Below are 137123 nucleotides of genomic sequence, written 5' to 3'. Positions count from 1 at the left end.
TGGTGTGTGAATTTTTGTCATGACACTCGATACTTTTCTGACAGCGAAACACATCTGCAATGCTGCACTGAACTTCTTCAAGTATTCTTGTGAGACCTAACCATCGCCGGTGTATCCGTTGATATAGCTTGATTTGTCACGAGCTTATTTGACATGAACGGGCAACGTGTGATCTATTATTGGCTAGGCGTGCATGACAGGAGTGATCCCCATTCAAACAATTCTGACAACCGTCGCCGCCCGATAAGCCGTCTCATTTGACAGATCGTTTGCCATGACATCTAGTTTGCAACAGTAAATTTTGGGCCGCCGCGCTCTCGGAAATGCTAGCCAGCCCGCATCGGTGACTGATTTCTGCAGCAATTCGACCTTACAGCCGGAACCCGCCCTGTCAGTTCTCAGAAACTCCCGGACACCAGCGGCGACTTTGGAGACGATTCCCAGAGCCGGGGTGTTCTGTCCGGCACCCTCGTCTTTCACCGCAACACATGAGCCATCGGCAGACTCAACCAAAAACTGTGCGCTTCCTCACTGGAACTGCCGTGACCTTTATGGCTCGCCCGTTTAACTTGAGGGCTGTTCGCAGAACTTGCAGCGGCGATCCTGAGCCACTCTCGGATGACATTATCCGCTGACGGGTTCTCGTTAAAACTGAGCCCGGGCCTGAATCAATTCCTGAATGTTGTGGGCGCCAGTAGAGCAGAAGGTGTTAGAGCAACACAAACGTTAGCAACACATCGCGGAGGTGTTACACTATGATGTTGTATGGCCTGAATCAGGTCTCAATCGCCTCTTCCCGCTTACTTACAGGGTATTGATGCTTTCCAGCGCGTGATCTCAAAGGAGGCCCATGTGGTTGAACTGACCGGTCAAGTTCCAGGTGTATGTATGTCTACAATTCAGAGCATTGTTGTAACGCTGTGTTTACATCTAAATATATGTTCTTTGTGGAGTGTTTATTTCCATAAGGTGACGTCGACATATTCAGTGCATAAAGTTCATATTCAGTTCCGTTCGGCAAACTCGGCATCTAAGCCAGGACTGCAGGGGCGGATCCAGCCGATCCGTTTGGGGAGGGCAAAAGTTTAGCCGACCATCGGCGACCCCGACCCACCACCGCGCCAGTGACCAAGTTACTTCACAACGTCAGTTACACCATCTTACCGTAAGATGGTGTAAAATGTCTTATGTTAACCCGTGCCCAGCCGCGCTGGGGCTCCTGGATTTCCACGCCCCTGGGGGATGTTTGAACGCCCATATCCCTTCTAACTCGGCTCCTGGGCCACGTAGCAACACGCGGTAGGCGGCGTTTGAAAGAGTGTCAACTGTCAAACATAATGACCAAATTACCCCAGTCACTTTTAAGGTCAGGTCAGATATCAGATCACCAGAGCCCATCAAAGGCCAAATCCCGATAATATTTAGGTCCAGTTTCGACAATTTTTGAAGAACTGGCGCATAACTCGGAAACGAATAGAGCTAGAGCGCCCCAGAAAAGCTAATTTGATAGCACTGTTACTGCTCTTTCTGGATAATTCGCTCAGATTGGACCTAAGATCAACGGTTTAGCCTTCAGGGGAAACTGCCATAATATATACTATTTTTACGGGAACGGATTTTCTGCGATAACTTTGAATCAAACCTTGTGCGATCTTACTTTTACCGGCATCGTGTTCCTCTCGCGAAGACGCGTCGAATGAGTTATAATGTGATCTTAAAAAGTGAACTTACAACTTTGACATTTGGTCAAGTCATGACCTGACCGGAAAAGGTCGTGTTGCATATCAGTCGATCCGTATCGTAAAGCTGAACACATATAAGGTGTTTCTATTGCTCTAGAATGCCTCCAGCAGAAGTTATTAGCGAATTGCTGCAAACTATTGCATATCTTTCGTGATCTGAGATGATCTCAGGGACATAAGGAGGGGTCACGGGTGCTATTTTCCGGTTCACTGTGTGCTGTTTAGGTTGTAACTCGGTATTGTTAAGAGTGACGTTTCTTATAAATTTAGCACGAATGTTTGAAAGGGCGGATTGACGGGGGCTGGACCTACGCTAAGCAGAGCTTGTTGCGTAGAGCCCGACCCCTACCGTCCGATCGCGTAATTCCGGGTGACAGGAGGATTTAGTTTAACGTTTAACGATGCCAATGTTTTACGTGCCCTTCAAAGCCGGACACGGCCTGTCCCACTCCTGACTTTGAATGGCTGTGGCTGCAGGCTGCTCCCACCAACCTCAGACCATCCCCGTCAGGAGTCTCAAATATTGAGCGCCGGAGCGACTCAAACCCGGGCTCTCACTACCGGGAGTCCACTGCTTTACCAACTGAGCTACCGGACAGGAGGTTTGCCCAAAAAAAGGTGCCTTTCAATTTTCTCTTATTGACTTATAGTGGAGAGGTCGCAAAAATGACCTAGCCCTAGGTCATCGATATAAAAATCATGTGACTAACATTTTGTACATAGGTACTGTTACTCTTATTCACTGCTGAAAGTTTCAAAGCGATCCGTCTCTCGGTTTAGCTATGGCAAGCATTGGAACTGTTTTTAGGTTATGTCACTTGACGTACAGCCTAGTGACTTCGTGACAATCGTGACCTTGAGAGACCTTGTTCTGACATTTTCAGAACATATGCAAAAAATAGGTATAAAATGGCGGCTAGGCACGTCGCCGTTTTTTTTACGCGGAACGCTCCACAGCAATGAGGCTCCCAACAAATGACAAAACTGTGGATTGCTTAGGTAATTTCGAATATATATATAGGGTGATGGGCGTCTTACCCGACTGGGCATCTTGCCCCGTGTTACCCCACACCATGGCCATTGGCCACAGTGCATATGCTTATGCATGCATTCAGTTCAGGGGGTTCAATATAGGGGAGAGCGGGGGCGTATTTACAAATTGCAACCGAGCTCCGCCGTGGGGTAAGGTGGGCAGGGTTTTTCGCACTACGGCTGCGGTTGAACTACCGTCTGTGGTAGAAAGTTCAGGACGATGGCGCGTTTCATACGAAATCTGGCGCAATGTTTGTTTGCTTCTGAACTTGTACCGTAATTGCTGTGAATTCTTGAAGTGGGAGTGTTTCAATAACAATTTGTGGATTATTTGAGTTTCTTTATATAAACATAGAATAATATTATGAAACATTGTGTGGAAACTGCAAATACTGATATGATCAATTACTTAGTTTGGGAATTGATACACATTTTGTAGCGATTTGTCTGGCAAATGGTGTAACAAACCTCAAGTCTATCATGATCTGAAGTTGCTGTAACAAATCAAAATTGCTTTGATGTTACATAGTACCTTGTTGGAAAGACTGGAGCATGGTTCAAGATGATGTGTAAAAATTCAAGATTTGTGCGAAAGCTTGTGACTGAAGAACGAAAACAGTTCGATATGATGGCTCAATCAAACGTGGAAATGGAAGACAAAAGTAGAGTTTCAACGTTCCAGCATGTGAGAATAACTTCAGAAATTCATAGTTCTTGTAGCATTGCATTCTTTTTATGCACATTTATAGGTTTTGCTAGGGTATTTCAATTCATTGTGTCAGTTGAGATATAGATAGATGGATTGCGGAAAATTTGTAGAATCATTGTATGGTAGCTAGGTACTTGTTCGGTAAAAAGGTATGTGATGAATGCCATGAGAAGGTTTTTTTATGATTTAATATATGATCATTGTGGTACCTACAAAAATGCAAGCTTACTAGCAACTAGTTTCTGAATCAAATTGAAAGTATTTGCCATGAATGTAAATATGTACCTGCAAAGTATGTCAATAAATTTGTGTGATGTTGACCAGAGAGTTTTATCATCTGGGCATTTATGTCGCTTCTTACATTAGGTGTTAAACATAGTAATTACGGATGAACTTTGTGCCAATATCTTCAATGCACAATGTATGTAGCATGTCTACAACCCTCACTGATCCTGCTATAGCTATAGGCATTTGGCACCAGCTTGACTAAGGGCATGAACTTCACAGTTGCACTGGCACAACCTTTTGTCATGTACCACCAGTCACTTTTTTACTTAAGGTGCACATAGCACTGCACACAACAATGTGCAGAGGGCCTACACAAAAACAACATGATTAGTGTGCACTATGCAAAGCATTGTACCCTGATTATTTGAATATTTTGATCACTCAACAGTCAGCAGTCAGGAGATAATTATTGAATATCACATTTATTATACATCACTTGTCAAACAAGAGCATGATGACACACATTTTGACAAGCAATCATGGTAGTACCTATTCCAATAAGTTGGACAGTCACCTCCCTTGGCGTCATTTTTCCAGGAAGGTACCTCTGCAGGTGTTGTGGTAGGCTAGGTTGAATTGGGTTAAGTTAGGCGAAGTAAGGTGGTTAGGACCAGGTCAGACCGTAAGGCCTGGTCAGGTTGATTTTAATCTTTCATTCTAATTTGACATAGATACCTAACTATTACCTATGTTTTTACTCCAGCCTGAATTTCATTAGGTAATGAGTTAATTTTGCTTTGTTTTTATCTGTCTTGTTTTGTGTTTTTGTCCCTTATATTTTGCCCCATAGGCAAGGGTGGAGCTTTTCCAGGGAAGGTGTAGGAGCATGATTGGAGGCGCTCAACCAGACGGCATAGGAGGGCACGGTTTCTGAACGCGCACTGATGCCTGATTCAAGCCAGGCCCATGTCACTCCACTTTTGATGACATCATAAGGGGGCCTCAGGACAATAATGGCGCGGTGCGCCACAATCGCTTCAAAGCTACTTGCCAACAGTTGCCATTTTTGAAAATATTATTTTGAAATAAAGTTACAAGTAATAAAAATATTGTAATAAAGTTGTTGATTAAACCGATACCATATCTAAAAACTTATTGAAAAAAGATTTATTCATAGTAAAAATATAAGCTCGATGCGATTTTACGTTGCTTTCCTGCAACTGCAGAGGATTTTTAAATCGTCTATATCTTCAAAACCGGCCATTTCTTAGCATATCGCTGCTCTTTTTTATCGCTAGAAAATTAGTTGGATTTCCAATGACATCAACGGTTGAGCGATATGTGTAGAGTGTCACCAATAATCTTCAAATGAAGTTAGTCATTTTTACGTTGTAAAGGAATGGAGCACCCCTTGCGAGCATCAGGGGTGACGTCACTCAGGATCTGTCTCTGATTGGTCGGCGGGGGAGTGACTGTACCTTCTGTAGATGGCCTTGATTCAAGCCACACTGTCTTCATGCGGGGCGGCGCGCTACTTAAAAGTCCCTAAAAGAACGGGAAGTGATGCCGATAGAACCTTCAATCATTCTGGGCTAACGCTTATGACTTGGAAAAAGTCGCGATCCCTATTCAATCGAAAACCTGTGGGGCGTGGGCTCTTGTTCAGCAGGAGGTGTATGAAGAGCCACCCGCCATAAGCACTGCTCAACCGCAGGCACAGGTTTAGACGGCGTTGGTCGGCATCAAAGTCAGTGTGCTGGAGAATCCATTGGCTGAAATGCTCCAGAACATTCATCACTGTGTTTTTATGAAAGGTGGCTACAAGCTCAGTTAAAAGAAAAAGTACCAGATTTTTTTGCTTTTTAATTACAGCGGCAAGAAAGGTGTTCGGATAATTTCGCTACACCCCCTGTTATGTTCAAATGGTTGCTAAATTCGAAATCAGCTCCAAAAACTAGCCTAGAAACATGTAAAACTCGAAAAAGGAACCGAGGTCATCAAAGGTCATTGAGCTGACCTGACCTTCAGGTGACCTTGACACCCACCCTAATGCATGGGACCAGCATCGCTGCATCATATCACATGTTTCAACGCTTGAAACCACGTGAAGACTGCAACCGCGCGGCTAATGCGAGCCGACATACGCCGAATCGCGATTCGGGCCAAACATGGTCTCGAGAAATAGGTCACAGGTCAAAGGTCATTTGGGTCAGGGTAGGTGTAAAATTGATAAAATCGGGGGCATTGAAAGTTTCGTCGCGATCGGACGGTTTTTACGCGAGTTACTCACGAAAAACCGATAAAGCGCACCCAAAAAGGCAGAAATATGCACATGCGATATCCTATACTGCGAAAAAAGGTGCATGATTTTTTAACGTCGCCTACAAATTGTAATTACCCTGAGCTCAGGCAAATGTATGGTAGAAAATCCCCCAAGTGAAATACACTACGGCGGAAATAAAATACCCTACGGCGGAGCTCGGTTGCAATTTGTAAATACGCAGAGCGGGGAGAGTTGTATCATGTCCAAGTTGTATCAGGGCGAATTGTGCCAAAGTTATCCAATGGATGGCGCTCGCGACACGACCAGCCGACGAGGTTTTCCGGGCGCGATCTTTCCCTGTTCTGTCTTGTGGCTGAGTGGACGCGTCTCGAGGTGAGAGCCGATTTTATGTTTTTTTAATGTCATTCTAAAAAAATAAGTTGCAAGAAAATGTGTGTTCTGGGCATTTAGATGTGCACGAATTTGAAAGATCTCCGTAGCGGTGGTGAGGGTAGGTTCTAAGGCTGCGTTAGTGAAAACGGATTTCTCCAGCTGTCCGCTGTTTTTTTTAGCACGAGGATGTTTTTTCCCAGATGGCGGCTAGGTACATGTTGTATCAGAGCCGGGTGGGGTATGTTGTAACATGTAGGTATGTATGTATGTAGGTATGGGTATGTTGCTTTTGATCGCGAAAGCTAAGCCCTGGCTCGCGTTTGTAGGTAGGCGGTAGCTAGTCAATGCTCGTTCCATTTCGGCACAATGTGTTGGCTTCTTTGCTCTTAACGGGCCACTTTTGCGTCTAGTCTGTTGATGTTTCGTTCGGATTGCATTGACCTAAGTTTGGTCTAATAAAGTGAAGCCTTTGAGCATACCTATACATTGTATTAACTATTAACCCCATTTAATGTTGTTGTTATGCTCAAAACCAGTAGCAAGCACACTCACTGAAACGTGAAATAGTGATACAAATTACCCCACCATGTGATACAACTCACCCAAGCCATGGGGCAAGTTGTATCAAAAACATTGTTCTATTCGGGAGACCGTAGAAGAAAAACTGGTAGAGGTAGCGGAAAAGTTACTTTGCACAAAAAAGCAGAAGAATCAAGGAAGGGGATAGTATGGAAATAATGAGTTTATCACGGATAGTTACGAGGTTATGGGTCTCGGAGTAAAAACTGATACAACCCACCCCACTCTCCCCTAATATCAGTATATCGACCCAAAATATCAGCAGCAAGTGGTCAGCTCCTTCCTTCGGAATGGCCGTCACGGAAAGAAGCCCTGCTTTTCGTCCATTTAGGCATCGACGCCGTATTAGATTTGCTCATCGCTACATGCTTTGGGAGGGGCAAAAAGATAGTCTTGCCCACACGATTTGGCTTTGGGGAGGGCAAATGCCCATTTTGCCCTCCCCTGGATCCGCCACTGCAGGACTGCCAAGTTCAACATCTCCTAGAAGGTCAGCGAGTTTCTGAACTATTCGCTCATGGGTCGGTAGGTTATATTAATGGAGAGGCATTTTCCCAAGCTCCAGACTAAATCAATATCTCCGGGATGTAGCCCCATCTAGGTGGTTTTGTCAACTCGGTGCCGAGCGATTTGAACTAAGCGATAGCGCTATTTTGAATTTACTTGAACAATTGATAACCAAGCACATTTCTCGAAAAGAGGTAAGACGGCAACAATCTAAATATGTATATGGTGGTTATGAGCATCAGCAAGGATAGAGCAACCCGACGCCCGAGTGATCGAGCACATGATGCTACGTTTTTGTTCAGCATGTAATGTTTCACAAGAGTCACCGTTTAGTCAGCTAGAGCACTTTCTCTACAAAGCAATAGTTCGAATTAATAGTCGACAAGGTGCCATTTAGGACGACAAAGCTCTCTCCGCTTATTCATTAACCCGCGAGTTGCTGGGGGGGGGGCGTTAAACGCCCCCACTTTTTTCGCCGGGCCATAGCATAAAAATGGCGCGCCGCAGGCGCGCCAAATTTTGGATACCTGTAGGGAATTGATTGAAGTTTATTTTGACAAAGTTTCAAAAAAATCAGTCGGAAAATTTTTGAGATATCGAGGTTTTAGTGACGTCATGATTTCTGAGTTTTCGACCAAAAACGGCATATGTTCCAAAAATCATATAAAATCACAAAATAGACGTACAGACATGCCGTAAACGCCATTAGACTGCCAATACCATGAACAATCAAATGGCTATCTTCGATTATTGATTATCGTTCCGCATTTTCCAGAATCTTGAACTGAATCTTGGCAATTTCTCGTGACTACTTCACGACCATGATACATGCATTTCTTAAATTGAACTTTTTGAGCCAAACAGGTACACATATGATAAAATGAATGCCACCATCGTGTTCTACGCCCCAAATTACCCATGAAACATGTGTTACAGGCTGCGAATATCAGGTTTGATTTTCGGGGATATGTGCCTACCCGGTTGACCTGACCTTGACCCTGACCTATGCTTGACTGACCCCTACATGGAGCTGACACTCCTGTAGGCCTTACATGATGAATTGTGCACCGTTTTGACAGAGTTACTGACGAGAGGCGCCCATTGCGAAGTCCTGAAGTCCATGCTACTGAAAGCCCGATTTTAGGTGTTTGACCTGACCTTGACCCGACCTGTGACCTCAAAATTCAACTTTAACCCGCGCCCCGCTGGGCTATTCAGCCATACGCGCCCTGCTGGGGGGGGGGGGGCAGATTCTGCCCCCCCTGTCTAACTTCCGAACCGATGGTCGTAGAAAGACGGGGAAAACGGCAATCGAAAGCTCTCAACAAGGCGGATCTCAAGAGCCCAAATTTTTTTGCTTAAGTAGGTCAGAGGTCAGGTCAAGGTCAGGTCAAGGGTACAAAATGCAAGTTTCTACAGTATCGGCCTTGCACCGTAGTTGCCGAAGAATGGACTGAGACTGATTGCCCAAAACGTGTTCTTAGACTACCAAGACAATATTCGTTGCATACAATGTCATTCAAAGGTCAAGGTCAAGGTCAGGTCAGGTCAGGTCAGGTCACCAAAAACAAAATATAGTAAAGGGCATGTGCGACACATGTTTTGTGGGTCATTTTACTCATAGAATTCAATAGGCACACTCAATAAGTGATATGGACCACCTCTGGATGAATTTCAGGTCGAGGTCAGGTCAAGGTCAGGGCAAGTGAAGTCAAATTTTGAAGTTGGTTTTTAAGGCCTAAAAAGGTGTCTATCTGATGCAGTTTTTCACGGCGAATCGAATGGTGCTATTTTTGTTTCCGTACGAGGTCTAGAACTTCCAAAAAAGTCATTTTTCAAAAATTTTGTGTGTCGTGACGTCATACAATTTTGAATAACTCCCACATTTTTGAACCGATTCTTCTCAAAATTGGTATGTAGGTGCACATAGACCACTTCTCTGACATATATTCCGGTTTTTTTGATACACTCAAAATTTTGGATTTTATAATTATTTTCCCAAAAAAGTCAGTTTTTTGAAAAAATTTGGGCCAAAATTCAAAATTTTCAAAAAACCGAGATAGCCATTTGATAGACAAAGTGGAATCACGCATAACCTTTTTTGTTACGTCTTGATTCCTTTAAAAATGAAGATGTTAGCGGCGTTTGAAATTTTGCCGTTTTTGAGGCGAAAATGGCGAACATGACGTCACTAAAACGTCAATTTCTCAAAAATTTTCCGACGGATTTCGCTCAAATTTTCAGGGAACGTGTCAAATTGATGTATGATAAGGTACCGAAAGTTTGACGTCGCTGGCGTAACGCGTTTAGAAGTTATTGGCGAAAAACGGGAGGGGGGCAGATTCTGCCCCCCCCAGCGGGGCGCGGGTTAAAGTACTCATCTGAAGCGTCTCGTCGCGTTCTTTCGTTTGCCGCCTCGTGCGTTTCGCTGCGCCATATAGGTTCTCGAGTTATCGGCTGGGGGCGTTTAACGCCCCCCCCCCCAGCAAACGGTGGGTGGCGAAATACCCCAGCAACTGCCGGGTTAATCGTTATAAGCATCATATCATTCCGATACCAAAGCCGTATCGATTCAAGCGCTTGCCATACCATTACACGGTCTTTGGGGATTAGCACATTGAGCTGCCGTGCCTTGGGCCCTCAGTGTAAGCCGCACTTTATGATATTGCTCCCCTGGGGCGATTGTGTTACCTCAAAAGTATTACACAGTGTCATAAAAGGAAACGATGCTGCATAAAACCATTGGTTAACAACATCCGACAGCCAGCCTTACGGTGCTATCACATAAAAAGATACTGCTTGTTACAAATTTCGGATTAAACGAATAAAAGTAGGCATAAATATGATAATGACATAACATTGTAGGCATGCTTTTCCAAGCTATGCACATAGCAGTAGGCTTGAAAGCAGCATCGTCACTGCGTATAAAAGAGAAAAGGTCAGAAGCGTTTGGTTATACGCTTGTGTACAGCCAATCATGATGAAAAATGAAATAAAAATGTATAGTTGAAAGGTTTTGTAGTTATCTGCACATCATGCGGCTCAATTACAGCGCCAGTGCTACCATATTACATGCATGTTACCAGTGACATTCTAGAGCTGTACCTATATCATTCAGTGGCTAATATGCAATCTAGTGCTAACATATGAGTTGCGTTCTTATTGTTACTCCTTTTATTCAGCAATATGTTCCCTTTCCGGTCTGCTAAATGGTGGCTTTGTGTGACGTGTAAAGCGGTAGCGTTTCTGAAGCCAGCAGCGAGCTGCGTTTAAAAAAAAAAACGGAGAGGCAACAGCTAATTTGGAATTTGAATCAGCATAAGAATAAGGCTATGTATAATAATGCATACTGTATTTATATTGCATAGTCATAAGCCAAGATGAAATGGTGAGGAAGTGGACCAACGACGGCAAGAGGCATTCTATATAAGTGAAACAGAGGGAATGCTAGCAGTGTTGCAGTATTATAATTGCTCACTTTCTCATTATTGATGCATTCTCATAACACAGCTAATAAAGAGCAAACCAGATCATATATCAGTATCCAGAGCAAATGATTTCACGATGAGCACGGTAGCTCCACTTTTTCAGCAGCATGGGATTAGCTTCACCAGTGCTATCGCCAGCACTTCTGCTTTGTTAATTGGTCATCAGATCTTACTTGGTGCATATGGAGGCTGGAATCCCATCCGCATTAAGATCATCTACAGTCATACACTATTGTCATTGTCGGCTAGTTTTGTGTTCTTTGCAGTTGATTTTCCTGGTCGGATGACGACAGAGAACTCGCTTACTCTTGCTGTGCTTCTGACCTGTGATTGGGAAGGCGGTTTTTGTGGAAATGGGGGAAAGAAGGGAAGGTCTAGGGAGATTGGCACTGCATGACCGAGAGATATATAAGGGTCACATCCCTCTGTAAGGCCCAGGACTCCAGTAAATGCCCGATAAAATGTCTCATATCAGTGCATGGCGAGAAATAAACGCGCGACTATTCCATTGCCCCTCCCCCCCACATTAACCGGCTGCTCCCATGCCCCCACCACCACCACCACCACCACCATCAGGCTGGCACTCATGAGGGATCTCACGGTCGAAAGTAAGATACTGGACAGCAAAGTGTAGCCCTGGCCTCTGGGACCGGAAGTGGGACCTAGAGAATGGGGCCTAGCTCTTCATGGAAGTCTCGCTTTTTGTTTTGTTGAGAACAATCTCTTTCGACCTGAAAAGACCATTGCTGAGCTATGGGATGATGGGATAGGGCGAAGTCATTGCATTGTGCGTACCACCGACGATGGTTCGCAACAGCAGAGTCAGAGACCGTGATGTTGGGACGGTATTGTCTCGATGGGACAGCTCGTCCTGCCGCTCAAACGGTCACTCGGGAGAGCGTGAAGTGGTTCTGGTGTGGACCATGACCGGTGGGGTGACCGCCAGCCCGGGAAGCGAGGCCCGCGCCTGAGAGAGGGATTCAGAATGCAGATGGGCTTGTCATAAGAACGGCGGTCGGCGAGGACGAATAAAATGTAGGAAGGAAGCATTTTTAGATCTCAATATGCAAGGATTGTGACAGATAAGACCATATCATTGGTCCAGACGAGTGACGAAGATGGTCCACAGGCGGGCAAGATAGAGGGTCACTAGACGAACAAAAGGGCGAGTGCCTAAACGGGGAAGGGTTTATCTTCCGGACAATGAATGTGACTATAGTTCGTTTTTTTTAAGTTTGACCCTTACTGTAAACGTCTTTTTGAACAAAGCACGAGAATTGCTAGCTGAATTACTGAGAAAACTGGTTGGCGCACACTGATTTAACCAGATTTCACAGACGATCAATTTCATCAAATTTATTTACTATTTCACAGACTCGTAAATCGTATCTGCCAATACCTACAGCCTCACAGGGATAGACGACTTCTCAGGAATTATGTCTGAACTAATAAATAAATTGCAGGGCGCTTAACATAACGTTAATTCGTCGATGTTCAAAACTTATTTTTGAAAATATTATTCATATCTACAATACAATGTGCGCTTACCAGTTTTCTCAGTAATTCAGCTTGCAATTCTCGTGCTGTGTTCAAAGAGACGTTTACAGTGAGGGGCAAACTTAAGAAAAACGGACTATAGTCCGGTAGATACTAGAGGTGGCAAAAGATGAAAATTTTGGGAACCAGACTCGAACCAGACCCGGCTGGACATTTCTGGAACCAGTCGGACCCGGCCTTAGTTGGAATCGGAACCAGTTGGACCCGGTTCCCCAAAGTCAATTAATACGAACTACTTGTAGGTATCATTAGTTGCATCATGTAAAACAGCCTATTTCTCACTGGGAATACTCATGAGCTACTGTGTACCAAGAAACATTCGCTTCATTCACTTCATATTTTGCAATAATGTGTAGCGTGCAAGATGTACAGTTTATGGTAGGACCCGGTTGGACCCGTCCGAAAATTTCCAGGAACCGGTCTGGACCCGTATGGGTCCAGACTGGTTCTTTGGACCGGGTCCTCGGGTCCACATTTTGCCACCTCTAGTAGATACGATGTGGGATGCAAATAGCTCTAAGTATCGTCGTTGCAGTGCCTCTAAGCCTCGATCCCCGGGCGTGCCGGCCGTGGTCGGATCGGTTCGGTTGGCTGGTGCGCTCTGGTGGAGAAGCGTATAAGCTGAGATTACCGTTATAGCCACAGTGCACCCAAGGGCGCTAGTGTAGCCTGATAGGACTGGCGAGCGATAAACCTGAGCTTTCAGCTGCTGGCAAATTGCCTGTCGGCAGGATTATGCAATCAACAGTAGTGCTTGTTGATCCCAGCAGCAATATGTCTATAACCATCGCAAAATACTTATAACAGTAGCATACCTATTGACGACACAGCAATGGACGGACCTGGCAAACTTTTCTTTCAGTTGCGTATACCTACCTAAGTTCCAACCGCTGCTCGATTCTCGTCATATTTCCCTCTTAGTCTTGACCTCATTCGTCAGCTTATCCGCCCTTGCCATTCGAAAGGCTAACCCATCCGCATCCCCCTCACGCTCCCTTCCGGGCTGGCGGTCACCCACGTGACAACCGCGGTGGATGAGGTCGGTTTCCCACTTGGATGGTAGGACCTGTAAATTCTCTCCGGGGCGACTTTTTTTGGGGGGGGGGGAGACGGACTGTCCCAAGTCCCAACGGAGCAATCTGGTCCCACCGCAACGGTCTCGCCTCCGCGGATCACTGTCGGTGTCACTTGTCGGTCTACTCTACGCCCTATCCTAATATCCAATTGCCCTCATGCAATCGTCTTTTAAGGGCACCTTAAACCGCGCGACAGCACCTTTCACAGAAACGATATCCCACATCCGGGCCCCTCAGTCGCTATGGGCTCCGTTCTAAAATACAATGGTGAACTACCAAAAAGATAATAATTATACAACGAAAAAACGTCACCTGAACGTCACCTGATGCTGTTTTCCCATTATAAATTTCACCTCTAAAGGTCAAGCGACAACCTAGGTTGCACGTGTCCGTTAAACAGAAAACACTTGCACGTTTTTTTTAGATTACGTATACGATTAGGGCAAATGGTTAATTAAAGCATGCCATTTCGATAGGCTCATACGGCGTAGTAACTTAACCCTCGCCCTGGCAGGGCATTTTTCATAACACGGCCTGGCAGGGGGGGGGGGGGGTCGATACGACCCCCCTCGCGATTGGCTCCTATGGCACCTAGAAACACCAAATTTGGTAGGTAGGTGGGCCCCCTAGAGTTCTCGCCCCTGTGCAAATTTGGTTGCTCTAGGTCAATATTTAGGGGGGTTTTGGGGGGTATAAATGTAAAAATTTCGCTAAAAACAGGTCAAAAGTTTTTCGCTTATAACTTTTGATCTAATTAAGATAGAGAAAAAAGAAAAGCACCAGTGAACTCAGCACGTCAAGGCGCGTCGAATGATACACTTTTTAGCTTGCTTAAGTGTACTTAAAGTTTTTCTTAAATTTTAAGTAAACTTAAATTAAAAAAATAAGTTCAAGTTAACCAAATTGCATCATGTCGCATATCATTCGATTCGGCAGATCACCAGGAACACAATGGTACCATTTTTTAAGCTCTAGCGTTATTATGTGCCAAGTTATTGGCAAAAACGTCATTTGACCTCAGTTGACCTCATTTGACCTGACCCATGGATAAGTACACCAAACAAAGAAGCACCAAGTGACCCGCTGTTAAGTACCGTGGTTTCAAAGCACAAAAGTGATAGAACGAAGCGGATATCTCCAGTATTTTCCGAATTTAGTATTTTCCCATAGGCTTAACATTACGACGTAATGACCTCTAACTGACCTCAGGTCAGTGACCTCAAAAAAGCCGGACTATATGTTATACAACTCGGTGAACTTAGCACATCCTGAAAGTTTGAAGGAAATCAGTCGAAAACTGTGAGTTGGACAGGTGCAAAAAGAAAATTGAAATTTGACCATGACCTTGTACCGGTTTTTCTGACCTGGTGACCTGACCCAAGGTCACCCGGACCTGAAATTTTCAGGTCATATGTAAAAAGGTTGCCCCATAGGCTGTGCCAAATTTGGCGGCGCTGCGCGCCGCCGTTTTTACGCTATCTTCGAAAAACCTTAGGGGGGTCGCATCGACCCCCGCCTGCCAGGGCGAGGGTTAATTTTCCCTGAAAACAGCTAGCGAATGTGTGACCTCGTCTGGCCTGGGCAGCATGTGAAATGTTGAAAAGTTGACGCACTTGTAATCGCCTCTCAGCCCAGATATGGTCCACATTCGTGATAACTCGGATCGACTTGTGAATCTCCCGCACAACAGTTGGGGAAAAAATACGTGGTCCAAACTTTTTGGTGACATCATAGCCGTTTGACTTGACCTAGAGCGGCTCAAAAGGGGCACGGCCTCCAAATTGGCACGGCAGATTGCGGCTTACCCAGTAGAGCTACATATAGAACACTAAAGGGCACCAAAGGGCTCGTCATGACTTGCGGCTGCTTTCCCACTATTTTTTTTCTTTCACACGGCCACGAAAACTGCTGTGCTAGTGTTTTTCCTTATTTGCCTGTAAATGGCCTTAGGTCATCGCGTGACCTTTGGTTTTAACATTGGGAGTGGGAATGTGGTTTCAGGCCATGGCGAGTCGTTTAGTGTCAATTTCAACGATCTAGCTCCCCTGAGTGGGCCCCAATCTGCTGAGCGAATTTTGGGACAGTGACCTTTGTTGACCCCTCCAGGTCAAATGGCTTAGGCTCGTGCCGAATGACCTAGGACACATTCCTCCTGCCCCCATGGAAGTGGATGCCCTTTTCAAGTGGATGTGAGGTGCCCCGGATCTGGAATGAATGTGGGCTGTATTTGGGCTGAATAATGACTGTCTTGAATAAAGGCTAAGACGGCCTGCGGGATATATGCGTATTTCAGCTACGGATCTTCTCTCTTCTATCACTCTTCAGTGGATACCGTGCTCACGACATCAAGCATGCTCTGGTGCGAGTTGCTTATCTATGACATCACTATCTCGCAGTTCACCCCTCTCACCCCTCTCCCCTCTCTCTGCCCCCCCCCCCTTCGCTCCGCCTCTGCCGCCGCCGTCGCCGCCTCCGCCAGTGTGCGGCAACTCACCGGCCGAGTAGGACGTGTCAGCAGTGAGTCAGGGTCAGGCCCCACGTCGGCGCCCGGTGTGGGCTGCACAGTGGTGACTTTTACCGCATCTGCTGGTGAAGAATTGTGGCAGTGGGAGGTGCAGTGCGGAAACTTTGATCGGCTGTTACATTTTGGCATAATTGGTGTGCCTGAGCCGTCGTTTTTGTCGTAACGTTTCTGAGTAATCGTGGTTGGCACTGCCGAATTTCAGCAAGACAAATTGTTTTCATTATAGCGAGCTTTAGTGTCATAGCTCGCGGCTTGTGACTGGCGGATTTTAGCGCCGTCGTTACGGGTCGTGACGGTTCAGCCGTGACGGGGCGCGGCCCCGTCACTGTCACCATGGGAGAGAGGAAGCGCGAGACGCCCAAACCGCACCAGAAGCTCAGCCGGCACCACCACAGTGTGGATGACATCAACCGGCTGCAGGTCTCGGCGCTGACCTCCGCAGCTGCCGGTGCGGGCGGCGGGGATGGCGGGGGCGTGGTGGAGCGTGAGCGGGACAGGGACAATGTCCCGGACAATACCCAGGACACCACCCGTGACCGGGAGAGACAGTCAGCCTTCCTGAACCGGGACACAGCCGGCAAACCGAACCGGTTCGGCTGGCGCAGCTGGAGCAGCCACCGTCTCTCGGACCTCAGCGCTAGGAAGGTGCTTGACTGGCTGCGGGAGCCCTCCTCCAGTGAGTATGAGAGGGAAAAGGGGACTAGGGAGGGCGAGCGGAGAGATGAGGGTGCAAGGTTTGGCTGTTTGGTGTTGGATCAATTCTAAGGACTAAGGAGGCACCCGAACGCTGTCTATGGATAGGTTATGACGCATGCCGTAAATACATGGACGGGCTCAGAGGCGTCTAAGAAAAACAGTGAGCAGCCAATTAGCAGTCGGACAAATACGAGTAAAGTCAGATTTTGCAGGCGGCAACTGATCAGAATCCATCCCTTCCACCTCCATCTGGCATCTCCTTGTATTATGTCCTGCCTGGGTAGAACTTAGCTCCTTCTCCTTGTCCTTATTTCTGTCACAACATCTTCGGCGAACAGGAATCTGACGTTCGGGAAACTCATCCTTCCACATCTCCAACGAACCAGCCATTCGGGGAAGTTATCATCCTTCATCCGCCGTCTGTGCACTGCCACCGGATCTCAGCCTACCCCCTGTGGCACGTCTCAGCTGGCGGCCGGTGTGTGTGTACCGGGCGATGATGAAACGTTCGCTGAACCCGGTGGCTACCTCGAGCGACGGCAGCTGTCACTGTCCTGAGAATTGGGTGACACTATCTTTGTGATAATGATCTGCTGGTAGCATCCCAGCCACCGTTTCAGTGATAATTGTAATGCTAGAGCACCCGGTGGGACGGAAAATGTTTACTCATCCTGCGCAATAAGTGGTACTTTGTATTCTGGCTACCTGAGTACCCGGGTACACATTGCACATATCCTTCGTCTTCGGGCATCCCCATTGTTCCCAGGCTTCAGGTATTCTCAACATTAAACATTAGCGGTCGGCATTCTATGCGGATGTCCGTGTTATTTCTCTGACCCTTCAGGCACGTAAATGTAAATTAGATGTTCCTTGATGTAGTCTGTAACCTTTCCGTCACCCAGTGACGCAGTAGACGCCATCTAAGACAGCGCGTCGATACCGTTGAAATGCTTCCACTTTGAAATTGAGACAGAAGACTGACAACCGTGACCTCATTATCCAGCATCATCTGTGCCGTCCTCTGACCTTGGAACGGCTTAACCCGGCGTAATTGAGCCATCCTGTCGACAGGTAGCGTCGCAACTTCCAACGGTTCTGATCTCCGCCGAGTCTATTTTTATCGGTCGGCATCAGGGCGTTTTCAGGCCGCCCTCGTATAGCCGGCGGGTCCGATAGCTCGGCTCCGATAGCACGGCGATCTGCTCCACCGCCAGAGGCTTGTTGCTGGGCGGGGGGAGGGGGAGGGGGAGAGATATCAAAGGCGCGACGTGGAGAGGCATTTGGTCGCCAACCGCTGAACCGTCGATAGACAGAAGGCGTGCGTGTGTGGAATTTGGTAAAGTCGTTGGTCGGATAGCTATCCATATACAACATACATGCTTCGTCACGGTTACCTCAGGATGTTTATCAGTGAAAGAGTGGAACAAAGGGAGTTGTGAAACAAATCACAATCAGTTTATCTAGTTTCATGCTGACCCCCCTCCCCCAACACATTCCTAGACACGTAAAATCAAACCAATGCACATTTATCTCAGCTGGTCCATCATGGTGATTTTCAAGAAGGCATCTCAACTGGTCTGATAACGCACGGATATCCCAGCTGATCTACAGATGTCCAGCCAAACAGAAGTCTTGACGAGTCGCGTTGTCTTGCCACCGTCCCTCGCCGCTGTTCAGCCGCGGGCCGGCCAGGGCGCTGATGTGACCGCCGGGGTGGCCCACAGGTCACCCTCGCGTCAGCCCCGTTCCCACTGCACAGTGATGCAAATGGGGTTCACGAGTGGCCATAAATACCCAAAAGTCAAGTTTACCAAATCGAGTTAATTGCGATATGGCCGAGTAGACAAATGTTCGGGGCATCTGAAATCACATGGTTTTCATGTTTTTGTCAAAACCGGCCTCGTGTATAATCGTCAGAAGTCGTGACATTTTCTAGGTCGTAAAATGACGGTCAGACACTCGCAAGTTCAATCGCCGCTGGTTTGCGTTCATTTCGTACAAATTGAAACAATTATGCATGGGAATGATCCCCAAAGCCTTCTGCTTCTAATGCCGGGTCACAAAAAGCCGTATCTCATTCGCTTTGGCGGTAATCTGACTATTTATCATCATGTTGCAATCGCAGTTTTTTACTAAGAAAAAAATGCTTTCGTTTCACCTACAGCACTTAACACAGTGTGTGCCCGTTAGTCCACCATACCATAGCCTTCCCTAATCATTTCTGAGTCGCATCGTGAAAGAATTAAGGCGCTAGCACAGGGCTGACCGGCGCTACAGAGGTTTTTGTCCGGACGGTCGGGTGCCGCAGTGGGCGCGCAGTGGGCGGGTGGGTGTCGTCGCGCGGCGTCCGGGCGGCGCGGCGGCGCGGCCGCCCGGGCCGCCCGCTGCGCCGCGGCACCCGACCGTGCCGGACGAAAACTTCTGTAGCGCCGGTCAGCCCTGTGCTAGCGCCTTAATTCTTTCACGATGCGACTCAGAAATGATTAGGGAATGCTATGATATAGTGCACTAACGGGCACACACTGTGTGAAGTGCTGTAGGTGAATTGAAAGCAAATATTTTTGGTAAAAAACTGCGGTTGCAACATGATTACAAATAGTTAGCTCACTGCCAAACCAAAATAGATACGGCGTTTTATGACGTGGCATTAGAAGCAGCATGTTTCGGGGATTATTTTCATGTATAATTTTTGCAGTTTGTATGACATGAACGCACGCTAGCGGCACTTGAATTTCAAGTACCTGACAGTCATTTTACGACATCGAAAATGTCTCGACTTCTGACAATCCTACACGAGGTCGGTTTTGACAAAAACATTAAAATCATACTTTTTTAGACACCCCAAACATTTGCCTGACTGACCATATTACGATTTATTCGATTAAGTGAACTTGAATTTTTGGCCTTTTTCGTATTTATGGCCACTCGTGAACCCCATTTGCATCACTGTGCACTGAGCCGGTATGAGCAGACGCCAGCCGGTGGTGAACTGTTCGTCGAGGCCCTGGAGCCGTGCCAGACAGGTGCTGCAATCTGCCCTGCATGGGAAGCCGAGTCACGCTGAATGGGGGCTAAAAGGTGGTTAAAGGCGAATCCGTTGTATCAGGAGATGATTGGCGTTTATCGGCTGCGCAGATAGGAAGAAGTTGCACATTGCATTGCGCACTGCTAAAGTGTATAACAATGCTCCAAGTTAACTCAAGCATATTAGCGACGACTTGGTGAGTGATTGATCCGTTATACTATGCATTATGCATGTAAGCTGATTTCACTATTTTCTCAAGACATGTAGGCAAACATTGAGAACTGATCATGCATTCGATACCTTATAGATTTTCTTTATCAAAAACCGTTATTCCGCAGTTCAAATCGTCTAGCCCATTTTACCCAATCGCACCACGGCGCCGCGCCTTCTTGCCCCTGACCCTGCTCGGCCGTGTCGTCGCCGTGTCCTTCCGTCTGGAATGTTCTGTTTATGTCAGAGATCCGGGCCTGGGCGGCGTGTGCCCGGAGCACTGTATACCTGCACCGGTACACCGGCCATCAGCGACGGCCATTAGCCGGCCGACGCATCGGCTCCGACGACGACGTCGGCTCCGACGGCGACCTCTCACCGGCCGGGTCACCGTCACGGACCTGAGGCCGCTCTTTGTGTGGTCACGTTCAGCAGAGAATGGAAGCGGGAGTATAGCTAGGATTGTGAGCATTTGTGACGGAGGGAGGGGGGTGGCGTTGACGGCATAAGGCAGAGACGGGAAAGGCCAGAAGATATCGATTATGGAAAAAAGGGTCAGTAAAACATCGATGGAAAAAATGACTAGCTGAAAATAAAGCGGCTGACAGCCTTTTTATACCTAAATTTTCAATACGATGAAGTGAGCAAATTCGAAATAACTTTCACTTATTGTATTCGGGGGATAAGGTTTAAAAGGAACTAATTACTCGTAGATTTAGACAGAGTTTGATTGAGATAAACATCACAGGTTCGACGAACATGGTTCCGGAATTCCGTTCGGCCCACGCTGGGTTCCGCCGGGGTTCCGCCTTCCCGCGCTGGGTTCCCCGTGGAGCTCCCGAGGATGGTTTATGAGGGCAGCGGTATGCTGAGCGCCGGCCAGCATTCGTTTGTTTGGACTAGCGCAGCTGCGAACACCATCCTCCGTGTTTGACATGGGGAGATGCAGCAGTGCAGCGTTGACGGCTGGGGAGTGTTCTTCCCTCCCTTTTTTACGAGTTTCACATCAGCTGTTACCACCTCAGCTCAGTCGCGACGCGCAACATCTGACATTTCAGCCGCGATCGGCCCCTGCCCATCAGAAGCTCGGCCATTTAGCTGACCATTTCTGACAGTAACCTCTCAGGTTATCGTGACCATCGGTGACATTCCATCAAAACCTTTATTTTACGCTCGACGCCACGGGCGGCAGCTGCTCGTTGAACTTTCCACCCGGAAGATTGGAACATATTGGAATGGGGTGCGTCTCGCTCCGTCGCCTCTCCTGTTCGCATTTAGTCCCTCCAGCGCCATCAAACGTCACAACCGGAGCACAATCGATATGCGGCGCTTTGTTCCTGAAGTGGCGCCCGCTCGGGAGAGGGCCTCGATATATAATGGACGTCTGTCTTTGATCTTGGGGAAGTGGACGATCGTCCACAGCCCTTGGAGAAGCCGTATAGTGGGTTATATCAGCCGCAGACAATAAGGGTTACATAATTCTCCCTCACAAGGCCGTCCGTCCTCTGTCACATAAGCCGATAACACTCGGAAACTGACGACACTAGACGTCGCCCGCCTGCCACCTGACGAAACGCAGACGGTAGCGCGTCGCCGCGGCTGTGGCAGTGACGACGTCGGGTGTTTTCCTCCTGCGTTTCCGCCCCCAGGGCACCATCGGATGGACGAGCGAGCACTCACTTTCGCCGGTTCGATGACGCCATCGACCAATGGTCAACACTGGGAGGGTATAGCGTGACGGGACGGAGGGATGGGTGCTCCCCTGTCCTCTGGGACAGTCGCTGGGCCGGTGACCGCGGCCGGGTGGCAACAGCTGGACGGAATGTGGACCGATGGGCCACCAGTCTGGTAAACAGGGTCTCCGGGGGCAGGTCTGTCTCAGCAGAACTGATTTTGACATTTTGAATGAGCACAGATGCATAAGCAAATTCCATGTCATATTATATAATCACGATTTCTTGCATTTGATGGTAGGCAGTCACTTGTACCTCACACGACTACTTTTGCTATAAAAATTCAAGCATGTAAATTATAAATGACGTCTTCTTTTTCAGACAAGGGCAACTCTCGGGTGACCACCGTAGTGGCCACGCCGGGTCAGGGCTCTGATCGAACCCAGCAGGTCTCCTATTCAGACTCAAAGGTACGGCAACAGGGTGAAGATAACTTTAGGTAATTACGGGTGCTTTCACCTCCGCATTAACCAAGCGCCATGCGCCATTTTTTTTATTGATATTGAGCGTCCCTTTTCGTGAGTTTATGTGACGTATAGGTAATTAGAAACCGTCATCTAGCTAAGTAGGTGAATGCTGAATAATGGGTCAACGTGTAACGTTTAATGCCTTTTTGGGCTGCCCGCTGCTGGTTGAGTAAAATCCTCTATGTATTCGTTTATGCTAGAGCCGGCATCCCACAGGTCACTGTCAGTATTCGGCCGTTTTATATAACTGACCCAAGTTCTCTCTTTCTCCCTCCCTCTCTCTCTCTCTCTCTCTTCTCTCTCTCTCCCTCTCTCTCTCTCTTCTCTCTCTCCCTCTCCCTCTCTCTCTCTCTCCTCTCTCTCTCTCTCTCTCTCTCTCTCTCTCTCTCTCTCTCTCTCTCTCTCTCTCTCTCTCGCCATTACAGATAATTGGTAACGGCAACTTTGGCGTGGTGTACCAGGCTAAGCTGTGCGATTCTGGGGAACAAATCGCCATCAAGAAGGTTCTACAAGACAAACGATTTAAGGTCAGTGGGCGGATCGTGGTCAAGCAAACATGATCCAAGGAGCTTAAATGTCTTATCTATCACTAAAAGCCACTGCTCTTTTGGAAGCTCTGGTATGCTTACGTAAGCAGTTACGCATTCGTGACGCCATTAACCGATGCGCCGATCGCGTACAACCCGGTCTTCGGACCTATCAATCCCGTTCGGCCTGTCGTTTCCATCAATATCCGATGTGGCATTGATTGTCCGTGGGGCTATTTCCAGCTCTTCCAGCCCTCTACGGCTCGTTGTGGGCATAGTTGCCGTGCCTTTTCGTATTGATCTGGGGGTGAATCTGGCTGCCTCGCGGTTGATGCGGTGCGTCGCGTCCAATTTAGCTGCGCTCACCGCCCACATGCCGTTGAAACCTGACCCGGCTGCCGTCCTCTCCAATGACCTGGGTGGCCTCACTGGCTCTGTGACGCGGTCAAGCTTCTGGGATACGCAGGAGACACGGCGAGGGGCACGGTGGGGTACTATCGATCGCTTTCGCCCCATCAATACAGGAGTGGCTGAGCTGTGGTGGGTCTACATATATGTGGCTAAGCGCGAATGCTGAAACGTTGTGGCTCAGTTTTCACCCTCAAGTGGTACAGCGGATGTTGTCCTTCCCCTTTCCATCCGCCCTAATGAGATGGATCTTCGCCTCAGCACGCTCGTCTGCATCGCTGTTTCAGAACCGTGAGCTACAGATAATGAGGAAGCTGGGACACTGCAACGTAGTCATGCTGAAGTACTTCTTCTACTCGAGTGGCGACCAGGTAAGCGCCGATCTTGTCAATTAATTGAGAAAAACGGAAATGTAATGATACACATCTCAGGAGAATATCTTAGACCGGAAAAATCGTTTGTCTAGTACGCTATTCTGTCCTCTTAGGCGACTTTGACATTTAAATAAGGTCGCAAGCACTTGGAGCAATTTGTCCCCGAGTGGTTAACGCTTCAGTCAACTGAATTCTTCAGCAATTTAGAAATGCAGCAGGCAGCCGTCAACGTCACCAGAATTGTTCAGCTTTCAGCGGCAAAATATGCACTTAGTCTAACGCTTCGAAATGGTGCAGCATAGTCTCTGGCCGGACCATCAGGCTGGCTCAGTGGTTAAGTGGCACCTTACCAGCTGACAGCTGTCCCTAGTTCATCACTGTAACCACCGTAAATACCATACGGGCCATAAAGTAGCAGTCTTTAGTCTAGACAGGTGCTCAGACTATAGCATAGATAGTATCAGAGAGAAATGGAGAGAGGAAGAGAGAGAGAGAGAGAGAGAGAGAGAGAGAGAGAGAGAGAGAGAGAGAGAGAGAGAGAGAGAGAGAGAGAGAGAGAGAGAGAGAGAGAGAGAGAGAGGAAGAGATAGAGAGGAAGAGATAGAAGAGGGAGAGAGGGTAAGGGGAAGAGACGGAAGAGGGAGAAAGGGGAGATGGAGGAGGGATAGGTTTATCGTAAAGGATGCCAAGTACCTTCCCATATGCTCTTTGGGTATTCAATAGAAAACAATTCTAACGAATAGTGTTTTAAAAATTGAACATACGCCCTCGGTTACTTTTTTAAAAGTTCTTTTTTTAAGTTGGCGAGAATCAAGCCGGGAAAGCGTCACGACAAGCGCCAGACGGTCTGGACCTAAGGCCTTGGTTACAGCGCAGAGCGTCATTCCTGCCATGCCAGGTCCCGCTGCCCGTGGCCCGCTGCCGCTGCCCGCCGCTACCGGATATGTTCCTTGGCAGCGCATGGCTGGGGTCTTTGGCCGACGCTCTCTCGGATCGCGCACATGCACACTCGTAATTCCCGGATTATGGTTTGTGTTATTTGTTCGCGCGCAGCCTAGGTCGCTTTATGCTTTGCCAAGTACAACATGGGATGGAGGAAATTTCTGGCGAAATGGGAGATTCTGAAGTTGGTCTGTTTTCCTGACATCAATGGTTTTATACTGCAGCGGACTTAGCCTGCAGGATGTTGCCCGCTTCGCTTGACTGGAATGCGACGGACTAGCCGGGCTGACCTAAATTGCATCGCTTGATGGCGATCCGTTCCGTAAATTTCCTCAACGCCACCATTTCGTTATTCATCACTTACAGTTACGCAAGTACCAACAGTAAAGGTTAGCCGATGGGGTCACTATACAACGCGTAAAACTTTAGTAGATCAAGGCTACACAAACACGTGAAAATTTAAATGGATAATAAAGCGCTGGGACGGATTAAAAGTGAACTGGAGACATGTACAATATACATATTTACCTAAACTAATTCGACTGTGGGAATAGATATGCCATCATAAATAAATTATGCGTATATAATAAACAATACCAATTCAAGATTAATGCCTGATGGAATATTTGTGGCGTTAGCTGCCGTTTATGAAATCTTTTTTTTTGCTGCTTATAAATCCGACATTTCATAGGCCATCTTCTGCTTCATCAAACATCTACTTATCTCATGTCCCTGCAGATTAATCAGAATTTGTTAGCATTTAGTTATTCGAGCTTTCGCCGAGCCAGTTTACACAACGCTCAAAAGGAATGGTTGATGTCTGAGCAAACACAAATGTTGCGACAGTGCCCCGATTTGTCGCTGCAAGCAACATTGACCCGGATTTCCGTGCAAAATCAGTGTTTGGCTTGTGAAGTTGAGTGCTGACCGAGTTCGTTCAAGGTCTTGGTAATGTGGCACGAAGGATATTTCATTCAATAATAAACTCGTAAATGTGATTGATGTTCGCAAATGGCACATGTCCTTTCAAACGATGCTCTCACCTGCTGGATTGAATGCAGCAATATACATACAATATACATACTATGATGTCCTTAACCTTGTTCGGGTGTCTGAAGGGGTGTAACTGAAGAAACTGGTGCTCAAGTAGGTACCTTTTTGCATTGCTCCGAGCTCACCTGTTTCCCTGTTCTCGGCAGTCTGAGGAGGTCTACTTGAACCTGGTGCTCGAGTACCTCCCTGAGACGGTACACAAGCTGGCACGTCGCTACAAGAGCAACCGCCAGACCATCCCCATCAGCTTCATCAAGGTCAGTTCAGCAGCAACATGAAACAGACGCGTGCTTGGGACGTGAGAGACAGCAGGGGAGGGTGAATGAAAAGTGCGCAAGGAATATAGGATATGATGCTGAGATGATTGTTGTTGAATGCGTGTGACGTGGGAGATGAAACAGTCTGTCAGAGATCTGCGGCGACTTTTTTCTCCTGGGAATGACGCTGCACTCAGCTATCGACAATGGACAGTCGAGCATGACACGTGCCATTCGGCAACGTCACACCTGACCCGGTTAGAAGTGTCATTTGTCAAGTGATTATTACGTCACAGGTCATTCAGAAGCATCATATGTCAGTCGATGACAGCAGGATGCTGCGTCCTGCCGCAGGACAGAGGCCTCTGTCAGCGCCGTCAATACGCTGACAGGGAGTGCCAATGTCACGCAGTGGACTGTGCAGACGGCTGGCAGGGAGCCCGGGGCACTCTCGGGTGTCGACCTTGCGCGTGCTGTCGGCTCTCCGACCCTCTGTCGGTTATTCCGGCTCTCTGTCGGTCTCTCTACCGTCCTGAGCCGGTCTTGAACGCTTCTTGACCGTTTCGACACGAGGCCGGTGTCGAACCGTTAAGGGCAACAAACATGGGCACTGGACACCACTGTTATGAACAGTAAAGACAGTGAGAAGCTAGGGTGGCTGGCGGGTCCAAGATTGCTTTACTGGCGGGTCAGGGTGCTCTTAGCACAGAAAGAGGATATACCTGTCCTTTACCAGTTCCCTGTCTAGCTCCCAATCCTATATATACGTCTTATGACAGGATGCGCCGGCCATCAGCTACACGATAAATTAAACGAACGTCATGCGACAGCCTGGTTACATAACTTATGACTTATGTGTGACATTGAATGTCACAAATGGACTCCCACTAACCTCGGCTGTCTGGGCAATGGCCCGTTCCTGGAACTGGGCTCTACTTGGGTCTGGTCGGAGCCTGATCTGGTCCGAATGTTTGGTCCAATCTGGGATTGTTGAAGTGTGGTCTGGACTAGGTTTGGTCTGGGCCACTCCGATTCTGCAGCCTGAGCTGTAGCTAAGTCTGAGCTCTGGGCTGTGGTTTCCGCCGCCTCGAGCTCTGATGATGTCTCGATGAAGATCCCTCCAGTGTGGTCCCATGTGAACCCATCTGCTCCGGTAAATATTTGACCGGGGCGGTACACGGTCGCCGGCGCCGGACTACCCCTCGACCCTGTGTCACTGGCGGCAGTCAACTGCAGGGGCGGCGGGTCCGGCGGCAAACAGCGCACCGACCGCCAGCCGGCCGACCTCGATCCCGCTGAGAAGGGGAATCTCTTCAAACGTCGTGAAGGAGAGATGAATGGGAGAGTTTGCAATATGTAGGCCAGCGCCATGGAGCGTTGTCCAGTCAAGCTGCGACTTATGTAAGTCATAAAGAGAAGCCAATCAACATTGACAGGCCAATGTGTATGACCAAAGGCTCGTTGTTCAGCTCATGCTGCTGACCTGTGACATCAGCCAACATTCAGGCGTCAGCTCACCATCTGTGAAATAACGGCTTACCTGTCTCACGACCGTCTAACATTCATAAGCTGATTATCGCTCGCAATGACCTCTCAATCTGTCTATCGTCACCTCTAACCACCACACCCCTTCCTTCCCAGCTCTACATGTACCAGCTGTTCCGAGCGCTCGGCTACATCCACTCTCTGGGTGTCTGCCACCGGGACATCAAGCCGCCCAACCTGCTGGTCGATCCGGAGACCGGGGTGCTGAAGCTGATCGACTTCGGCAGCGCCAAGGTGCTGTCGGCAGGCGAGGTCAACGTGGCCTACATCTGCTCCCGCTACTACAGGGCGCCAGAGCTGATCTTCGGGGCGACCGACTACACTACCAGCATCGGTGAGGCGAGCGAGACAAGAGAGGGAGGGAAAATAGGGATGGAGTGATGTAGAGGGGTAGAGGTGGCAGGGAAAGAGGAGTGGAGAATAGCGAAGGGAAGACGAAAACATATTGGAAGAGATAGAGAGAGAGAGAGAGAGAGACCTCTATTTGCCTCTATTTGTCGGTTCAGAAAACACCTGCTAAATTTAGTCCTTGGTAGAATGAGTCCAAGTGTTGGCGATCGCTCAGTTTGCCAATTCGAGAGAGAGAGAGAGAGAGAGAGAGAGAGAGAGAGAGAGAGGGAGAGGGAGAGGGAGATAGAGAGGGAGAGAGGGAGATAGAGAGGGAGAGAGAGAGGGGGGGGGAGATATAGTTGATTTGACCCTAACTTCGACCTCATGCTAATTGCTAAGTGCTAACCTTCAGAAGACCTTGGCTGTCAGTTGGAGGGCGTGGAACTGTATGCAGCCTCCTTCACTTCCCTACAACCCTTTCTGTGGTCTGCCTCTATTTGTCGGTTCAGAAAACACCTGCTAAATTTAGTCCTTGGTAGAATGAGTCCAAGTGTTGGCGATCGCTCAGTTTGCCAATTCGCGACGTTCCAGCTGCCACCTGTGGCACATTCTCGCTGTCGTTTTGGGCTGGCAGCGTGAATCAACCCGTGCTCCGGCGGGGTCTGTTTATTTTTCTGCCGAGCCAGTGGGCCGTTAGACGGGGCCTGTGTTGCAGATCTTGCAACTGTGACGTCATCCCTGACAGAGCCGCTCGCTGTGTGGATATTTACGGAGGCAGATTAAACGAAATTCCATTTGAATATCGCGCAGAAGGCTCACTGCGTTGGTGTTGTAATTTACCACCTGAGTGGATGTGACGTTTGTGGTCTGATTTTATTGCTGTAGCTGACTTATTATTCTGAAGGGGTTTCCGCTGTCAAAATGACAGATTTGCCACCGCTGCTGGCGCTATTGATTTATAAATCTGGAATAGGAGGTTAGTCTGGTCTAAATTCTCCAGACGTTTGAAACGCAAGCCTCACTTGATCTGACCGTAGCTCGTGTCCCACACAGCCTTGGAATGGCGACCTCACCTGAGCTGGCCTGACCTGACCTACCACTGCCTCCGGCGTGACTTCATTGTCACAATATAAGGAGTTCCGTGTCACAATATAAGGAGTGCCAGCTCACCTAACCAGACTTAACAAGACTAGACCGGGCGTTAACTGAACTGGAAGAAGCTGACCTGACCTGATATGACTTTATCTGACCTGACCCGACCTTACCTGACCTACCGTCCTATTCCAGACGTGTGGAGCGCCGGCTGCGTGCTGGCCGAGCTGCTGCTGGGCCGTCCGATTTTCGCCGGCGACAACAGCGTCAATCAGCTGGTGGAGGTGATCCGCCAGCTAGGGACGCCCACCCGGGAGCAGCTGGCTCAGATGAACCCCAACTACAAGGACACCCGCTTCCCGGAGATGCGCGCACGGCCCTGGCACAAGGTGGGTAGGAGGGCCACTCAGCCAGAAGCTTACATAGTGTCGGCAGACTCCCAGTCATGAGTCATGAATTATGATTCGTTCATGAATCGTGACATGAGCTAGCGAAACAGGTGATAAGTCGAAGAGTGCTTGCAGTAGCGGTGGAACACATTCAATTAAGGGGGGGGGGGGGACTGCCGACTTTTGGTCCTATTCTTTCCATGCAACGCCCATTGCCCAAAGGGCTAATGTTAAAATGCCAAAATCAAAGGGGGCACGGTGCCCCAGTGCCCTCCCCGTTCCGCCGCCTATGAGTGCTTGCAGTATAGGAACGGAAAACTATTTTTTTTTTGCACAGGGTTCTCGGTTTCGTCTTGTAGCCCAGCTGGCTGCACCGACGATCATCAGTTGCACATATAACGGTGCACTGTCGAATACTGCCGATACTTTGGCTTAGCTAGGTACTCGCCAAAGTAAACGGCCACTTGGTGAGCCGAGCGACCTTGTAGAGGAGGGGACGGTTGAAACTATTTCTCGCGACGGCTGCCAGACAGTGTTCCTTCTTGATATACGGTCTGCGAGTTAATTGGCCAGCTCGCACTAGACTATTTAGGTTAACCCGCGCCCCGTTGTGCTCTGCCGAGCAACGCGCCCCGTTGGGGGGGGGGGGGCAATTTGGCCCCCTAAGATCTCGAGAACCACGCAACCTAGCGACAAGCGGCAAACGGTGTTGGATATCCCTATCAGGGAACTACCTTGAGACCCAATTTTATTGACCTAGGTCAAACCGATGACGTCACAGGTCAGGTCAAAGTTCGAATTTTCACCGTTTACAGGCATTTCAAGAATGCGTTGTAAAATCGAGTAAAATGCATTTCATTGAAAATCATCGATGGGGAAATGTTCTTCAAACACATATTTTGCTATTTGAGGTCACTGATACCAGGTCAGGTCACAGAGGTCAGGTCACTGGGGGGCACAATGTGAAAGTGTCGTGTGATACATGTTTTATGGTCCATTTTACATGACAAATGCGATTATGTGGGTCAGACAGACTTTTGGGCCAGCTTAGGTCACGTTTTTGGTCAAGGTCAGGTCAAATTAGGTCAAATTTCAAAGTTGATATTTTTGCATAAAATGGGTATCGATTCGATGCAGCTCGTCACGGGGAGTTCAATGGTGGTCTTTGTTTTGCCCTACGTGGTCTAGAATCGCTATAAATTGAGTTCAAAATTTGACGTCATCATTTTTGAACAGTTTTTTTTTCGCTATAACCTGGCCAAAAAATGAGATATCGATCTGAAATTTGGTATGTATATAGAAGAGCTCAGGGACTATCATATATATTCCGGTTTTTTTCGAAATTCGAAAAAATGATTTTTTTTTAGTTTTGGATTTGCAGTTTTGTAGCGCCGCCTTTTGTCTACTAGACCATATAAAGAACTTTGAAATTGCTTGGTAACTGTAAATTTGGTGAGCGTTTCAAGATTGCATGTTTTTTGCTCATTTTTGCTCGAACATGACCTCAGTTTGACCTCAATAGCTCCTGACCTAAGGTGACCTAAGACTTGAAATCGACGTGAAGGTGTCAAATTGATGCCCGGGAAGGTACTGAAAATTTGGCGGCGCTGCGCGTCGCCGTTTTCTTGCTATTCAGGAAAAACCACAGGGGGGGGGGGGCAAAATGGTCCCCCAACGGGGTGAGGGTTAATGTACCTCAGAAATCGGGTTATCAAATTAAAGGCGCTTGCCATCCATTACGAGCGAATTAAAAGAAAAGGTATGCGACTGGAAATGACCTGTCGAACGGACTGCATAAGTAAATGGTTTTTATTAATATGCATAGTTGAACTTAAAGTTGATGCATCCTCCAATAAATAAGTAAAATAGCTACTCGTAGCTATAAGTACCTTATTCATCATTCATCATTTTGCAAAGCGATTATTGCTAAAAGAAACGAAAAATAATAATGATATCAACACCGTCTCTTCGACTCAGGTATTTTCAATGGCGACAGTCGTTAGTCGTTGTATATTTTCCTTTTTGGCAAACAAAACAGATCATTCGGAATTTCATTATAACTTTCATCACCATGCTCATTGCTCAACCATAAAAAGCGACATTTTCGCCTATAGGTCGCGGTTCGCCACTATACATGATATCGCTCTGACCATGACTTCGTTGCAGTATCAGCCGTTTCTCGTTCGAGCATTGTCAAGTGTTGATGACAAAAGATTGCAAAGATTGCAGATCGCTGATAAGTCAGACATCCCCTCTGACGAAACGTCTTATTCAGACGGACATTTCGTAATCTGTAGCCTATCGGCACTCAAAGATATCCTCGCACGCTTGAGCGCCGTGCACATGAGTGTAAACTGTAAACCGCACTCAGCTCATAGGACAAAATGGACATGGACTGGCTGATCCCCTCTTTCGACATCCCCCAAATGCTACCCTCTACAATGTTCTTTATTACCACAATAAATGCGTGATAAATATCCATAGTCCTGAGGAGCAGGTATCGCTCCAGGTGACGTAGTTCATGCGTCAGCGTCATTGGCGTGGGAGAGTCCAAGCATTCAGATCTTTACACCTGTCGCTGCCATTGGCTGTACGCCAGACCGACTTTCGCTCAGGGTCGGGGTCCCGTCAAATTGAGGATTCTAGATCTTACGTAGGCGCTGATTAATGCTGCATTAATCTTTGACTGTCTCTTCCGCAAAGTGACCGCTTAGTCACAGCTATTTCGAATACAATGTTTTGTAAGATAAATCATGCGCCACCTCAATCATGAGGTATATAGGTACTCATCAGGATCACTGATAGTGATACTTAAGTAGGTACTTACAAGTACTGACGTTTGACATAACAAGGGTACTGATGCTGACTTTAATCACTCGACATTTACGAGGCTTCGACAGAGATCGATAGGTACTGATATAAACTTAGAGATTAATACCAATACAAACAAAGACGTAAACGCTAACACCGGGGTTGACACCTGCGCAGTGCAAAGTGCACACTAGGTACAGCGATATAGTGTCATAAGGTTAGGACACACTGACACATGGGCACACATGGACATCGGTACCGAAACCCACACGTGTTACAGATGAGTCATCGTTATGGGGTCCGTCCTCCCCTCACCACAAAAAGACGGCGGTGATAGTCGCGGCGGCAGTGGTCGCGGTGGCAACCTTGGCTGCTGTCAGCGGCAATTGGAGCGTCACGGGACAGCCAGCTGCGAGCCGCGGGGAAGGGGGAGGACGGGGTGGTGGGTGTCCCAGCCAACTCGGTTGGCAAAGTGCACGGATCAGCTGTTCTGGTCTATTGCAAGGCCTCAGGTCGCGCCAAGCGCCGCAAGGTTACTGTTACCGAAGACATGGAGACAGCATGCATTCCTATAAGTAAGACATGCATGGAGACATAAAAACATCCTTTACTTGATAGTCCCTACAGGCCATATCGTAATACTCCAATCATGTCAACCGTGGGCTAGATCTCAGTATAGGTATAGGTGGTCCCAAAAATTATTTCATTAGGCTTGTACCAGGGTCACCGTCCATCTGCCTGACCTCAGGCCACCACTTGTGTCAGGATAGCCATCCGGCTGTTTGACCTCGACGAATTTACAACAATTTGTTGAAAACGATGCTTAGGTTCGTCTAGCCTCACCTCAGCTCAGGTCAGTTGGTATTTGCTGGGCCATCATTGCCTCTCTGTTTGACCTCGGGTCACTCGGGCCACGGTAAGGTCACCGTCCCGGATCTATCGATACACTAACGGTCGGTGATCTCTCGGGTATTTCGGTCAAACACGCAACCAACAGCCCGACAATCGAACGACGTACCGTTAAAATCAATCGACGCTTAGCGGTATTACACGCAATACCACTTTTCCTGATGATGTGAGCGACAAAGTGGCGCCGAAACAAGAAAGGTCCTTGTGGATTTATTGTCCACGGTGTGAATGTGTTCAGAGGAAAAAATAGGTACTGGCAATGCTGGCTGCTGCCTTGGCGGAGCGGCCGTGTGCGTCGGTGCGAGACGCTGGAGGGTTATATGCGCCGCCAACGCTGTCTGGTGGGGCATACTCGCCCCTATTGGTCTGTCGGAGGCAGATGGCATTGAGAGACTGGGGATGAGGGTGGTGCGTGCTGCGCGGGGTCGGTCATGGGACTGGGATCGCTGAGGTCAGATATTTATCTTATGGACTGTGTGCGTGCGTGGAACATCGGCAACTCATTGAGCCGTATAGTTCAGTTTGCTTCTGATCTTTCTGTACATGGTTCATGAATTAGGTATGAAAACTGTTACTGCTTATTTATTTTCCTGTGTCATATATGTCAAATTGAGAGCTAAATCTCATGAGCTATCGTTAGACTCGGATCAAATGTCGCCTAACCTGCCCCTTTTCCCTGTCCCCAGCTGTTCCGGGCCATGACCCCTCCCGAGGCAATCGACCTGGTCTCTCAGCTGCTGCAGTTCACGCCGCAGGCGCGGCTGAGCCCTCAGCAGGCCTGCTGTCACCCGTTCTTCTCGCAACTTAGAGACCCGCAGGCGCGGCTGCCCAACGGCCGACCACTGCCGCCACTCTTCGACCTCACTGAGCACGGTACGACAGGGGGGAGGGAGAGAGTGAGAGAGGGAGAGAGAGAGAGAGAGAGAGAGAGAGAGAGAGAGAGAGAGAGAGAGAGAGAGAGAGAGAGAGAGAGAGAGAGAGAGAGAGAGAGAGAGAGAGAGAGAGAGAGAGAGAGAGAGATGCGTAAGCGAACTAAGTTAGTTATATGGTTATTCTTACATGCAGAGCGTATGGTGGGTAACAAATTACGTCAGCTTTGTCGTGTACGTTTATGAGACGTCTTTATTGCGTCTCATATTGGCCGTTAGCCAGCGACCTTGGGAACATCTATTGTGAAAGTTTGGGTAATAATGCGCCGTTGCGACGTACCGAAGCGGAAGGGTCCTTGGGGCAAACTTTACCACGGCTAGAGGCTCAGCGTACGTAGAGGAAGCTTTAGGACCGTAACGCTTGGCCAAACAACTTCAGGCTACACAACGCAGAGCAATACCTACAACGCAACGCAACGGAACGCAAAGCGTTGTGCGTGGCTATAATTATGGAGCGACGTCTTGTCACTAATGTCTGCCCCTGCCGGGGCTGTCGATTTTCCTACGTCTCCCTTGTCACTTTCGTATTTTTATCTCATCACCTTTCTGTTTTCTCTCTCCCACAGAGCTGAGCATCGCTCCGTCGCTGAACGGCACCCTGATGCCGGCCCACGCTCGTCGCTCCCCGGCGGCTCCCTCCTCCTCCGTGAACCCGCCGGCTCTGGTCGTCTCCCCGCCGTCAGCGAACGGCTCCTCCGGAGCGTCTCGTGCCGTCTCCGGGGCGTCTCGTGCCGTCTCCGGAGCGTCTCGTACCGTCTCCGGGGCGGCCCGTAACGCCTCCCCAAAGTCATCGACGGCCTCCTCAAAAGGAGCCGATCGGAGGTCTCTGTTGGTTTCCAGCGCGGTTTCCAAGAAACCAGCAGTTTGCTCCAAGTCTGCGTCGGTTACTGATGCGCCCAAAGCAATCCGTCCCAAGAGTCTGGCGGTTACTGACGCGCCCCCAGCAGTCTGTTCCAAGTCCACCCTCGTCTCCCAGTCTGCTCAAAGCGCGGTGGGGCCGGTGCCGGAGCAACTAGCCACCTGAAGATGGACGAAACAACCTCCAGATGGGAGACTTTGTCTGTGATGGAATCCAGACGAGCGGACAGCGCCCTCTACTCTGGCGTACACAGGAGCGACTGAGATCGTCACGGTCTTAGAGATTCCACCGTGGGTCACAAGAAAACAGAGGGCAGAGTGAGTGCAGAGGTCACCAGAGGTCATCATATGCTTCCAGAGGTCAACACAGGTCACCAGAAGTTATCGCTGGTCGTTACGGATCTTCAGATGCCAGGCTACTCTGAATGGGGATGTGACGCATTATTCCGCCTCCGGTGCCACCAGTGAACTTTGTAGGTATGGGTGCCTCGCGAAGTTTATCCCGCTGTTCGTGCGTTGGAATAACAGCGTCACCTGCGGAATTGATAAGTATGAAGTGTAGAGACCTCGATCTAACTAGTCTGGTCTGGTCTGGTCTAGTCTGGTTCGGTCTGTTCATGTTTGCTCCGACTTGCTGGTGGTCTGGTTTGGTCTAGTCTAGTAGGTCTAGTCCGATATAGTCTGAACGGATCGATTGCATTCAGCCATCTGCCTGTTTGAACTGAGACGAACTGTGTCATAAGCCGGTGCTCCACAGCCGTCCACTTCAATATATCGTCCCCATAGCCGGGGGAGCAGTGCTGCGTTCGATCAGGCGGGGCTAACACATGTCCCTTTATCCGCCCAAGGTCTGTTGTCCGAGGTATGCCCTGAGTGAGATGCAGTCTCGGTAGCCGATAGGAAGCTCACTTAACTGCACTGTTAGCTGTGCAATTGTACCGTTTAGCAGGTGCTCGCTGTCGAGATGGGCATCGATTTATAGCTCCTCTGATACGTCCTGCCTGGCTTCCCGATGTGACACGGTATTGAAGTTTATTTTCCTCAGTCACAGTCCGTTTTGTGAGCGCGTATTGTCGTTTGTTGTCAGAGTTTATTGTTTAGCGCTCCACTTCGATGTAGCATGGTGATGCGCTGTTCATCATGATATGTATGGGAGATGCTGCTTTGCCGGTAGTGTTTTAGCTAAAAATAACTTAAATCGCTTATTTGTAAAATGGACAATGAAATGATGTTTCATGGAACAAAATGCGCCAATGTCATGTATAATGTATGTAATAATATAATCACTAACACCCGAGGTTTCATGGCCGGTCTGTATATGACAAATGGAGCACCAATGATATTCATTTGATCAATAAAACAGACCTTCGTTTTGCTAGGCTAGGCGTAGGGCGTATGCCCTCTCGGTCTAGCGGTGCCATTCTACGTCCGTGGGACAAGAAAATGACTATTCAGCCGAGTCAACCACCGACTGGTGTGTCGCAGTTGCTGAGCAATACTGCTGGAACGGGGTACCCCGCTGGGATAGTAGAAACCGAACACATCACCCAGCCGCTCGGGTACTCCCTCCAACTTCGAACGGTTGCTTGGTGCGGTGACCGTCAGTCTAAACCGGGTGATGTGATCTAGGATAAGGATGGGTCGCCGGCCAGTCCTGAGGACAGATAGAACATATAAATTCATCACGAGTCAGGCCCAACACTAACATAGTTACTGCAAGTTAATATCATATTGCAATATAGGGTACTGAATACCTACAGATCTCACAGAGGAACAGCGCTGCATTGACAGCTTAGGTAGCACTAGTTCCACCCGAGTCCGCCAGGTGGTGGTAGCATTCACCGGCCGTCACCAGTGACAGCATCGGGCGTGAGCAGAGCCAGAGCTTGAAGCTTCAACATCCGGCTGATAATCGCATGGACCGAGCTTTGAGACGAGAGCCGAGATTCCCAGAAGTTAACGGCAGTGCGGCTACACTCATGCCCGAAAGAATAGGCACATTATCTTAGAACTTGGCAGCGCCCAATCCTTACTGTTTCGCTGGTCCCAAGATTCCAAGAGTTATGCATTTGACTACGCTATTAGCAGTGCACACTCGACCGCCCGGTAGCAGTCACCTCCAACGTCTAACCCTTTGTATATGCTAATTGCCTATACCTACATGACACGTTCAGTCATGACAGGTAATGATCATCCGCTGGCTTACATCTCATGGAACCGTGCCTCCAGGCCCCAAGAAACGCTTTTCTCGAAGTGTATTGTATATTTGATCACACATTTAATGGTGAACAAAATACGCTGACGAACCATAACATGCAATATGTCCAATGATATACAAAACTATGCAACAATACTCAATATTTCTTCTTATTTACATTTTTACAATATTTACATAGTTTACAAACGACCATAGCACTATCTCATGGGTACCAAATATGACTCAACGAACATTCGAGTAGGTTCGACTCTTCTTGTACACGCTCACAATACACTCGCACAATCCCAGTGATCCGATGGTCCCGCTCGGACTGCCTACATTGGTGGATCACTAATAGTGACGCGGCGCGCGGCGACTCTAGATCAGCCCGGCACCGCACTGGCCTGGAAGGATCGGTGGGGAGGAGGGGGAGGGCGGAGAGGCCGCTCAGCCGCCGAGGACTCTCTCAGGGGCTCCACTTCAGCCGCTGCGCCGCTCAATGGAAACCGCTCACACAAAACCCGGTAAAAAGCCAGAGATTCAAAACACTTGAGAAGCTGTGAACGGAACAACGCTCCTTGACACGGCCGAGTAAAACTTGCTTTCTTATCTTATTTAAAAATAACTATTCCTTCTCTGGACATTTTCGACTGATTTTGTGGGGTTGGTTAAGCGGGTGGGAGCGGCGATAGCGGCGGGAGCCCCGAGGAGACTCTGCGCAGACACCCACACCGAACAGCACGCGGGCGGCCCGCTCGACGGCGCATGGAGCCAGCCATGCGCCGCGAGCGCCGCACCGCCCGCGTCTCACCTATCTCCTGCACACACACATACACACAAGTGACACAGACAGCGGCACTACTACCGGACGGGTGCCGGGCGCGGGTCGCGTTTGGCCGCCGCCTTGAGCTGCTGCGACTGGGCCGGGGTCTGGACGGGTGGGTGCCGGTGGGTAGTGGCCGGAGCCCGGCGGTCCAGCGCCGCCACAAACTGCGCGGCCGCCGCGCTCGTCACCGGCGCGCGCCGCTGTTCAGGGAACGCCGGCAGGCCCAGCGACTTGTGTTTGGCGAGCAGCGGCTGGCCGGCGGCCGGGTGCGCCGGCGGAGCGCGAGGGACGGCCGCCGCCGCCGACACCGGCGCGCCGGCCGCCTCGTGCCAGGTCTTGGGCCGCGGCGCCGGCGGCCGGCGCAGCAGCCGGTCGTGGCACAGCGCCGAGATGAGCGGCAGGTCCATCTGGTGGCTGGCCGCGCGCAGGCCGTCGATGTCCAGGCCGTCATCACTGGCGGCAGACGCGAGCCGCGGGTGGGTGTCGGCCGTCTGGGGCGCGGTGGCCGCCCCACCGGCGGATGGAGCCGGGGACAGCTGCTGGATACGCTCCAGATGCTGTCGGATCAGCAGCTGGTGTTTCTCCCACGTCTGCCGCTGCTGCTGCTGCTTCTGCTGCTGCATCTGCTCCTCCAGCTGCTGCTCAGACTGCTGCTGCTGCTGCTGCTGCTGCTGCTGCTGCTGCTGCTGCTGCTGCTGTTGTTGCTGTTGCTGTTGCTGCTGCTGCTGCTGCTGCTGTTGCTGCTGCTGCTGTTGTTGTTGTTGCTGCTGCTGCCTAAGAAGCTGCTGCTGAGCTTGTTGCTGCTGCTTTTGTTGTATCAGTTTCTGTTGCAACAACTGCTGCTGTATTAGTTGTTGTTGTTGCTTCATTTGTTCTTGTTGCAGCTGCAGTTGCTGCTGCTTCAGTTGCTCTTGTTGGAGCAGCTGTTGTTTCTGCTTCAGCTGTTCTTGCTGCTGTTTTAGTTGTTCTTGTTGCAGTTGCTGCTGTTTCTGCCTCAGCTGTTCTTGCTGCAGCTGTTGTTGCTGCTGTTTCAGCTGCTCTTGCTGCAGTTGCTGTTGTTTCTGTCTCAGTTGTTCTTGCTGCAGCTGCTGCTGTTTTTGCCTGAGCTGCTGTTGTTGCTGTTGTTGAAGCTGAAGCTGGTACTGCTGTTGCAGCTTCTGCTGCTGCAGTTGGTGCTGTTGGATCACTGTAGACTGATCCAGATGATTGAGGGACGGACTGGGCACTCCCTGCAGCCGCGTCTGGGCCTGTGAACACAGAAAAGACACAATGATGCATAAGCTACGAGTAGCAACTATCAATCGTGGAATCGAAGTTTAAAGGAGATGATTCGATATATCAATAAAAAGACGTCACAGTTCAGTGTTGCAATGTAAGCAATGTCCAAGCAAAGTTCTTTTTATCTCATCATTTTAGCGTAGTCACTGGTATAACATCCTTTAAAGTAAGTACCACGTTCTCCAAGTAACAAATGTCTATCTCTTCACCATCCGTCTTTGCGTGAATGCCCTCCAACCAGCTGCGGAACTACATACCTGCCAATAGGGCGGTGGAGGTCGCTCGGGTCTCCGATCCGCCGCCGCAGTCGACGACAGCAGATTATCATCCGACTTGGCTCTCATCACTCCGCTGCTGCGCCGTCCTCCGGCCAGCAGGGCAGCGCGCAGGAGCTCGCTGTCAGCCGGCGCCGGCACCGGCTCGCCGCTGTTCGCTGACGACGCCAGCGAGTGCGAGCTCAGGTGGTGTTTGGGGCGACGCAGACCGTCCAGTCGCTCAGAGAGAGCCTGAGTAGAGCCAAAGTGCGGCGCCAGACCGGCAGAGACGGCATATGGCCCGGCTGGCGGAGGCACAAGCGTCGTACTGGCGTACGGACCGGCTACGTTTGGAGAGCTGCGGTAGTGAGCTGCCGTGTGAGGCGCGCGATACGGCGGGGGCGGCGGCAGGCCGGCAGGCGGTCCACCCGCCACCAGACTGCAGTGACGCGCGTCCACGTACTCCTGGCGACTGATGGCTGGGTCCTTCAGAGGGTAGATCACGTAGTCGGCGTCTGAGAGAAGCTGTCGCTGGAACTGCTCGATCTGAGAGCGCGTCACCTGGTTGATGTAGACGGTGGCCAGACCGGGCCCGGCCGGCCGGGCAGGCGCCGCGGTCGCTGGTGAAGGCTCCACGGGTCGTAGCGCCGAGCTCAGCGCCGGGTGGGAAGCCCGAACGTCCAGATAGTTGTTACCTCCGATCACCAGACCAGCCTCGTGGCTGAGGGAGCGCAGCAGAGCCTCCGGGTGAACGGACAGAGGCTTTGGCCGCGCCGGAGCCGCAGCCGCCGTGGTGACACGCGGCCGGGCCGGCACACCGGCGTAACGCGCGCTCTGCGTGACGGCCGGCGTCACGTGCGCCCGGAACACGGTCACCATCGGCTTGGTGGTGATGAACCGAGCAGGGGCTTCAGTAGAGGGCGGCGCGGAGGCGGCCGGGACGGACACCACTCGCGGCGCAGCGGGCGCGGCCGGAGGCGGCGGCGGCGCCTCCTCGGCGTCCGCCGTCTGACACGACTGCGCCAGGCAGAACGGCGTCACTGTCGTCACCGTCTCCATGGCCACGCCGCCGGTCGGTTCGGGCAGTCGGAACTGACCCAGTCGGTCGTAGGGCACCTGAACGTAGTCGCTGTCAGTGTCCAGAGTGTCAGACACGGTCGTCTTGCGGGGGAATGTGCCCGGGGTGGTGACGATGGTGCCGACTGATGTGTGCACAGAGTGAGCGCCGTAGTCGAGCGTGGTCGCTCCACCGTTTGATGCTGCCGCTGAAGCGGTGTTGCCATTGACACTGTCCCCCGCCGCAGCCGCCGCCGCCGCCTCGGCCGCCGCCGGTCGGTAAAAGTCCACGTACTCTGGAGCACCCTCTGTGGACGCGTATTCCGTCGACGCGTACTCGTACACAGACGCATCGCCGGGCACATCACTGTCGACCGCGCGCGTCGAATCGGCCGTGCTAGCCACACTGCTCTGCGACCGATGCGAGCGGCTCAGGGTCTCCGAGCCGCTAGCGGCATGTCGCACACGAGGCGAATCACTCTGGAGCGTGTACAGGGTGCTCCCAGAGGCCAGACTCGCGCCGTCGGCGGCTGCACCGCACGCGCACTGCCGAGTCCGTTCACGTGTCTCGTCACAAGTCGCATCGTCGGAGGCTGCGTCGTCTTCGACGCAGGTGCTGCAGCAGTTGGATGACGGCGCGGCGAACCGTCCGCGGGTTGAAGACTCGTCCCGCTCGCCGTCAATATCGACCGTCTGGTGGGCGGTCAGCTTGGTGAGCGAGTAGCGAGAGCGCACCGTGGACGAGGAGTGCTGCGAGGAGGAGCTGTGTGCGCTGCCGGCGCGGGACACATCCGGCGCCGCCCCGGCCGACGACGGCGAGCTGTCAGCGCTGGTGGAGCCGCTGGCTGCGGCCAGCACCGGGCTGGGAGCCTTGGCGGCAGCTGCCGGGGAGCTGGAGTCGTCTGAAATGAGGAGATAGACGTTAGGTTGGCTACAGCGGAGTGCTTGCATCATACGGGAAAGCTACCATAAAACTATAAACAGGTTATAAACAGATCATCCATACGCGTCCATCGGTGAAACCCACTGCCGTGGGAAACACGTCATATCGAATACAGAAAATAGTGCAATCACGGTCAACCTACCCAAAAACAAACAACCGCAGGCAGCTTTATCACACCATGTCATAAAACTGCAGCAGTTTCGCGGAGGCCCGCCTAACAACCTGCAGTTGGTTGCGTGTCTGCCGATGCACGCTGTTGCAGCAACCACAGATAGGACCACAGAGGTCTCCATCGCCAGCCCTTCCCACCAGGCGGGTCGTGGCATTCAACCGCACAGCCCGCGACTGTGACTCAGTAGACTGAAACAATGGCATGGAGCGGGAGTTTTACCACTCGGAGGCTCACCTGCTGGTGATTTCTGCGAGGAGCGGAGAGACGCGGCATCCAGCTGTGATAGGGAGCGTGTCAGCGAGTCCATACCGCTCTCTACCGACTCGGCCGGCGCAGAGCTAACCAGCGTCTCCAGGTGGATGTCATCTAGGGGAAAAAGGGGACACAGGTCAGTAAAATGTCAGACATGTCAGTCAGAGACGCCATACAAGCCTGTAAGCATCACACGAGTTAGGTCACTTAGCCTTCACATATCAATGCATGTGTTCGGCGCAATGTTAGTTAGTCAGGGTCAAATACACAGTTCCGTTGAGTTTGATGTATATGACTGGGACACCACCGGTCAAACAGGGATAGAGCACTGAAGCAACAGTGTCTGTGGCTTGTGGCGGAGCCGGGCGGTGGTGGCTGTGGCTGTGCCGCTGTGGCGACCATGACCGCGGCAGTACCAGCCGAGCTGTAATAGCCGGCCAGCTCGCAGGCCGGTCCGCCGAGCGTGGCTCGCGGTTTACCGAGCTGTGCTCAGCTCCCAGTCAGCCGGCTGTGCATGGGACTCGGCGCAGGCATTTCCGCCCCGGCACGGGAAAAAGGCGGCCAGCCGTGGCCGCGGCAAGATGCCGAACAGCTGAATCAAACAATTCAAGGTGACATCTTTCCTAGCGTGCCACAATGCGGTTTATTCTGGGCCGGTTGGCGCCCGACGAGCTGTCGGGAAATTCGGTCGGACCGCTTTCCTGCATAGTGCATAGTTGACGCGGCACCTTCGACCGAGCTGACACACCTCTAGACAGGGCTGACAGCGAGTCAGGGCGCTCAGGAAAGGGAGACGGACCGGACAGACAGCGCAGGACAGGCACAAAGACAGGCAGGCAGACAGGAATGTAGGCAGACGGGGCAGGAAAGAAGACAGGCGTGCACGCAGGCAGGCAGGATGCCGGGTGATGAAGACATCTCGGAAATACCGTGCAGTTGACTGTTGAGAGTGAACAGAGAACATGCAGCTATTCCATGTTCCTTGAGACTTTAACCACGCATGGTATGCATGGTAGGTATAACAATCCACGGATGCTCTGACAAACAAAAATCTTACAAACAACACCTTGAGGTGGCTAAGCTATGTCACGGATCACGTTTTAGCCCCGATTTTAAACATTTTTCAATCGTTATTGAATATGCCATCAGAGCAGCTCAGGCGCTCAGCCAAGGCAGACGGTCAACGTCGTCCGTCAAGACTCACCGTCGCTCTCGTCCAGGCTCTGAACGGTGCGGTCGGAGACGATGCCGGACGTCGTGTTGGAGGACGTGTTGGAGATGACCGAGACACGCTGGTCAATGCTCTTGCCGGACTTGTGCAGGTACTCCCAGCCCGAGTGTAGGCCTCCTGTGTACTGCAGAGAGCCCCCAAGACTTCGCCGTTCTGCCGGACACAGATGACACAACAGGTCAGATGAGCCCACATCAGAGCACATCAGGCTAGATCAGGGAAGATCACAACAGGTAAGATGAGATAAGATCATATCAGGTCAGGTCGAGACAGTTTGAATGAGGTTAGAACATCTCCCTATACGACAGGTGAATACACCCAAAATAAGTCCTGCATAGCAGTACCTTCCTAACTACTTCTCCGCTAAGTCACGACAAGGAAACAGTCAAAGTCACTGCACGAGCAGAAATTCAACCAGCTTAACAATCACAAGGCGATTACACCCGAGACCACATTCCTTCGAATGCATTCTCCTTCAGAGAAGCACGTCAAAGCATGAGCTGAGCCGGCTGCGCTCGGGCAGATGGTCAGGTAAGCTGCGGCTAATACCCTGGGCTCGGCTGAAATCCCGGTCCGGTCGGGCCCGGGTCGGACTCGGGCCGGCTCGGGCCACTCGGGCAGCGAGCTCCGAGCAGCGGAGGGTCACTGACGTGCGCTGGACATACTGATCCTGACCTGACCTCCGCCCAGGGAGACATGGTCGGCAGTGATGCCTTCCTTCCCATACCAGTCAACAAAGAGAATTACTGACCGTTGGTTCAGATCAGAACATAGCGGAAGCTTAGGACAACGACTGCATCTAAGGACAGAGCTCAAGCTCAGGATAAAAGTTCGAGCCAGCTCCGGACCTAACTGACGGCACTCACAGCAGGTGCCTCGGCCGAATCCCTCGCGTGACTTCTGAGCCAGGATCGGCGATCCCGGCAGCGGTGAGGCCAACAAGAGGTGGTGAGAATGTGGATAGGGTCTGGGGCCGGAGCAGGGTGGACCTGGGGGGGGGGGGGGGGAGGGAGGGGGAGGGGCTAAGGCTGTCCTGAGGCACAAGTGGCTGAAGGCAGGTTAGTGTGGATGGAATTCAATAGAAGCGTACTTAGTCACACAACACGGCCATAGGACTTGTAGTAGGCACGATACAAAAAAAAAAAAAAAAAATGCGAGGACCGGCAACAACATACGAGCCTCAACGAGCCGCCAAGAAAAAAGAAACTAAGATAAAAACGAGGCGGTATCATTGGCACCTTCCATACGATGAAGGTGATACGACGACACCGAAATTGCCGCCTTAAAGGAATGGATGAAGGACAAGGAAATGAGGAAGCATCGGAATTAATGCATCCGCAATAGCCTAGCGACTTTGGACGATTCAATACACCCGTTTTAATACCAACGGGGAAAACCGTATAGCTACACCAGGACATATCAGGTGAGCAAACACGATAACCTATCGTGTAACTGAATGTTTTGCCGCCCACATTTGTGCTGTGAGTCACGGGTGGGCATTCCGGACACACTCCTCAGGAAGTAGGTACCCCTAGTTCCAGACATTACGCTGGTGCTGGAAATTTCAAATGTGTGACAGCTCTTTATTGGTCAACTTCCATTCATACTACACACTTTCCCCAATTTAGTGAAACTTATATCAGTCATCAACAGCACTGACTCACCATTTCTACAAAAAAACATCATTTTTCCTCCGCAGACTCTTCGGCGGATATTTTTCACATTGTCCGTGTTTTACGGACGCACCATACCACGCAGGTAGTTGCTTCTCATGCTGGTTGGAATATTCCACCGGCAACAGCGCTGGAGGCCATCCGTTCTGAGAACCTCACACTGTCCATCCGGGTGTAAAACTCGGGACTGTCTGTCCCGGGGCGTGTGGGGCGTGTAGAGAGCACGCGTGCAGGGCCAGCGTACCCGCTTCATCATTGGATAGTGCTCCTCAAACGTTTTCAGAAGTCACCACTCAGCATGGAGAACAGAAAAGACAGAGAGGAGAAGACAGCAGTGACCCCGTCTCCGTCGCCTATGATGAGCGCAGCCCACTGCCGGTCGGTCGGACGACAGGGGAAGCTCGATCTCTATCTCGGGGGCGGCAGCAGCAGGCTCCCACGGCCCGTCGTGTCAAGAAGCGCCGCTGTCCGGTGAAGGCGGACACAGCCCAGGCGGCGACTCACGCCACCCAACTCTTGAATTGCCCCCGCGTCACGACCGGGCTGGAAATTCCTGTCCGCTCCCACACTGGGCCGCGTTCCAGTGAAATGCTGAAACCGCCAATCGCCAGGCTATAAATATACGATGACACCGGGTAAAAATGTTCGCACAAAAGTGCACTGCTTCCATCAGAACTTGATTCTCACCGACGCCATTCAAAACGTTCGCGACGATAAAAATAACTTTATACTAACCGCAGTATCAAAGACATCGGAAACAGATTCACTGTAACGCCTCGGCTCGTCCATCCCACAGTCAGGGAGGGGAGGGGAGGGGAGCTGTCACTCTCACCCAGCCTCGCACAGTAGCCGCGGCTGGAATGTTTCGCTCCGCGCCGCACAATGCCTCATTAAATCGCGGATCGGCCACGCACAAACACCGAAAAACGCCGGGCACAAACACCGGCGTCCATCAGCATCCGTCAGAGCCGCGCGGAGGACAAGGCCGCGGGCCGGACACGGGGGGAGTGAGGGAGGGGTTAGCGCGAGGGATGAAAGAGGAGGAGACCCCTGTGAGGGACGGGGATGATGGTGGAGCTATGTGAGGCATGGAGGATCTTGATCTCCTTGCGGTCATCTATAAGGGACTTTAAGTAACCCTAAAGGGAGGGGCGGCTCTGCATGCGGACTGCGAGGGACAGGTAAGGACTTATGGTGCACGAAGGGACATGGCGCATGTCGTTCCTCAGCCTTCGTCCCTCAGAAGGGAGAAGGCTAAGAGGGACGGCATGCGGACAGGCGCCCTGTATAAGAAGGATCAGATAGGGTTAGATGGAGGACGGCCGAGGGTCAGACACACTCCGAAGAGCTGATCTGGGGTCGGATAGGCCGACTGAGACGGAGAACAGTGAGACTCCGAAGAAGAATGGCCGTCCTGTGGTGTCGAGATTCGACCGGAGATAAAGAGAGGAATATCGGACGCGATATTCGACCCTGGTGTTGACAGTCTACCCGAGGTTGTCGACCCTCTAGGGCCTAGGCTCTACTTGTTGCTAGGGAATCGTCAATAGAAAGGATTCGACGGGTCACCAGTGAACGGAAAGAGGGAGGGGATACTCACCATCCTCCGTCCTCTGCCTCAGCGCCGCCAGCCGCTCCTTCACCGACTGAGTGAACAGATGAATCTGCTTGCAGAGGTGAAACAGGTGCTTCGACTTCTCATCGTTGTTGGTGTAGAACGTAAACTTCTGCGTCAGCGCGCTGATCTCAAACTTCTTTTTCTGAAAGCAAACGGCGGGAGGTGAGCGGGGTCATCGACAGGTCTGCCGGCGTGACTGACAGCGTGTCAGGCATAGTCGGCGAGCTGGCTGGTGGCGCAACGGGCATGGGCGCGCGTTACGACACTGCGCGCGCGGCGAGCGCCGGTCGCCGGCCCCTTGCACAATCGACCGGTGGTTTATGGGTCGCCGGATTCCGACGGAGACGGATTCCGGCGGAGGTTTGGAACGTTGGAGGTGGACGCCGCATTCCGCAGTGAGCCAGGCCGGACGCAAGCTGGACTCACGACAGTATGTGTCACCAACAGTCATCGATCCTACCCGTCAGCCCTCTGACCCGAGAACAGCCTACACAATACAACCGTCCCTCCCTCGCGGTCGAGCTGGGCCCACAAGGTAAATTAGTCGCATCTGGGGTCTGTCCCAGCAGGACATCAATCTCTCGTGCGCTCAGCGCCGCGGCCGGTCCGCTGTCACACCCTCTGTCCTGGCCGGACCCCCACTGAGGGACAGTTTCAGCGCTGTCACCCGGGCGGCCGCACTCAGCGGGGCTCTGACAGGGCACCGTGACCCTCCCTGCGCCCGGACGCCTCCCGCCCCGCCTGGCACGCGCGTTTTTGCTCGGCCGGTGCCGCGCCTGAAATGGAACAACAGCATCCTGCTGGAGAAAGCAAGGTTACCGCGGCCGGCGGCGCGGCGGCGGAGCGCGGTCGAAATCCTCCCCACGCACGGCGCTCCGGGCCGCTGGCCGGCCGGCACGGGAGGCTACGACGGAATCGCGTCAAAGAATCCCGGAACTCAGCCCAGCCCATGTTTGTCCCCTGCATCCAGTCAGCATCGGTGAGTTCCCGTCAACTCCTCCGGAATGTCAGTGGTGAACCCCGCAGCTCACCGACCATGATTTGAGGCATTCCCATCGTCACTACATATCTTGACCCTACACCTGCGCTCGTCCAGCCAGCTAGCTAGTACACCAAGTCAGAGTACACGGTACCCAGCGCACCGCTCCCAGTCACGGCTCCATGACGTCACACGGCGTGACGTGACGCTGACGTCACGGTCCGGCGCCGTCGGGTAAATTCCTCAGCTCGGCCAGTTTCCGCCGCCGGGCGTGGACCATCCGACAGAGGGCGCCCAAGACGCCGCCGTCGCCGCCGCTGTCGATGGCAGGTGCGCCGCGGCGGCGGAGCGGCGGTGGGGGTGGGGGAGGAGGGAGAGGGGAGGGAGAGAGGGAGGAGGGACAATGACACGCTCGGCTGGCCGGCCGGTATGTGAAAAGCCCGGTGGCAGCACGGCTCATTGAAGACGATACAGTGCGCGCGGTAATCACCGCCAGTCGGCGACGACCGAGGGGAGTAAGAAAGGGGGGGAGGAGAAAGGAAGGAGACGGAGAGCTGTGGGAAGGAGCGGACGGGAAATGGCGCAGAGGAAGGAAAAAACGGGGGAGAAGGACGGGGGAACAGAGGTGAATACGAGCGCTAGGTAGCAGCGAGCTGTGGAATGTTGGATTGCCACGCTACATGGATCATGGCAGACAGTTGCAAAAGAAGTGTCAAGAAAGATACCATAGGCCATAGCCATCATAAAGGCAGACGAATTTGAGTGAAACTAAACCTAAACAGATTGTCATCAAAGGACACCGGACGTCATCACAGAGCGTCATCGCAGACGTCATCAGTGACGGCGGACGATGCCGGCCTGCGGAGCTCGGCCGGAATGTGGCCCGATCTCCAGCTATTTGGGCGAGATCGCGATCACTAGGCGCCGCCAGTCCGGTGAAATGGCGGCCCGCGTTCCATCCATCCCATCGGTACGGAAGAAAGTGGACTACCGGCGACCGGACGGAAGATCACTCGAAAGATCATCTATCATCGAGATCACTTTGCGCTCAATCTTCACATAACCATCCTCTATGCAATCCTGGACTCGAGCACATTGCATTGCGGCTGGAATTCATGATCCGCGTGTGGCAAGGAAAACGAGAGAGTTGTTCAGCACACGTGATGTGAGCACGTCACATGGTCGTGATGTGAACACGTCATTAGCAGGTGAGAAGCTGGAACGTGTCGTCACATGGGTGTGGAGACACGCGATTATAGCGTGTACAAACGCCAAAGTAACAAGAGACTAGAGACATTAAATATGAGCGCTAAGCGTCGTCTGGCACTCCAAGGAGGGAATTAGGATGTCGAATTATTTAGGCTATCCCTCCGACCAGCTGCCTTGTAAGAGTATGCTACTTATGTAAAATATATCTACTTTCACCATGGAACATACTTTCCCAAACGTATCTTGTCACTGCCCAAGAAATCATATCGGCATTCCAGGAGCTATCATATGGTCCATGGTTAGTATGCCCTCAGTGCACAGCAGCTATATGGTCCGGAACAGCCGGGCCGACGGTCACTGGCCGGGGACCAAGACCAGGACCAGACCAAGACCGAGGCTGGGACCGGGACCAGGTCTGCGGTCGGACCGCGCCCTCGGCCGCCCCTCCAATCCAACGCCGGCATATTTTACTTCACAACAGCGTCGTTTGCAAGAATAACTAGACCCCGGGGTGGCTACCTCACGGCGCTAGACTGACCAACAGGGGCCGGGGCATGGGAAACGACCTAGCGCTCTTTATTATGAAAGACGACCCCACTGCTCGTTACTCGGTGTTACAAACAGGATAGTTTGGTAGCAAGTCCAAACAAATGCGGCTCAGCATATACGGAACTAAGCCCGCAGAGAGCGAAGAATGGCTAAGGAGTATGGGCACAGTGATTCCAAAGCCGTCCGGCTCAACAATGAAGCTGACTTATATCACCGCGGTGACAAGGCTGAGCTCCGAGATTCCCCCAACAAACGGGCTTATCGTGAGACGAGACAACCCGATAAAAATAAACACCCCGACCGCAACAATTCAGCGCCAATTTGGCCGCGGCGGCGGTGTCAGCGCGATGGTATGCCGCGTCCAGTGGGGCCTCACGGCGAGTCTCGGACCGTACCCTGCCGACACAGCCGGTCAGGGGTGTACCACATCGTCTGCAGCCGCCATAGGCTATCGCACAGGAAATCTGGCCAGCCAGCCGCAGCACGGCTGATCTAAGCTCCTTCAAAAACATGTCCATGGAAATATTTCCCCGATAAGGAGGCAAATACTTCATATCAATGCAGCATGGCTCTAATAAAGATATTCATTCAAGGATAACATCTGTGTTGGGGTGAGTAATACTTTCGATAAGAGAATACCAGATGTTTTACACACTGTCTACATGCAGTCGCCGCCGGTACCAACTTACCTCGAAGCTGAGTTTGCTGATGTTGGTCCACACGAAGGAGGCCATCAATTTCCGACTGTTGTTCCTCTCCTCCTGCAACAAAGATGTCCCATGTTGGTCTACACAATCAGGAAAATTTGTGTACGATATACTGCACCCATTCATTCAATCGAGCTGGTCAGACATTTTACCGCTGCGCCAGAACATTCCCCGTCGCTCAACAATGGCCGTCAAACATTGAACAATGAAAACCGTGCAGCTTCCACCGAACGTCACGATCTGGATTTTACACCGTAATCTCGCCACATCTGGAGAAATTCCGACCCCGGCTGTCACTCCTCGGTGACCCTGTGACCTCATTACGCCGGCGGCGATGCTCGACATTGCGTCATGGCGCACACACTATTACATTCGCTCTAGATGCTCTGTACTAGCTCCCTTCGCCAACACACTCTCTCAGTGAAAGCAGCCCAAGCACGCAGACGCTTGTCGCCATCCGTGGACGCGCGACGATCACAGGACGACCTCCGGTGACCCTGCTGATCTCGAGTCACCTCCCTCTCTCCCCTCCCCCTCCCGCGGGCGGCGACTCTGGACAGAGGACAAAGCGACTTCGGCCGCATTCCTGGCCGCATCATTAGAGACAGTGCGCCGGAAACGCGCTGATAATTGCGGTGTGACCACCGCCGGAGCGAGTCATGTGGGGAACTGCCCGACAGGGACCGAGGGACGAAGGACGGCCGTCCTGACCACCGAGGAGGCCAGCCAAGACGGGAGACTGTAACGCCCGAGTGCGCGATAACTCAGAGACTGCGACAGTGAACAAGAAAGTAGCACCAACCCGTCTTCGGGAGACTGCAGTGCGAGACTCGTGGTTCTTGCCAATGAATTTCCATAGCATCAATAGGTATGTATGCCTACTAGAATCCAAGCTGCGTTTAGGCGCAATTAACGTCGTGTTCAAGCCACTGGCAAGAGCATCTTGTTTTTTCATCCTCGCATATTCTCACAAAGCATCACCATGCTATCGTCCTTCCAAGAACCCCAGCTCCGACCAGCACAGCGCTGCCGGCCGCTGGGCCAGGTACGTGACGTCACCGGCACGCCGGCTGACCCGGATGGCACGCGCTGGTCGCTGCTGCCTCCGCCCGGAATGGGAGCAGCCAGCGCCGCCGGGCCGGCCGGCCGGTCCGAGGCACTCCTATACTCCGCCGCGCGGCCGCGACCGCCTCTCGGCCGCCTCTTGGCTCAAGGCAGACGGAGCGGCCGCCGGCCGGCCGGTCGGAGAGACTGTCTGATAGATGTTGGTGGGCGTGGCACGAGTACCGTGAGGCCCTCCAAGGGGTGAGCGAATGAAACGTGGTAAGGTATGGCGAACTCAAGCGAAGTTGGCTCACTCGTTGTCCAGTGTAGACATATACTTCTTCGGGCAATTCATCAACTCGAGTTTATGTGTACGTCATTGCCCTCCTTCACAAACTGAGCAGACAGCCCCGGGGGCTCGGCTCGGTGCCAAAGCCACGTTACCTACACGGCAGAGCTGGCAGAGGCCCAGTCTGGCGGCCGGCGCTTGGTCCACAGACCCCACGACCGGCGCGGCGGCGGCGGCGGCGGCGCGGAGGCAGGTTTGGAATGCAGTGTGGCCAGCCGGCCGGTCGGGGACAGGTTTTTGTTCAGATCGATTCGGAGATACAGCTGGCTGACTAGATCGAAAGGCATGCGAGGCAGCGGGTTCGGCCGACCAATGGGCCAGCGGACGGCACTTCCAGGGATGGGTCAGAGAGGAGTCGGTCAGTATCGGTCGCAGCTCTGCAGTGAGGTAGCAGCGGCACTGGATTTGTGTCAGGCCAGGTCGGGTTTCGCCGCACGCAGGTAACTGGTTGCGGGCGATGTCCTGCCGGGCTGCGTGCAGCAAAACCAGCACTCCAACATTGTGCTCACACGGTGAATCGCGCCGACATTTCACCGCACTTTTGTCGGCAGCGCTCTCGGTGAGTTGCAGGTGATTTTTGCACGCGAGTCGGAATAATATTCGCCGGAGCGCGATACCAGGTCACCCAGTGTCGGGCAATGAGTCACCAAAGAGACGAGGAAAGTGGACGCTGAGCAGGCCCGCCGCTGCCGCTACCCTCGCGGCGGCCAGAAAACCTCCAGCGGGCCGAGCCGCGCCGGCCCAGCGCTTTGAAGTCGGTCTGGCCGCGTGAAAACACGCGATGGCCCGCTCGATACCGCGGGGCACTCCCAAGTCAACGAAACATAAACACAAAAGCCACAATGATATACATATACCGAGCGGTATATACTCATGGCCTATCTCTCAAGCCAACAACGATGACCTTTTCTTGGCTTGTTACGTTCCTTGGGAGGCAGGGCCACCACAGGATTGTCGCAAGGCAGGGTGAGGTAGGAAAACTGCGACCAAGTCATCGAAACGGCATCTGCGACTGCCATACCTGTGGCTCAACAAAGCTTGCTGCTAAGTAGTAGGCAACTTTGATACTGACCGCTGATTCGCATGACACACTGGCTCTAATCAGCAATCTTAGCACCACCAAAGATGTATAAAATCTGTTTACGTACAAACCTATGACTTTCTTGCCTTTGTATCACTTTAGTACTACCCCTTCTGAACCCGTCCGTCCCATCCCACCTGCGTGTAACCGATCAATGTTCTGTCCACCACCCTATGTGTCTTACTTATCCTAACCCACCCTTTCCTTTTCCCACCCTTTCCGGGCGTCCTTCCTCACCTGATACAGTTCGATGCCATTCGGACAGATGCCGAGCAGCACACTGCCGTTCGTATCCGACTTTCGTCGCTTCAGTCGGTAGATGTGCAGGTTGTGAGGCGCCTCCATGGAGCTCGCCTCCCGAATGTAGGCCATCTCGGCCTCGCCCGCAGCCATGTTGGCGTTCTCGCGGTGCACAGCCGGCATGGCGCTCAGAATGGCGTCCACACCCAGCCGAGCGATCAGCTGCCGAGAAAGGGAAGAGGTCAGAAGTTGACAATGGGGAATGTGCGAAATGACAGGGGGCTCGTCATAAGGTGATATGCATTTATTAGTAAAACAATTCACAGAATACGAGCGCATCGGAGAATGGTAAGAGGTCTGGATACAAATGCATGAGCATTACTTCAGCTAGAAGGCTCAGAGGGTAACAGTGAAGGGAGAAACGAGTACAGTCACAGCCTAGCGAATTAACCGCAAGCGGAATGTTGCATGCTACGCAAATGACGGAGCGAAATTTCCCGACCGAAATCTGATTGGGAAGATGAACCAACGGATCTGAGGAGTTGCACATTGCTCGAGGAATGCTAAGAGGATCGCGCTGATGGAGTAAACGAGAATCCTTCGTGAGGGGACTCCCTTCCTGATTTCCACATCCTGAATCGTATAACACACTGCCGGTCGGTCCTGTTCCGCGTGCGTCACAGGTGCGCCCACGTTACATTCCAGGCCGGCTGACTAGTCACGTCACATAGACTGACGCGTCACGTCTGCACATTCTCTCTCCCATCTCTCTGAGTTGCGTGGCGAGCTTAGTCTGCCCACCCGAGGCGCCTCGCTGCCGGGAGTGGCGCCTGCTGTAAACCTCACACGGCGACCCCGTGACCCGGCCCCCCGGCCGTCTGGGAGCGTTCTACCGCCCTGGGAGCGGCGCACTCCCCTCCCATCGTTCCCTTCCCGGGCAGCCCTTCACACCACGGCAGCCAGCCACAAGTACCCCTGACGGTGCCTCCGTGCCGCTCCTGCCACCGAGAACCAGCCCTTCCCAGAGCCGAGCGGCCGCAATTAGCGCAGGAGCACTGTGTGACGTCATCGGCGACCCGGCTGACCCGCCGAGGGCGGCCCTGATTGGCGCACGCGCGCCCAGCCCCGCCTGAACGCTCGCTGGGCGCGGCGGTCGACCACCTCCAGGGAAACTCAATTACCACACTCAGTGAAGGTCCGCAACTCTTCCATGACCTTCGCGGATCGCTGGACACTTGATACTTTCGAAAACGTCGCCCCATATGGGCGTACCACTCGACTATCTTTCCAATATATGCACCTAACAACGCGAACCGTAAGTCGTCGATTAATCATACAGTGCACTTCCCCAAATGGGCTATGCGCCATCCAGCTGCATTTATGATAACTCACTGCCGCATTCAATTCATAAGTGAATTATGTCTAAGGTGATCGGTGCCGTTGAGTTGTCGGAATAATAAAACGTAACGGGACCAGTTACAAGGTAGAGGGGAGGGATGTTGTGCATTCCTCAGGGACGAGATCGTGGCCCTCGTGACCAGAGGATATCACTGAGAATGCTCAGACCATCATAAACCCATCCCGACCAGCCTGACCGCATATAGTTCCTGAGCGCGGTTCACTATCTTTCGGATAACATCTTTAGCAATCCTTTTCAGGTCAAAAACGAATGGGCAGTTAGCTAGTAACTTATCATCTAAAAGATAAGGCCTAAGGAAGTCGTTGGGATGAAGTATTGCTGACCATTAAACACAATCGGGATAAAACACAATTAACACATGACATAAAACCCGTCCCGTTTCCGTCTTGACTTCATCGCATACGCACCCATTTGGGGAAGTACTCTGTCGGCTGGAAGTACGCGGCCGACGCGTGCTCAGGATAGTTGCCCATGTCCGCCTGGAGCGCCCATCCGGCGAGCAGCAGCCATCCCTCCTGACTGCAGGCCGACTGCCGGTGCACCAGCACGTTCTCCCGCAGCTGCAGGTAGTAGTGGTGGCGACTCACCGGGTCCCTGACGACGAGCAGAGGTCAGATCAGACGCCGGGGTCGCACAGGGTCGGCCGGGTCACGCTGGGGTCGTACAGGGGTCACACATGAGGTACATGAAGGTCACACGCAATTAACACGATGGTTGTGGTATTCATAGCTGGGAAAGTGAGGGTGAGACAGTGCCGGAATGGGTGGCTGCATCAACATAAAATTACACAGAGTTATTCACGTGGTTTGCAAATGAAAAGGGCAACCGGCATTCAGGGTCGATACGGAACATGAACACTTGAGTTCTCACACCGGATTATTGGGGGGCTCGTGAAAATTCACGGTTCCAAATCCGCCGGTGACGTTAGGCGGCACGGGCGGACATCGATAGCAGCGCCTCTATCGGTCACTAGGGAAAGCTGGGCTGTAGGCGACGAAATACCGGCTGAGTTGTCACACGTTGAATAGGTTTATAGCCATCCGTCTTGTGAAAAAGTTGAACTTTTGCCTTTAATATTTCTACAGGCAATTTTAGAAGTGTCTTCACATGGATTACAAAACCGTTTAGATTATTGTATTCACTTCAAGCCTTCCCTATTGTTCTTGATGATGCAGGAACTATTTCTAATTAGTGTTTCTAGCTTAGTAAAAGAACATACTGTGCAAACGATGAAAAAAAGCATAAATGGAAGATTTTAAATGCAATTTTCTCTAACAATTAATGGTAAATTCTCTACATATCAAGGAAAAGGTGCATGCTAACTGATAATTTAAAGTTCTTGGGGCCAGTTGTTTTCTTCTTTTCTTACGTCGCCCCAATGGCCGCGAATACACTTGTGATAACGCCTATCGGAAATACCAGAATACCGGACCTAAGCACAATACGAGCCAATCCAGGATGGACTTTAAGTCGTTTCGAACCCCTTATCGACAAATAAGTGGCGGTATTGCGTGCCGGTGGTGAGCCAGTCGCGGACACACCCCGCATTCATCGTACAACAGCCCTGAACGGGGGCCCGCGTCACGATCAGCACGTCAATTCGAGTCGCGGTCCGCTCCATCGTCCAGACATCAACCAATTTATGGTGCGGCCACCGTCAGAACATGGAAAACTGCGCACGCCACGACTTTTTCGGCAATGAGATATTTCCGTTCGGCTAAGGAGTGCTGCTTTGAGGCTGTCGGCTCGATAAAAATATCGAGATGGTAGCCGACCACAGGCGAACCGCTACAGACGAACACTGGATGCCGCCAGCGACCGCAAACGGAACGGAGCCGCCTATCTTAGCCGGCATCGGCAGCGGGGAGGCCACAAAGGGGGCGAACAGCGCGGCACGGCGGCGGTCTCTGTGGGCACAACGGGTTCCGGCAGCCCGGAATGAAACAGATGAGTCTGACTATACGGTAATCAGCGACGAACATACCTTAGCAGAAAATGACATTCGACGTAGAACTTGACGCGGAGGCTGAACTGAAGAAGAGGTTCCCTGGAGCTGTCCAGGCCCTGAAAAAAAGAACGGTTTGGGTCAGAATGGCGAACGACACATTAACTTCGCGAACAATTACTTTCCGCGTATGTCTGAATCACAAATGTGTAGGGGATGAGTGGTTCGGACACAAAACGTGTAGGTGTTACAGATGGAATGCAACTGCTGCCACATAGCCTCGCCACCGAACCCCCGCCGCAGCCATAGTCGCATACCCAGGCCCAAACTCATCTCCAGCTCTAGCCCTCGTCGTAGCCATAGCTTAACACTGGCCCTAGCCTCAGTCTCGGCCTCCACATCCAGTTCCAGCTCCAGCTCTCAGCCTCCAGCTCTCAGCCTCCAGCTCCAGCTCTTAGCCTCCAGCTCGGCGTCCGCAGCCTCAACTCCAGCTCCAGCCGCAGCCTCCAGCTCTCAGCCTCCAGCTCCAGCTCGGCGTCCGCAGCCTCAGCATACCAAGGTCAGCGGACCGGCCGGCCAGATCGGGGTCAGCCGCGGCGGGCCGGCGCGGGCTGCGCTCGGCCACCGCTCGGCTCACCGCTCGGCTCACCGCTCGGCCACCGCTCGGTACACCGCCCAGCTATGCCGTATGCAGGCAGCCCACCGCCCGCCCGAATAGCCGCTGCCAGGCGGACGGCCAGCCCGCCGCCTCTTCACAGAATGCAAATCGGCGGTCGGCCCGGCTGCCGAGCCGGCCCATGCAGGCATCCGCACGAGGAGCGCCGGTCGGTGGGGGGGGGGGGGAGGGAGGGAGGGTGAGCGGAACAGGCAGTCTTGGGAGGGCAGTCTGGCTGTGGGTCAGCCACGAGAGGCCAGGTAGACGGCAGGGGAGGGGAAGGGAGGTCACGGCATATGCAACGGGAAGTCTGGACCCAGGTGAAGGAGATATAGAGGCATAGGCTGGCCAAGTTAGCTACCTGAATACGTCCTGCTGGTCAGACTGCGCCCACACACTCTGCCTCGGCCATCGTTCAAGCACGTGGCTCCAGACGAACACTCAACTGGGGATGACCTGGGCCTAGGCGTTACCACCAGTAACACTGTCTTACCCATCGCTTCCTATCTCGCTGCCAACTCCAGCTCACATCAGTATCACTGCCCCACCAATCGTCTCCTGTCTCATGGAAGACTCTAGCCTCCCCAAGAAGGTATCACTGTCTCACCAATCGTTTCCTGTCTACTCCAGCCCACCCAGCTCCCAGCCCGACCCGCCGCATTGCCGGCCTGATGTCAGACGCCTGGAATGTACCGGGACCGGCCAGCCGAGGTAGGTGAGGCCACAACGGCCGTCCGGCGGCCTCGGAGGCTATAGAGAAGACCGGTGAGGAGGCTGGATAGGTAGGAGATTGTGGTACAGTGATTGAGGGACTGGCGTGAGGGAGAGAGGTTTGCTAGAGGGTTGCTGCACGGCTGTAAGAGTGGATGGATGGGAGAGCAATGACAATGGAACTGAGTGAAGGAAATCATCGATATGAGACAGAAGCTTGAGGCAGTAAAAGAGCCAATGGCTGCTGAAGAATGTCGATAACCATGAGTCTAGGCATAAAAAGATGATGATATCGAATTCCGGGCATGGTGGAACACTATACCACGAGCGTTGCAGTTATTCGAAAGCCGTGCCTTCCATCTCGCAGCCCCGGATGAGTGTCACGATCGAGAGCTCTCCGGAGCTAGAGAGTTACCCGCTTTAGGTCATACGTAGCCTAACAAGGCACGCACAGTATTAGAGGAACGACCCCGGACCTGAGACTAGTGACCGAACTGGCTGGTCCGGCGCTGTCACATTCTTTGAACGATGTCGCCAGTAGAAAATCCCCATACGAGAGCCACTCGCCGCCAGATCTGGGGACATTTACCAGCTAAGGACGACTCATTTTACCACTCACTGCACGGGAACTGCTAGCACGCGTCCCCAGGAACAGATAAATGGCACAGATACAAGCACCCGCACGAGCAGCATACCAAACAAAAAGGTCAGCGGGTACACCCCGCGGGGTGCAAGGCGCCTTAGTTAGCCCGGAATTCGAGATCAGCGATACCGAACCGGCATACGGAGGTGTCAGAGCCGAGGCTGCGCTGTCCGACAAGGCGACAATGATCATCATGTGCCGTTGAGTTACCAGCTAATGAATTATTCACCGCGCTGATTCGGACACACTTCACCCGTCCCGTTGGGTACTGCATGGTTTACGTCGTGAAGAGAACAATAGTGTTAGGTCTGCTTACCTATTCAAGTTAATCTACAGAGAGTAATAAGGTATAGTAATAATCTAATAATAAGGCGATAGCTGCATATGTCAGGCACAAGGTCGGCCAAAAGGTCAGCCACCGACATGATACGGAGAACGGTGAAAGTTGTGTCCATGCCGTTCGAAAATGGCCATGGTATGGATAAGGCACTCATAACAAGATAACGCACGTCTGAGTGACCCTACACGCGCAAATCAGTCAGAATCCGCCAGCAGCGATTGTCGTTATAGAATAGATTTCGCGACCCACCCCCACCCAGCAAAAAAAACAGCCATACAGAACAGTCTCCTTTCAAGGTAGCATGCTTTGGGTAGGTCAGCAAGGAGGGCAGGAGGTTGGGCTGTTTAGCTGATCAACCTCTCTGATACAGTCGTACCAGCCAGTCTTGTAGAACATGGAGCAGCTCTGGACTACTGGCAAACATCCCCAATCAGAGCACACGGACAGACACACAGCAGCAGGCACGTGCGCACGTGTACTCACATCGGTCTGCGAGGCTTTCCACGCCTTGGGTGCGTATTTGCCGATCTTGTTTTCCGGATCGACAAACACGTACTCGCCATCTGAGGAGGAGAGCAAAGGGTTAGATAGCGAACATCTGAACACACTGGGACGAGAGATAGCGCAAACGCTAACGAAGGATAGGAGCAAAAGGTTAGAGGGCAGGCAGCTGGAACAGCTAGAAAACAAACAAGGAGACACGAGATAACGTTAGCACTTGTGGAGGAGAGCACAAGTTTGGACAAAGAAGAATCGAAAACACGGGGACACGAGACCATGCAAATGCCCACGGGTAGACAAGACTAATTTCCAGTCTCATTAGTCCATCACAGCGCAGTCACAAATCAATCTGAAATCTACGACACAACCTGACATCCCCAGCGCAGTCTGACCGCCGCGGCGCGATTGTCTCCATCACGGCGCGATCGTCTCCATCACGGCGCGATCGTCTCTGGCGCGGCGTCATCGGCACGAGTGCGCCACATACGCCGTCGAGCGGAACGTCCCAGTGACGCGGGCTGTGTCCGAGGCCTCATGGCACGCCGTTCGTCGACACTATTGTCCGAGGGCCGTTTCACGGACCAACACCAACGCCGCTGTCCGTGGCAGAGTGCGTGTGTGGGTATCTACGAGTGTGTGCGTGTGTGTGTGCGTGGCCACCGCGAGGCGAGGAACAGCAGAGCCGCGGGCGAGCCGCTGATGACTGTGATTAGGAGGGTGGGAGAAAGAGCGCACACTAGCAGTCAGAGTTTTCACCAAGCTAATGGGAACAGCGAAATGTGGGAACCGTCGTGAACTGTTCAACCAGCAGGCAGACGCCCGTGTTTATCAAACGACGTGCGCCGCACAAAGACAGGGATGAGAGGGAGTGTCCCACAAAACAAAACCTCTGGTAAACCACCACGACTGCGCGGCTGGGCGCCTGCCGGTAGGTTCATCTGACTGGTGTGCTGTGTGCTGTGTACCGGCTGAACCGGACCGGGCCGGGCCGGGCCGGACCGGCCGCCGTCCCGCCCCCAGCCGACCGAGGTCACTGACCGGGCGCCGCGCCCGCGCGCGGGGACCATCCGCGCGGACCGCGCCGGACCATCGCGGGACCACGCTGGACCGCCTGTCGGTCCGGGAAGGGTTACCCCCTGCCGCGTGGGCGGGAGGGGCGGGGGTCGCCGCACCCCGCGTGCCACCGACCGGCTTCTGTTGTGACATCGGGAATCCGAGGGAGGGAAGGGAAGAGTGGGGATGGATTGGTATGTGAGCGTGCGTGAACTATACGGTCCCTACCCCTGCCGGCAGGGGTAAGGTAATTGATCGTCCGCTCCCGGCGCCAGGGACGGCCAGGTACCGCGTCTAGTGTTTGAATTCACCCAACGGCTTGTATCGTGTCGGTAGCTCAGCTTGGCCACAGGTAGGGGTAGGGGTGGCAACAGAGGCAGCAGGCCTATCAGTGGAGGAGCAAATACGCACAACCGGCTTCGCAGGCCTGGCGACAACATGCGGAATGAGCATGGAATGCCCAGCATATACATAATGCCGAAAGGAGAGGACATACTGATCCTGACTTGAGACGAAAGACTAACGAAGTTATCGGGATCACGCGCGTGATTTTCATCACAACCATTTAGCAAGCCCAGAAGTGCATCAGATCTAACCTGTATCACGGTTGAGGCAACAGGCCACAAGTCAGGAATCCATGGTCGTGAGGGCCGCGAGCACGCGGATCAGCTCCCCGATTCCTGAACAGGTGAGCATGTGAACAGATGAGAACTCACCTAGTACGACGGCGAGCCCGAACAGGTCGGGGTCCTGCATGCCTTGAAGACACATCTGTTCGGCCACACAGGTGAACAGCTCCGTCAGACGACACTTGGGCTGAAAACAGACAGAGAGACGGTTAATCACGCGGTCGAGCGCGACGGTTCTCGGTGCTTTATTCGTCAGCTATTTGCAGTAAACGTATAACGTAAAGGGCACAACCAGCGGGTGCTCTACGCAGTCCTTTGGGGACGGGTAGCATGGCGGTTCCCTGTGTCGAAAAGACACTGATCATTGATCAAAACTCCGACGCTGTTACCCGGCGGCACTTCCACAAAAAATCCCGGTACCGTCTAATGACCCGTGTTCAACATTCCAAAAACAGTGTCATTTATCATAATCCGATACAAATTTCAACCGCGGTCCCAAATGAGATTCGGCTACAAAAATGGCCGCGACGCTGTATGAGCGTATGTTGCTATAACGATGCAGAGTATTTTGTTCCGGTGAAACGGATACGATGCCGGCATTGGTAGCATTGGTAGGCATTGGTAGCATTGGTAGGCATTGCAGGACAGAGGCACGATGGCGATGAAAAGATATCTTCAACTAGATTGCATCCGGCGTGTCTGCAGCGTTGTCGTTCAATGGTAAAAAAAAACATTCAGGATGGATTATCCGGTAATCATGGTGATTTGGTTTGAAAGACTTGACATTTAACATCAGGACAGAAAAAGAAATTGGGAAGAAAGAAACTTGAATGGAATCCCCGACGAATCATTTACACAGTGATGCCTCATTAATCATCAGGATTACGATTACTTCAGCCATAATAAATCAAGACATTGACAAACAGGGCACCTTGACATTTCTAAACGAACAAAAACTGGAAGAATCATGTCGAACAGTACCCATTTAGTGAGCTTATGACGGTGTATTATGATTAATGGTGGCCAAGAACCACAAGGGCATGACAATGTGAAAGTACACTTTCGTTGAGATGCTATGGAACTCGAAAGTCCGTTTTTATGAGTATTCTGAAAGTTCATTCGCCATTTAAAATAACAATATTTGCATCGTCCGTGGATGCACCAATGCTTACACAATGTTCTTTCAACCAGAGCTATAAGACGTCAGTTGTGCGGGGCCTCTCCATACCTAAGACAACACATCACCTGACCTGATCAGCACTCATGTTGCCTGTTGGTTACCTGACCTAACACTAAGCGGCTCGTCTACGGTTGATGTGACCCCGTCACATCTAAGACGGGCACAGCTTTGACCTATCACCCTGACATGCGGGACCGTCCGTCGCAGACAACACGACAGTCAAAGGCGCCGCCCCGGTCTGTCATCAGGTCGACCTGGCCGGCGACAGGGCGGCGCCGGCAAACAAACCTCGTACCCTCTCGGCATACCCTCCTGCACCCGTGTCTGTTGTTGGTTGTCTTCCAAGAGTTTGTTCTCCAAGCAAACAGACACAGCCTATCTCCCCTCGTGAAGTCTAATCGGATCAGCCGGACCGGAGCAGACCCATGTTTCCGCCGCAAACGGTCCGGCACCGGCCGCAGGGCACCGTTACCCGTTACCACTCGTGCACGCATGTGCGTGACCAAGGCTATCTATCAGAACGTTCGGCCGCATTCCGCGCTGGACACGGCAGGATGTCGCGGGCCGTCCTGCAGAATCGGACACCCTTGCCGGGCACGGCAACAGCATAGTAAGTGGTGGGGTGTCCATTCATCGGTCTGTGTAATCCGCGGCGAGCGGCGGAGGTGGCTCGGTGTGGCGTGCGAGACACCCCCGTCACTGTCACAGTCACAGTGCCATATTAGCACGGTCAGCGCGGCCAGAGCGGCCGGCACGGATATCCCCTCTGGCCACATACCGGAGGAGCGTGCTTTGTGAGCGGCCGGCGCGGCGGCTCCTGCACGCGCCAGGTGAGCTGGTCATCTAACTGTGGAGCGTGCAACGCCGAGGCGGCTCCCTCGACTGCACGGCCAGTCGGGGCCGTTCGTCCGTCCGTTCATCCGTCTGTCGGCTCGTTTGTCTAGCTCAGTTCGACGCTGCGCCGAGGTGTCACCGTCAGCGACAGTTCTGATGCAACGGAGCGACTCTGACGATGGATGGAACTGCGAGCACCCGATGGGAGGCGAGATGTCCTGACTGGTAGCTCAAAAAGAGAGTCCCAACAAGCATCTGAAGATGAAGCACTGTTTAGATCTCCGGCACATCTCAGGTCAAACAAGACTGAACAACTCAAAAATGGAGTACACACTAATATTCCCTTCTAACTCATCCTAGCTTTAGTGGTTTTGGCACACACTCGGCTCAACGAATCTCCGTTTCTCGTCCACTGTACGCTCTCTGCACGGTACAATCAGCCGGTTGTCTGCACTCCCGCTGTCCTCGGTAACCGTGTCAGAGGCTGTGCACCACACGAAGGCCGGTCCCGTGCAGTGGATTGGGCAGCGGGTGAGGTGAGGCGAGGTGAGGTGATGGGAGTGGCAGTGGCGTCCGACGGAACCTCCTAGGCCGAACGGCAAGGTGGACGCCAGACGGTATTATTGCCAGGTCTTAGATCAGGCTACGTGAGGAATTCTGATCGCCTTCGCGCCAGATCCCCATCAGCGCTGTTCTGCCTCTGACCCGAGGTCAGGTCAGCCGGTTGATTCCCGCCGAGAATTCTGCACACCGTTATCACCCTCCCATCTGCCAGTAACCACTACGTAGCATGAATTAGAGGGTCGTTGGGCTGCTGGCGGCGTGGTGGCCGCACCGCTCGTCCGCAGGAACGGGGGAGGTGTGAGGAATGTGCAGAATGCCGACTGCACAGCACCGCCTCCCCGCTAGCCTTGTTCGCGGCGAACAGCTATAAACTATGCACTATGCAGCCCCGCACCGCACCGGCTGGCTAGCGGACCAGCTCCGATCCGTCAGTTGCCTCCGGCGCCACATCCCGGATATGCCACGGTATAACGAACAGCTACTTCAGTGAAGAGTAAGGTCAGGAGCACCCGTACGGCTCAGACAGACGACTCAGACAAGAGATCTGGGCCAGTTGCGTTACCAAGACCTGAAAGCTGCAAAGGAGCAGCAGCACTTCGTCCTGAACCAAGCAGTATCATTCATCGAATGCATCGTTTATATTGAATGCATATTTTAATGGATGGATAACGATATAATTAGGCTGCTGCTAAGCTTACAAAAAATTCATAGCCATTTGAAATATGCACAACTTCATTAACAGATTGTGAAAACTACTCGGCGCCCAAGAACCTCGCGGGCGGACCGCGGTTGGCGATAATATTTTTTCACAACTCTTCAATTGGCAAGTAGCGGATTCAAGAAACACAGGCTGCATGACAGGCTCGACTGCATCGGAAAAAGGTCAGGCATGCATTCATTCAATCACGATGAGTTCATTCATCGGAATGTTCCTAATATAGAGGCCTCTAAAATCCAGAATGCGGAAAATATCCAATGGAATACTTGTGTCCATTTGAGAAACCGTATACTTTGAGCATTTTCGTGCAGAAGTTGAATGATATCGTAAATCATAGAGGCAGTATTTCATGTCATCTATTCCATGGCTTTTTCACAAAGCCTAAATTTTTGTGACAGCGACTAGAGATTAACGCAAAATGTCATGTTTCGGGCAGTTGCGTGGTAACGTGATCATGTAAGCAGTTGAGATAATATGACCACCGTGTCACCCACAGTACCCTATACCACACAACCTTCGGACGCAGTAGCATGTGACACTGTGACAGTCCTCTCCGCGATCAGTACGCCCCTTATATCCCTCAGTGACACCCGCTAATGTGCCCATAATACTCACATCGACGGAGAAATAGAGCTTCTGCCGGGTCAGTAGCTGGACGGCCACATAGCGCCGGCCGTCACAGAGGGGTTCAGCACAGCGGGCCACAGGGGACACCGCTCTGGGGCGCATGACAGGTGCACGACCCGCTGCCTCCGGCGCGGCTCATAGCAGGCCGCCTGGGAGCGCTCTGCAGGAACACACAGAGTCAGGTCAGGTTAGGTCAGGCAAGGTCAGGTCGGGTCAGGTCAGAGCGGCTCATAGCAGGCCGCCTGGGAGCGCACTACCGGAACCACAGAGCCAGATCAGGTCAGGTCAGGTCAGGTCAGTGCGGCTCATAACGAACCACCTGTGAGCGCTCTGCCGGCACATAGGTCAGGCCAGGTCAGAGCAGTGCTGCTTATAGAAGCCGCCTAAGGAGCTCTCATTGGCAGACGGGGTCAGGTCAGGGTACAGCATGTAACAGACCATGGGATCCCTGTGCCGGAACACATGGTCAGGTAACATTGTGTCAGGGCAGAGCCCAGCTCAATGGCCGGTCGTCTAAAAACTGTAAAACCCAATTAAACAACACACAAACAAAGACAAATTCCCTAATGAGCAGAAATTAAATTTTAATTTCATCACGAAATACTCATCATCGCAAATCGTGGTCATTCAACAATGCTAAGATTCCGTCACATAAAAAAATCCGCACACAAAGAAGCCATGTCATTCCAACATTTCACATACAAAAGAGCCATGTCATTCCATCAGAATGTTTATGCAAGCGTGTCTGGAAAACCGAACTTCATTTGCATACACGACTTACAAAGCTGACCACATCCGGCTGTGAATGCCGGGATCATGTAATAAGGCAGGCTACTTACGAGGCACTGATAACAGGATTACATCACCGTCCCACCTTAAGCGAAACAGTCATGAATTGCATTTGGCAATGGGTTCCAATCAGTTGCAGATGTGACGTGCCCGCAGGCAGATCCTGAGGTACAGCTGCCGAGATCCAACGGGCAGCGACCTAGCCTTCTCTCGTCATCACATCAGCCGTCAGGAGCAGAGGGTAGCAACCTCTTCACGGTCCGGGAATGGGGTCAGCAATAGCATCCTCACTCATTTGTGGCAGATGCTTCAATGTCACCCTCTTCATCAGCTCGCAGTTCCTGAGCTCAGACATGGGTGTGTCGGCCGTCAGAAAGCCGGTTTAAATCGACTCGAGTGCGGATGACTCTTGTGCTTCTCTTCTCCAGGCCTAATGAGCCGTGTGCTTCTGCACTTGGGTCTGCACGACCCGGATGCTCCACTACTCGAGTCACGACTCGGGCGCTCCTCTCCTCGAGTATCCATGACTCGAACGTTGCTCCTCTTTGACTCGGGCTATTCCAGTGACTCTGCTCACCCACAATCACGTTCCAGGGGCGCGCTGGGGCGACGAAATCGTGTTGTGCCACCGATGACGCGCTCGGCAGAGAGCCGCTGGAATGCGTTTGTCCATGCTCGCTCAGCGAGACGGCGGTATGCAGACAGAGCCCACCGTCACAGGAACGTCGCGGCTCGGCCCGCCACGCGCCGCAGCTCATGTAAAACGGAGACAGCCGACTCGGAAAGATCTACCGCCGCCCGAGACGGCATTTATGTCCAACAAGTCTTTGTGACCGATATCTGCTTTCAAAATGTACGACATGCAGAGCAAGTGGTACTTCAAGCGTGTTAACACCGTGGCATCTACGTGCCCACATGGGGAAGTATATAATGAGACACCACTGATACTGACGATAACAGGGCTTTTCACGACACAGGAAAAGTAACGAAGATATGACCGTGACACTAACAGACCTCCTGCAGACTGGGTAGGTACATGAAAAGGAAATTCCTTTGCACTCTGGAAACGCCCTTGGTTCCAGAGTATGTTGAGTCCATGCACATCGTTCACCCAGTAGGTATATATGTAGATACTAAGATCTGAGGATGACGAACATTCGGCACCTTTCCGTCAAAGGACAAGCAAGCACAAAACACTTCACGATGAGTGTACACAGTAAATGCAGTCCCACGATCAGCAGAAGATTTACATGCAGATATGTGAATTACTAACAAGGCACGAATACCCAAACAAACATGCACGATACTGCTAAAAAACCTCTTTTGACATTATTTTACATAAGCAAGTTCCATGACATGACGTCGAACATCGCACCGTTAGTTCATAATGAGCGCGGAAGTACGGAGTGATTGCATCTTTCGCATTAGCTGGCATGGAACCGTGGGCAGGGTCCGTTCCCCAAACCAGATACCGCGCTTCCGGGTGAGACTTTGGAGAGCCGTTCGCCAATGAGCACAGAGGGCAAATGCAATGGAAACTGGACGACAATATGCGCTGTGAGGTCATGGAATTGGTACGAAATCTCGCCAACTATGACACAGGACCATAAACGCAAGAGAGGTTGGTGGGAAACCACGGAAAATGTTAAGATGGCACAAAAGCCCAGCGGACACGGTATAGGGAGTCAGAACACTAAGTAGTCTACCGAAGCCATGGAACACTGTGGAAACCTAATGGAACGTGACCACCTGATCTAGTCAGGTAGCGCCGCCAGCAAACAAAGCGTTCTCCCGGTCCGGACAGCCCTAATGAAAGGCTGACAGTTTGGCGACCACGCGGGCAGTTAACGTCCACCGCCCGACCCGCAGCCGAGATTTACACCGACCAAACGGTAATGTACCGCCCCAGGCCGTCGCCCCAGGCCGCCACAGACAACCGCACACAACACCAACACGGGCCCGTCAAGGCTGACCGCCCAAACAGTGCACTGGTAACGGCGCTGCCGGCGCGGCGGGGCGGCTTTGTGATGGGCACCCGGTTTAAAACTCCACGTCCCGGACCCGGGAGTCGCATGCATTGCTGGCAAGCCAGCCGCCCCGATGGAGGTTCCAGGCAGCGATAACAAGTCCAACACACAGCCGGGCACATTTTTATGGTTGTAATAGTGAGTGCACGTGTAATGCGATAGCGATCTGGCCGTGGTAGGTTCGCTGGAATGGCGGAGGCCCCGGGCCAGGGGCGGACCCGGACCGGCAGGTGAGGCCGAGTTGTGCAGGAAGGCAATGAGCCAGGAGCGGAGGCCTATGGAGGGAGGCGCAGGCCAGGGAGGAGGTCTGGGCTATGGAGTGACGCTTGGGCAAAGGCAGGAAGGCTTTAGCTGGGGAAGGAGATCTCGAATCATGAAGGGAGCAGGAGCGGCAGGGTGCCGGGCTCGTGCCACTCACTGAGGAATGTAAATTGGAGCAAATTTACCACATCACAACTAGCAGTGCCACACAGGCATGTCGAAGACCTTGAAGCAAACAGTCGTGGGACATTTCACAAAACCTTCAGATCGATTACTCTAGCCCCATTCCGACCAATTCAAAACGTGAGAAAATAACGAACACTTCGACCACAACGTAAAGCATTTCACTTATTCCACGTTCGCCGCGAGTCCTGGCGGCCTTCAGGGCCAAGATCCGATCTTCGGGCAGCCGAGGCGGGAGAACGTAAACGATTCAAGGCATGCCAGCCGGCCGGACTTTCCACACAACCCACAGTCACTTCCGGTTGAGTGTGTCTGCTGGGGGGGGGGGGGGTGAGTCCCCCCACACCTGGCGCCGTTCAGGAGTGCACCTGCACCGGCCAGAGCACGGTGACTATAAGGCCAGAGCTGGCACAGGTCAGAGGCGTGACCTATGGGTGCACCTGAATGGATCAACCCAGTTAGTCATATCACTCGGTTAGAACGGTACTCTACATATGTCACTCGGATGTTGCATCATAAGTTAATAAAATGAAGCACATGGAACCTTTAAACACACAGCCCAGCGGATCTGAACAGCCTAGTTAAAAAGGTAGGTATGCAGTTCATAGATGATCACCAGATATTCGACCCAACAATCTATGAAATCCACGAACGCGGGTCATCATAGTTCTGTCCAAAAGGCACGACAACCCAGTACCAACACAGCTCACCACCTGTCCTTTGCACTGAACCATGGACCTCTCACGGTCCCAGCCGGTTCACGCTGGCTCGTGCCGCCGTCCCTCCTTCACGGTCACGGTCACGGTCACGAGGTGTTCACGGCACGGGTCACGGACGGACCTCCCACGAAACACGTGTTCAGCGATCGTGAAGCGCCGGGGAGACCGTGAGAGATGATGGTCGATGATGCACAAACGACTTCCTTCTTCCGGTCGGCGGTCACTGAGGAGATGCGACTGAGTGGTTCTGTTTTGTGACTTGCAACAGTAAATCGGCCATTATTTGAGCGGATATTTAAGTGAATTCAAGTTTTACAAATCGAGGAATGGTTTGCTGAAAATGCCCGGTCGAACAACCTGTGTTAGCGTTTAGCAACGATGGTTTTGTGTACATTGTTATCAGCACAATCTAAATCTGAAGAAATTCCCAGCAATTAATGCTTGCTGACGTAAACGATATGCCTATTTATGTCACTTGCGACAACCAAATTAAGACTAACTGGAAAGATACAGCACAAAAACGATAACAGATGGGGAGGAAAACACAAAACTGGTTCGCATGACATGGAAGATTCCGCAATAAAAGTAATTTTAAACAAACGGTCACTACTTAGCAACTGTTTGTCTTGACAACAAAATCTTTAGGACCAGACCAAGCCAAAGCGTGGATACCTATTGGATGCCTTTTAAATAATTCAATATATGATACACGATCGACATTTTACTGCGTTAGTACAGCTCATCCAAGTGCAGCAAAGCCTCCTAGAACCCACCCTCTCTGCACTTCGGCCGGAAGCCGCTAGTCCTCGTTCTAGCCTTCCCCACAAGTCATGGCCGCGCGCTCCGAGCCGGCACCCAGCCTAGGTCACATTCCTCGTCGGGCCGAGCCGGCAGGGCGGGCGCTATTCGGCCGAGGCCGACCCAAGGGCGTCGCGCCGCCGCGCCGGACGCAGGTGTGTTTGTGCACAAGTGCAGGACTGTGAGTCTGTGCCGCTGACACAGCCCTTTGGCTATCACAGGTGTGAGCTGTGGCCCTGTGACACAGTAACTGACTAATCCATCACGGGTGCTCAGCGGTTGCAGAGACACCCAACTCTGAGACATATTTTGTCATTTGTAGGGCAAAGCTAAGATCTCAGTGCCCGTGACTTGCCTTGGAATCTCTGAAATCCTGTCATTCGTAAGGCAAACCTATATGTTTCCGTGACATTGACACCAGCTGAGAATCCTTCAGACAGAAAAGGCTTCTCTAAAATGGCAGAGCACCGCAGGCACACCGCCGGCACTATGTAATGTCACTATCCACTAGTGATGTCAATTTCAGAAAACATGTGTCCAATGTCCGTCCAATGTCCAATACTTACGTCGACTGTCCGTCCAAAAATGTCCAAGCCAGCCATTTGTCCAAAGATGTCCGACATCTACGCAATAGTTTACACTCAACACCGTTATCCAATTTGCTTTTAATGTATCGTTACCAGCTTAAAAGTGGTAATCATATCGAAAGCTGAGCTTTCTAATAGCCAATCAATCTGAAACACGATTACTTTATAAAAATGTTGAGGTGTAGCAAGCGATTGTCCAAAGTTGTCCAAAGCCTGCTGTCATTGTCCAACCGAATTCCGAATTGGACACTGAACAAAATCGGAATTCCGAACCCGAAGATTCAAGTTCCGATTGACACCACTATTATCCACACGGTCATCTCGGAGTTTGTTGTTTGCTGGCACCAAGTGCTAGTGCGAGCGGCTCTCGGTCAACACTGTAAAAAAAAATTCACTAGCTAATTTTGAAATAAGGCATTTTTTACGAGTGCCTCCCTTGCACCTCGTTACAACATATATGGACATTAGTAGTCAGAGCCATGCACGTTAACAATGCCCTTTGTGGAACAAATGCCTACGAGCGAGAGCATGTTCAGGAACCTAATTTTGCGCAGTGTTAATGAACTACGCACAGCCTCACAGTGTTACCCGCCGTTGGCTTGTTCTCGGCCAGTTTTTGGCGTGTCCCTCAATTAGGTCATTTTGCTATTAGCTCAGCTGACGAGGCCCCGGCTGGCACCTACTAAACGGATAACCTTGCGTGCAACCCCGCTTGTTGTGACGAACGCCTGCAGCTGATAAACGTGCTGGCAAGCTTGCGTGGTTAGCGGCTTCGGATGGCTATGAGGATGTGCCTCATAGCTATCCTCGTCGCATGTTACAACCTAGGAGTCTGTGGCTGCTTTCAGAAGGAGTCCCCCCCCCCCGCATCCGGGAGCCGGCGTCCATTTTGTGTTGCGTCGCCATTACTGTGTGTGTCTGCCCAACTGCTCTTTGGCTTGATTGAAGGTGAGGCATCTTGTATCATTTGCTGTGTGCTCAACAAAAAGGTTGTCCATTTGTAAACAAAAGTTATTATGTTGTTGAGCTTCTTAGAAGATGTATAGTATCGCATAATGTTGCCCGTCGTTGGCAGAAGTGCGCCGTTATCGTCTATCCAAGTCAGAATAGCTATATGTTTGGGACTTAAGCTAGCTTGTGGCAGGAATATATCACTTTCTTCAACTTTAATTTAATCATTTTCCAGATTGGTATGCCTTATGATAATAATAATGTTGATATTCGTTTTTCACCCATTACAGACTTCTCTGGTAAAGAATGGGGCCATGTGGCCTGGCCTACCTTCACCCCGCGACTGCCGCCGGTGCAGAGCTAATGAAAAATCACAAATGTTTGATGGTGGTTATTTTAGAAACCTGATTGCAAATTATTCAGTTAGTTATTGTTGTTGTTGTTGTTGTTGTTGTTGTTGTTGTTGTTGTTAAAGTTATAGTTATTGTCCTGGCGTTGTTATTGTTCTCGTTCTCGTGCCCGAATAAATGTGCTGCAGCGCTACTCAGTCTGTTTACTTGCGGGTGGCGGTCGAGAGTCGGGGGCACTGGTTGACGGAATTCCGTCGACGGAATTCCGTCAACCCAGTGCACCTCGACCCCGAAGACCAGTAGTGGTACTAGTTAACTAGTGCCACTACTGGCCTTGAGCTAGTACCACTACTAGCCTTGGGGGCTAGTACAATTACTGGGTATGGATTAGTAGGCAGTGGCTAGTTACCTTACCAGGCAGGGGCTATTATGACACCTAGTAGACGCACTACCCACCTTATTTACGTGCGTGTTGTCAAACTAGGTGGAGCACGGTGGTCGTATGCATACGAGGCACAGCCTTGTCGAACAAGCTTGTTACTCGGCAACTAGCCTAAAATTAGCCAAATTTACACGCTCCTGCAATGTTATTTTTGCGCTGAGAATTCCTCTACGAGGGGCTTGTAAGTTTTTTTTACAGTGAAGGTGCTGCATCCGACGGGTCGCCGCTCCGACCCCGTCCCGTTTGTGGCATTCCAGCATGGCACACAGCCGGCGGCAGCATGCTGCCGTCGACTGTACCTACCCCTGCATAGGTGCAGTGGTCCGGTGGTACAGAAAAATCCAACAGCGGTACAACCGGTGTCTGGCCGTTTGTTGATGCCACTCCAACCGGCACTGACTCTATCGCAGTGCCAGAACATTTCAGTAAAGCGGTAAGGTAGACGTCGAGTGCCCCATGTCCGTGATTTGAGCTACACTGGTTCCGTTCTGTACGCTGTAGCTAGAGAACATACCGTCGCTGTCGACTATGCAGTATCAACATACGCCTATCGGTCGCACTTATAGGACGAATGGTCGAAATGATTGAGGAATGAGGAGTCAACAAACAGCACACTTGTCACACATCGACCAACACAGACTGAGACCGCCCACAAACACGATACACCTCACAGCTGATCGGTCACCGGGTACAAAGTCCGTTAGATAGAGTGACATACATGCCATTGACGTGAATCACCCGGTTCTTGGTCAAAGTTCACTCTAAACTTCCTCCCCAGTGACTCAAAACAGTCAGCAGGCTGGCCTATAACGGAAAACTGTGTGATGGCAGTAGACAAAGTGTGCTTTATTAATCCTAGGTACTCTGTTCGCTGAGTTGAGTTGTCGAGATTTACGTCCTAACCCGACCTCAGAAATCACGCGGCGCCAGTCGCCATTTCGCCCTCGCCTCCCGCCTGTTGCTTCACAACAGGTGTCAGTCAACCGAACCCCTGCGACTCCTCACCTGGGAATGTCCAGCTGACTGCGGTCAGCCTCCTAGAGATCCATAGTGGCAGGCTCGCAACACACACCACGACACACTCTCGCTCTGTTTCGCAGCACGGCACACGGCACGCCCGGCCGACCCGCTCACAGCACGCGCACCCCCACACGGGCTCCCAGCACAACACTGCCAGCCGCCACCGCGCCGTGGCCTTTCTCGGCCGACGGAATGCCGTGTGGTAAACCAGCGAGCGTAGCCTCTGCGCGGGCGGCCGCATTCCTCCGCAATGAGTACAGCCTCTGACAGGGCGGCCGGCGCGCTGTGGCGTGACTGCCGCGGGCGCCGCGCCGGAGAAATGGCTTTTAATTCCGGCTGGGACCGTGTGTCGGAGAGTGTACGCAGTGCGCCGGACCGCGCGCGCCCAGCGAAAGTAACGCGCAATCAGAACACTGATGATCGCGGGGGTGATGTGGGAAATGAGGGTGGGGGCCGGGGGGGGGGGGCATTGTAACAATTTGACGCCAACCATGACAGTTCAAGAATTTATTATGGGCCCGTTATTATGTCATATGGAACAGATTTTTATTGACCGAAGTTTGTTATCCGAACTGCGAGATATGCAGTTCGGATTAGGTGAACTGCAGGTGAAGTGCTGATTAGATATAAAACCGGTGCACTGTGTTCGTCCTTTTAAATGCAAGTGTAGATGCACCTTATGATCCAGGTTATTTCAGAAGCATTATGCATAAAGTTTATGCTTCTTCGTTCTATTTTCCTGGCAATGATATAGGGGCAATTAGTTATTAGGTATATGTTTCCAATTTGCAGAATTATTACGATATTTCTTCTTCTTCAATAAAAAAAAAGATATGAAAATAGTAGCAGGAGCCCGAGAACAAAATTATCGTTTGAGAGTTTTAGAAGTTTAGATGGATTTACATCTGACTGATCACTGACGTTTACCTACTCTCCTAACGGAATTCTGGTCATGGAGTCAGCAGGCTTCCTTGCTTTCTTAGCTCTACATATACATTCTTTAACCCTATTCCTGGCGGGCTCCGCCGGGACAAGAAACTGGCGGGGGGGCCGATTCGGCCCCCCCCCTAAAATCTCGAGAACGAAGCAAGATAGCGACAAGCGGTAAACGGCATCGGATACGCACGGTCAAGATCTACAATTTTTACAGAGGTCATTTTCAGGTCAGGTCAAAGATGACGTCACAGGGGTCGAAAAAGTCAAAATGGCGGCGCTAGATATGGAGAGAGTTTTTCTCGAATAACTTTCGAATTAGTCAAGATAGGAACAAACTAAGGGCATCATCGTGATCCTCTCGTCAATCCGCATCGAATGATATATGTTGACCTCGAAAGGTCAAGGTCAAAGGTTGACCTCAGGTCACGTGACCTCGAGGTCATCATGTATATCATTCGATGCGTCTTGACGAGCTGAACACAATGAGACCATCCACGCGTCTGTATCTTGTTCCTGTACGGAGTTATTGGCCAAAAACCTTTGGTGACCTTTGATGACGTCACATGACCTCACAGCTGCCCAACAGCAAAACAGACCTCAAGGTAGTGAAGGTTGATCGTATATGAAGTCATGTATGGTATATGGGGCCATTCCGACCCGTTTTAGTGGTAAAAACAGGGAGTTGATTTTTCCCCCATTGACTTATAATGGGGAGGTCGCGAAACTGACCTGACCTTAGGTCACCGATATCGAAATTCCGAGATATACAAATTGCACATACTGCCTGAAGAGAAGAAATTGATCGGTCAAAAACTCTAGCTCTGGCGTGATTGCAAACTTTTCTGAGGTAGGGTCACCAAACCGCCTCTGGTGACCTGACCTGAGGTCAGATCAACTCAAAATTTTCAGACATGTTGCGTAGAAGCCTTTTAGGAAAAGTCAGAAAATTTGAGCTTCCTAGCTCAACGCGTTTGGGAGAAATAACCAAAAAACCTCAGGGGGGGGCTCCTGAGGCCCCCCCCCCGCCAGGAATAGGGTTAAGATGGGCCCTGTCTCCTCAGTACAAAGGTCTCTCCCATCGGGCCTCTGAATTTGGACCCATCCCTCGCCGTGGCACGCAGAGCTGAATAAGCTTTTGGGCTCGAAAGACTCGTTCGCGTGTGGCGTATGGGAGTGGCCGAGCTTTGCTCTCTCATGGTTCTCAGTGCCAACAGTAAGCGGACGGCTAAGTCACCTTCCTCTCAGTGATCCGATTAGGCACAGAGAACCGTACATGAGCGGACTCAGGGCAGAACCACGTGGGCGAGGAAATAAAACGCAGATTCCCAGTCCAGTCTAAATGCCACTGCGGAATTTGCTCCGTTTGTATGTAATATAAAGAACAGAATTATACAGTGCGTAGCCGTTGACATCGTTATGCGAGTAAGCTAAGGAGACTTTATTGTGTAACAAAAATGGAAATATTCTTCTGCGGATAATCGTCTCTATGCTAATGCGCTTGTTGACTTCAGAAGAGATTAAGTTGTTTTATTCATAAATTATTTAGGCTTCATTGCATTCATTTCAAGCCACTGTCGCTGCTGGATTGCACGCACGCCTAGCCAGCATTTTGCTCAGGGAGGGGCCACAGGTCGCGGCTTAGTGTCGTACCCCCTCCAAAAAGAAAACTCCTCGGATCTGGCCTACTATTTTTGGGCAGTGGTGCAGCTGTTTTATTTATTTTTGTTTTGTTTTTAATTTTATTTTATTTTTCACCTTCGGGGGGGGGGGGCATGGCCCCGGTGGCCCCCCTTTGGCAGTTGGCTACGTCCCTGCTAGATGTCGATTATGGCGATGTGAAAAGTATCAGGCTACCGACCACCTTTATGTAGGTAACTCATTCAGAGTATACTTTTAGAATGATATGCGACATTGGCAAAGTTGCTTTGTCACGCAACTTCATGACAAATAATTTGCACCCCGCCGTTCCCCGCTTTTTCGCTAACGCTGCTCGGGTGACATGTCCATTATCCCCATCACCTGCGGGACATTTGTACATATGTTATGCGTTCGTTTCTGGCAAGCTGACCGAGCCTCGGCGAAGTGGTCACTCCCAGGCCTCCCAGGCTCGGCGGATCGAGATTAGCGCATGCCTCCCTATAATACCTATATATCCGACCGGTATTAGCCGGGGCGAATTAGCCGGGGAAGATCAAAGGCTCCGCCTTAGCCGCCTCAGGTATACCGCCGTCACTGCCGACCCGCCGCCGCCACTGAGTTCAGGACTCAGCGGCGTTTGACGAGGTGGGCCGTGAGGTGAGGCGAGGAGAGTGAAGTAATTTGAATGTCCCACCACTGTTCCGTCCCCGTCCCGTATCCGTTCCGTTTTTGTCGTATTTCCGTCCCGTCTTCGTGCCATTTCCGGCCTGATTTCGTCCCGTTTCCGTACTGCCGTCTCCGTCCCGTATCCGTCTCGTCTCCGTTCCCTAGCACCAAACCACATCAACATTTTTTTCCGATTCTGGTGGTCAATCACACAGGCTTTTAGTCTGAAGTGATTTCGAGGGCATCGATGGGCTGCTGAACTATTTTCCACGATCAAAGACATGACCTGTGAATGACCTGTGAATTGTGACCGCCACTATCGACACCAGCCAGTCCCGTCACCACCGTTCCAACTCAGTCTGGTCTTAACCTGACCTGAACTGATCTCATTGTGTTCCACTGCGTGACTCCAGCGGTCAGGTCATTCTGTCAGAGAGGAATGTGGCTGGGCGGCCGGGCCCCTGAGCTGGCTCGCTCGCAGAACTCAGCGGCTTTTCTGCGGCCACGGCGAGCTCAGTCCTGACGTTTCCTGACCGAATAGCGCTGGCTCATAGCTCAGAGCCTAATTGACAGACATTCTTGGGTGTAGAGTTTTTTAAGAGGCTGGATATTCCAAAGCTGGTCTTTCATTAAAGGGACCCTCCCACCTTAACATTAGTTTTGAGTTGAGATAGCCAAATTGGTGGCCATGGCCTGAAAATACCGGTTTGGGCATTCACAACATCGAAAAATGCTTTAATTCGGAGATATGGAATTTCAAACTTGCAGTTTTCGGATTCTAAGGGGCTAATGCATTGGTATGCCCCCTTAGAATTTGTGACGTCAGCGGAGATCTAACGATTTTTAAATCTTTTACTAAAACGTTTGTCAGCACGCGGTGGTATATGCTGCTTTGCGCGCAACAAATGCCGCACTTTCAAATAAAGTCGCTAGGAACAGCGGAGATCCCAAAAAGTAAACAAAAGTAAAAGTCTAATATCTTGAAAACCGGTGAATATTTTTCGATGAAATTTGGTAGATATTCATTTTTGCTCTTTCTGAACCGAGCGACATCACTTTCATGCCAATTCATTAACTTTTTTGAAGGTGGGAGGGTCCCTTTAACAGACACGAACGGATGAATGAGCCGTCCGAGAACGGTGCTCATGGAAGCACGTCAGTGACTGTGAGCCGCAGCGCTGACATTTTTGTGCCAGGCTGACTTGTTCAATGTTCATAGACAGTCTTGCGACTTATAATCTCTCTGCTCTCGTATATGTCAACGTAGATACAATACTCCAACCCAAGCAAATAACAAACAATCCACGTGGCCCAGTCAGCGTCACGGTCTCAGTCCGCGACTCGCTGTCTGCGCCACCATTGCCTGCCCCCCCCCCCCCCACCCCCCACCCTGCAACCCTGCAATCATGACCTGGTGACCTTCCTTCAGTTGCGATAGGTATTTCCCTCCCCTTCCAGGACATCGTCATCTCCAGCAACTCCAGACAGCGGGACCAGGCGCGCCGGTTGCGGTCGCACCGCGGTTCCGGCGGCTACGATACCTGCATTCCGCGCCGCACCCCGGCAGAGGCTAGCGCGGGAGTGCCGGCTCAGGGCCCCGCGCGGGCCGCGGCGGTGCTCGGCCTGACATCTAGTGGCTGAAAATAAAACTATTACTGTGGCGTTTGGTCGGGAGAGTGCGCTAGAAGGAGCTGGGCTCGCCTTCTCTGGACTAAGCTAATCAATGGAGACTTTGAGGTCCGGGCTTTGCTGGCTGAGGTGGCAGCTTGGCTGGTGTGAACGAATTAGCTTCGAATGGCTCACTCTGCTTTTGTTCAGGGGTAGTCTGCCTGACCCATTCTGCTTTGCCGGTGCTGGTCTGGACCTCGCCGTCTGACCGTCCCCTCGGGCCTCAGCATTCAGCCCCCATCATACCTTCGGATCGATCGACGTATGGCGCCCAGGAGCACCACCGAATGTGATCACAGTAATGTGATCAACAGATGAATCCCGCCAGCCAACCCCAGCCTTAATTCACGTTCATTGCGTACAAACCATATATTTTCGCTTCACACGGAATGGTGTCGTCTCCAAGGAGCGATGCCCTGTATTGAGTGTCGGGCGGCGCCGGCCCGTGAGACACACACACTTTGACTCAGAGACACTCAGTAATACGGACGACAGACGGACACCCAACGGTGACACACAGTGTGAGGACGGCCCTCGCGCCCGCCTGCGGTCGACATACACCCGACCCGGCCAGCCTCCGTAGTTTAACAGTTCATGGGCGGGGCGATGCTGGGTGGTTGATCGTTCTTTCGCATCTCCGGCTCGATGCTAACGCGGGGCATCCGGTCAGCCCCATGGATAGTAATTGGGACTCGGTGCCTGGCTTTAGTCTCATAGAGACAAAAGTCACTGAATAAAACTCTGAGCGAATGGGTGTCTCGGTGGCGGACATCCAACGAATCCATTAAAATCGGTCACTCGAGTCAATAAAGCACATCCTAAAACATCGTCGCAGCACTTTCACTCCGATAAATCGGGAACAATAGAGTTAAAACTCAATTTGGTTTGTTTGTTTCGGCAATAAGAGGGTACGTCAGGAACATACAAGATTACAAACATGACACCTACTTAAGCGGCCAGCATCAACAATTGAAGCAAAATCACAAAACATAGGCACCCTTCTTTATACCCTCGCGTTTTAAAACCACTCCAACCTTCAGCAGAGCGACGATACAACTCAGCGAGTCACTAGTCAGATCAGAGCAAAATAGAACGCAAACCTAGTCTAAAATGACTCGCCAGATGCCCTCTGGCCTCGACCGCGACCCTCCTCGGCCAGAAGCAGCTCCCGGCGCCCCCTCACTGGCCGGCGGATTGTGCTACGCTGGCGGTCCGGCAGTCAGCTGACCTCGACCCGTGCTGCCATCTGTCGTCTACGGCCACAACTGCGCCGCCGCCGGTACTGGACGTTGCAAGGAGACTCGTCTCGTATCTCTGACCGCTCGCCCCCGAAAGACTCGACTGGACGGACGCTGGTAACGGCGAATTGTTCCAGCGTCTCAGTGATGACGTCACTGGCGTCACACACCCTCTGACGTCACCGATTAGCCTCCGATCGCGCAGTGACGAGCGTCGATCAGCGTAACATCCTCTCGTCACAGCAGGACACATCGCACACTTCCTACCACAAGAACATCTCATCACAAATCACACCCACACATTCACGTATCCATCTCATTCATGTGGACGACTACCATGGCATCGGCTGTGGGCGGCTCGGGCCGGCCGGCGCCTGGCGAGACATCTGGCGAGCCGCAGCTGAGACTCTCGCACGAGGCCGGATGGCACGACTGGAACGTGGCAGCGCTCTCACTGAGACTCGAGTCATCTGTCGGGACGAGAGATAGGTCAGATTCAATAGAAATGCTACAAACCTGGTGAGAGGAATGTCCAAAATTGGCTCAAAATAAGGAACATATGCAAGCATTACATAGCGAAACCGGTATCTACCTCTTAATGCACTCTTAGTCCCTTAGCTACCAGTAGGAAGCCAGGCACCTTTTGTCTTGTTCGCAGTTTACGACGGTCAGTTCACCTACCATCTGGCAGGGAGAGCCTTCGCTCGAGCGCCGAGTCGAGGTTCAGCGGGCTGTCGACAGACTCGGAGCAGTCGTAGGCAGCAGAGGGCGTCCCGGACATCGACGGACACGACGAGGAGACGTCCGACAGCTTGGCGCACTGCAGCGCCATCTGGGACTCGCAGGAATTGGCCGAGCCGGCCGCACATGTGCTGCCACCTGCCCCCGCGCAGGTGCTGCCCTCTGCGCCGCCAGGTGGCACTGCGATCCGCACCAGGCTCGGCGGCATCGACGGCGCCTGTGGAGTCAAACAGGTGTGAGCCTCTTGGTAAAACAGCGATAACCATTTATGCTAGTTTGTTGAACTGTTAAGCTGTTATGAGGCTGCTACGCACTAAAAGTATCATTTAATGTTTTTAATTCATGTGATGTAGCAGCGCAAATGTCATCTTTTGAACCGGGTTTTGGCAATGAAATATTAAAGGGCACTAGACACTATCTAGCTAAATTCTCAGCTAATTTCATTCGCTAACAAAACGCTGCAAGAGCATATCAGGAGCTGAATACTGATGCAGATTTCAGAGTGAGGTTCAAGGCCGTGCTGTTAATTTAAAATTTGAATAAGGCAAGGTGAAGGGTTTAATTTACTGGAGACAATAATTCGCCCATAAAATCTGTCATTACAAGTAACATATCTAGTCAGTGGAGGATGGTTCTTTTAAATGCATGGTATATTATGGGCATGCAAGCAGTTAGCTCCTTTTGAAGTTCAAACAACAGACTGTCAAAAGAGTAAGAGCAAAAAGGTCCTTTTCAAGTTCAAACAACATATTTTTAACACAAAGGAAGAAAAGACGTTCATTATAAGACGCTAATGATTCATTACAAAAACTGCAGGCAAATGAAGCGAATTGCTCACAACCTCCAAGACGGCACAAAACGGAAAAGCCATACTCGACTAAAAATTGGCAACAGTATAAAAAAGTGTGTGTAGGAGTTCTCTAAACAAAGCAGACACCAGCGACCAGCCTTTCCGTGCCCTCTGCCCCACCCCCTCCCAACTCCCCCCCACTGACCGTTTGTGACCGCCGGTCGGCCTGGTGGGGTGAGGAGCGGCCGGACCCCATGGAGACGGGCACCGGCTCGGGGCTGGTCGGCTCGCCCGGCGACCCCAACTGGGGCAGGCCCTCCTCGCCAGTCACCACCGTCTGTACAGGCGCAGAGAATCGTCAATTACATGGAACGAAAGGGATGCTAATACAGCGGCAGTGATCGTTGTAGGGGAGAGTGGGGTAAGATGCCCAGGGTGGGAAAGACGCCCCACCCCCTCTAGCGGCGAAACAAAGAATCGAACCTGGAAATTAATGTTCTTAGCGTAAAGCGGAAGCCTGCCTTGTTAACTGCACAAAAATTTGCGAGGCTCAGTTGGGCAACGGCTGGCTGGTGATTGCATGTTTTTTATTTGCTGCTTTCAAAAAATATTTTGGTGTCAAAACATTGTAAATATCAAAGAAGGTAGTTAATTTTTGCGTCCCTTGCTATAGTCGTGATAAATTAACATGCGTGTACTGTGTCCCAAACAGCTTGTTTCAGGGTGTAGTTTTATGGATAACAAATTGTAGGTACTGATTTAATGTTACCTCGGTACCTTGGGGTAAGATGCCCCTGTCCTGATGGGGAAAGACGCCCCCCCCCCTAAATCCGTAGGCTGTCCTTCAAGCAGCCCGTCAAATCATTTATTACATACCTGTGATGAGAGACAAAAGCCGATCTGGGACTATTGAGAGTCCAGTACGGTCGGGTGCTCCCCATGCCGGTCTCTCGGCCCACACAGCGACTTTTTGGGCGGCATCTGACTCTGAGAGCCCTTACGACGGCCTCTGTGGGCCACATTATTGGCTCCAGGGCCCCTCACGACATCCTTTGAGGGCTCCCACGTTGGCTCCACGGGCCGCGCTGGCATCTGAGGTCCCCACGATGGGCTCGAGGGCCCTCAAGCATCATGAAGACCTATAAGGGCCCCACAGTGGTCTCCGAACGCCACCACGGAGGCTTGTTTGGCCGCGCTGGACTATGATGGCCCTAACGATGACCTCTGAAGCCCCTTACGACTACTTTTGAGGGCCCTTACGATGACGTTTGGTGTCTACTGCAGGCCCGAAGGGACTACTGATTCGTTCAGGCGATTCACGTGCCCATTTATGTCACTTATAGTGCAGGGGGCATCTTACCCAACGCCAGGGGGCGTCTTTCCCACCCTGTGGGGTAAGATGCCCCCTTTCACTTCTTCAGGAAAATGCTTAATAGCAAAAAAGTTATCTTATTTCAAGCACGAAAGTGTGATATTTTTGGAGAAAAATGATGTCGGCTTCCGTTGAAACTACAAGTTTTTGCTTTCCCATCGTCATTTTCGAATAATATATGACAAAGTAAAACCCTGGGCATCTTTCCCCACTCTCCCCTATATATTTCATTATTAGCCATACAATCCTTCACATTAAAAGGTGAATGCAAAAAAATGATAATTTTTAATACATCATTTACGTGATCTTTTTTAATCAAAAGCATAATTTATATTTGATGTGTATTATTAAAAGGGAATATGTTCAATCCAAGGAAATCGAAATACATTAGAATCCAACAGGCGATAGCGACGGCATTTTCACAATACATTTGTGAAGCCAATCAACGTTGTTGAGTCCGTAATGCTCCCTAATAAACGTCAGCGGTATACGAGTATTCATCGCGTCAGTTCTACATAAGTAGGGGCATTCCACGTCAAATCAAACACCAAAATCCGTCATCCCCTTTGATTTTTCTGAAAATTTGTAGGCAGACTGGGCATGGTTCAAAACTGAGTTACGTATAATATTTTCGAAATTTGATAAAGTATCGCTGAGATATAGGTCATCGAATATAGCCAAAAATGCCACACATCAATTTTTTAAATGTCTATAACTCTGGTTCCCTTTCTGGTATCAAAATGATACTAACAGGGTCTTGTAGGCAATTGATAAGGCTTTGATTTTTAATTATAAAATTAAATTGAAGTGACCTTGAAATGCATTTGACCTTGAATTAAAACAGAAAAATTTAAATAGCAAAAAACACGTCACCTTCGATTCGGGTAATTTTTACATATTATGTCCGTCACAATGTTCCTAACCATCTGTGAAAAAATTGGAGTGGGCCATTCATAACTCTCGCGGCAAACGCCGTTTTCATGCATCAACATCACGCAACCGCGCGTGACCTTGAAAGACAGAGTCAAGACATGCTTGCTTGTGTACACTTTCTGAAATGAATGATTGCTGATTAGTGATATCCCAAACTCTGCGAGAATGGAAATACATAGTCATCGTAGTCAAGCATTCAAATTCCATAGTAAAAGTGTCTCAGGCAAACGGTATTTTGCGGTGAATTTTGAGCCGTGTGGAAATGCATCATGAAGCCAAAAATTCAACGAAAACATTATCACGCAACGATATCTTCACGTCCTTTTATCTTCACTATACGAAAGAATATACATTTTTGAGTATGTATGGGGAATTTCTAGTTAATCCAATAATAAATATGGCAGTTAGAGACCTGCTAAGAGTAACATGTCGCCGGCTGAGGCGGGATCGGCCGACGCGGGAAACGCAGCAATCACAATTTTGTGTTTACACGTTCATATTTCAATTGTTTACAAACCGATTTTCAAAAATCTTACACCATAAGATTGCCTGTACATTTCTTAGTCTTCTCACAAAATTTGACGCGAATCGAACGTAATCAGCGGTAAGGAGCGCGATGTAAAGACGGAACCGTTCCGTTCCGTCCCGGCACAGTCTACAATTCAGGCGGCGGCTAGCGGTCGGCGCCGGCTGCCGAGTCGCCGCGGCGACAGGATGTTCACTTTACACCGCTATTACTAGACCAGTTGTGAACCGATTTTCTTCTTGCTTGCACGATGAGATGTGCAATTCAATTTTGGACAGGTAGCTATAATTAATTTCGCATTAATACTATGAGATATTGGTGAAAAACAGGAGGGGTGGGGCGAAATTCACTCTTCCCACTTCACTGCGCGTGCTAACATACGTTTGCATATGTGCCATTTTCTTCAAAACTTATGAATGGCCCACTCTAATTTTTTCACAAGTTGTTAAGAATATGGTAGGCAATAAAATATATGAAAATTAGCCAAATCGAAGGTGACGTGTTTTTTGCTATTTCAATTTTTGTGCTTAAGAACAGAGTTAAGCAAATTTCAAGGTCATATATTTAAGTAGGTGCAATTCTAAACAAATGCTTAAGAAATTACCTAAATAGTAAGGTTTATTTCATTCAAATTAAACAAGTACAACCAAAGTTATGGTCGTTCAAAAATATAAAGATGCAACATTTTGTAAAAATTCGATGCCCTATATTTAGAAGACCTGTGGTCAGAATGTGCAAAAAACATCAATGTAATGTTCGGGGCGACACAGGAACTCGCTCACAAATTTATAATGAAATCGCGGATGGTAAGGTGCAAAACAGCCGATTTTTGTTCGATTTGACGTGGAATGCCCCAGTAGTGACAAGAAGCGATAAAAATTTCCACTGAAAATGTTATATCGGCTAAGGGTCACAAGGAATCCCTGATAAGTGTCATCTCCGTGAAGATCCCGCCTGAAGTTCCGTAGTAAGTAGTGGAGAGCGACGGACTATGGCGGGAAAGGACGGGGCCGGACGGGGCCAACGCAGCCACCAGCTGCGTTGGTAAGCCGGATAAAAAGTACCAGGCTGCGCCGTCCCAGAAATAACGCCGTCGCCAAAGACGTCAGCGCGTCTAGAGCCGTCGCCCGGGACACGGGAGCTTCGGATCGATACGTGATGTGATGGATGAGGGAGAAAAGAGAGGTAGAGGCTAAAGGGAGAGAGAGGGAGAGTGAGGGATAGGGAGAGTGAGAGAGAGGGAGAAAGAGGGAGATAGGGAGGGTGAGAGAGATAGGGAGGGTGAGAGAGAGAGAGAGAGAGAGAGAGAGAGAGAGAGAGAGAGAGAGAGAGAGAGAGAGAGAGAGAGAGAGAGAGAGAGAGAGAGAGAGAGAGAGAGAGAGAGAGAGAGAGAGAGAGAGCCTACAGCAGCCTTAGGTAACGGTCCCCAAGGTTATATTTCCGCTCATAGATGTCGCTAGTAGTGTGCGCCTGCTGTTATGCTGCACCGCAGGGCTCTAAATGCCTGGCTACACTATGCGTTTTCTGCGTGCGGTTTTTGCGGGCTTGCGGTTTTTGCGTAATATTGTTTTCGAAAAATAAACGATATTACGTTTTTGTGATGCTTTTCACATTAAATTTTGGTTAATATAAAGTTTATATTAACTTTTCGTATCTACTAATGTAAAACTTATTATCTACAACTTTTTTCTAGAACGGGTTACAGCTCACGGGGGAAGTGAGTTTGGCCTTACAGACATGCACAATAATTTTTCATCTATTTTACTTCGTAGGAAAATAAAAACTGTCGTTGCTTTTTAGTTTTTGTGAGCATCCTTATTCCTCCTTACCATGCCGTAGTATTTCAGGATGTCCATTTTGCACATTGGACATGAGCGGTTCTTCAGCAGCCACGGGTCCACGCACACCATATGAAACTGGTGACTGAAACAGACAGAAACAAGGGTGAGGTAATCGATCATACAGTTACCAACGCTGCATTTGAGCTCAAAACGGTGCATCGGCGCAAAGTCCGTTTGCGTAAACTGCGCCGACAATTGGCAAACCTGTTACCTACACTTGTGTGTAACCTTATTGATGTCATGTATATACTATTTAGGTATATGTGTAATTGTGTAGGTATACAATTATCGCTTAAAAACTAGAGATAACAGTGGCATCTGCCATCTACATTCTACACTGATAGTTTCAGCACTTGTGTGGCAGCATCCTAACATTTAGGTACCGAACAATGATCATAAATCGCTTTCAACGCTGCCATTCTCGACTATTTCTGGCCTGCCTTTTATTGCGTATTGAGCGGCAAATCAATGTCTAGCGCTGGGATATCATCGCTATATTATGTTGCACCCTCCTGTTCGATACATGGGTTATCGAGTCACGTGGCTATCAGGTGGTTCTTTGGGTTCAGTGTTGCAATAATGAAAAAAAAAACGTTACATTGATTTGAGACATTAACCGGAGATCGCTGTTCTTTGGGCAGCACATCGCGAAACTTGACTTCATTATTAATTCGTTAATTCGTTAAATATGAAGTGTACTATGCGGCATGCGCAATCAAAAATGCATTCACCAATCAATTATCAACTGTTTTTTACCAGGAATCGATGCGGTCGTTGCACTGTAAAATTATTAACACGCTACCATAGCAACAGCATGCTCTGGGTGGCGAATATTGGACGGTGTCGCAGCCTTTATTATTGGGTATTGATCGCCGGGCTATAGCGACAGTGCACTCGATCAAACGCCGTCTCCGAGCGGCTCACACGTCTCGGTACTCCATAGTTACCACCACCATAACCACCACCGAACTTTTTATAAAGAGGATGATGTTACGTAAAGAAGTGCTCCCAGCGTTTCTGGATGTCCTTTTCCTGCCCTGCTCCGCCCCCCCCCCCCGCCGCCCAACTGACTCCCAAGACCCAGCGACACATGTTATATATAAATTCGAAAATATTGTGACGATACTTTGAGATGCTGAAATGCACGTCCATCGTCTGACAAAAAAAAAGAACGAGCATTTCAGTATACACATTCCAGCCGGGCTCACAGACTTTCAGCGATGCCACGGACAGGATGCCCTCGGCCCTGTTACGCTGTTCTCCGTCCCATCCCTGCCCGGTCCACCTGTCCGGCCACTGACCCCGGCCAGGTAATGTGACGTCACTGGCCGCAGGCTGAGATGAGGCGCACGGCGGCACAGCATCCATCCCGACGGCAGCGGCAGAGGTGGCTGCGGCGACGGCAGTGGTGGAGAGGCCGGTCGGGGCGCCGGTGGAGTTGTGTTTAGTGTTCGGAGAAGGCAGTGAGTGGTAACGAGTGGAGCATTCCGACGACTTTATCCAGTGTCTCGCGAGTGATTACCAAGCTATCACGTTTCACCGCCGTCCGCCATCGTCCGATTTCATCGCCAGTCCCCGGACCTCAGCCGTGCACGCCATGGTGACGTGGCCGCGCACGCCGGCCGTGCTGGCCGTGCTGGCGGCGTGCATCGCCCTTATCTCAGCCCAGGACGTTCCCGTGGTCCGTATTCCTCAGGGAGAGCTGCGTCCGACGCTGATGACCAGCGCCTTCGATAATCACACCATCTACGCGTTCCTGGGTATCCCCTACGGCCGGGTGGCGGCGCGGTTCGCTCGAGCCGAGCCGGCCGGAGCCTGGGAGGGGGTGAGGGATGCCACTGTCGACGGTGCCGAGTGCCCCCAGTGGGACCCGGCCGCTGGCAGGGCGCTCGGCAGCGAGGACTGTCTCTTCGTGAACGTCTACACGCGAAAACTGCCGCCGGCAAACCCGACCGTGCCGCTGGTGTTCCTGCACGGAGGCGACTGGCTGGCGGGCAGCAGCAGCAGTCGCTGGTACGGGCCGCGCTACTGGCTCGACCACGACGTGCTGCTGGTCACCGTTAACTACCGGCTCGGGGCCTTCGGTAAGATGTCAACTTCTGACTCGGAGCCTTCGGTAAGACGGGATATGGCAAACTTTCTGATGAACGTTGCTTAGTTTTATCCCATACAAGTACAATGGAAAAAGTCGTAAATTTCGTACCCTGCGGTGTTCACTGCCCCTGGTCGCGTTTCAACAAGTGAGACTTGTTCACCAGCCCTGCGGCTTCCATTATCACCACAATTCCATCCTTCAGTGTCACATTAGTGCACGTAAATGCTGGCTCGTCACGTCACTAAACGCTGTTCCATCATTGGCTCAGCGGTCTAGTACGTCAATACTCGAGCCGGATCCATCTAAAGGTCACAAATAGACCACCGCTGCCAGCAACCCCAACTCTCGAGGGCAGTGCGTCAACAGGGCATTAACAGGCATTGTGTGCGGCACATATAAGGCGACGTCGGATTCCCTGATAAACGTTCCGAGAACATTCCAGCTCAACCCATTGACACTTCTGGTCGACCGCTATGCCGGGGCCGAACGAGGTCATACTGAACGGAATATTCCACCATACACAATTATGGAATATGCATGGGGCTCGTAAACGACAGATTGAGAGCACTGACTGACAAATTACAATCTTGTATATTATTATTATCATCAATCAATGAACGAAGACCATCAAAGCATAACATTAGGTAAACTTGTTGGTCAATGTTCTCAACACGATTTGTGTTGAAGTTAATCAAAATATGTTCTTGGTTACTTGTAATTGATGCATTTCTGCACAAATCTATATCGTTTTTGTTTTGTCACTCTCCGTCATAAGCAAAACTATAAGATCTGGTGAAATTTCCTACGCAATTTCAGTCACTTTGAAGCGATGTCGAAATGCGGAAACTTTCAAATAATAAGTGAAACGAGTTATATCAACGCGTGCCACATTTTAACAGTCAATCTCATTCGACAGGGTTCCTGAGCACGGGAGACGCCGAGGCGCCCGGAAACCAGGGCCTCTGGGACCAGCGGCTGGCCCTGCAGTGGATCGACGACAACATCCAATTCTTCGGCGGCCTGCGCAGTCACACCACCATCATGGGCGAGGGCAGCGGCGGGGCGTCCGTCCACCTGCTGCAGCTCTCGCCCACCGCCAAGAACCTGTTCGAGCGAGCCATCTCTCAGAGCGGAACGGCGCTCTGCCCGGGCGCGCTGGTGCCCGAGTCTATTGAGAGCACCACAGAACTGGCCGAGAGACTCGCCTGTCCGACGGCACCCAGCAGCGCGATGGTGGCCTGTCTCCGAGAGGTGTCGGAGGAGGAAATCTGCCGCGCCACGGCACACATGAGCAGTCGCCTGAGCTCGGCGGCGCCGTTCGGACCCGTGGTGGACGGTTTCGCGGCCGAGCCGTTCCTACCGCTCCCACCTAGTCAGCTGATGGAGGCCAACAACTTCCGACACTGCCCCTGGGTGGTGGGAATCAACCGAGACGAGGGCGCCGACCTAGCCTACTCGCTGCTCACTAGCCCCGAGAGGCTAGAGAAGCTCAATAACAACTTCGCAGAAGTGGCCCCGCAGCTCCTGAGGCTGACCCGTTCCACCAATGACCCCAGAGCTGTCAGTGAGCAGATCCGCAAGCACTACTTCGGTAACCAGCCGATAGGTGACGCTACGGCCGCGCAGCTGGTGGAGCTTCTCACCGACCGAATGTTCCTGCACTGCACGGAGCAGGCGGCTCACTGGCACTCCTTCTACTCCACCCACAAGGTGTTCGTCTACCAGTGGAACCTACAGGGCCGCGTCCGCTTCCGCGACCTCCAGCAGCAGAAAACGCAGCAGCCGGGAGACGACCCAGACCACTGGCACCCGGGCAACCCGCGGTTCGCGCGGCGAGGCGGATCAGCGCACGAGCTGGGTGTGTCGCAAAAGGACGAGCTCCTCCTCATGTTCTCCAACGACTTCACACCACTCTTCGACCGCGACGATCCGCTGGTAACCGAGCTCCGTCAGATCCTCAACATGTGGGTGACTTTCGCCAAGGCGGGTGACCCGACGCCCGACCTGGCCGGCGAGGGTATTGCCCTGTGGAGGGAGATTTGGGAGCACTACCTGCCACTGGACGAGCACTACTTGGTGATAGACCGGGAGTGGACCACGGTGCACGAGCTACGCTCTAAGGCGATCCAGTTCTGGGACTCGCTCGGACTGAACGAGAATGTGTTCAAACACAAAATTGTGAGGGATGAGCTCTGATCGACTGTATAGGGAGTGTGAGGAACGTGTGTGGGGGGGGGGGGGAAGGAAGGAAGACGAAATGTGAGGTCAGCGAGCTGATCGAGTCGCAGGCTTCAGGATGGTAGATGATGATGCTGTTATTGCTATAGGTTCAAAATGTGGAAAACATGCCTGATGCCAGAGATAGTATAAGCAAGGCTACATGTTTGATATGCGAAGGTGTCGTTGTAGGTCATTTGTAATATAAATTTTACGTTTTTTTCTCAATAATTTTTATTTTCAAACACGGTGAGGCGCGTGTGACGGGTATTACCTATATGAGAGCGTTGAAGTGATTGGTGCTTTTTAAAATACAAATGGAACTAAGAACCTGCCAATTTCTTTAAATGCTAGAATATATTTTATCGTGACATTTTTGTTACAGCAAAAACATCCTTACAAAATGATATAGAACAAAGATCAGAAGGGCATCTTGTTAACTACATCCCGCTAGGCTTTACTCTTCATCTCAAATCATAGAAACCATTATCCACCAGTCACGTGTCTATTATTTTCCCAGCGGATGTTCGGATGTACCCGGCCACCAACCTTCACAGAAGTTCTATCCTGATCCACCAGACAGCCGCCTCAGACACGTGACCGGGATTCCACACACTCCCAGACAATGCCGGCAGAGTCACATCAAAAGGGCCTCAGTGCTCCGCTAGTTCTAATAAAACCCCGCTTCATCGAATCACTGCACACTGTCCAGAGAAGCAGACGTTCGTTCAGTCTCTTAATGGCGTGACGCTGACTATGGATAATTGAGTGGACATCACGGGAAGCGGCAAAACTAAAAGTTCTGCCTCACTGAGAGAGAGCCAGCCAGGGGCAAGACAAAGAAAGACGGAAGAAGACGTAAAACACAGAAGGCTCGGAAGGCAAGCACTAATAACGGGGCGGGTATACGGTATTGGTCCAGTGGATACCGCAAAAACGCAAACAAATCCGTTCACAAATGCAGTTATTTTTTTTCTGATCAGCCTTTGTTTTCTCTGCACCACGCAATGGTCATTGCATATAAGCAAAGTCTGCAATAAATGGCGGGCAAAGTTCACGAAACATTATGATTCAACGGAAGCAAGGTATAAACTCCGAGTGCATAGCTCATCACCGACTAGTCGAAATGTCAACAAACAATAACTTATACAGGCAGAGCATCGTCCTTTATAACGTTGCAGTTTGCGACCATCTGTCCTTCATAATAACGTCAGTCGCACTGGCCAGCGCGCTCTGTCAAATGACACCGAGGTTGTGACATTCAGACCACATGCGCCCACCACCCGACACCACAGCCCTTCCCAGAGGCGGCGCAATCACGTACACCTCTAGGGGCGGATCAACAACAGTGAAACGCAACACTGCAGCATTGTGATCGTATGGTAGTGGCCGGCACTGGCTCGGGGGCCGGCAGAGCCCATCTGCGCAGCAGGAGTCTGTGCCGGGAGGAGGGGGAGGGGACTGTCAGGTGCGAATGGGGAGGGGTGAGTTGTGAGACTGACAGACCACCACCACTGCGCAGGATGACAGCTCAGGAGTGGGCGGAGCAGACGCAGCGATACCGTCACTCGACAGGTGCCAGGCCAGTTAAAATATGCAACAGGACAGTCAAACTGTTGGAGGATATATCATATGTAAAACGGATGCTGCACTGCTTCCTTTACGACTTTTGAAAACCCAAAAAAGACAACACATGTAAATCAGCCGCTACGTCCGTTTCGACATAAATATAATATGCAATAAAATTGCGACATACCTACCGAATTTGTAGGGCGGCAGGGAGCATATTTGTTCAATGTAATATAGGTAGGTAAATGGAATAGCAAGTAGGCAGGCTGTTTGCAGTAAAACACTGCCCGTTATAAATCCATCCCATTATGAGATTTGCGCCGGCTGTAGTACCCTCTCAGCAGTGGCGGCTGACCGGGGGCGGCCATGGGAGGGATATTGATGTTATTCCCTGGGCGGTGAGCCAGCGGGGTCGGCCGGCAGGGGACCCACGGGGGAGGGGGAGCAGGGAGGGGGCAGTCCGCTGTGGTTTGTTTGGATCCAGCCGGTCACACGTGCTACACTAGCACAAACAGCGTGAATGAGACCCAGCAACTGCTGTACGGCGTACTTCGCGGACATCGGTGCCAAACTATCCCGAGCATCCGCTGCCCGCTCCAGAACAAACAAATGGATCGACCATGAAATTATGAGGCGGCTTTATATAACTGAATGGAAAGGCGTGTTATTCGGCCCATAAGATAGGGCTAGTCATATGGCCCAATTATTTGGTTTGGCCATAGTTAGGCTCTGCATTGATGTAGCATGTTAATCATTCATCATAAGGTATTGCTGCAATTTCCTTATATACTACTATACCCAATAAAGGTATACTTAAATTTATCCACTGAATATCAACTATAGGGCATTATAAACTACATATCAAAACATTTTAACAACATAAACACCGTTTTAAAAGAATAGAACGCATCCATTTTACTGAGCATAAACGCCATATAACTTTACCGTTACGACGCACTTAATTCCTAACATCGTCATCTTCTAAAGAACAAAGTTGGAAGTAGATAATGAAGTCCACCAGTTACCGCTAGGCTGGGTCACCTTTTATTCTATTACTTATAAGCCGTATCAGTGTGCAGTGGGTGTGCGCTATCGGGTTTAGACAAAATTACACTTTTTTGTTGTATCAAATGGACAATGACAATGAAAATTATGTCATAAATGACAATTACGTACGCTCAATAAAATGACTTAGCTACCATAGTGTTATCAGAAAACAGTCAGCTCCAGCTCGGCGACTGGCCGGTCCCCGATCGGTCCCCGCAGTGCGCTGTGAGCCGCTGGTGATCGACGGCAGAACACGGTCCAGCTCTCCTGGTTCTGGGCCGGTGGATCAGCATTATACGCTTCGCCGCCAAGCCAACTGTAGCTTGAACTGTGAGCTCTTTTCCTGCTGAGTGTCCCGCCAGCTAAGCCCACTGATCTATTTTCATCGATGGTAAGCCCACCGTCAAACGAATGGTCATCGCATCAACCTATATAATGACCAACAGTCGAAAGCAATATCGGTTAACCCTCGCCCGTAAACGGCGATCTGCCACCTTCGCCCATGCAGGGGGGGGGGGGGGTTGGTGCGACCCCCCCCCTTGGCGTTTGAAAACGGAGCGTTGTAGAGCTGAGCGGAAAAGACCAACGGATTGCTATCGCCGAGATCTCGCGATTGGTGGTATATTTTTTGGTCCTAGGTCAATATTTGACCTACTTTTGACCGGTCAAAGGTCAAATTTTCGGAAAAATAGACTTTTTTCATTTTTCCGCGGCGTTTGCGGCAAAACGGTGGGAGATATCGACTTGAAACCTTCACTATCGTGTTCCTTGATCAATTCTCTATCGTTTGGTATGTATTTCGTTTCCCTAGCTCTAAAAATGGCGCGTTGGGAGCGCCGGAAATCGGCAAGGTCACAGTCGGCGGCAGAAATTCGAAAAATCAAAATTTAAATTTTTGAAATCTGATTGTATTTTTGGATTTCGGAGGTCCATTTGCTCCCTATAGAAGCTAATATTGCAGCATATTCCCATTGAGGTGACAAGAATTAGCAAAATAGTGGTTCGGGCGCTTTTCAAAAATAGTACCGGACGCTGTTCCTCTTGTGACGTCATAGCTCCGTGACCTGACCTGACCCGGTCAAGTTTCTTATACCATATGATAGCCAATACTTGCCCCAACATGCATGGGAAGTTTCATCACGATCCATCAACCGATGACCGTACCACCGGCAGGAAACCTCGGGCGTTGGCACTCAGTTTGTGAAAATCCGGCCGGAGGCTGTTCCCTTTGTGACGTCATAACTCCGTGACCTGACATGACCCGGTCAAATTTTTTTTATCAAAAGATGCGCAAGGTTTGCCCCATAAGGTACCCAAAATTTGGCGGCGCTGCGCGCCGCCGTTTTTGCACTATTTCCGAAAATCCTCAGGGGGGGGGGTTGCACCAACCCCCCCCCCCTACATGGGCGAGGGTTAACGTCATCACGCTGTTTTAGCCATTATTTCAACGGGGCCTGTGTCTGTCATTACATTGATTCTTTTGCTTCCCCATCTCATAAACCAGCCACAAAATACTCGCGCGTCCTTCTGCCGACTCTAGTTCACGCTGCTCCATCCGCGAGGTTGTCGAACGCTGTGAGATCGAGTCCAGCTGACCTCGGGTGTTTTTGTGCCAATCACAAGGCCACCACGAGTGCAACGGGCTGGACACGACAAACGGTGTGCGTGCGAGACATCTCACGAAGGGAACGCCCCTCGGCATCGGACGACTAGTTTGTGGATGGTGCATGGGTATGACTTGCAAACTTTTGGATTGTGGCAAGCATCGGCCCAAATGTAATGTAAATATGACGATTAGATTGTCAGTCTAAACCCAAGCAAGACCGGTGCTTAGCCAAGCATAACAGTACTTTTGGGATACAAGGAAAACCAGTTTGTTGCGATGCCAAGTGAAGATATAATGGGAAATACAAAGTGCAAGGAAAGCAAAATTATTTGAAGCGTAAGGCAAATGTGTTGTAATACCTTTAATTTTGGCAATGTAGTTATGTTCAATTGTATCATCAAACTTATGAGTCATGATTATGACAGTCGATATGACCGATAATGAAACGTCACTGATAAAACGGATGACTAGGAATTAGAGATCAAGATTATTCGGCATTGAGCTGCATGGCTGCCGATCATCTCATTAGCTCTGGGATCCACCACGTCGGTCTGGGAACTACCGTACAAAGCGGATGTTCATCCCGGAACTGCAACAAAGAACAACGGCTTCCAATGCGGTTCGACGTAACGGTGAACCATGAGTGTAAAGTATGGAAAAGTGTTATCACTTCAGCTGACAAATGCGCTAACACATCTTGCAAGGCTTTTTCTAGAAATCATTCAAGTTGCTGCCCATTGCTCAGAGTGTTCTATACGAGCTAATTCAATAAAGTAACGGTGTTACGTGCAACCAGTCGTCGGCAAAAACTAGCCAGCTATCGCTCCAGCTTCCCGATATGCCCGATATGTTGGTGTGAAGACTGTATACCAGAACTGTTTTGCAGCAAGATTTCAGGGACAAATTCGATTCTGAACTTGCACAGACACATTCAGCCAACTAAAAGTTCGAGACAGTGGTACACTAATGTGCACATTTGGAAATGAAGTGTGCAGTATGCAAAAAATTTGGAATTGCTTTTGTGTTTGATTACTACTCAGGCCTGCAGACGACTGCACTTAGCGAGAAACAGCGGTTGAAGTCAACTGAAATCAATGCCTCCTCAGACCAGACGTTTCTTGGCTAATTTATCGCACAGTCTCGCGTCTGAGACGTATCCGTTTGTTTCCTCCAAGCAGCAGGTATCCGCCGCCCCTCTTCGCGTCCGTTCGTGCGGGGAACTGACCTGCAGGGCAGCATCCTGACACACTCGGCGGCGCGGTAGGACTCCAGGCAGACGGCACAACACTCGGCGTCCCCCAGCTGCTCATCGTCCACCTTCAGGGTCCTCAGCGGCACGCGAGAGAGCGCCTTCCTCGCGGCCGACACCAGGTGACGCTGGCAGAGAGGAGGGTCACGGTCGGGTCAGAGGTAGGTCAGGGTCGGGTCAGGATCGAGTCACGTAAGGATCAAGATATTGCAACTGAATGGGAATGAGAATTAACTGACCCATTTCATATTTGCCAAAGAACATATCGACCAAATGTGTTATTATCCGATGAGTGACGATGTAAAAGCTTGACATAACAAGTAAGCCAAGCTCAGAAAACCGGTAGCGGCTGGAAAAGGTCACCCGAGAGGGTAAGGACACGGATCAATACTGTAGGAGCAGTACCCAGACTGGGAGCCGCGTGGAAAAACGGCACGTCTTAGTGCGCACCGCCGATGAGCCAACCGCGCTGGAGGAGCCAGAATCAATGTGTGACCGGCGTAGGAGGGCATCGAATCAATAGAGGAGCAGGCGAGCACGTGATGTAGCCATCTTTTGAGGAATATTGCCCTGGCTGAACCATGTCATTAGGTTTGCTTTATTGATACTGATTGCACAGTGCATATGAAGGCTGCTGTGCTTATGCGGAATAATTGAAGCGTTTACATAAAACATTGCCGGAATAAATGACCAATTATGAGAGAAGCTGCTTGTGGTGAAAATCAAGACGTTCCTTGAATACAGCGTAGGTCATGTTAAAAAAATCGTCAATGCAGCCAGGTGTACTAGCCACAAACTGTTTCGCCACCCATACCAAGCCTGCACCCGATTTTTAACCCAAACGCACACACAACAAACCCTAAACAGCACATCGAGCACACTTCAACTTACCGCGAGTCGATCCTTGGCGTGCATGTATCGGAATCGCTGCACATAATAGAAGAGTAGCCAGGCTAGCGATATGACCAGCAGCAGGATGAACGACATGGACACGAACAGCACCGAGGTCCTGCGGGAAGGGGGAGGGGGGGAGGTCACAGCCGGCGGGCCCGAGCACACACGTGAGTGGTGTGACCTTTGGTCGTGACTCAGACACAGCTGCGGCCCGAGCGAAGGGCTTCTTGGCGGGGCGGGGAGTGGTGGGGTTATGCGTAAATACGGACGGACGGTAATGGAGAAATATAGGGGATTATTATCTTGGCATGAATCAAAATGCTTTTAGATACCTACACTACATATTTATTTTACTTGTAATCTGCATTGGATATCTATGGACAACATTACACGCTAAATTACTTGGATAAGCATGAAACTAAGACATAAATAAGACGATTTACAATTTGACTCAACATGCCTACCAATATCTATTTCATCGCTTACACCTTGTGCATCCCAACCCCTGTAAACCCCAAACCCAAACAGCGCAGACCACGACTCCGTCTCTATCCACTAACACCCACCTGTTCAGCTTCTCGACTGAGAATGTGACGCGTCTGCCGGGCGTCAGCTGCATCCAGATGTCGAAGCCCCTGTCTACCAGGTCGGCCAGGTCCTCACCCTGCTGTTTCCTGAAGAACACGGTCACCAGCGAGTCGCCTGCAGAACGGGAGGAGAGGTGGAACTGTCAGATATGTGGGGGTGAACGTCTCGAAACGGAACTGAAAGCGTTCATTGAGGTGGCGCAGCATTTCTTCGTTAAATTACCACTTCAGCTTATAATTATGTACTTTCACTTCCTTCATAGCTATGCAATGCATGCAAGCATAAAAAAATATAAGCGAAAAATAATGTTATCTGCTACAATAACGGTAAAAGGCAATGTGCATAACATTAAAACATAGGTCATACCTACTAGGGTCAACACAGTTCAAACTGCGGTATATTTTGAATAACAAAGGATGAGGCGCATGCGAACTGGCAACAATAAAGATAATGGCAGGTACATTTAAAATATGAAGCTGCAAAATGTACATATCATCAGCATGAATTATGCAATTTTACGCATAGTCCTGCGACGTGGTAAGTTTTTGGAGGCCATAGATCACTGAGATGACGCGTTCTAACGAGTGGTACGAAGGAGCCTCCTGGCACGCGGTGCCACCGTGTGCCCGGACGGCGCACGAATGGCACAGCGTGGTACGCCTGACATTGAGATCCGCACGAAGGCGGCGAAAAAGTGACATTCGGCGCCGCGCTTATTGCGTCATCAAATGTGCTCCACTGGGACTGGAGAATGATACGGCACGGTGCGTTACATCACGTGGCTCATTCACACACAACTCCGGGGGAAGAGTAGCACCATCATTTCCAGCATCTTCCCAGTTCCCATGCATGGGAACTGGGAAGATGCTGGACTGGGAAGATCACCGTCGCAGTCTTTGCAACACGAGGATGCCCCGTGTTGCAAAGACTGTGTAGAGTAGCACCATCATTTTCAGCATCTTCCCAGTTCTCACCGTCACAGTATTTGCAACACGAGGATGCCCCGTGTTGCAAAGACTGTGTAGAGTAGCATCATCATTTCCAGCATCTTCGCAGTTTCCACCGCGTGCGTCACAGTCTTTGGCAACACGAGGATGCCCCGTGCCCTGCAATGTGCTCCCACATCTAATCAATAATCCTCGCCTCCTCGCACCGAGCAGAGAAGCTGCGCGGTGCGTGCGGTGGCACCTCTGGGGCCTCAGCGACAGATACCAACCGTAATCACAGTGGTGTGGATCCCGAGCCGGGCTTACTCAAACCAGCTGCTGACTGAGCTGGGTCTGATCAGATCCGGGAGCACTACAGGGCGCTGCTAACTATTTCCGGCCGGGGACATTCGCAGAGCAAATATAGCATCTCCTGGAGGAGACGATGTATAGCGGTTCCACGAGGGAAAGTCCCACGCAGCAACTGACTCGGGCTGACGAAACCTCAAGCCTCGTACTGTGACGCTCTCGAAGACGCCGGGCATATTGGCTTACTAACTAGTAAGCCTTCACCAAGTTATGTATAAAAATGTAGGTTCGGTTACCACTGGATGAAAAAGTTGAGTTAGTCGGTGTGTTAGAGTGTAAACGGATACAGCTCTTCGATCCGCCTACCTTAGAATGACAAAATCCGGAATTCAATCAGAACAGCTCTAATCACTGTCGATGTATATGGCCGTGTATCAAAAGTTGCTGACTGGGTATAACACGCTTCTCTCAGCAGACTGAACCGAGTTCACGGCCTGGGTCCGATCGGCCACTCACATAACCAGGAACATACATATGCTAATACCTGCAGGAGGCCAGCCAAATACAACAGAGGCGGTACCAAGGTCGGTCCGAGCGGATACAGTCTGCAGTAGAGGGGGGGGGGGGGCACGGCTCGGCCCATGGAACTGGCCTGAGACGGAGCCCCTGTCCCTGCACCGGTCACCGGCAGCCGGCACCTCACAAGGTCAGCAGGGCTCACAGCAGGCTCCGGGTCTTTGGGAGGCGCCACGGCGAGGATAGCAGCCTCTGCTTGAGAGGTAAATGTATCGAGAGAATGTGGATGGCTTTTCTATATTGGCTTACTTTTTAATGCGCTTGATTGCTTGATTGTCTTTTCTTTATTGATGGCACTTAATTGTGAATAAGAAGAAAATGCATATAATTAAAACCCTGTTTGCTACATCATTTAAGCTGGACTTGTCGAGAGTGCTCATGCCAAGCAATGCACCTGAGAACTTGCAATATGATCACTACACATATGTTTTAGGGGAAATATGGAACACAACGTGCAACTTTATAGACGAAGAACAGGTATGTGTCTTCTTTCCCTAAAGCCATATTACAATATGCTTAGCACGGCTCCTGTGGCCTACGAGTCACCAGATAATCTCTCAACTACATCGATTGCATCGCAGGATAACGACACTTTCCGGGAGATAGACTATACCGCAAGACACGGCTCCTGTGAGGTAGACTGTACCGCAAGGCACGGCGCCTGTGAGGTAGACTGAGCCGCAAGACACGGCACCTGTTAGCTAGACTGAACCGCAAGACACGGCACCTGTGAGGTAGACTGTACTGCAAGACACGGCGTCCCGGGGATAAACTGCACCGCACGACACGCCTGCCTGTGAGGCAGACTGTACCGCATGACATGAGTTCCCGGGAAGACTATCTCAGCGCAAGGACTCGAGGGGCTATCGTAAGACACTGCAGAGTTCATTTAATTTCAATATACGCTGAGATAGCACATGGGAATACACGGCTAGCATAAATTTAATCGACCCGGTTCCAACGAAAGTAAATGCATCTCGGATGTCTCTCACAAACTGACGCAACGCCTAAACGGCGCCTTGTTTCGCGGTTCTTGGCCATATAGCACAGACTCGGACGCCCTGCTGGTGGGCAAGACCTCCGAATTCCCACTCGGAGGCCGCATTCTCCCCGCTCGAGTGCCCTGTTGTGAATGCGTGCATGAGTGCCTTGCACAATCCGCTCAGTGTCGGAGTAATTGGCGAGCGCCGGTGCGTGCCCCCCCCCCCCCCCCAAGCAGCGGCTGACCGTGACAAAGGCTGTGGAGATCGGTGGCGTTCTCGGGCTGAAAATCAATCGAAAGAGCTCGATGGAAACATGGAGAGACGGTTCAGAGTCCAAGAAGGGCAAACGAGACCAGTACTTCTGAAGGAGACAAAGAAGAAAGTAATTGAAGCCAGAGAGAACTTTGAAGACTTCAATGGAGTCTTTCAGTCTCGAGCCGGGAGCAGTGGAAATCGGCTCGCGTCAAAGTCAGCAGAATGCTTCAGAAGCCAGACATATGAGGCATTGATCTAGATATTGTAAAGATAATTCAGGATTATGCACTTCCAGGTAACATTATATGGCCTTTTCATTTACGTTTGTCTGCTTTCAAGTGGCATTGCAAAGGTCAAAGGTAATTGTTAATTTAGCCCATTTCTGACGGCTCATGATTGCATAGCCCGTACTGCAGATTTATAAGTCGTGCTAGAAAACATGTTACTGAGTTATGTGCGCAGGAGCAAGCCATTCCGGCCATCTCTAAGAGCTCTTGCCAACTTTCTAAGCTAAATTTTGTTTTCCTGTTGGCAACACGCACAATAAGGACAAAATACAGACTGTGGACCAAGCGAATGTTCCGCCATAACAAGTCGTGAGCAATGCTGGACAGGCGCACTATTCACCTGAAGTCCAGCCCACATATCCTCAGAGCCTTCTGAGGTAACGCCTCCCCGCAACGCCACCACCGCTCGCCGGCAGGCTCGGCCAGGCGGAAAGGGACGCGTTACCTAACCTCAGGCAAGCGCGCTGGGCGCGTTACACACCGCCGCACACCATCTGGCGCCCGAGTCTTGGCGGTGGTGGTGGCTGTGGTGGCGATGACGGCACTCATCCACCTGTCCGCCGATGACGGCATCGTCGACCGGCAGTGAAAGTAACGCACTATGACCTGACCCGACCCGACCCGAGAGACGTCGGGTGCCGCCCTGCGGTGACTGAATCACCCAACAGGCAGAGAAGAGACCACGTGGGAGGCCAGAGGAGGGGTGGAGACCACAGGAGGTCTCCGCCCTGCAGTCGCCCACAGTGGGTCTCACGGCAGGTCTCTGCGGCAGGCCGCAGCGGCTGCGGGCGGCGCCGGCGGCCTTGGTACCGGCTGGGGCGGAACAGAGCCGGGCGCAGCACGTGCTGTGGGGGGGGGGGGGCGGCAGCAAACCCGCCGTGGGGCCCTCCAGCTGTCGTCGCGTCGCGCGTGTCGCGGTGGGAGGGACGGGGAGGGAGGGGAGGGGTGTGCCTCGCGGGAGCCGGCGAAGCCCTCCTGCAGTAATGCGGGCCACGCAGAGGTCTGACTGTCCCTGTGTGGTGCCACGTGGCATCACAGCTGTTCACAATGGGCCACCCCAAGCCTTTGTCAGCCCCAGGGCTGGCCGTCTCAATTCCTCATTTTTCATACCTGCAGAATCTAGGGTGACTCAGTCCAGCCATTCCACGAACCAATCCATTGACCGTTTGTTACCCGAAGTTCCTAGCTCGCGCCGATCTAGCCCCACCTTGCCAGCCAGTCCCATTTCGCCCGGCCCGCTCCGGCACTAATCGGCCGCCTCTGCACGACTAGGTGGCGGCTCGGCCGGCTGCATAACGAGCCGGTGTCACTTCCCAGACTGCCCGGGACCTTGGAGCCGCTCCTGAGCCGCCCAGTACCGGGCCGCTCCCTCGGTCGGGCCAGCGGCACCGCTCGCTCCGTTCCGAAGGCTCGCCCGCGGCCAGTGTTGTTGTGAGCGAGAAGGGACGGTACAATGCGGGCAGCCAGGTGGCAGGTGACGTTGCAGTTCATATGGAGCGAACGTGTAGGAGGCCCGTAGGTTGACTGAGTGATCTGTGCAGTCGGCTTGAACGATGTATTTTGTGTAGCTCAACAGCCGTGGTAGCAAAGGACGAAATTTTCACCCAGATACTGGCACTATGAGATTGGCACCATTTATCCCCAACGACGTGGATAATCGTATCAGTCAAGGATAACAAATCGCTTACTGCCTGAACCACTATGCAAAGCTCAGGAAACTAGGCACCGTTAAATTCACTGGCATCTCAATCAACCCCTCTGTCGCGCCTTTCGGGCTGCCCAGCGCTGCCCATTCCCGTCTCGCGATGGTCAGCAATTCTCTGTTCGCTGCGGGACCTCGCTGCGTCACACCCCGTGGGAGGGCGAGCGGGGCTCTCCCGTGGGAGGCGAGCGGGGCTCTCCCGTGGGAGGGCGAGCGGGGCTCTCCCGCTGGTCAGCAGCGCGGCGCTGCTTGCCTAGACCGGTTTGCAGGACGGAGCTGCCAAATTCCTCCTGCGCCGCCAGCTCCGGCGAGCGCACACCTCCGGCGCCCGTGAACTTGACCGGCGTCCGCTGGGTGAGGGCCAACTGCGGCCTCCGACACGGAAGTGAGTGAGGAACTGGTGAGCTATGCCAGATGGTTGCGCAATCGAGGGTGGAATTTGAGTGGAGAGGGTGCTCGAAAGGAACAGAGCAGAAGTAATCATCGTGAGACATTTGAGCTGATGTGTTCAGCCAGAAACTACTGGAACAGTTTGGAACCGGAAAAGCATTTTGCAGGTTTGAATACGCGGAAATGACTTCTGGCCACACGTCCCAACTTAGCGAACTATTAAGTCCTTCTAAACCCCGCACTGCATTTCCTCAAGTCTGACGAGACGGTCTCCATTATTCCGAGTATTCGAACTATTCCGATCACAGCTAAATTAAATCAAGAGTCCATTCAGACCCCAGCTGCATTCAATCGCAGTTACTGAATTTCTGGAACCGAGGCGGGACGCCAGCGAACTGCAAACCCAATGCAGATGTTATTTAAATCAGCGGACCAGTTATGGAAACATCTCAGGGATATGCTTTTACTATACATTGGCAAGAACGCCTTATTGAGGCGAGGTAAGTTGATGCACGTCATTCACAATACAGCCTCTAGTATTTCTGGGATTTGGAGATTCGTGAAGAAACAATTTTTGAAGCAAATAAATAATATTTGAATTAGTTATTTAAGTGTCAGGTGCTTCTAGCCATACCAATTCTTTCTACAAATGATGTGACAGATTTAGCCTCCTTTGATTATTGCCTTGGTTTTTGTTCAAGCATGAGGTTCAACATTGCTTCAAAACGTCGCAAATGTGAAAAGTATTCATCATTTCCTAATCAACGACATGCCAACAGCGCGACGGCTAAACCCTCAGAACTCATGACTACCAAAAGATGCAAACACGAAACAGTTTATTTACAATTTCAATAGCCTGCATTCATAGCATTGCACCACGAAACTTCACGCCTATACTACGCTGCTGGACCGGATATCATCATGAGTTCATTCTTGCAACGTCACACTCACCAACTCAGGCACGACATGGTGTCGCGAAGCGCAGGACAGCTCTGTTCTGAGCACATGTGTGCCGTGCCGATTGACAGCACGCAAACAGTGACGGAGCCAATCACAATATTGACAGGCGAGTCTGGGCGAGCCACCTGGGCATCAGATCAACTAATGTGGCGCGGTTGGGACGAAACTGCTAATTGATTGAATGCGCAGAGATACGGCTCTGAGAGCGAACGCCTTACCGCGTCTGTTTGCGGCGTCTCAGGCCCTAATCGACGGAGAGAGGTTATGCGCACTTCAGGACCAGACCATGAAAACCACTGCGCATAGTGTATCCTGTACCTATGTCGCAACTCACATAATGAAGACAGTTGCAGAAAGCAGTCACCAAATCAAGTGGTAGCTTATGCAATCGGGCACAGACTACACGCCTGCTTATTTGGGCCGTATAAATCCACGAACTAGCAATATGCATGTGAGCGTTTGATGACGGTGTGAAATACCGCGAAGTCATCGGTTCTCTCCAAACGGAGCTCTGCCCGTCGCTCCTTATGGACCAGCGTGGGCGACACTGCAGCTCCACCCCTCACGGCCGGCTGAGAGCCTGAGTTCAGCTGACTGCACCGATCACGGACTAGTCACGGACCAGTCACGAACCAGTCACGACTCTGTCACGGACCAATCATGCTGCCGTCAGCCCTCTCGGTGCCAATTCTAGGATATAGCTGAATCCACTGAGGCAAGAGGCAGACCATCCCTGCCCTCCCCCGCCCAGCTGATAGTATTTGTTTACGTAATGCGAACTGTTAACCGCTATGTGATCACTGGCACATCCGAATCACATTACTATTCCGTATGATGCTCAGTGACTGGAGCATGTCAGTGTGCTCTTTATATAATCCGAAATAAGTAGGTTGGTGATCTACAGTGGCACGCTGCGCGTAGTGCACGCATTTGCACGCTACATCAAGTGATTCGTGCGCGGGCGGGCGGTGCGCTTTGTACTCTGCAATTCACGCATAGTCTGTATTCGGCCCGAATCGGGTCCGTGTTGGCGTGTGTTTCGTCTACACCCAGCTCATCCGTACGTGGTTCTCGATCTAACACTACCCGAGACACCATGCCGAGACGCTAGCAAATGCACAACAAAGACGCGTCTGTAGTGTAAATTCGACATTGTTTCGCCACAGTGGCTGTGTCGATTTCGACACTACTGCAGCGGTCAGACGGCGGGTCAGTCGGAGCAGAGCGACCCCTCCGTCCGTCCGTCCGTTGGTCTGTCGCCTTCGACCGTTGGCGCTGTGCTGACCGTCGGTCGATTATTGAACATTCCTACATGACTGCACGGGTAGCATGCGAGGGCTCAGAGACTCCTGCGGTCGAAGGTCTACGTCTCTGACGGGGTTGGACCGACCTTTCGACCAGCCGTGCAACTGTATGTATGACCGTGCGACTTATGAATCGAGCCTAAAACCCGTCCAGCTGACCAATCATCTGACCACCCGTACGACCTTACGACCCGTACGTGGAGTCCCGTTCAGTACAGCTGTCCGGCCGTCCGTCCGTCCGACCGCGACAATAAGCGTTATCCGGTGCCGCCAGCCCACCGATCGATCAACCAAACAGCTAGCCGACGGCAGGCAGTCTGAGGCTCAGACAGCCGACAGAGGCTTACAGCCAAACAGTGGCTCACAGCTCACAGCTCCACAGTGGCTCACAGCTTAGCAGTGGCTCACGACTCAACAGACTCACAGCCCACAGCTCACACAGCGGCTCACAGCTCACACAGCGGCTCACAGCTTAGCAGTGGCTCAGAGTTCAACAGCGACTCAGAGCTCAACAGCGGTCCACAGCTCACACCCCAAGAGTGGCCCTGCAGTTCAACGATGGCTCACAGCTCAGCAGTGGCTCACAGCTCACAGCTTGGCAGTGGCTCACGGCTCATGGACGCTCACAGCGCTACAGAGGCTCACAGCTCACAGCTCCACAGTGGCTCACAGCGTAGCAGTGGCTCATGGCTCAACAGAGACTCAGAGCTCACAGCTCACAGAAGATCCGACATGGCAGGCAGCCCGCGGCTCTGGGAGCTCAACAGTGGCTCACAACTCACAGATCACACAGGTCGCAGAGGGAGCGCCTCAGAGGGACAGCACATCAGGACATAAGGATAGCATAGCTAAAACGGAGGCAAACAACACGGCAAGTCCAGTATAGAGCACAATGAACAGCAAGTACAGCCTCCATTTGCCTCCGCCATTGGATGTGGAGTCTCAATGCACAAAGTTTACTGGGCTTAATACATCGGAAGCACCTTGAACCGAAACGCTCAGACGTAGCAAATTGCTTTCAGTGTTTCTGTCCTACAAGCTACGAACAAACAAAACCTTTTTTGGCTGACTAGTTTTTATTGGCAAAATACAAGCTGCTAAAACAGCGTATTTCGTCCAGTCTCTCGCCTGAAAGAAGTTAGCTCACGCGTGATGAAAGGGAGCAGTCACAAACTTGTCACATCTGCCTTGAAGGTCAAACACTAGTGTCGAAATATGCAGGCTGGACTCTGCAGTTTTTGCGATGTGTTCAATGCTACGCCGCTGAGACAGTGAGCAATAACAGTGAATTTTGTTTAGCAACGGGGCTTCCAAACTACGGAGCAAGAGGCGCTGACGTCGTGGCATCGCCCGTTAAAAACAAAAAAAAAAACTATTGAATCATAAACATCGACAAACTAAGCACAGATATAAGGTATACGTTGTGCTTTCTGATATGCGTAATCTCATAATTCAGTGTCTTGTTCCAGGTATTATGTCAGATCTGATTCAGAGTTGCGTGTTGCAGCGGAGAAGTACATTTTTATTTTATAATAAAATATAGCCGATTGCCGGTCTAGCCACTCAATGAAATAATCACCGTAATGGAGCCTTTGCCAATGCCAATCATTACCACATCGTCTCGGTGTAGCCAGCGACTCGAGAGCGTTCCCGAGAAGGGCTGACATGTTTCCAGCTTACATAACCAGATTACGGAGCTGCGTATATATCAGATGTCCTCAGCATTGTGCAATAGAAGTGGAGCACCACTCATAAAGAGAGCAAGGCGAGCGAGTACCAGAGAATACCGGGATACTACCAGCCAGGGAGAGTATATGAGCCAATGTCTGACGCACTGTCAGCGTGACAGACCCCTCCCCGTCCCCACACACGCTGCCTTTGCACAAAGGCGTCCCTTACTTGTGCGTGGCGTGCCACAGCTGTGGGGCGAGGTTCAGTAGTCGCACCTGTGACTGCCCGTTCCACAGATGGCCACGATCCGTGCCACTATCGTAGTTCGTAACTCTGTATTTTACTATCTCGTAGCCGTGGCTGTATTGTCAAAGTTCTAATGCAAATGCATTAACCCAATGTCGTGAAAATCAAAGAGATCAAATATACGACAAGAATCGCCCATATTAACTTCACAACACATAAACTAAACAGCGCGCCTCAAAAGGCGGACAATATCCACAGCAAACGACAAATAATACCGTTCGCTGCAGCCGACGTCGTCAGCGCCTGATGACCGCCACGGCCCGTGTGGCCATCCGCTGATCGTTTTATTGATCCGCCGACGGTCCACCGAGCGGCGACCGTGGTAAGACAGAGACGGATCCGGTCATTCTAGGACAGGGAGGCAGCTAATGTAGCGAAGAAACGCTCGCCCGCGACGGCCACGACGTCTAACAGACGGTCACAGGCGACGCGTGTCATTTCAGCGGGGAGGAGTTCCCCTAGGAAATTAATTAGGACTGGAAGGTCGTAGGCGAAAGGTGGCTCCCCGCCCCCGCCCCCGCCGAGAGTTGCGGACTCTGCTGATGGATTGGAAATCTGACGCCGCAGGTCACCGTGCTTACCTACGCAACTGAGGGTTGTCATGGTAACAAGCCACCGTGTCCTGGTCCGCGGCTGTTGATGTCAGTCAGCAGACAGAGAACATCACGTTGCCTAGCAACGCCAAAACACTGTGGAGTTATACGCGACTTAGCCGTTCAACGTTGATAGATAATCCGAGTCGAGGTCTACATCAAAATGACTTACTTGAGATGTTAGAAATGGACTTCGCATAAGCGGGAGGCCCCCTACAATAAAGACAATGACAGCTTCGAAAACGGAGAGTGTAGGCTAGTGATAAAAGAGAAGAAAATAAAAAGCAGAGACGAAACAATGAGGGCATAGGTACGCGTGAAAGGAAAAAGAAAATGAAACTAATACCACATAATCACTTATAACTCAGTTCACACTAATGATCCAGTACTAGCGCTAAATTAACCTTGTATTATAATGCCCACGATTGAGAAAAGCCAGCAGCCACAGGTAAAAACTGACTACCATCAAAGACTAATGCTTCTGAAAAGCATCGTATAGCAGTGCTTTGCGTAGTTACTTTGAAATGGTAAAGGTCAACATCCTGAGTCCACAGTCTCTACCCGTACCACAAACATTACATAATATGAAGCTGAGGCAAGCCTTAAACTGAAAGCATCAAAGCATCCCTGTGCCCTTGCAACAAGTGCATTACGTAAGACGGGCTCGGCTGGGAGTTACCTCTCGGTACCATTGCCCATTTATGGATACCCGGGTCGCTTTGACAACGGCCATCGGGTACATCGTTCACAGCTGAAGAGGTGATACAAGCTATACGGTCGGTGCCTGCACATAACCGACACGCTGGGAACCCGCCTGGGGGCAATCCCTGGCGTCCCAGTGGTTATGTGTGGGACAGTTCCTCCCACCCGCGCCGGTGTTCCGGTCGTAACAGAGCCGACTCATTGTTAGCAGAATTGCATACCTGCTGCTGCCGCCAGTTCAGGGCAATGGAACGGCCTCAGCCCCCCGAGGCCGTGGCGACAATGGAGGTGTCACATGTTCGCACCATTGTGCTGAGGCCACGTTCAACGGACGCCGGTTACACCACCGTTTGCAATATGGAATACTGACCAGGGAAGTCCAGACTGTGGCAGATAAAAACGTTAAAAAATCGGCCTGTGGGTTAGAGACCCGTATCAGCGAGCAGCCAACCTCACTAACAAGAAGACTATGAGCTGAATAGAGACAGTCTATTTAACATAAGCAAGCTCTCGCATTTAGGGAGATCCTCACTTAAGATCCTGAGCCATGCTCAAGCCCAGTACGAGATGGGTCTTCGTCTGCCAAAGCAATTAGCAATATTAAAGCCTCGAGACCCGTGAGACTGGGACTTCACCCTGACTGGTAGCAGCAAACAGCTAATGCTAACGCTACCGGTTTTGTCGAGTCATGGCCGGTTAACTTGTGAGTCATCCTGTTTGAATTTCAAGCGATCCTGGTCAGAGTCGCGCCACTCCTATACCGTGTGCTACAGTCAACATGTGGAGTGAGTTTGTAAGTGCATATATCTATATCCGGTGCAGTTATTTGCTGTCTGTGAACACCAGCGAAGAGCACCGTACACCAAAAGCAGCGGCGGTATGGGACCGTACTACGCGGACGGAAAGCGGCAACTCTCACGTGACGGGTTAGATAACTGGTTCGGCAGTTACATAACTGGTGCCGAATCACGATCACCGTTCAGCGTGTGGGTACATAAAACGCTCATAAAACAGTTATACTGGCGATAAAGCATGATATAAAGCTATTTACTTTGCACCATACCAAAGCTGCTTGTGAACTTTCATCCACCAGCAGAACATTCAGTCCAAATTGGCGCCTGCCCTGGACGCAGCTGTCAGCGTTTTCGCACAGCGACCTCGCATTCATCTCAGTGCGAATCGTTCGCTCCAAGGCCGGGCTCGACCCTCTACTCACAGCCACAGATCACACGTGCCAGGTGACACGTGGCTCCAATAGCACGTGCCAGCGCCGCGTGCTGGACCGCCTGGACAAAGGCCTTGGTGATGGCGCCGGGTTATGTCATCGAACCGCCTACGTCACCGCGTTGTGACGTCATCAGCGGCGTCGGCGCTCTATGAAGCCATCGTCAGGCAAAGCGAAGCCCCGTCTTGAGTGAAGCCCCGGTAGCGCGGTTCACCGCGATTTTCGGCGACATCTGATGCATTAACATTCAGTCAGCCTGATGCAATATTCCGCGCCAAAGCTGGTCGTCAGGTTTGCATGTATAAGATCGGCTAACTATGCACTATTCATGGCCCGACTGCTGCCGGGTGGCCACTGCCACACACCAGGCTCTGATCCCAGCGATGGGGACGTCAGAGCCTGGCGTAGAGACCGGCGGGGCCTGCCACTGAGGCCCGAAAAGCTAGCTGCTGGAACCAATAGCGTCAGATTCAGGGCCCAGCAAGGCTTACCGTCGGTGCCAGGTCAGACGCTTTGACCAGCAGGGCCAGGTGCTGGGAGCAATATAGGGTCAGGTGCTGAAGATCAAGCAGGACCAGACGCTACAGACCAGATCAGCTCAAACATTGGGGCGAGTGGAGCCAGACGCTGGGGTGAGCCGGGCCAGGTGCTGTGCTGGGGCCAGCGCCCTCCGGTGAGTCATCGTCTGTGAGTGGACTGACCCAGCAGCTGCACAAAGGATCACCGTGCACGCCGCACCGTACTGACCCCACCGCGCACGGCTCGATAAGGTACAGCGACGGGTGAGTAACACAGGCGAGAGAGGAAACGGGTCACTATACCGCACTACGGTCAGCAAGGCACTGACAGAAAAGGTACCGGATCCGTAGAACGACAAGGTAAAATAATATCAGGATGTCAGACAAAGCGAGTTATCGATAAGAAGAAATAAATTATTAAGCGCTAAGCCGTGCTCACCCTTGTTTTTACGATTCTTTTGGAGTTCGAACTCTCGTCTGAGAGTGGCTCACCAAAGTGGATTATCGCCCGGCATCTGCAGCATTATACCCGAGAACAGGTTTTAATGCGGAAGGACGGCGAACAACGCACTGCAACGGCTGCAATCTGGCGCTCTGAACAGCAGACTCGACACGCCACAGACCACTGCGCCGAGCGGGGGCCCGGCGAAATGCAAAAACGCACCCAGAGGCGGCTGCCCAGCCCAACAGCGATCGTGTACCGAGCGAGGTCGAGGCCTGTATACCGGATCTGTAAGCCCCCTCGAGACGAGTTCAATCACCAACAGCGGTAGAATTCAAGGTTAAAGTGACCGGCTGGAATGCCACAGGATATCGACCTGTAAATACAGTAGTTAAGCCAAAGCTGTACCTTCATTGACTCAGGGTTGGACAGTTCAAACGAAGTGGAACAGGTTTCCGCGCCGATTGTTTTTGCATGTGTTTTTAGCCATCTCAGGCAGATTCCGTGTCTACGATAGTTTGACTTAGACAGTCACTGACATTTGGACGCTCTTTCTCCGTCAGTCTGACCTCTCCTCCCCAGGTCTGACCCCTTCAATCCCAGTCTGACCAGACCTCTCGGCCGCTACCAAAGCGTGCTTTGATCCGGAACGGCCACGGTTCACTGCGACCGTGTGAGGCACTACCCGCTCTGCAGAAAATAGAGGCCTGTCCAGTGTCAACGCCGGCTGTTATTCTAGCACTCGTGATGAGGTCAGTGGCCGCGGTGCCACGAGGTCATTGGCTAGCTAAGGTCAGGTCACTTGGTTATTGGCTACCGCGGGTCAGGTCACCGGGTCACTGGATACCGGGGGTCAACAATGGGACAGGGCTTACAGTGAGTGCCGTGGGATACGTTCCCTACTTGTACTGTGAACAGTCACTCAGCCGGTGATAACGCATGTCAGGTCACCAGGTCAGTAGGTACTGCAGGGTCAAACAAGCCCGCTACACGGTACACGTACAGAGGAAATGAGGCTGCCACCCGGACCGGCATGCGACGTCCGAGAACAATGCCTCTGATGTAACGCGTCCCGCGCCGCGCCGCCCAAGTGCTGATGAGGACAACGCAACACCGCCGAACCGCGGCTGAAGGACGAGTTACACAGTGCGCCAGTCAGCCAATATGAGGCTGAAATGGTGATAACTGATATTGTGTACGGCTGACCTTTACAGAGCACGATCTAAAACGGCACTATATCTCAAGTTGAGCCCTGAGCTCCTCATGTCTTTTCTTGAAACTCCAGCCTATCTCGTAGTCTGAAACTGACAACACACAAATACGCCACTGCAATATTGGGCAGCTCGGCGTCATTATGGTCCCGCAGTGGCCGAGTCGGTCCCAGCTGTGGCCACAGCCGGTGACCGGTGGACCATGGAGGCGGCCGTCCGGTCCGGCGCGCCGCCTGGGAGTCTAACCACCAGCCGTGCGGCCGCGGCCGGCTCAGCGCCGAGCTATGGCCGGTCTGTGGGGAGCCGCAGCGTGCAGGGCCCTGACCGAGCGCACAACGGCTGGGAGTGGGCTGACCCGCGCGGCGGAGCGTGGAGGGCCGCTCGGCGGGACCGGGCCGGCGGGCAACGCCCCTCCGGACATATCGCGAGGAATAACACCGTCCGGGCTCAGACAATAATAAAAACGAGACAACGTTAGGACGTTATCGTCTTCTACTTATAGAATGCTGCTGATGCAGCCGAAGCAGACCACAGCAGCCAGGACAAATGGACGAGACCTGAAGGAAAGTCCAGAACCAGAACATGGTCTTGAACCGCGTGACAAACTAACAAGCCTTTCGCCGTATTCGCCACTTTTTCAGAATTAACAAATGAAGAGTGGAGTGGTTACTGGTTAGGTCATAAAGTTGTGAGATCCCAGCGGTTTGAGTTCCCATCCCATCCATAAAGTTGTGTGATCCATCCATCCCATCAGGGGACCATATCCGGTTTGCGGGATTGCACCTTAGTCAGCGCTCTTACTTTACAACATATTCCAAAACTCGGTACTCGGTACTCTGTACTGGGTACTCGGTACTCGGTACTCGGTAACGGTTACTCTGTACTGGGTATTATGTACTGGGTACTCTGTACAGGGTACTCTCCACTCAGTAATGGCTACTCCGCACTCAGTAATGGTTACTCGGTACTCGGTACTCGGTATACGGGTACTCACGCCGCTCGCTGTCGAGGTGCAGACGCTGCAGCAGGCCCCGCGGCTGGTTGTCGTACACGACCAGCGCGCTGGCGTTGGCTCGCAGCGCGTTCTCCAGCTTCACGTCGGGCGTGCACCGGCCGTAGGTGACCAGGGCCACCCACGGCTCGTCCGCCGGGGCCACCGGCTCCCAGGGCCAGTCGCAGCCGTCGTGAGACGACCCGTTGGCGGCCCGCACATGGACCAGACGGCCGGCAGCCACCGCCACCAGCCCGTTCGAGTACTTGCCGATCTCTCCGCTGTGGTAGTTGAGCTCGCTCGAGACGGGGTTGTGGTAGGTGACGTTCACGAATGTCATCACGTACTCATTGTCCTGAGTGATCCAGTCCGAGCGAATTTGGTGTGCCTGCGCGTGCACACTGGATGCCAGCGCCAGCGCCAGCAGGAGGTGACTTGTGAGCGGCCCGCGGCCCGTCACTGACCGTCCCGACTTCCCCATGGTGCTCGGTGACCACTGACACACTGCGCGGGCTCCGCGAGGCACTGTTGTCCCGGCGGCCGGCCGCCAGCGTCTGTCGCCCGCCGGCCGACCGGCCGGCTACCTGGCCCTGCCGGCTCCGCATTGATCCCGTGACGTCAGCACGGGAACAGCTGACTGCAAGGTCGGCGCGGCCGCCGGCGGCGCCTCAGGCTCGACAACGCACACGGGGAATGTCCGCGGACAGCGGGGAGAGGGTCGGAACACAGACCCCCGGGCCGCGGTAGCCTGTCGAGATGGGGTCTATTTGATATCAGATTGATCAACAGCTGGTTGGGCTGAGGATGACGTGTAGCGGTTCTGATGGCTACAGGAAATACCCCTCCGAGTGATGTTGACGATTCAAATTGAAAAAATCAAACTGTTGGACTTACCCAAATTCCGGGTAAGGAGCCTGCCAGAGATGTTGAGATCATCAAATTTCTCAAAATATGATACATTTCTCTGAGCTTCAACTAAAATGCATTAAACTGGCCGCCATTTCAGGCCCTTTTCTGTGATATTATATGTAAGTACATCACCGCTCGGCACGATATTAGACAATCAGCGCGATTAATTGACGCCAGCTAGCCGACCGATTGGCTGATCCACGCTTAATTTTTCCTCGAACTCTTGAACAGAAGGCATTAGACGATATAATAAAAAAGTAATTTCAATCGGATGCCTGCAAATGTATCCAATCATTTGAAGTCAGATAATTTAAAAAGTGTCTTAAATGTCCTAATCTAAGACACGATAGTTGATAGCGCGGTGGTCTTATCGTAAACTCATCAAGGCGAAGGATTACTTTCAAACCTACCACTAATTTGGCTCCCGATCAACGTATAGGTGCAGGTGAGCGGTAAGTAACGTTTTATGGTTGCTAAACATCGGTAATTAAACACTGCGGTCCTTTTTATTTCAGGTCAAAGATCAAATTGTCCCAACTCGAAATTGTCCCGACCAAAGCCAAATGTCCCGACTCTGTTTTTATTAGTAAAAAGACTTAACGTGTGAATGCATAGAAATAAAATAAGATAGAAAACAACTAATGGCCCTCTTTAAAACTCTTTCAATGTCTCATATTTGACCTCAGGCTGCCTCCTAGCCCCTAGGTGAAGACAAAACGATGTTTTGTGTTAAAAAGGTGAAGAAATTAAAACCAAATATTTAATTCATCGGGCAAGTAATTGAAAAGCTGGGTCGACTCAAAACAGATTGTCTTTAAACTGGCTGAAACATGTTCTTTTATTGAACAAGCATTTTGTTATAGTATTTTGTTTCTTAGCCTTTCATCAAAGGTCAAACAAGCAACTCTTTTCGCCTCATCTCGGAGTTGCACTACGCCTACAAAATGGAGTTCATTCCGTAAGAGCTCGTGTTCGCCGCTGGCTCTGCCCCTGCGTGCATATACCTCCGCCGGAGGGAAGTGTGCCGGAAGCTGCAGATAGCGCGCTGGAAGTAGGACATCCGGCTGCGGAGGAACGGATATGACGTGGAAGGAGCGCCACGGTGTGCTCCAGAAGTGTTCAGTGTCCACCTGGTGAGTCATAGTCCCAGAGTCATAGAGTCAGGCGACAGGAGAGTTTCAGAGAGGTGGTGAAAGCGTGGTGAAGGCCAGCTGAGATGTCGGGTGTTGCAAACAAACGAGCTGATTGCCAATGGAAGTAGAGCACAGCTGAATTGCAAGCATGCAGATGATTGGATATTGTTACATAGAACGAGTCACTGTACATAATACGAATAGAATGAGTGTTTGTTTTAACGATTGTGTGCATACTTTCAATTAAGTTTATTGAGGGATACGAATAAATGGTCACGTTCTGCAAAATTAAATTTCTAGCTAAATACATTTTGTGTCTTGTGTCAAGTTAATTTACATAAGCTAAGGTGATTAAAGCACACTATCTGCAGATAAAAAAAAATCCTGATAACTCATTTTCTGAGAATGAGACGAGTAATAAAAGGAGCTTGGCATAACTATCCAGCCTCTCCGATCTGGGCACCTTTTTCCAAACTTCCTCGAATCGCGGAGCGCTAACTGCGCTGGGAATTGGCTCCATTGAGCGGCGGCACAGCACAGTGAGCTGGTCTTTATCCCGAGTATCGACACGCGCTCTGTGGGTTCACTGTTCGGTATGGGGAGCCCACTGTCGGTGGGAGGACGGCGCTCACTGCAGAGTAACTTTGCCGTCCGTCCTCCTCCACCCACGCGCCGGCGAGCTCAGCCAGACCGATCGATCCACTCAGCGCTGCACCCACGCCCGCGGTTATTTGTCCGTAGATGTAACCTCTTAGTGTGGAGAAAACAGACTGAAGTGAAATCATAAGGCCTCTACTTTTTCATTAATGCTGATTAAAAAGTTCGAAAATATAACAATGCGATACTCTGAATGTTTAAATATTGTCTCCTCACACTTCTTGTGGCTTGGCTTAAGGAAAGTAAAAAAAATCTATTCATTATGCCTAACATCATAAGTTGCGACTAACTTGATTAACTACGGTAATTAGTTTAATGTACATGCAAAATTATCTAAATTTATTCAAGAGAGTTAAATCCTCAACCAATGCATGTTTTATACTTTCGCGTTGAATTGGCGTTAACCCGCGCCCCGTAGGGCTACCGGCGGACCCTACCACCCGTAGAGGGGGGGGGGGCCGTTTCGGCCCCCCCCTAAGATCTCGGAAAGTTACCGGCCGATTTTCAAAATTCAAACGGCGTTCGATAGCCCCACCCGGGAACTATCTTGTGACCAAATTTCATTGACCTAGGTCAAACCGATGACGTCACAGGTCAGGTCAAAGGTCAGATTTTCACCGTTCACAGGCAATTCAAGAAATGTGCTGTGAAAGCGAGTAAATTGGTAATTTATTGAAAACCATCGATGGTACATTGTTCGTCAAACACATACTTTGCTATCTGAGGTCACTGATACCAGGTCAGGTCACAGCGAGGTCAGGTCACCGGGGGTCACAATATGAATGTGTCGTGTGATACATGTTTTATGGTCCATTTTACATGACAAATGCGATTATGTGGGTTAGGCAGCCTTTGGGGCCAGCCTAGGTCACTTTTTGGTGAAGGTCAGGTCAAGGTCAAGTCAAATTAGGTCAAATTTCAAAGTTGATATTTTTGCATAAAATGGGTATCGATTCGATGCAGCTCGTCACGGGGAGATTAATGGTGGTCTTCGTTTTGCTCTACGAGTTCTAGAATTGCCAAAAATTGAGTTTGAAAATTTGACGTCATCATTTTTGAACAGTTTTTTCGCTATAACTTGGCCAAAAAACGAGGTATCGATCTGAAATTTGGTATGTAGATAGAAGACGGTAGGCACTATCACATATATTCCGGTTTTTTTGAAACTCAAAAAACTTTTTGGATTTTTCGGCGAATATATCCAAAAAAATGCTTTTTTGATTTTTGGGGGTCAAAACTCAAAAATTTCAAAAATTTGAGATGGCAGTTTTGTAGCCCTGTCAATTCTACACCTTTTATGACTTGATCATTTTTCTGTATCTTCAAAGCTGTAGTCCTAACAGGTCTTCTCGCGAAGGTCTTTTTTCGGTCGAAAATGACAGAACATGACGTCACTCTGACGTCATTTGTGGCCAACCTATCATAGCCTCTGGTAAAATTTTTGGTCACAATGTGTAAAATTGATGCCCGGAGGGGTACTGAAAGTTTGGTGGCGATATCTCCAGCCGTTTAGGAGATATCGACCGAAAAGGACAGGGGGGCCGTTTCGGCCCCCCCCCTACGGGGCGCGGGTTAAAGCAGTTTGCTCTTGCAGATCGAAGTAGGGCAGGGGCGTTCTCCTGCTTTTCCTGACCCGTAACGAGAAACGATAAGCGGATTGGTATTATCACACAAAACATTGAAAGTACATCAGCCATTTTAACCTAGATCAAATGCCAGGTCACGTCATTTTAATTTCCGGAAAGTCTGCGTGGAACGGTGTAAAAACACCCATCACCGTGGCAGCCAGGGTAAAATTAAAAGATCCGTATATAGAATATCAGATACAGTATCGCAAATGGAATAGAGTTCCTACAAAGCCCTTGCCTCGGAGTTCAGACTGTCATTCTTCAAACAAATGTCAAAGGGCGTCAACCAATAACCTTTTTTATAAGCCCGCGTCAGTGTCCAACGAAGGTAATATTCTGTTCTGTGAAAGGACCGCCCCTGTACCCACGGGGCTGCGGTACGTAGAAATTGTCAGCCTGACATAGGATACCGCGTGTCAATATTGATGGACAGAAGTGCGGCATGTGGTTACTAAAGGTCGGCTGCAGATTCTAGTGCACAGAAGGCGCACCTATATAGCAGCGTTTATTATGCGTGTTTGACATTCCTAGCCGGCGGACATAAAGAATTTGGACATGTACCGACATACTGAGGTTCAGATATCTTGGACACTAGTACCTAGATATTTCTTGAGCATGTACATATAGCATGCAGGGATATTATATTAACCCTCGCCGGACCTATTGGTTTTCTACATACGCGCCGGCCGAGGGAGGGGGCGGGTACGACCCCCCCCCCCCTCTCGCCGTTTCGCCCCTGGTGGAGCTAGCGCGTCGCGGAGACAAACGAGCGTGTGCGCCGTTACGAGACGCAGAGATTGTTACCCGATTTTAAGGTCCTAGGTCAACCGGTGACCTCTGAGCCGTCTGAGGTCAGGTCAAGTGCCCCAATGTACGGTTCAGTTTTTGGTGAATAACTTCGCAAAAAATGGCCGCAGAGCCGCGATTTTGGCAGCATCGTGTTCGCATAGCTCAGGCGCGTCGAATGATATACTTTTGTTCGGGTCAGGTCAACTTAGGGTGTTGACCTCAGGTCAAGGTCAGGTCAGCACCCCCAGGTCACGAAGTTGGTCGAAAGAGGTCATGTCGCATATCATTCGATTCGGCAGGTCTTCCTGAGTCCATTGGTGGCTTTTCCGACTCGCTAGCTCAATTTGATCAAGAGTTAATGACGAAAAATGAATATGACCTTGATGACGTCATAAATGACGTCACGCAAGGACAACATTGCAAAAGTGACGCATCTAACCTTGCAAGGAGTGCATCAAATCACGATTCTGTGTGCTTGAGATAGTTGGAGATCGTTCCCGGCGCCAGAATAGCAGTTTTCATTTTCCCCATTGACTTATACATAATGGTGAGGTCACGAAAATGACCTGACCTCATATGACCTTTAGGAAAAATCCGAGATATCCAAACTGTGAGACTCATAATGGATACTAGATACTGCAAGGTTCATTTCCCTGTGACATCTCCTCTGGCAGTGAGGGCGTTGCGAAGTTGCGACATCTGAAGACCGTGCAGAGGTTCACTTATGACGTCATAGGTCAGTGACCTGACCTGACCCAAAAATGCGGTTGGTGTCAAAAGATTCGGCTTGAATTAAAGGTCAGGTTTGCTAAGTTTCAGCTTTCTATCGCCAGCGTGTTCGGAGCTATCGCAAAAAAACTATGGGGGGGGGCGGCACCCGCCCCCCCCCCCCTCGGCCGGCGAGGGTTAATGTTGTTTGTTGGGTTAGGCCCTTTCGGTCTGACAAAACAATTTCAAAGCCTGAAGGATGAGGGAAATTAGGGGAGGCATTGGTCTGGACAGGCACCCTAGTGGGTCACCGGGGCTGAGCCCGTCCCAACTTCCAAAGAACAGGCCGACCAGCCCCCCAAGGCCCCAAGTGCTCACTGCACCGGGCTACGGATGTGCTCCCTTGGGAGCAGCGGAGCCGCACCAAAGGTCCAGCCTGCATGAGGCGAAGATGCCTGTCCAGCCCGGACCGATGGTTTCGGCGTGGAGGAGAAGGATTTGATAGTCCTGAAGATGGAAACGACGGACGGGATGAGTATATTATAAATAAGCAATTACATATAGTGTAGACTGGTTTCGTCAAATAACTTCTCTAGCGCTTTTTAGATATACTTTCAAAAGGCGCTGAGGATTGAGGAAGTCATAAGACGAAACACGTCAGCTTTATATGTGTTACAGGGAGTATGCGATTTCAGTTAGTTTGCAACGACCCTAGGGTGGTTGTAACCTCCCTGAACGATCAGTTTGTTTGCAACGACCCTAGGGACGTTACAAAATAACTGCTCGTTCCGGGACGTTGTAACGAAACTAGGGTCGTTGCAACCTCCCTAGTTAGTATGCAACGAACCTAGGGTTGTTACAAAATAACCAGGGAGTTTAAGAACTCATCGAGTCTCATTTCACAGGAGGGCCGTCAACAATCTTGTCCAATGAAAATCTTGTTCAACCTAGTTCAGAAGGAGAACAATTGGAAATGAGAACACAATTTGAACATTCAGCTCAGGAGTATTTCACGACGGCCATCTAGGCATCTAGTACACATTTCGTGCAGATCAGGTGCACATTTGGTGCAGATTTGTTCAAATTAGATGAGCATTCGCTAGGAAGCCCTCCGTAAAAACGGCTATTATCCGCTCGTTTCCAGTCTTTTTGTGATTGTAAACGTTCAAACATGTGAAATGATGGCATGGTCCCATGCATTATGGTGGGTGTCATTAAGGTCACGTGAAGGTCAGGTCAAGATCATTGACCTTTGATGACCTTAGTTCACTTCTTCTGGGTTCATATATTTTAGGCTAGTTTTTGGAGCTGATTTCGAATTCAGCATCCTTTTAAACATTTACGAAGTAATTTTGGAGCCTTCGTACCATGTCACGAAGCTGTCAGCGGTGTTTAACACCTACTATGACAGCTAGCAAGACGCCTACTGGTTGACCTGACCTGACCTGACCCGATCTGGCCTAAAAACATCAAGACATCGATGATCAAAGTTAATATGAAATTCGTGATCAGCGCTCCGAAAAAAAAAAACTCATAACAACCTAGCTCTCCAAAGTTTTAACAGGTCCCGATTTTCCCGACTTTTGAGTCACTGACCTGACCTGGAAGGTCAACCAATAACTTAGCCCCGCCCTGTGCGTTTGCGGTTAGCAAAACACCAATAAGGGCGAGAGTTAACCCCGACGGACCTGTTGGTTTTCTACATCCGCGCCGGCCGGGGGAGGGTTGGTACGACCCCCTTGTCGTTTTTCGCCCCTGATGGAGTTAGAGCGTCGCAGGAAAAAACGAGCGTGTGTGCCGTTAGGAGGCACAGCAACTAGTACCCGATTTTAAGGTCTCAGGTCAACCGGTGACCTCTGAAGTCAGGTCAAGTGACCAAAGACGCGGGTTCGGTTTTTGATAACTTGTTTTTAAAAACAGTCGCAAAGCGCGATTTTAGCATCAACGTGCTCGCCTTGCTCAGGCGAGTCGAATGGTATACTTTTTGGTTCGGGGGAGGTCAACTTGAGGTGTTGACCTCGGGTCAAGGTCAGGTCAGAGACCCCTAGGTCGCGAAATTGGTCAAAAGAGGTCATGTTGCATATTATTCGATTCGGCAAGTCTCCCTCAGTCCATTGGTGGCTTGACCGACTCGCTAGCTCAGTTTGATCGGGAGGTATTGACGAAAAGCTCGTATGACCTTAGTGACGTCATAAATGGCGTCACCAATGCAAAATTGAAGCATCTAACCTTGCAAGGAGTGCATGAAATCACGATCCGTGTGCTTGAGATAGTTTGAGATCGTTCCAGGCGCCAGAATAGCAGTTTTCATTTTTCTCAATTGACTTATAGTGGTGATGTCAGATGTCACGTGACCGACCTGACCTCATGTGATCTTTAGGAAAAATCCTAGAGGTACAAATTGTGAGACTTCTAAAAGATGCACGTACTGTAAGTTTCATCCCCCTGTAAAAGCTCCTATGTGACTGAGGGCGCTGCGAAGTTGCTGCATCTGAGGACCGTTCACTTATGACGTCATAGGTCAGTACCCTGACCTGACCTGAAAATATGGTTGGTGTCACAAGATCCGGCTTGAATCAAAGGTCAGGTATGCCTAGTTTCAGGTCTTTGTTGCTAGCGTGTTCGGAGCTATCGCGAAAAAAATAACTAGGGGGGGGGGCGAGGATTAACCTTCCAGGCGGTGGGGGACATTTTTTTGCCCCCCCCCCCCTTTAGTTTTTTCAATATATCTCGAGAACCGCTGCGCCGATCGTCACCAAACTTTCAGTGCCCTCCCGGGAGCAGCTAGCGCACATGGTGACCAAATTTTTTTTTCCAAAGGCTATGATAGGTTGGCCGCTTATGACGTCAGAGTGACGTCATTTTTGCCATTTTCGACCCAAAAAAGGTTTCGCGGGAAGAGCTGTCAGGCCTACAGCTTTAGAGATACAGAAAAAATGTTTCAGACATTAAAGGTGTGAAACCAAAAGGGCTACAAAACTACTATTTCGGTTTTTCGATTTTTTTGTATTTTGACCCCCAAAAATCAAAAAATAGATTTTTTGATTATAATAGCCAAAAAATCCCAAAAGTTTTTTGAATTTCGGAAAAACCGGAATAAATGTGATAGTCCCTACCGACTTCTATCTACATACGAAATTTGAGATCGATACCTCTTTTTTGGCCAAGTTATAGCAAAAAAACTGTTCAACATTGATGACGTCAAATTTTCAAACTCAATTTTTAGCAATTCTAGACCTCGTAGCGCAAAACAAAGATCACCATTAGACTCCCCGTGACGAGCTGCATTGAATCGATACCCATTTCATGCAAAAATATCAACTTTGAAATTTGACCTTTTTTGACCTGACCTTGACCTGACCTCCACCAGAAAGTGACCTAAACCGCACCTGATGGTCTTATAACCAACACCATTGAGTTGGAAATGAAAAACTGGCCATAAAACATGCATCGCATAACCTTAGTAAAGTTGGGCTCATGTGGTGACCCTTGGTGACCTTTGGTGACCTGACCTGTGACCTGACCTGGTATGACCAGTGACCTCTAATAGCAGCATATGTACTAGACAACTGACGCCTTATCGCTGGTTTTCGACAAAATGCGTTTTACTCGGTGTTATAGCGCTTTCCCTAGAAGCCCCGTGAACGGTGAAACATTTTATCTTTGACCTGATCTGTGACGTCATCGGTGACCCCGAGGTCAATAAATTTGGTTTCCCCTCAACAAATTTGACAGGGCTATCGAACGCCGTTTGAATTTTCCGGATCCGTCCAGTAGTTTCGGAGATACGGGGGGGGGGGGCAAAAAATGCCCCCCCCCCACCGCGCGGAAGGTGGCTGGTAGGCCCACCGCCTGCCGGGTTAAGCTAGGCTGGGTTGGGTAAGTTTGGGTCAAGTAGTAGGCGTCCCACCCGCACCACCTGTTTATAGCAGGTGTATAGTCGACTACAGAATGATGTTCCACTTTTCACAGACAATTATTTGCCTGGGGTGGTAGGCTGTGCCGCATCACACGGGCTGAGTTCACAAATTATAGCTTTGTCCCAATGCTCACAATCGACCCGCTTAATTGCGTGATAAACGGCACAACTTAGCGCTCCGGTCAACTGATAGCTTCTGAGGAGTGGAACATCATTCTGTAGTCGACTATACCTAAACCACCAGCGAGAGCTTCGTAGCAAGTTGCATTGGCACCACAACTATACATATACTTCTCAAATGTCTCAACGAATGCTGGATTCGAAATAAGCTAAAAAAATCCCTTAAAATCGTAAAATTTGAAACAGTCACCCGAAGTCACCAAACGTCAATGACCTTGACCTGGCCGACAACTGACAAGTCAACTTGAAACCCATCATGATGCATGGGACAACCATCAGTTCACATGTTGACACGTTTATATGTAATCACATTAGAACTCTGGAAACGCAATTTTATGTGCGCTAACATAAACGGCAAATCATTTCGGTCTGCCATGGTCTCAGAAATCAGATCAAAGGTCAAAGGTCATTGGTTTCAGGCTCATGAACTTTATAGGGAATGTGTAACCAGTAACGTAGATAAGTCCGAGGACACTCAAAGTTTCGTCACGATCGGCCGCTTTTAGCGCGAGATAATCGCGAAAAGACGAAGGGTTTTATGAACAAGATTTTCATTGAACAAGATTGTTGACGGCCCTCCTGTGAAACGAGACTCGATGAATTCTTAAACTCCCTAGTTATTTTGTAACAACCCTAGGTTCGTTGCATACTAACTAGGGAGGTTGCAACGACCCTAGTTTCGTTACAACGTCCCGGAACGAGCAGTTATTTTGTAACGTCCCTAGGGTCGTTGCAAACAAACTGATCGTTCAGGGAGGTTACAACCACCCTAGGGTCGTTGCAAACTAACTGAAATCGCATACTCCCTGTAACATATGAAAAAGGTAGCGAACTGACACAACTTTTTTTGACATATACGTTGCACACGTACTAAATATTTTGTCGTTACGCCTAAAAAGACCATTTTACCGAATCCCCTTGGCCCTTGTACGGACACCCCATCCCTGCAGGTTTTTCCGATGGCTTGAAAATAGCATGATGCAATGCCATCAAAATGGGAGCAACTTTTTCAACATTCACTACGCACTTTCACTGCAAGTTATTGCTGACGTCACCTGCAAAGGTCATGTTACGAATTCACGCCAAGATTTGACGCCAAGTTTAGCATCTTGCCTGTCCACAGTTATTCATAAAAAAACTCTAAAGCCTATTTAACTGATATTTTCATCAGAGCCCAGAGGCAGCATTTCGTAGATTTCGCTTTCGTAGATTTCGCTTTCGCTAATTACATGAAACATAGTTCCATCATTTTTTGGTCGGCTTATTGTAAGCAAAAGAATGCAATATTTTAGTCTGGCAAAGTGAATACAGAACCAGAGGATGAGAGAAAAGGGTAAAGTCAGGACTGAGTGGTGGACTACTGACGGTGCGTCGCAGAAGCAGACCGTCACGATGGGACGGGGATGTCCCCTCCCGTCTGACAGCCCGTCCCCATAGCGTCGCTGAAACGGTACAGTCCCGGAGAGGCCATGCCTACTCCGGTCCCAGGAAAAGCTTAGGTACCCCACCATCGGCTGTGTGCTAGGGTGATTGTCAGACTGGAAAACGTCTGGTGAGGAAGGACGTGGATTGGATGATCCTGAAGATAGAATGGGACTTGGGAGGATGACGGTAGGGGAGAGTGGGGTGGGTTGTATCAGTTTTTACTCCGAGACCCATAACCTCGTAACTATCCGTGATAAACTCATTATTTCCATACTATCCCCTTCCTTGATTCTTCTGCTTTTTTGTGCAAAGTAACTTTTCCGCTACCTCAACCAGTTTTTCTTCTACGGTCTGCCGAATAGAACAATGTTTTTGATACAACTTGCCCCATGGCTTGGGTGAGTTGTATCACATGGTGGGGTAACTTGTATCACTATTTCACGTTTCAAGGAGTGTGCTTGTTACTGGTTTTGAACATAACAACAACATTAAATGGGGTTAATACAATGTATATGCTCAAAGGCTTCACTTTTATTAGACCAAACTTAGGTCAATGCAATCCGAACGAAACATCAACAGACTAGACGCAAAAGTGGCCCGTTAAGAGCAAAGAAGCCAACACATTGTGCCGAAATGGAACGAGTATTGACTAGCTACCTACAAACGCGAGCCAGGGCTTAGCTTTCGCGATCAAAAGCAACATACCCATACATACATACATACATACATACATGTTACAACATACCCCACCCGGCTCTGATACAACATGTACCTCGCCGCCATCTTGGAAAAAAACATCCTCGTGCTCAAAAACAGCGGACAGCTGGAGAAATCCATTTTCACTCACGCACCCTTAGAACCTACCCTCACCACCGCTACGGAGATCTTTCAAATTCGTGCACATCTAAATGCCCACAACACACATTTTCTTGCAACTTATTTTTTAGAATGACATTAAAAAAACATAAAATCGGCTCACACCTCGAGACGCGTCCACCCAGCCACACGACAGAACAGGGAAAGATGGCGCCCGGAAAACCTCGTCGGCTGGTCGTGTCAAGAGCTCCATCTATTGGATAAGTTTGGCACAATTCGCCCTGATACAACTTGGACATGATACAACTCTCCCCACTCTCCCCTATGTGTACTGTGTGTAGGTGCGGGGCTTTCGACTGCTCCCCGCGATTCCCGTGCTACCTGGCGGTCAAGCAGAGAACCAGTAGTTTGACCGTAGTGCGCCTTAGCGGCGAGACAGAACTTACTCGGATAACAGCCAAGCAGGTGGCGACATCTGAAAGGAAGATAGTAACCATCCAGCTGAACACAATTATGTTGGGCCACGCGATCAGAAGATAGGGCCTTGCCGCTTGAAGAGGCAACAGAGCGGGTTTCCATTGGTGGGTCCTATCCTAGGATTCAAGGAAGCAGCGTTACCACAATTTTTCATGCACTCAAATTTTTCCCCGAATAGTTTCGTTGCATTGCTCGCACTACCTAGGACTTGATTTTATTGTTGATCAGCTTGGCAGTATCATCACGCAATGCTTTACCGACTAAAAGCTGATCGATTAGCCGAAGTATTTGCTCTCATGAATTTGGCCTCACACTGAAAGTACTCAGACGCTTTTCACTAGCAAAACTGTACACCATACGACATACGTCAATCTAACTATCGGTGGCTACTGGCTAGAGGGAGGTAAGTCTGGCGATGCGATCGACGTTTCACGCCTCTAGGCGCATCATGTTTAATGTGGTATAACATGCTTGCTCTAATAGCGTGTCACCAGCAACTGTAGATTGTCGATCTCGTCTGGTTTTTGAACATGTAACAGGCGCTGTTGAGCTTATTGGCCGCATGTCAGACGCCTTGTTTTTGATAACGCTTCCGTGAACTATTAAATCACTGAATGGGCGTCCAGCTGTATGTAACGGTAACAGTTACATGGCCTCTTGCTGTCTGACTGCGTGGTATGTCACTATAAGTGGGCTGCGGAGGTGTCAAAGGCTGTAACAACGTATGCCATCACGCATCAGATGTGTGGATAGTGCATGTACTGAGGCAAGTTGTAGCAGAACAGTTATCACCATAGGTACGGCCCGGGCCATCACGCATACAATGGCAAATAGGTATGCATGTTGACGTACATCTTAGATGTTATTTGGATGTCATTTTGGATGAGATGGAGTAGTAGCAACAACACCATATAATATACCCGCTTGACCTGTACATAACCCGCTTCACCTGTAGTTTAACGTGTATATGTATAAACTTAAAGTATTTTTATAATTGGCAAAAGAAAGAGTTATTTCGTCCTCGATTTCGAAAGATCCACTAAATGTTTTAGTTCATCTGTGCAACTGAGAATTGAGAGCAATAAACGAACCAATTTGACACAAAAAATAATATGAAGGGGAGTCTGAGAAAGGTCCTATTCCTGATGTAGCCATTGGACGTCTTGTATGTAGTAGAATCTAAGGTACGACGGCATTCTTGCAATAGGGTTGGGACCTATCTGCACGCTCTGTATGTTTTGGTAAAATAAAAAAGCTCAGAATTTTTAATGATTTAATTTAAAATCACTTTGTTAAAAAAATGCCTAGTTAGTTCAGAAATTAATTATTTGTGGCTGAAAACAACTTGCTTCTGATTGGTCGGGCTAATCATGACGTCACATGTAGGTATATAACTGTCTGTATATTTGGCGCAGTTGAGACATACATTGTCTATGTATTTTCCTATGGTAAATCGGAGTGATTGGTCGTGTTTTCAGTGTCTCTTTATTTTGCGCTGGTATTGCGTGGCTAAGAAGTTTTATCAAGAATGGTATATACTAAAATGTTCCTTTAATAATGGAGCTTCAATATCTGTGAGTTTTATTGGCAAGCGAAAACTGATTTCGCTGTTATTTTATCTGGAAATTACTCATTTTTTTAGGTCAATATTCAAAATATTTTACGGTAACAAGTTGGCACTTTTCTTGATTTTTGCACTCAAATCGCGTGCGACTGAACTGTATTGGAACTTGCAAAGAAGCTTGGTGATTAATTAACTGTGTTGTTATGGCACTGTTTGCAAAGCATGGATAATGAAACTCTGCCAAAGACTCAGCTACATAGCAATGCCTCAAGTAATACGCAGGAGGGACAGAATTCAGAGTCCGATCGAGAAGAATCGGTGCAAATGCTACGAAGACCAGGCAGCTCTGATACAATAGCTAGTCGTCTCACTACTCTCACTCCATTAGACCAGCTGATTCCTGACAGCACCGACTCGGATGTAAAGATGGAGCTCATCTTCCAAGCCAGAAACCAGTTCTTTGATGGAAGATGTGATGCTGCCTCTGTCTCTGCTTTGTTGGCCACTTTGGACGGGGCGGAGCTCCGCTCCTTGCGTGAGCGGTTATTCGCCTGTCATCCAGAAATAGTTCCTTCGTTTGCTGGCCGTTCCCTGATTAGGTGCAATACGGGGAGCTGTAATCAGGGAAGTAACTTTCCATATGAAAGGGGTGCAGGTGCACCCCCGTCCCCCATCCACTAGAATTGCACCCCCATAGGCTAAGCGGCGCCCCACACGCCGCCCCACACGATTAGCTCTAGAGCAGATGGCGAGGGTGATTTCCCGGCTACATTCCATCTCGGCGTCGTGATGCTTGTGGGCTTGGAAAGCGTCCAGTCGTATGTAGGGTAGTGTAGGGGTAGGGTTGAGTTCAATAAGGTCCTTACATTTGAAAGGTTTGAACAACCCGCAATCAGCACAACATACCACAAGTTAAATAAAAAACTACCAAACTCCGCCCAACTAATATTAATAAACATTACAGCCAAACTAATGGCCTAAATAAAAATATATCTCAAATCCTAACAGTTATCGCGGGTGATGGCGCCATGAGTTGCTATTATCCAAAACGATGCAAATAAACATGTTTGTATGTCCTATGTATGTTTGTTTTAAAAACGTTGCAGCGGCGCTGGGAACTGCAGTCTTAGATCTGGGTATGTTTGGCATCTGCAACTCTTCATATACACATTAACTTAACCCTATTTCGGACGGGGAGGCCTTTCAGGATTTTCTTGTACAATTGCCAAACGCCGCGAGACATTCAGCTCATATTTGATGACTTTTCCTAAATGCTCATTGCGCACATCTCAGCAAAAAAAAAATGCCGGGTCAGGTCAGGTCAGGTAACCAGAGCGGGTTTGTTGACCCCACCTCAGAAAAGTTTGCAAACACGTCAGAGCTTGAGCTTTTCACGAAGTTATTTCCTCTCATCAAGTCTTCAAAACAGTACCTGCAGTATGTGTCGTTTGTATATCTCAGAATTTTTGATCTGTGACCTGAGGTTAGGTCAGAGTCGTGACCTTTACATTGCAAGCCTATGGAAAAGTATTGAAATGCGACCTGCACCTCGAGTAAACGAGTCAAAACCACCCAATTCTTTAAAAATTATGACAAATTATCTTATCTGTAATGATCCAGGTGCCATTTACTGACAGGGACACCGGAGAGGGTTATCTGAGCCGAGATCATGTGAGGTGATATCTATCATACATCAATGCTCACAATACTTACAATATTGACAATGCTTTTGCTTACAACACTTACAATACTTACGATGAGACCAGCAAGTACTCTGCCGTTACAGTTCTAACTTCTGTTTCGAAAACCGACGTTACACACATTCGCTGCCAGCATAACATGTATTGTTTGACAGTAACAAAATACAATTGACATCTGAACCCCAAACGGACCGCCATCCACTCAAATTTTATAACCCTGACCGGTCAGGGGGCGAATGGAGGTCATCTCCTGGGCATTACACTCAGCCCTTACACAAAATATCTCACCTCACAGTGATCATTACAACAATAGCACCGACTTGATAGTGGATTTCAAAGTACTTGCATCAGCTCTTCCTGCTATTGCAGACGATCATCTCCTCAGGGTAATGTTGTTCGGGACATGAACGAAGATCGTTTTCGGAGTTTCATAAGTGCTACTGCAACAGCCTGGCACAAAACAGGACTTGTACGCTCTTCTCTGTACTTTGCGCTTCAGTATATCACAAAAGAATTGTTTAGAATCCATCTTACGCTTCTTTCACAGTCTCCCTTGCCACCGTAGGGCGTAGATAGATTGCTGTTGCTGGTAAGTTAAGGCACGGTAGATAGAAATTACCTCGGCTCTCAACGCCTTAAGCTATTTTCATAAAAAAGAACAAATAAATGATCAATAAGATGACAGGAATGTAAACATTTTAATCGTAAAGTAGTCCAAATATTGGAATGAGCTTTTGCTTTTCAGCATCCTCCGATTCATCATCTTTATCATTTGAAAATTCGAGGTACATAAAATGTTTATCACGCGCTCATGTTAAGTGGGAATATAGTACACGGCAGACACATCAATTTTTGAAACTGAACATTTCATCCGTAAATGTTTTAGCATAATTTAAAGTTAAAAACAGCGCGAATGGCAGAGTGAAACAAACAACATCTTTCACCCATTGATATAACATGTAATCTGTGGTGCGCCAGATGCGCCATTATTTGTCAACCGCAGAAGGTGACATGTGACGTAACAGCATCAAGAGCATCTTTTTTCAAGAACTTTTCAAAACAAGTTTCCTATCTTTCTTCCCCCATTTCTCCCAGGATATTGATTTTATGAGGCAATGGTATGCACCATAAATTCTGCGAAAATAGTTTGATCATTTTCATGCATTTTTAAAAAATCGAGTTCCCAACCCCATTTACAGGGTCGTCACATAGTACCAACGCTTTTAATCGGCAGTAGTTTTTGTTGTATTTGTTCAACAGCTCAGCAAACACTGAACTCAAAATGCTTCTGGTTGTCGTGGCAGACCATTTGTGAAGCAGTCAAGTGATCAACGCTAAAATTAATTAGAAGGCAGAACGATTACGGTCTACAATACTCGAGCAGAGATGAATAATGGCAACCTCCGTGAGTGCAGAGCTCGCTATTGATTTGCATGACGTGCGGTTTTTGGTACTGTATGCGCCAGACACTGTGTGGCGCAGCAGTCTAAACTGGTTAAACTGCTGACGACCGAGACAGAATAAAGATGCAAAATATAGAATAGAGTCGCCGCCATGCTCATTATGTACTGAAATATGCAGATTGAAGATATGTGCATTGCGCAGCATAATATGAAAACTTAAATGGAACACATAATCCCAAATCATATTTCATGGGCGCTTGGTCGCAAACCAGAACTTCATTCTGTCAAGGAATTGACTTTACCGCACAACACGACTGCATGTGAGATATAGACTGTACCGCAGGACACGACTGCCTAGGAGATAGACTGTACCGCAATATACGTTGGTTGGGAGATTGAAAACAGACAGTGCACAACAACTTGTGCCCAGCATGTTCGGTTTTTGCCAAAGCGCATATAAAACTTTTTCATGTATACCCAAAGATATTCATGTGCGTTACATGCTATGCCGTAGTCGGTAATTGTTTTTCCTTTTCACTACGAATACTAGAATGAAGAAAAATACTGAGGCACACATAGCGGCTCCCAATTGATTCATTGACCCATTAACCCGCGCCCGGCTGGGGGTCCTGGATTTCCACGCCCTGCTGGGGGGGGGGGGGGTGTTTGAACACCCCCCCTTCTAACTCGGCTCCTGGGCCACGTAGCGAAACGCGGAAGGCGGCGTTCGAAAGAGCGTCAAAAATAATGACGAAATCACTTCGGTCAATTTTTTGGTCAGGTCAAAGGTCAGGTCACCAGAGGTCATTAAAGGCAAAATTTCGCCGATTTCCAGGTCGAATGTCGACAATTTCCAAGAAGCCAACGCATAACTCGGGAACCAATAGAGCTACAGCGCCGCGGAAAAGCGCATTCGATAGCCCTATTAACGCCCTTTCTGAGTAATTTTCTCAGATTTGACCTAACGTCAACGGTTTTGCCTGCAGGGGGCAAAAACTGCAAAAATAGCCGATTTTTTCGGAAACAGTTTTTCTGCAATAACTTTTGACCCAAGCCTTGTACGAGCTTACTTTTACCGGTATCGTGTTCCTCTCGTCAAGACGCATCGAATGAACTATAACTTGACCTTGAAAGGTCATTTTGAAAATTTGACCTCAGGTCAAGGTCATGACCTGACCGGAAAGGGTCATGTTGCATATCAGTCGATCCGTATCGTCGAGCTGAACACATCTAAGGCGTTTTCATCGCTCTAGCATGCCTCTATCAAAAGTTATTTGCGAAAAACTGTTAGATACCATTCGTGACCTAAGATGACCTCAGGGCATAAACAGGGGTCACGGACACCATTTTCATGTTCAGTGTGTCTAAACCACTTGTAATTCAGTGTTTGGGAGTGTTTATAATGTCTTTCGTCCAAAAGAGGCGCATTTCAATTTTCTCCCATTGACTTATAATGGGGAGGTCGCAAAATTGACCTGACCTTAGGTCATCGATATCAAAATTCTGAGATATACATTTTGTACATGCTATTGCTCTTAGCAATCGCTGAAAGTTTCAAAGCGATCGGTCACTCGGTGTAGCTATGACAGACATTGAAACTTTTTATGAGGTGAGGTCACTTCAAGTGACCTGGTGACCTGACCTTGAATGACCTTGGTCTGAAATTTTCACAACATGTGTAGAATTGATGTAGGATAAGGTGTACCAAAAACGGCGGCGCTCCGCGCCGCCGTTTTTGAGATATTCGCGAAAAACCACAAGGGGGGGTGTTCAAACACCCCCCCCAGCAGGGCGCGGGTTAAATTGCTCCATGATAATTTGGCATTGTCGCAACGTTCAAAGACTTCAGCTGTTTATGACTTGCAATGCCATTATCAAAGTCACCGTGTTTTTACTGATAACACCGGCACCCATTGAAAACCACTGATTGTCATTTCGTGCATCAAGCGCTGGGGATCCGGCTTAATAGGGCTGCCTATTCAGCAGCCGATGAGCCTAAACCGGCTACTGTGCGAAGTCGAGGGGAGAAAATCGCCCTCTGAAGGGCCTTCCGCGGCGGCGCCGAGCGGTAATCCTGGTCGGCGGAGCGGCTGTGCAGCGGCGCCAGTCACCGCGCCGGCCCGGTCACCGCGCTGAAGGGTGCTCAGCGCCGCCACTGGCTCTCGCGGCCGGTCACTCCGTCCGGACGGTGGACTTCGAGTGTTCTCAGACGCCGATGGAGCGCCGGCCGACGCTCTGACACGCTCCGCGGTCAGCGTCTGTTTGCATTTTATACGGCTGTGACTAACAGGCGTGCAACTGAGCGAGAGTTGGGTCGTGGCTGCCGGCGGCGAGTGCCTGCGGGTACAGAGGCCAGTCGCCCCTCTCAGCGCGCTCCAGCCTGGCAGAGGCGGGGGATTTCATCAGGAATGAAGGCGTAATGACTGGCAGATGTCGTGTGAGCCAGCTTGCCTCCTTAGCGACCAGTCGTTGGTCACTGTATTGGTGATGGCACCAGCAGTCACCAGTGACTATTGTAGCTGTACTAGTGATAAGGTGGTGTACCCAAATCATAATATTTGCTTTTTATTGCATTTCCAATTAATTCTCGAAGGAAAAGGTCATTTGAAATCCTAACTACGTGTACCCAAATCTATGAATTGATAAGCGATCGAAGCTTCATGTCTATTCTTCAGCTTAATAAGTCCAATCCCCATCCCCAGAACATCAAGTGTGAAGTGGAAAGGAGAATACGTGGTCGTCATCCTTCTTGCTGCATGTCATTGTTTATCCTTGCAGTGCTAGAATAAATAAATAAAAATTCTAAGTAAGTAACCACGACGCATAAATTAATAGATGTCATAAGTCCCATACACATCAAGCTACTCAGGAAAACTAATTCCGTCGAATGAACGTTCTTAAAAAGGAGAAACAGTTATCTGTTGATGGTGTAAAGATGTTGTTTTGAGTCAGTCATCCCCGTAACAGCACCAAGGCTCGGCAAACGGCACGTGGCCGAGGTAATGAAATTGAACTTTCGTGTCATTCAATGTGGCTTGAACGTAAACGGAAGGCTTTGGCTGCTGCACGTGCCCATTCTCAGACGGATGCTTTGGCAGCAAGCCCCATGACCCTCCGTTAGTGCCAGCTTAGCGACAAGATTACAATGGCTTGAACGGATTGACAAACGACAGTTTCGAACGTTGCATGGATGATCTGCAGATAATGGTACGACCGCAAGTGTACACCCTGCTCCTATGACGTCAGGGGGTCGCGTTACAACCTTACGTCACGTGAGTACGAATTTTTACAAGGCAACTGCACCCATTTTGCACCCAGATCAATATACTAAATGCGTTATAAATGACACTGCTTCTTGCTTGGCAATGGAGATCGATTTGTCTGATATATTTCAGTACCATCGCAAGCAGTGATACCGGAAACGGGTGAACCCTTTCCCATGCATATTTAGAGCAATGGGTGCACGCCACCCCAGCTACTCATAGATCAGATTCAAATCTGTCTCACCAGGGGGTGGCTGAATGATAAAATATCCCCAGCCCTGACAAGCTTCATCTGCAGCCATGTCAGACACCAACATACTACCGACTACCGAGTAAGCCTAAACTGAGATAAATCCGTCTTCACTTTCATATGAGATGCAGCTATGCATAGCGGCGCGTGGTAAACGGGCCATTTGTCCAATGACCCGGTAAATCCTCAGCCGTCCAATTCCAGGCTAAAGAATGGACATCCAGCCATAAATACCACGCCCGGCGAGCTGACCTGATGTGGTATTCGTTCACTATTCATAGCAGGCCCGGTGGCGCAGGGGTGGAGGGGCGCACTGCCCCGCCCCACCCCCTTCCTCCTCCCCTCAGTGGAGCAGTGCATGCAGCGCGGCGCACGGGTCAGCCCGCCCCTCATGTTTTCCAAGCAGCCTGGCTGGCCGGCGCCCTTCATACGCTGGCGACAGCCCGTCGCTCCGTAATGGATTGTATAATCAATTGCCGAGCGGGCTGTGGACGGGCGGACGGGACGCTGCCGGAGTCGTGTCTGCAGATGACAGGTATCGGGTACTCCCGGCTCCGGATATCTCCGATGCGTATCTGTGTGTATGTGTGTCTGTGATTGTTGATTGCATATGGTCTCAGCAGTAGATTGCATCGGAATTCGTGGAGGAATTTTCATGCATCATACTGTCAACATCAGCCTGTCTATACTTCTTGGGCTTAGAACTCGACGTTGGTTCCAATGGTTCTCTTACAGGTTCTTTCTGCTCCTGCGGTCGCCATGTTTTGCGGAGTGTCTCTTTTTACGATCAGGTTTTGCTTGCCTTCGTGTTTCCTTGTTTGTCTTCCGAAGAATCATTCGGTATAAAGGTCATACGGTATGGATCGGTTTAGGATTCAGCATTATGTGCTTTTGTTTTGACGAAGAGTTTGATTGTGTAGCAGCATATAATACATAGTTGGTAGTAAGATTGAGAATGTAAGGAGCATGAAATGAAAACGATCCATGCGCGCTAGCATCAGCGATTTGAAGCATTATTTACTTCGGTTGCATTTGAAAGCTTTGCTGTGATCACATACAATTTTGAAGAGATAGTTTTACGGTGGATTAAAAGATATATTTCACCTTTTGGTACCTATTATTAGTAAATATATTACTTACAATTACAAACTTATTTTCTCTGCTTACACTAAATATATCATATTCAACCAACTGCAATCAGTCATTTTAGCAATCAACTATTGTTCAGCTATAAGTGAAACATAGTCTAAAATGAATTATTGAGTCTGTCACATCAACAAACAACTGCAATGGTGACTACCGGTCCAGCCAGTCTGTCATTATTTCCCGGAACAATAACGAAGACGACCCGACTCCCTATCTATCAGCTACAGCCGGCTATTTGTCACAAGTCACGCACCCACCGCGCGGCATTCGCCTCCAATCACAACTATGTATTTTTAGGAAGACTTGACCGTTACTGCTAAAGCTGCACACTGTGTCCGCATACTCGCGCTAATCTGGCAAATATATTCAGGGCCTTGCAATTGCATGCCCATGGGTGAACAATTAAGCATAATTTTCATCAAATTTAGCTTTTCTGACGATGAGTCACTTGCAAGCAGCAGCGAATTAATCAAGCACATATAGTCGTTAACCCGTTTGCCTATATGTTTTTGATGTTTCTCGACTCCTCGAGTGAGCGTCTTGGTAACGTTCATCATGTGTCTACATTTGAACATATTTCATTCACTGACATCATCTCTTGAAGACAGTTGTCAGTCTCAAGTCAGTCAGACTTAGCGTGATCGATTGTCGATAATAATATAACAATGAGACGGCCCAATTAAACGCTGTAATCCGAATAAAGCTATTTGAACACAAAAGTTATGGCCATGTTGATTGTTCAAATAAAACCAAAGTTGAAATCAAGTAATGTGGCCTAGGTATTTCAGGCACGTAAGCTATACCGATAAGATGCCAATGTTTTATAATAATATGATAGAGTATATCAGCAAGTTTGATAATTGTCTATACCTGCAAGCACATATATAATACTGGCAATAGCTTATTGCTCCCTGTAATCAGTGTTGATGGGTTTTTCTGCGCGGTTTCGGACGACCGGAGCTGCGTAGTGGTTCGACCAATCACTGAAAATGACATCACCGAGCTGCTACATCCGTCTAATATCGGGACGTCCAACACCTACGGTGCCCGGCTCCACACGCCCCGTGAGCTGGGGAGATACGATACATTCTGCAGAGGCGGCACAACGTTACTCAACATCTGTCAGAACAGAGGGACAGGCGAGACGGAGATCAAAACAATGAAGTCATCCAGGGTTGGTGTGCTACGCACTAGCTGTGCCTCACACCTATCATTTGTATTTTTGACATTTTTCACATAGCCACAATTCCAGCAGGCAGCAATACGTACATTTGATTTCATTTCATTGTTCTAGCAGCTGTGCTGAGCAGCTGGATACAGCAGAAACAGTATCCTAAATGTGCCTTACAGTCTCACACTTGCATTTCTGCAGCCAAACCAAAAAAACAGAATAATAATAACAAAGGTCATCCAGCGTCTTAATTGCAAACTCCACGGGTTATGCCGCTTTCTTCTTATCCTCGTATCAAGCATCCTCTTATCCTCGCTCGCCCATTCCTTCCCATTCCATTCCGTTTCATTTTCGTCCCATTTCAACCGACCTTCCGCTTATCTCTATCCCAGCGCCAGTTTACAACTGCGAGATACCGATCTGAAGTGTATCCGCTCCAGTATCGGATTGTCCAGCAGCACGCATTTAATTACTCAGAGACCAAACATGGCTCGTACGATTAGATAAGCCGTCAGGGACCAAGCTGACACGCTGAGTACCCACTGGACAGCGCAGCGATCCAGATACGAGTAGAGCTCAAAGTGAAATGCGGATGCACAGAAAGGAACATTATCTCGCATTTCAGAGCAATGAGATTGTATGGTCACCTACTCCAAGCTGTTTGTTTGGTAAGTAGCTTTGCGGTGAATCCGATGGGATTAGCACTGGAATGCACTTCTGTTGGGTATTGAACTGAAATAAACTGGAGTGGAATGACTGTTCTTTCTAATGTGGTGGGGCGAGTGCACGAGTAAGTGCCAAATATTGTGAGTGCGAATGCGCCTTTATGTTCACATCCATTGAAGAGAAGCGTCGAAACGAAGACCCGTTATCATTGCCGTCTGGTGATTGGCACCTAAGGACGTCCTGCTTGGAAGCAGTTTTCCTGTCTTTTTTACTATCACTGATCGATGATTACCCCTGTGTGCACGTGCATTACATAGGTGCTCGAGGAAAAGACATCTGTGTTGATAAGAGTTTCCTGAAGTCGTCATTAAATGATGTCATGTCATATTAATTTAGCAGGTCCATTAAGTTCTTTTACTTAGCTTTTCAGGTGTGCTGTTCGATTTCACCTTGTGATAAATGTCGTGCACCGTTTGGAACACGATGTAAGTATTTTGAGCCTGCAATACTGTGTCTATCGACGTTTTCCGTTTCAGTCAGTAGGTAAGACATTGTTAGCGGATCATTCGATGATACTGCACTCGTTTCATTTAATATTTATTTTCATCATCACCGGGCACATCTCCAGTTCCTTTTAAAGCAAACTAAACAGAAATAATAAACGACGCATAAGTACAAAAATATATAGATTATGCGCAACCGTTATTATAAATATTTAACGGTTAACACAATAATCCTCGAGCATCAAACAGCGTAGTTGCGGCTTCACAAATACACAAATTGCTGGAATGTGACGCTGGCCAGTGACCAATGTGTGACAAATGTGCGCACATTTTCTGATAAGGAAATGTGGAAAAGTTATTGATCGCATGATCATTGATCATGCCTCAATATTCCGGCTCTGATATAAAAACCAGTGCATTATTACACGAGAGCAGAGGTGCTTCTCTGTCTGCTCTACATCTGAGAACCTGGCTTTGTTTATATATGCATACCTTACATGCACGCCAACACGTAAATTTATAAATAGAGGTGCTTCCTGATCAGGTATGTAAAACGGTTCTGCCGTACAAACAATTATCCTGTTAGCGCCGGCATCTATCTCATTTCGTAATTACCTTTCATAGACTGTTAATTGCGTGTACCTAATTGGCCGCAGCCCTGCCGATGGCTCGGCCCGGTGTCAGCTGATCTGGTTTTGATTCGATTGTGCAGGCCGTCGGCTGACGGCCCCAGAGTATCGTAAATGTTTCAGGACACGCACTCCCGATCACTGCCTTTTGCGGACCGTGGGAAGACAGTCACGCCGTATCGGGCGCAATTAGTCGCGCCGATATGATTAATTACTGTACCATGACGCAAGTCGGAACTGGAATGTAAAGGCAGTGCCAGGTTCGCCGCTTATCTGGGGACTGTCAGTGGCACTGTCAGTGTATTGGTTCAACGAAGGTCGAACTGGTGAAACATCGATATAAAAGAACTGAATTCAAATGGTCAAGCTCCGACCATTTTTATTCCTGCCGAAAAATGCGCCGTAAATTACAGCATACAAATAAACCGACTCCCCCAGCCGAACCGCTGCATTTGCCATAACCGACCGGCGTCTGCCAGATAGCCGTTAAACAATTGTCATTTGACATTAACCCCAGCAGGAGCTTGTAAAGTGAGCGGGCCACCTGTGGGGCCCGGTCGGTCACTGCGCGCTCCGATAGGCCTGGTAGGGTGGGCTGGGCCGGCCCACCCACAGCTATAACAGGGGCAGCGTGATGGGCCGGGTCTGAGCGCCGGTGGCCGGTCACTGGGGTCTGCGGGGAGTGACCCAGGGTCTGGTCAGACCAGCGGGGTCTCAGGTGGGTGGCCAGCGGGGTCCCAGTGTCCATGATCATCGAGAACCTTAGCGTTCCAGACCGTGCGGTCTCAGAGTCCAAGACCAGTGGGGAGCACCGCGCCAAAGCCGAACACTGCGCGCCGGCATCAATGTTGGGAGCGGGTACCCGGTACAGGCCCATTCCCAGTTCCTGTGGGCTGAGCTATAGAACAGCAGAGGACTGGTCTGACTTTGATACCGATTCTGAAGTCTCTCTCTTCTTCGTGCC

The 137123-nt window shown here is 50.4% G+C and overlaps 4 protein-coding genes across 4 annotated transcripts; 2 read left to right on the top strand and 2 right to left on the bottom strand.

Moving 5' to 3' along the window:
- The first annotated feature begins 16036 nt into the window (after positions 1 to 16036).
- On the top strand, positions 16037 to 36023 carry LOC122371479 (glycogen synthase kinase-3 beta-like). Its single transcript, XM_043347831.1, has 9 exons — positions 16037 to 16774; positions 22084 to 22172; positions 22655 to 22756; positions 23452 to 23535; positions 25680 to 25790; positions 27432 to 27669; positions 28953 to 29146; positions 33553 to 33739; positions 34362 to 36023. The coding sequence occupies exons 1-9, from the start codon at positions 16432 to 16434 to the stop codon at positions 34817 to 34819; spliced, it is 1806 nt and encodes a 601-aa protein (XP_043203766.1). The 5' UTR covers positions 16037 to 16431; the 3' UTR covers positions 34820 to 36023.
- An 873-nt stretch (positions 36024 to 36896) lies between these two features.
- On the bottom strand, positions 36897 to 72454 carry LOC122371478 (protein expanded-like). Its single transcript, XM_043347830.1, has 13 exons — positions 72244 to 72454; positions 64120 to 64291; positions 60296 to 60395; positions 58509 to 58588; positions 55716 to 55795; positions 54139 to 54325; positions 52309 to 52533; positions 49580 to 49651; positions 46136 to 46295; positions 42836 to 43015; positions 41614 to 41745; positions 39212 to 41166; positions 36897 to 38923 (listed from the first exon to the last, which is right to left on the bottom strand). Exons 2-13 carry the CDS (start codon positions 64231 to 64233, stop codon positions 37712 to 37714), a joined length of 4497 nt encoding a protein of 1498 aa, XP_043203765.1. The 5' UTR covers positions 64234 to 64291; positions 72244 to 72454; the 3' UTR covers positions 36897 to 37711.
- A 5066-nt stretch (positions 72455 to 77520) lies between these two features.
- Positions 77521 to 111973, bottom strand: LOC122371481 (protein goliath-like). The gene is made up of 8 exons (XM_043347834.1): positions 111227 to 111973; positions 95851 to 95986; positions 95282 to 95399; positions 94367 to 94518; positions 84596 to 84689; positions 80141 to 80272; positions 79086 to 79362; positions 77521 to 78874 (listed from the first exon to the last, which is right to left on the bottom strand). The coding sequence occupies exons 1-8, from the start codon at positions 111702 to 111704 to the stop codon at positions 78708 to 78710; spliced, it is 1554 nt and encodes a 517-aa protein (XP_043203769.1). The 5' UTR covers positions 111705 to 111973; the 3' UTR covers positions 77521 to 78707.
- On the top strand, positions 85871 to 89253 carry LOC122371480 (esterase E4-like). The gene is made up of 2 exons (XM_043347832.1): positions 85871 to 86691; positions 87619 to 89253. Exons 1-2 carry the CDS (start codon positions 86205 to 86207, stop codon positions 88896 to 88898), a joined length of 1767 nt encoding a protein of 588 aa, XP_043203767.1. The 5' UTR covers positions 85871 to 86204; the 3' UTR covers positions 88899 to 89253.
- Positions 111974 to 137123: the final 25150 nt, after the last annotated feature.

This window comes from Amphibalanus amphitrite, unplaced genomic scaffold (assembly GCF_019059575.1).
Source record: "Amphibalanus amphitrite isolate SeventyFive unplaced genomic scaffold, NRLGWU_Aamphi_draft 001248F_arrow, whole genome shotgun sequence".
NCBI classification, from domain to species: domain Eukaryota; kingdom Metazoa; phylum Arthropoda; class Thecostraca; order Balanomorpha; family Balanidae; genus Amphibalanus; species Amphibalanus amphitrite.
This window is presented reverse-complemented; position numbering and strand designations above follow the sequence as displayed.

Bases quoted from the DNA above. Each gene is read 5' to 3' on its own strand.
- LOC122371479 (XM_043347831.1), top strand. From the start codon at position 16,432: ATGGGAGAGAGGAAGCGCGAGACGCCCAAACCGCACCAGAAGCTCAGC. The intron at 22,173-22,654 runs GTACGGCAACAG...TCGCCATTACAG, and splicing joins TCTCCTATTCAGACTCAAAG to ATAATTGGTAACGGCAACTT. The intron at 29,147-33,552 runs GTGGGTAGGAGG...CCCTGTCCCCAG, and splicing joins GCGCACGGCCCTGGCACAAG to CTGTTCCGGGCCATGACCCC.
- LOC122371478 (XM_043347830.1), bottom strand. From the start codon at position 64,233: ATGCGCCCCAGAGCGGTGTCCCCTGTGGCCCGCTGTGCTGAACCCCTC. The intron at 54,326-55,715 runs GTATGTTCGTCG...GCTCGTCGTCAG, and splicing joins GAATGTCATTTTCTGCTAAG to GGACCCGGTGAGTCGCCACC. The intron at 41,167-41,613 runs GTGAGCCTCCGA...TCCTCATTTCAG, and splicing joins CTCGCAGAAATCACCAGCAG to ACGACTCCAGCTCCCCGGCA.
- LOC122371480 (XM_043347832.1), top strand. From the start codon at position 86,205: ATGGTGACGTGGCCGCGCACGCCGGCCGTGCTGGCCGTGCTGGCGGCG. The intron at 86,692-87,618 runs GTAAGATGTCAA...CTCATTCGACAG, and splicing joins CTACCGGCTCGGGGCCTTCG to GGTTCCTGAGCACGGGAGAC.
- LOC122371481 (XM_043347834.1), bottom strand. From the start codon at position 111,704: ATGGGGAAGTCGGGACGGTCAGTGACGGGCCGCGGGCCGCTCACAAGT. The intron at 94,519-95,281 runs GTAAGTTGAAGT...CCTCTCTGCCAG, and splicing joins ACGCCAAGGATCGACTCGCG to CGTCACCTGGTGTCGGCCGC. The intron at 79,363-80,140 runs GTCAGTGGGGGG...TTGACTCCACAG, and splicing joins CCGACCGGCGGTCACAAACG to GCGCCGTCGATGCCGCCGAG.